General features: G+C 43.3%; 4 protein-coding genes across 7 annotated transcripts in view; 1 reads left to right on the top strand and 3 right to left on the bottom strand.

The window, feature by feature from the left end:
• The window catches only part of LOC311018327 (D(4) dopamine receptor-like), a 25,390-nt gene extending 22,305 nt beyond the window's left edge, over positions 1 to 3,085 (bottom strand). The window contains exon 1 of one of the 2 annotated variants that reach the window (XM_084017242.1): positions 2,285 to 3,085. In XM_084017242.1, coding sequence (XP_083873368.1) covers positions 2,285 to 2,548 — 264 coding nt within the window. In that variant the 5' untranslated portion in view covers positions 2,549 to 3,085. The remainder of the gene's footprint in view (positions 1 to 2,284) is intronic. The other variant, XM_084017241.1, reaches the window with a different exon arrangement.
• A 31,229-nt stretch (positions 3,086 to 34,314) lies between these two features.
• Positions 34,315 to 43,726, bottom strand: LOC311018355 (cytosolic 5'-nucleotidase 1B). Of its 2 annotated transcripts, XM_084017280.1 has the most exons (6): positions 43,526 to 43,726; positions 41,602 to 41,718; positions 39,991 to 40,126; positions 38,310 to 38,432; positions 35,450 to 35,574; positions 34,315 to 35,364 (listed from the first exon to the last, which is right to left on the bottom strand). In XM_084017280.1, exons 1-6 carry the CDS (start codon positions 43,559 to 43,561, stop codon positions 35,119 to 35,121), a joined length of 783 nt encoding a protein of 260 aa, XP_083873406.1. In that variant the 5' UTR covers positions 43,562 to 43,726; the 3' UTR covers positions 34,315 to 35,118. The 2 variants fall into 2 exon arrangements, with proteins under 2 accessions (XP_083873406.1, XP_083873407.1); XM_084017281.1 differs by lacking the exon at positions 41,602 to 41,718.
• A 79-nt stretch (positions 43,727 to 43,805) lies between these two features.
• Positions 43,806 to 78,303, top strand: LOC311018353 (GRAM domain-containing protein 4-like). Of its 2 annotated transcripts, none has more exons than XM_084017278.1 (19): positions 43,806 to 44,032; positions 47,306 to 47,549; positions 48,665 to 48,770; positions 50,379 to 50,499; positions 50,598 to 50,662; positions 52,138 to 52,270; positions 52,366 to 52,391; positions 53,065 to 53,156; positions 53,587 to 53,678; positions 57,818 to 57,866; positions 58,570 to 58,641; positions 58,743 to 58,786; positions 58,966 to 59,075; positions 59,479 to 59,633; positions 60,469 to 60,616; positions 60,961 to 61,054; positions 71,878 to 71,968; positions 72,270 to 72,338; positions 73,002 to 78,303. In XM_084017278.1, the coding sequence occupies exons 2-19, from the start codon at positions 47,364 to 47,366 to the stop codon at positions 73,107 to 73,109; spliced, it is 1,761 nt and encodes a 586-aa protein (XP_083873404.1). In that variant the 5' UTR covers positions 43,806 to 44,032; positions 47,306 to 47,363; the 3' UTR covers positions 73,110 to 78,303. The 2 variants fall into 2 exon arrangements, with proteins under 2 accessions (XP_083873404.1, XP_083873403.1); XM_084017277.1 differs by having other exon boundaries at positions 52,114 to 52,270.
• A 1,143-nt stretch (positions 78,304 to 79,446) lies between these two features.
• On the bottom strand, positions 79,447 to 135,427 carry LOC311018806 (protein dachsous-like; the record flags this gene model as incomplete). The annotated part of the gene is made up of 37 exons (XM_084017877.1): positions 79,447 to 81,013; positions 81,729 to 81,898; positions 83,310 to 83,669; positions 84,923 to 84,989; positions 85,066 to 85,176; positions 86,156 to 86,359; positions 87,346 to 87,443; positions 87,528 to 87,618; positions 88,735 to 88,920; positions 89,637 to 89,738; positions 89,948 to 90,034; positions 91,015 to 91,104; positions 93,602 to 93,658; positions 93,764 to 93,939; positions 110,190 to 110,256; positions 110,333 to 110,443; positions 112,051 to 112,254; positions 113,261 to 113,358; positions 113,443 to 113,533; positions 114,650 to 114,835; positions 115,880 to 115,981; positions 116,191 to 116,277; positions 117,307 to 117,396; positions 120,958 to 121,014; positions 121,120 to 121,295; positions 122,953 to 123,019; positions 123,096 to 123,206; positions 123,622 to 123,825; positions 124,761 to 124,858; positions 124,943 to 125,033; positions 126,149 to 126,334; positions 127,085 to 127,186; positions 127,395 to 127,481; positions 128,464 to 128,553; positions 132,824 to 132,880; positions 132,986 to 133,168; positions 135,272 to 135,427. The coding sequence occupies 37 exons, from the start codon at positions 135,425 to 135,427 to the stop codon at positions 80,477 to 80,479; spliced, it is 5,037 nt and encodes a 1,678-aa protein (XP_083874003.1). The 3' UTR covers positions 79,447 to 80,476.
• Between the last annotated feature and the right edge of the window lie 8,752 nt (positions 135,428 to 144,179).

Below are 144,179 nucleotides of genomic sequence, written 5' to 3'. Positions count from 1 at the left end.
GCTTTTATTATGTTTAGATAAAATAACACCACAGTGATTTTCACAAGGTTGGATTACCTAAACCCAGAGATACTTCGGGTCGCTGAGCTCTGCTAAAGAAAACACTGCAGACACTGATGTACACGATGTGTTGAAGACAGGAAGCATCTCTGCTAAGTCACAGTTACACTGGTATGGACCTTTAAGTTATTTTACAGATTCAGATGAATAATATGGAATATGATCAATGAATAAATAATCACAATAATGATCAGTTAAGATTAAACTGCCCAGCTGTATATAAAATCATTCAAATGAGCTCCACCTTTACCAGCTGCAAACCCAGTTATATAATACAAATTAATGTAGAATGAGACATTCTGCAAAACTGTACTTTTGGTACTTGAAGTTCATCTTTTACTTGAGTTAACTTATGAATTCAGAGTATTTGTATGCTGTGGCATTGCTACAACTTCCCCCAATAAAGATCTGGTCACGAGGTCAAAGGGTGAAAATGTCTTTGCAGCAGATAAATCTTAATATGAAACGGAAGCTCTTATTTTTTAACCTTAAAATACCATTAATTTACCCACAAAACCATAACGATGCAATCAATGTATTTTAATGGGCTAATTAATCAATAAATGAATGGATTTTTTATAACTATTTAAAAAATGACCATGAGTCTTGACCATGAACCATTAATTAAAGGTAATGGTTTACCTGCAAAGAATTTTACAACCACTTGCTAATAGAGATGGAAGATTCCCTCACCCACTTGTATCAGCCGGATCCTTTAACTGATCCGGGTGAGTCGAGTCTGCTGTCTCCATTCACCCAGCTTACTTGCTGCTGTTAACATGACCCAGTCCATCAGTTTACCCAAGCAAGTGGCTGCTAGAAGTTAACACGGACAAGAGAAGGTGATTCAATGACTTCCACGGAGTTAAACTTCAGTAGTTCGAAGCAGCCGAGGTTTTGTTACTGTGTATCACTCCGCCGACCAGACCAGAAGAGAGGAGGACTCGCTGCATGGATCACTCACTGATTCACCAACCAGACCAGAAAAGAGGAGGACTCGCTGCATGGATCACTCACTGATTCACCAACCAGACCAGAAAAGAGGAGGACTCGCTGCATGGATCACTCGGTGAAAGTTCCTCCATAACAACAGACCAAACTGACAGATTGAGTGAGTCTGCTTCCTCGAAACTTAAACCATTGATATTTAAGGAGTGGATTAGACTTCATCAGCATAAATCATCCTTTTACAATAATATAATAAAATATATTTTCATTTAAATGAAAATATATTTTTTTTACTTTACTTCACATGTTGGTCCTGTGATAGACTGGCAACCTGTCCAGGGTGTACCCTGCCTTCGCCCAATGACAGCTGGGATCGGCTCCAGCCCCCCCGCGACCCTGAATACAGGATAAGCGGTAGACAATGGATGGATGGATGGATGGATGGATGGATGGATATATATATATATATATATATATATATATATATATATATATATATATATATATATATATATATATATATATATATATATATCACGTTTTACGGATAGGATTTCTATACTCTGGGTGACACTGACTCAAGTGACTCAAGTGACCCGGATCAGTTTGGTGATTGACCCAGAGATCCATGAGTCAGCACTCTGACTCGGATTTCCCCTCTACTTAACCCCTGACCAAATGACATCCTTTACTTGAAACCTTAAAATATCTTCTTTCTCCTTTTGTGGTGACTTTTGTGCTTTTTGGTTCATTTTGAGTTGTTTCCCCTTTCGAAAACCAGGCAGATACACCATTAAAATACTATTAATATATGGTTTAATTGATCCATTAATGACTTGGCTGAGACACAGATAAGAGATAACATCGGGCTAATGTTCTTGTCAGCAGCAGCTCATTTATGTTAATTATGGGGGAAATCATGCACGTTCAATGCACTTCATGTCATACTTAAGGGCCTTAAAGGGATTGGGTTCTTGCCTCTATACAAGCCCTTACATCCTTTAATAACACCTTTATGTAAATGATAGTAGCCGAATGAGTTTATCACATATTTCAAATTCTTGATGGTGCAAAGTGAAGTATCCCTTTTATACTATATGTTTTAAGGGGCTTGGTTGCTTTTCTAAAATAATTGTACTAATTAATTCACAAATGAAGGGAGATCTGGTTCCCACCTTAATTTAAATGGAGTTTTTGAAAGTTAAAAGTATACCTCACGACAGATGAGGTATGTACAACCACCGTGTTTCCGCAGACAGTGCCGCGGTGAACTCACCTCCGAGTAGACGAAGAGCGGCAGCACGAGCACCGCGAGCATCAGATCCGCCACCGCGAGGCTGACGATGAAGTAGTTGGTGGTGGTCTTCAGCGCCTTCTCGGTGAACACGCTCAGACACACCAGCAGGTTCCCGCAGATGATCACCACGATCAGCAGCACCCCGAACAACAGAGCCGGCACGTTGTGGCCCCCCGCGGCCGCCTCCGGGACCGCCGCCGCCGCTGGAGCCGCCGCCGCCGCAGCGCTCAGGTTGGCCGCCATCTCCGCTGCGGCTCCTCCGCTCCGTCCCGGTTCGAGCCACAGCAGCGCGGCCAGCGGGCTCTCATGAAGGCCGGGTCGGACTCTGGTCCCCGGACTGTGGTCTCATCATGGTGTCACGGAGACTCTACACGGCGGAGCTCCAGAGCGCTCCGGTGCGCACTTTACGCAAAAGAAAACAACTCCGCATAAAAGACGGTGGGCACAGGTGGAGTTCGGTTTTGTCTACGAAGTAAAACACATTTAAGGCATGAACAAGTGTTCATAAAGTTCTGCTTGTTCTCGTGAGAAAGAACATTTTGTGTCGCGAAGATGGAAACAAACCCGAGTTGACCAACAGCGCGTTCAAATCCACAAATCACCAGAAAGTTGGGAAGGGAATCCCCGTGTCCTCTTGTTGAAGCTTATGTTGAAGAGTGTCGACCCGCCGGAGCGTCTCTGCGGTCAAACCGCGGTGAATGTGTCGGACTGCGTGTGTTTTCAGCTCCGGTGTGTTTACCGGCAAGCTCCTAAAGGCCACCGGGGCCAAATTAGCCGATTAAAGCCGCTTATTAGCTGCGCTTCACGGTGCCCTTCAGTCCTTGAGCTGCAGCAGGAGATAGTCTGTGTCCATCTGTCTATCTGCCTGCCTGCCTGTGTGTGTGTGTGTGTGTGTGTGTGTGTGTGTGTGTGTGTGTGTGTGTGTGTGTGTGAGCAGCGGCGTCTGCAAAAAAAATCTGCATCTTTTTTTAACATTGAGTGAAAAAGAGGACAGTGAATGTGTCACAGAGTGGCTGGAATAGTACATAGATAGTACACAATATAATATAACACAGTACAATGTGAACAATATGTTACAACCACTATGACCCACCATCCAGCTGTTGTTCCCCTAAAATGATATTATTTCACGTTTAAAGGGATTTTATTTTAAATTAATGGATATTTAAGGATTATGACAGGATTATTATAAAGGAAAAATCATTATCATATTCAGGTATAATCATAATACTTGGTAAATGTAAACATTTATTTTTTATTTTAAAGTTTTATTTTATTAGTTTTAAAAATATGTTTAATAAAAGAAGATGCAAAATTCTATGCTTATTAGTTTTGATGCTCAGAAAGCGTTTGACACAGTGAATTGGCAGTTTTTATATAAAACTCTGGCTGTTATGGGGTTCCATCCCACATTTGTAGACTGGATAAGAATATACAAACCCGAAATCACGTGTTAGAGTGAATGGATGCTGCTCAGATTTCTTTTACCTAGAGAGAGGGGTTCGACAGGGTGACTGCCTCAGTCCTTTGCTTTTTGCTATAAATATAGAACCTCTAGCTGCATTAATCAGACAGAATGATAGCATTAAAGGCATAAAAGATCAAGGTCAAATAGAACACAACATTTCTGTTTATGCTGATGACATACTGACATATATTAGTGATCCAGCTACCTCTGTTTCAGCATTAATGAGAAATTTGAAAGAATATGGAGAGCTTTCAGGCTATAAAATAAATTAATCAAAGTCAGAGGCAATGATGCTGGTGGGGCAATGGCCTGCACAGCTAACAGGCAGTGTTGAATTCCACTGGTCTAATCAAGGGTTTAGATACTTAGGTATCATCATAACACCTGAAGCATCACAGCTGTACACAGCCAATTACGGCAAACTGATGGGCGAAATAAAAAATGATCTTAGATGGGAAGTTCTCCCCTTATCCCTGATAGGACGTGTGGAAACGATACGGATGAACATATTACCAAGACTGCTCTTTTTGTTTCAATCTCTGCCCATAGCTACATTTAAAATAATCAATAAGTGGTTATCTAAATTTATTTGGCAAAACAGACGAACCAGAATCAGATTGAAAAGATTGCGATGCACGAAAGAAAACGGAGGCCTCGATCTACCTGACCTGAAAAAATATTACTGGGCAGCTCAGCTTAGACCACTGGTTGCATGGTTATCTCGAGACAATGACACTAGATGGGTTGGGATGGAACAGAACGACTGCCTAAACATGCCCCTAGACACAATTCCCTTCCTGAGTCAAAACGCTTGGAAAATAAATACAATTTTCCAAGCGTCAACATCTAGAGCGTTGAAAATTGCACAAAACATGGACTTTCTTCCATCTAAATTGGGAGATCAAGAGATGGGAAGAGAATGGCTTAGTTATTACCTTAGTTATGGCTTAGTTATTACCTTCCAGCCCATGATTTTTTTAAATATCTTCAACTGAGACACTATTTACAGAAACACAAAGAATGGGACAAACTATGCACTTTGCCCTCTAATATAGAGCATTTCTTTATTTTAATAATCAAAGGGACCATTAAAAAGAAGGTCATATCACATATATATAAGATACTACAAGATGAACTAACAGACAATAGTTTAGATATGAAAGAAAAATGGGAACTGGAAATGAACACCATCATTCCAGATAACAGCTGGGAACTGTCATGCAGAGAGGGCCACAAAATTACAAATAGCCCTATCTGGAAGGAATTTGAATGGAAAACTAAGATGAGGTTTTTCAGGACTCCCGTCGTTACATCAAGATTTGCGGATACCTCAGATCAGTGCTGGAGGGGCTGTGGCCTGGTGGGAGACCACACCCATAGATTCTGGGACTGTCCGAAACTGTTAAGATATTGGCTAAACATACAAATTGAAATAAAAAAATGTTTAGATGTAGATCTTCCCTTAAAACCATCTTGTTTTGTGTTAGGAATATTGCCAGATGATCTAGAAAACTATAATCAGAGAATATTGCTAAGAGTCCTTCTTTTAATAGCTAAGAAGATGATTACGATCTCCTGGCTGAGGCCGCAGCCCCCCACAGTAACACAATGGAGAGAGAAGGTTAAGGATGTTTACTTCATGGAAAGTATAACCGCAAGGTTGCACTTTAAAACGGACGTATTCCTGAATAGATGGTCCCCAATTACCTCATATTTTATTGAATGAAATGATTCCTGATGTGACTGTGATTACTGCTGTTTATTGTTTTCTTTCCTTGAATGTTTGTGTGCTGTATGTTCATCCTTTGACTCAGTGAATGAAATTCACTGCCTACTTTCAAGTATGGACTCTATCTAGACATTGTTAGGATGTCATAATCCATGGACTATCTCTACCCCATTTACACCTGTGCTGTACCTGTGAACATGTGAATGTATTTGACTGCACCTGATATAGAGAAATAAAATGAAGTTAAAAAAAAAAAAAAAATGTTTAATATGTTTTAATCAATCAGTGGATTGAACCAAATTCTTCAATTCTAATCTCTTTCTGCACACATTTTACAACAACCAATACAGCCAGAGTGCTAGTTTAAAGTGCTACTAACTATGTTGCTAGAGTTCTTTAAAACCCATTGAACCAGCACCAGACATTACGGTAATCTAATTTGAACCATCATCTTCAGCACCAGACATTACGGTAATCCCATTTTAACCATCAACAGCAGCACCAGACATTATGGTAATTCAATTTTAACCGTCAGCAGCAGCACCAGACATTACGGTAATCCCATTTTAACCATCAGTGGCAGCACCAGACATTATGGTAATTCCATTTTAACCATCAGAAGCAGCACCAGACATTATGGTAATTCCATATTAACCGTCAGCAGCAGCACCAGACATTACGGTGATCCCATTTTAATCATCAGCGGCAGCACCAGACATTATGGTAATTCCATTTTAAACATCAGAAGCAGCACCAGAGATTATGGTAATTCAATTTTAAACATCAGCAGCAGCACCAGACATTATAGTAATTTAATTTGAATCATCATCTCCAGCACCAGACATTACAGGTCAAATTCAGATTAACGTAATGTCTGGTGCTGAAGATGGTGGTTGAAGTATAGATTACCGTAATGTCTGGTGCTGAAGATGGTGGTTGAAGTATAGATTACCGTAATGTCTGGTGCTGAAGATGGTGGTTGAAGTATAGATTACCGTAATGTCTGGTGCTGAAGATGGTGGTTGAACTATAGATTACCATAACTGGTGCTGAAGATGATGGTTGAAGTATTGATTACCGTAATGTCTGGTGCTGAAGATGGTGGTTGAAGTATAGATTACCGTAATGTCTGATGCTGAAGATGGTGGTTGAAGTATAGATTTCTGTAATGTCTGGTGATTCAGATTGAGGTTAAAATTAAATTACCATAATGTCTGGTGCTTCTGCTGATGGTTAAAGTGAGATTACCGTAATGTCGGGTACTGCTGATAAAACGAGAGCTCTGCTGCTGTTGCTGACTGTTGGCGGTGATCAGGATGACATCAGCAGTGACTCAGTGAGTGGAGTTGCAAAGTGGGAGGAGCTGTTTTAACTGACGACCTGTTGAAGATCCAGGTAAGATTGAAATGTCAATTCATAAATTGTGGCATGGAGTCGTGTGCTGGCATTATAATCTGTCTCTATGACACTGTACTGATAACACCTTGATAATTCAGGTGCACCACTCAATTTGAGCACTTGCATGTATTTGCATGAATTGTTTCCGTTTAAATCACCAGTATGTCTCCAATACATTCACATGTATAAATAATAGAAAAAAAAGTTCTTCGATTAAATAATCAGAAAATATAGTAAAAATGTAATATTTTCAAATGTCAGAAATTGAGCTTGTCTACCTATTTCCCCCACTAAATTCTTCAAATCTAATATTTATTTTGAATCATGACATGAAAACTTCCAAAAACATATATTCAAGTTTCTCTGTATCTCTCATTCTTTATAAATTGCAAATTAATAATATTAGCAGGATCACTGAAATCGGCTTTGAAGTTCCACCCTGTTTTCTCTTTACCAGTGTTTTACCGAGCAGGATGCTTTTAGTATGTAAACCAGTCTTGCACAAAATGCCAAACAAAACAAGATTTATCACAATCTAAGTTGAAGTAATTGATCCCGGTGTTCATGGTAACTTGACTGGCCTGCACAGAGTCCTGACCTCAACCCGATAGAACACCTTTGGGCTGAATTAGAGTGGAGACTGAGAGCCAGGCCTTCCCTCCAACATCAGTGTGTGACCTCACAAATACACTTCTGGAAAAATGGTCAAAAAGTCCCATAAACACACTCCTAAACCTTGTGGAAAGCCTTCCAGAAGAGTTGAAGCTGTTATAGCTGCAAAGGGTGGACCGACGTCATATTAAACCCTATACCCTATCGTGTATATATATTTTGGGTACATCACTTATTTGTTGGGGTCACTGCGGTGTTTCAAGCATTGGCAGGGAAGAATGAACTAGCGGGATACTCCAGAAACAGGTGGAGTTGGTTGACAACAAACAGACAAAGTTTGAATCAATGTGAAGGTTTCACATATTTTGTGTTTTCAGTTAAAAAACAAGACTCTCCTCCAGGGGGCTTAAAATAGTCCTTGGAGTGATGGAGGTCACACGAGTCCTGGAAGGAAACGGCACTGATAAGGCAGACAGGCTGCTGGTCCCGCTCTGTGGTTTATGTTCATCTGATGTATCAACCGGTGCAAACAAGTCTGCCTTTCTGATTCAGGACTGATTTAAATCAGCACGGAAACATAGATCACATAAAACAGTCACATGATCTCACCTGGTTCCAGGTTAGAACCTGCTCTTTTATCACTATCTTGGTGCAGAGGTTATCATAACCTGTTCAACCAAACGGTATTACACACTGTGAAAACAGACAGAATGTATGACAACACATTCATAATGTACACAAGGATTGAGCTCAGTTATTAAAGACAATACTGGTTCATGTTTTTAATATGATCTGAATTTAAGATTTTTCAGTCCAAAAATACCATAGTTACAAATACTATCAATAGAGGGTTATTTGTTTTAACATTTAGAACAATAAATTACATGTGTTTTTTTTAATAAAAGTGATGACTAGCCATAAATGCCAGTTTTGTGTTTGCAAACAACTGAATCTGGTTCCAGTTGACTAAGTGTTGCTCAGTCAGCCAGTATTTTCAGATATGCTTTCACATGTTTTATCGCTGTCATTTCCATACTGCTGCCCTCCAGTTTGCTTCAGGATCCAACAGATGCTTTAACATCCTCTTCCTCTTCCTCCTCTTCCTCCCTCCATACTGAATCCTCCCGCCTGTGGCTGAGAGCAGAAGGAGCAGAGATAAGAAAAGAGGAGGGCGGATCGTTGCTGTTAGCTCATGATGTACTTCCTTTTTTAGCAACGTAGACGTAGGGTATTTCTTCACTTTGAGCTGGTTCTTCCCAGGACCTGAACTTAAGGAACCTTTGGGACAAGGTTTTTCTGCTATTTCCACGTCATATTACAAATCAGGACGTTTCAGAAATTCATCATTAAAAAGAAACAAGCAGGCCTTCTTTCTTTTGGTCCTGTATTGGAGGAGAGTGACGTCAAAGGTTGTGGAAAGAAGTGGACCTTATGTTGTTATTGATTCTCTATTAGGTGTACTCTGAATCCAGGTCCCTGCTGAGACCATCGGTAGTCAAATCACTTCAGAGTGGCTCAGTTTGCTCCATTGTAGCACTGTGATCCTTCATTTTTCTATAATCTTAAAACTCTTTCATTTTAAACATAACCAGACCATAACCAGACCAGTGATGTGTGTGTGTGTGTGTGGGTGTGTGTGTGTGTGTGTGTGTGGGGGGGGGGGGGTATTCATTTTTCTAAATACCCTGCAACGTGTAAACGTGGCCTTAATCTCTACAACAGGGGTGGCACAACCCAGAGAGCCATAATAACCATTTTTTGTAATAAACTGGAATTTTTCCATGAAAGCCATTGGAGTCCCTGAAGGAGACCTGGTCCCTCCTTAACAGCCATTGTCCAAATGACTGAACATATGCACAGAACCATAGCTAAGTGTTAAAATGTGAGATATCCGTAATGTAAGATGTGCTGTTACTCAGTTGATGATTTAAAGAGGAATGCATGCAAATGTGTTGGTTCACGTGTTAAATATAATCATTTGTGTTGAAAAACAGGCTAAAAAAATAATTCATGACTGTGTAAAAAGGGGATACAATATTCCAGATGCTATACAATTAAAAAGATAATTCATTTATTAAGTCACTATTGTGTTACAGTATAAACTTGACAGTTTGTATTTGATGTGCATTATGGCCATATAGTCAGGCAGATAGGTGTAACAATTGTGGGTTTATACGTACAAGCATGAAATTTTGCACAGTCATATATAATAGTCTAATGAATAATTCCAGATATGGAGCCACCGCGAAAACGTCCTATGGTAGCCATGGCGGCCATTTTACAAAATGGCCGTTTTGACCCCAAATATGTTTTACCAGACGACACAAATGCTTCATTATGTTCCAATGAAATTACTCTAGATACACATATATGCCATAATTGTATTCTCTAAATGACCACAATTTGCATTTGTGTTGCAAGCAATGTCAATTAACCCACCAAGGAGCGTAATACGTGCTGACTCAAACATTTTTTGAGCCTCTGTTCAGGACTAAAATTCAGGACTAAATGTTTCCAGTGAAATTACAGAACAAAATTAACTAGTTGACAGGTAAGTATATATTTATTTTAGGTAAACCACTATGAAATGACAACAATTGGTTCTGAACATTTAATATTAGTGATAGTGAAATGATTAAACAATAAAGCACTGTTAAGGTAAGTTACAAGTTAGTTCCAGTTTGATCTTGTTTATACGTCACAATTTTCTCCACCACACTGGCACAAAGCAGTACATTTCAAACCAGCTTGTTGGCACTTGCATCGTCCCTTGCAACCCTTTTTGCAGTTACAACAAATCAGTTGCCTTGATGAAGTGCTGGCTTCAGGAAGCGTGGACCACAGGGGTTTCCAGTTTTGGGGATCGATCCATCCCCAATCCCCAGGTGAGGGCAGATCCATAACAACCTTGAGCATGTTTCCCCAGCAGTGCCCACCCGTGTACACAGCCCTCTTGATTTGTTGGACCAGGACTCCTCTGGTAGGGGGAATAGCTTCCATGGCTCGTCCTTTCTTTGTGAAGAGTGCCTGTCGAGCTTCGTCTATGTTGAGGAGATTGCTGGTGCGATCGTAGAGAAGAATGGTGAACCGTTCAAGTACTGCCACAATGTCATCAGAGATGTCTGCTGTCCCCGTGGACAGATCAACTAAGGCTGGCGTCAATTCGTCAAATGCTTTCCAGGTATCCCAGGCTATCTTCTTTCCCCGTGTATTAAACGACGACACTGTGTCACACCCTGTGTATGCATGGAACATCGGGAGGGCCTGTGACTTATCTGGTCCAAGGAATGCTGCAATTTCATGTGCTGGTATATACCTGAAGTGCTTCCCTGTCCCAAAGGCCACCCAAAGCTCCTTGATTTTGAGTTTGGTTGTTGCTGCCATAGCCAATACCACAACATCTGTGTCCACCGTACGCAGAAGAATTTTCTGAATTCCATCACGGACTGCATCCGCGAGATGTAGCATCATTCGTGTATCAGCCTCCTCATGGTCACATGGGGCAAGATGACTGGTGTCCCGTGCGGGAATGCACGTCACATCTGAACCATTCGTGGTGACTATCTGCTTATCTGATACAAGATGTGTGATGTGTTTTGTCAAGAAGGCAAACAGTTCTGTTTTGTTTGCATCAATTCTCAGGAACTGCTGCCAATTACCTGGTAGAACAGTGGATCCGTCAACTCTCCTTCGAATGCCTTTCCCACGTTTGTCCCTGGCTTGAGATTTCAGGCTGTTATTACAGTACTGGTCCCAGACTATATCCACACGACAGGCTCTTTGCAAGTGTCCTTGTATGTATGGCAAGAATACTTTCAGTGCATAATCATCAAAGGTTTTGGCAGCAACTGGTTTCAGAAATGTACTTCACTAGCTGCTATAATAATAATAATAATAATAATAATAATAATAATAATAATAATTAATAATAATAATAATAATACCTAGAGTGGGAATCCTCGCAGCTGGTTTGGCGCTTGAACGTTTTTTCCCCCGTTGCCATGGCAAAGCGTCCCCCACGCCCATCCCACACACAGCTGCGCGAGCTTGACAGTGCGCGTATGTCAAAACACCAAGGAAAGCTGAGGAACAGACACTTCTACCTGAAGCCTTATTTGGAAAATATTTGTTGTTAAGTAACTGATCAGGGCTTACATTTCAGCGCGGGATGGCGGATATTATATATACCGGTGTGTATATATAATATTTTTTTTTCATATCCCGCAACTCAGGCCAGCATATCAATCCCGCACAAATTTCACCTTGTTGTCTGATAAATGTATAAGAACGTGACGGCGTGTATGAATTCGGGTCTATTGACTTCACTTGACAAACCATCTTCGGATTTCGGTGGTGCATCTGTCCTTTGTACAATCTTTGATCTAGTGGCAACAAACACAAAGGCGCGCCTTTGCGCGTGCGTAGGCACACAGAACCCCTTCACGCTTGTTCCTTCTCGCTCTCTCCCTCTCAAAAGTTGTACACGACCCATGTGCTGTTCTTGGCAATTATTTCCATGAGCTTTCAGTAGGCTAATGCAAAAATGTAAAAGGATTAAAAGTTAATGAATTCATTGAAAACAAAGTGTTTGACTTCTTCTGTTCTTCATTTTTCAACTGAGTAAAGATAAAGCAGAAGACCGAGTGCAGTACACGACTGTTAAAATAATAGCACATGAGGACATTTGTATAAGGAATTTAATGATGAGAATCCCTTAAATGAGTGTTGGGGGCCAAATGTAAGATTAGCAAGCTCCCAAGTAGTATCCCCCCTAAACTTTAAAAATTCCCCCTATGTGGAGCTCTTAAGGGGGGAATCCCCCCATTTTGAAAATTTAAACTTAAGCCCTGAAGTTGTGATCATTTGGTGATTGAAATGATGGCACTATATGTGTATCTAGAGTAATTTCATAAGAACATAATGAAGCATTTGTGTCGTCTGGTAAAACATATTTGCGGTCAAAACTGCCATTTTATAAAATGGCCGCCATGGCTACCATAGGACGTTTTCGCGGTGGCTCCATATCTGGAATTATTCATTAGACTATTATATATGACTGTGCCAAATTTCATGCTTGTACATATAAACCCACAATTCTTATGTATGGATGCACCTATCTGCCTGACTAATAAAGGATTGGAATTTCATGACTTTGTAATTATAATTTCAAAATAGGGTTTTGAAATTCACTGGAACTGGAAATCGACTTGGAACTTGGTTCCTTGGAACAAATGAACACGGACGATCCTATTGAGCAGACCAACTAGAACAGTAAAGAAACATTTTTATTATGGAGAAAGTGAAGGCTTAGCTCAGGTCTGACCTGAATCCTTGCGAGACTTCTCTGACGGTAAGCGCTTTGCGTCATTTCCTGTTTCTCTGTGATAGTCGCTACAGGCTGTGTTTTTCTCTCTAGCCTAACTCTGTTAATTTAACGTAGTTTCCCTGTTCAGCGGCTAACTACCGCCAAGTTTAAACTAAGCACACGCTATCCCTGCTTCAGCAGACACATCGCTCACTCTCTGAGTTGCCTCGCTAAATTTGCTGTTGTTTACGCGCTATCTCTGCTAGCTACTTTAGCGAGACAGCTAGCCTAGCGGCTACGATGACTTCTCTCTTTCCCTGTCCTCCTTCTCTAGTTCCTGCCCGGTGTGTCTAGAGCAGGGGTGACCAACCCCGGTCCTGGAGAGCCCCTGTCCTGCATGTTTTAGGTTTCTCCCTACTCTAACACACCTGATTCGAACGATTTTCAAACCTGTGACAAGCTTCAGTTGCTTGCTAACGAGCGCATCATTAGAATCAGGTGTGTAAGAGCAGGGAGAAACCTAAAACATGCAGGACGGGGGCTCTCCAGGACCGGAGTTGGTCTAGAGCTACTACTCTGCCTCCTTTACTGATAACGGTACATGTAATAAATGTAGTGCTTTGGAGGCGAGGATAAATGATTTGGAAGCGCGGCTCCGCACCAACAATCCTCCGTCGGGTGCCGCTGTAACCAGCCAGCTGATGCTAGCTGTACACGGTGCGGACCGACATAGCGTAGCAGCTAGCCGTCCCTCGGCAAACCCCGAGCAGCCGGGAGGCTGGGTGAATGTCCGAAGGAGGCATAGTTCTAAACCGAAACCCACGGTTAACCACCATGTTCACATGTCTAATCGTTTTTCCCCACTCAGCGACACACCAGCTGAGAAGCCAACTATGGTCATTGGCAGCTCCATAGTGAGACACGTGAAAATAGCGACACCAGCGACCATAGTCAAATGTGTCCCAGGGACCAGAGCGGGCGCCATCGAAGCTCAATTGAAACTGCTGGCTAAGGATAAACATAAATACAGTAAGATTGTTATTCACGTCGGCGTTTATGACACCCGATTACGCCAATCGGAGGTCACTAAAATGAATGTTGGCTCGGTGTGCGAATATGCAAAAACGATGTTGGACTCCATAGTTTTCTCTGGTCCCCTGCCAAACTTTACTAGTGATGACATGTATAGCCGCATGTCATCTTTCCACCGCTGGCTGTCGAGGTGGTGTCCAGATAACGATGTGGGCTTCGTTAATAATTGGCAGCCTTTCTGGGGAAAACCTGGTCTGATCAGGAGAGATGGCATCCACCCCACTTTGGATGGAGCTGCTCTCCTATCTAGAAACATCGCTGATCTCATTGGTAGTCCTAAAACATGACAAACCAGTGTTGAGACCAGGAATCAGAGTTGCAGTCTTACACACTTCTCTGCGCCTCCTTTAGAGCAGTCACCCACCCAAAACCAAAACCTCATAAGAACGGTGTCTGTCCCCCGACGAACCAAATTAATTTGGTCCAACAGAAGAGAGATTTCACATGAAAACCTAATAAAAATTAGCATTTCCGATGTAGTAAAACAAAATAAGAGAATTAAATGTGGACTCTTAAACATTAGGGGCCCTAGTTTCATGGCGCAGCGCAGGGCGGCGGAGGGTGGCGGAGCTGGCGTAATGCAATTTTCGACCCGCGCAGCCTTGCGCACGGTCAGTTAGGCAGTTTGGTGGATCGCCTGCGCCAAGATGGGTGTGGCGGCGCAGCAGGGGGAGGCGTCACAGATTCTGCTTGGCGTAGCGGAAGTTTCGTGGCAAAAAGCCTCGCCGAGACTTCGCCGAAAGCCCGCCAGCTCCAACATGGTCTACTTTTGGCGTAAGGCGCAAGGCGCAAATAAAGTCCAATCATTCAAGGCGAATCACAGCTGGCGGAGTGGAAGTTTGGCTGACCGGCGCGCAGTGCGCACACGTCATCGAGACCTCACAGGCAGGTTTCCACAGTTCCAGGCACATTTAAATGCAATAAAAAATCACAACAAACACTATTTAATGCAACTAATTGAATCAACACGTGAATTTATATCTCTATAGATTGTCCCGTCACATCTGACGTCAGATCAAAGGCGGATGGCACGCGTAACGGAAACTCAGCCTCTCGGACCAAAACATCTCCCTCTCTCTCTCCTGTTTTTTATAATATCGGCATTGTTATTATTATGATACGCACGCACAGCGCGTGATGCGCGTGGTGGGAGCTGCGGCGCTGCTTCTGTCATCGGGTTGTCAAGTGACGGAACTTGCACTGAACCTCCCCTAACGCATTAAAGGTGAGGAGAGGAGCTCATTGGTGAAGATCTGAATCGGCTGTATTAATCCCAGTCCACGCCTCGTCTCCTCCTCGTCTCCCACTCACGCCTTCTTCTCCTCCCTCTTTCCCACTTGCGCAGGTGGGCGAGACGGGAGGCGTGCCTGCGCTAGCCTGCGCGGTGCACGAAACTTGCAAAGTCCAGGTGGACACACCCCGTCGGCGTGGCGCAGGTGCGCTGAGTGCTGACTGCGCCTGGTCTACGAAACTAGGGCCCTAGATCTCTCTCATCTAAAGCAGTATTAGTCAATGACTTAATATCAGATAATCATATTGATTTATTCTGCCTGACTGAAACCTGGCTGTGTGATGAAGACTATGTTTGCTTAAACGAAGCTAGTCCTCCCAGCCATATTAATACTCATATATCTCGAGGCAGCAGACGTGGAGGAGAAGTTGCAGCCATTTTTGTTTCAAGCCTGTCAATCAATCTGAAACCAAAACTAAATTATAACTCATTTGAGAGTCTGATTCTCAGCCTTTCGCACCCAAACTGGAAAACAATGCAGCCAATTCTGTTTGTTATTGTGTATCGTGCTCCTGGTCCATACTCTGAATTCCTATCTGAATTCTATGAGTTGCTATCAAGTTTAGTCCTTAAATCAGATGAAGTAATTATTGTGGGGGATTTTAATGTCCATGTGGACGTTGTAAATGACAGCCTTAGTGTAGCATTTACTTCCTTAATAGATTCTATTGGCTTCAGTCAGAGTGTACAGAAACCAACTTACTGTCATAGCCACACTCTCGACCTCGTCTTATCTTATGGCGTTGAAATCGAAAACTTAATAATCTTTCCTCAAAATTCTTCATTATCTGACCATTACTTGATAACCTTTGACTTATTGCTGCTGGACTTCGCTCCTCTAGGAAAAAGCTACTACTCTCGGTGCTACTACTCACTTCCATGACTTAATGAAGTGAAATCCCAGATCGATTCTCTTATAGATGAATCTGGAAGCCTACTGCGAACGACTCTCGACTCTGTTGCTCCGCTAAAACAGAAAACTATAAAGCATAGGAAGTTAGCTCCCTGGTATAACTCCCAAACTCATAAATTAAAACAAAAATTGCGTAAACTTGAAACCATCTGGTGCTCCACCAAACTGGAAGAATCCCGCCTAGTCTGGCAGAACTGTCTTAAAACATAAAAGAAGGCTCTCCGTAATGCCAGAGCAGCCTACTACTCATCTTTAATAGAGGAAAATAAAAACAACCCTAGATTTCTTTTCAGTAGTGTAGCCAGGCTGACAAAGAGTCACAGCTCTACTGAGCCATGCATTCCTAGAGATCTTAGTAGTAACGACTTTATGAACTTTTTTAATGATAAAATTCTAGCAATCCGCAACAAAATTACTTGCATCTTGCCTTCAATTGGAACCGCATTACCCTCAAACTCAGGAGTTTTAGAACTAGCATTAAGACCTGATATATATTTAGACTGCTTTTCTCCAATCAACCTAAACCAACTAACGTCAATGATCTCTTCTTCAACCTTCAACCTGTCTCCTAGACCCGATACCAACCAGGCTACTGAAAGAAGTCTTACCCTTAGTTAGCGCGTCGCTATTAGATATGATCAATGTGTCTTTATTAACAGGCTATGTGCCACAGTCATTTAAAGTAGCTGTAATTAAACCTCTTCTTAAGAAGCCTACTCTAGATCCAGGGGTTTTATCAAACTACAGACCAATATCAAATCTTCCTTTTCTCTCTAAGATCCTTGAGAAAGTAGTCGCCAATCAGCTGTGTGACTTTCTCAACAATAACAGTCTACTTGAGGACTTCCAGTCAGGATTTAGAGTACATCATAGTACAGAGACAGCTCTGGTGAAAATTACAAATGACCTTCTTATTGCTTCTGACAAAGGACTGGTTTCTGTACTTGTTCTGCTAGATCTTAGTGCTGCATTTGACACCATTAACCATGAGATTCTAATCTGAAAAAATTAATTGGCATCAAAGGAACCGCATTAAGCTGGTTTAAGTCCTATTTATCCAATCGATCTCAGTTTGTGCATGTCAATGAAAAATCCTCCAGGCACACTGAAGTTAAATACGGTGTTCCTCAAGCGTCTGTGCTCGGACCAATTCTTTTCAACTTATATATGCTTCCTTTAGGCAACATTATTAGAGGACACTCTATAAACTTCCATTGTATGCTGATGATACTCAGTTATATCTATCGATCAAGCCTGAAGAAACCAATCAGCTAGTTAAACTCCAGGCATGTGTTGATGACATAAAATCCTGGATGACCTGCAATTTCCTGATGTTAAACTCTGATAAAACGGAAGTTATTGTACTTGGGCCTAAACTCCTCCGAAGCTCGCTGTCTAAAGATATAGCGACTATTGATGGGATTGCCATCGCCTCAAATGCTACTGTAAGAAACCTTGGAGTTATCTTTGATCAGGACCTGTCCTTTGACTCGCATATTAAACAAACTACGAGGACAGCCTACTTTCACCTGCGTAACATTACTAAAATTAGGCCAATGCTGTCTCAAAAAGATGCAGAAAAACTCGTCCATGCATTTGTTACCTCAAGGCTGGACTATTGTAATTCTTTATTATCAGGCTGCTCTAATAAATCTCTTAAATCTCTCCAGCTGGTCCAGAATGCTGCAGCTCGTGTTCTGACTAAAACCAGAAGAAGGGATCACATTTATCCTGTATTAGCTTCTCTGCACTGGCTCCCAGTAAAATCCAGAATAGAATTTAAAATCCTTCTCCTCACTTACAAGGCTCTTAATGGACAGGCACCATCATATCTTAAAGAGCTCATTAAACCCTACTGTCCTCCTAGAGCACTACGCTCTCAGAATAAAGGGTTACTTGTAGTTCCTAAAGTCTCCAAAATTAGAACAGGGGCCAGAGCTTTCAGCCATCAAGCTCCTCTTCTGTGGAACCGTCTTCCGGTTCTGGTTCGTGAGGCAGACACTGTTCCCACATTTAAGAGTAGGCTTAAAACCTCTCTTTGACACCGCTTATAGCTAGGGCTGGCTCAGGTTTGCCCTGAGCCAGCTCTTGGTTAAGCTGCTATAGGCCTAGACTGCTGGGGGATTATAGTGACACACTGAGCCTCTCTCTCTCTCTCTCTCTCTCTCTCTCTCTCTCTCTCGCTCTCTCTCTCGTGCGCTCTCTCTGTGTATGTTCCCCCGGAGTCCCTGTGCTCTCTTGCCTAGCAGGTCTCCCTGGACCGTGGTGGAACCTGATCCGGACTGCACCGATGTTGTGGTCTTGTTTGCCTCTTACCGCCAGTATTTTTAATTAAAGTAATTGACTAAAATCAGCATCTCTACTGTCACTAACTTGAAGTCTTGCTATGCTTTCTGGTCCAGCAGAGTCCACTGAGGTCCGGACTGATGCAGACTGCTAACTGGCCTGACGCTGGAAACACCACATTGTAGCTCCACCTGCCCACTGTGTGACTGCTCAACTACTCCTGCTTTTTGGTCTACGGCAACGTGGTTGGGATGGATCCATCTCGGCGTGGCTGTGCCTGCTGCCACTGCTACTACTGTTGATACTATTGCTTCTGTTAATACCACCACTACTGTTAATGCTACTACTACCATACTACCAACACCAAATGCAATTGGAACCCAAGGGCCTGGGCTGCACGAGATTTCTGCCTAAAAGCCTATTAAGGCAGTTTTTTCTCGCCACTGTCGCTGTAACGCTTGCCCCTGGGTGTTGTTGGGACTTTGAAATTGTGTTGACTCTTGAAATTTTGAGCGTATTCTTGTCCTGCTCAATGTGTTAAGTGTCCTGAAATGACTTCTGTTGTGATTTGACACTATAAATAAAATTGAATTGAATTGAATCTATTATGTAACCAGAGAGTTGTGTATTATGAGACTGTGATGCACTGTTAAAGCAGATATTTTTTATGTTTGTTATTGCAGCAATCATCAATGTAGTATTGTTATGTTCTAATAACATGGTCACACTGTGATACATGGGTTTGCTGTATGTTGCTAAATAGTGGTTACGGTTCCTTTAAGAGACTGTGTGATTATTATGGGATGCGACGTGACGTGTAATGCGCGCGCATTGTAGAAACAGTTGATCTACACATGAGACTGAAGTAAAGAAAGGCAGTGTATGTTCTGAAGCAACACGTGTGCGTGTCAGTCTTTCACACACAACATTTGGCGACAAGGATGGCTGGATTTAGCCTTCCCCCACCCGAAGTGTTTCTCGCGGTGCCCGGGGAACCCGCAGTGCCATGGACACGGTGGCTGACAGGTTTTAATGCCTATGTTGATGCGCTCGGATTCTCAGACGACGAGCTTCCCGACAAGCGAAAGACCACTATCCTCGTCCACTGCCTCGGTACCGAGGGCCAGCGTGTTCTTGGAGCGCTCGGCTCAGCAACAACTTTCGAGGATACAGTCAAGCTGCTGACGGACCATTTCTCTGGGAAACAACGTGTCCTGATACGGCGGTACAGACTCAGGAAGCGCCACCAACGACCCGGCGAGTCCATACAGACTTTTGTAGCTGACCTACGTGAGCTGGCACGAGCCTGTGAGTATGGAGCATTGCATGACCAAATGATCAGAGACCAGCTGATAGAAGGCACGTCATGTGACAAGACACGGGAAAAACTGCTTATGGAACCTGATGATTTGACACTGACTGATGCAATCAAAATAGCGTTGCAAGTGGAATGTGCTCTAGAATGCTCTACTCTGCTGACCAGCCCTGCTCACCACACAGCGTTAGCACAACAGCTGCAGCGCGCAGAAACGTTACAGTTTTCCCCGTCCACTGATTGCGATGACAGCCTGCCTGTGCAACAAATGAATAGACAGCGCCCCACTGTGGGCTCCAGACGCAATTGCGGCAACTGTGGATCCAGTTCTCATGCTACAAGAGCATCACAGTGCCCTGCCCGTGGACAGGTTTGCAGAAACTGTTCTAAATTAAACCACTTTGCTAAAGTCTGTCGTTCAGCTCCAACCAATGAAGCACAGCAGCACAGGCTTCCCCAGCCCACTTCCGGACACACAGAAATTAGTAATATCCGTTCTACACGAGTATCATTCAAAACTTGCACAGTGCAGCTGGGGGAGGTAAGCGTGCCACTCATCCTGGACACTGCGGCTGCAGCGTCGCTCCTCAATTTGGCCACATACAGGAAATTATTTTCCCGCATGCCACTGGGACCCCCATCCACAAGCTTGCGGGGATATGCAAATTCTGCCATTGAGATTGTGGGCACAATTGACCTGCCTGTCCGCTATGGTACGACGCACCTTCCCTCCTTCCCTTTTCATGTGGCACAGCGGGGAACCAACCTTCTTGGCCTCGATCTCTTCATTGCACTGGGCTTCTCTCTGATGGACAATAGTGGAAGAGCTATAATGCAGGTCTCCCCAACGATGCACCAGCAGTGGCCAGCGCTGTTCGACGGCCTGGGCCGCTTGACAGCATTCACTCATCGGCCCCTGGTTGACCCTGCCGTGACACCAGTTATGCAGCCCCTCAGGCGCCTGCCACTCACCTTCCGGGAGGGCGTCACTGCAGAGCTCACCTCCCTGCTAGAAGAGGGCATCATCGAGCCAATAAATGCAGCACCTTGGATCTCAAACCTGGTGGTCGCACAGAAAAAGTCAGGGGGCCTCCGGGTCTGTGTGGATCTGCGACAGGTCAACAAAGCTATCATTCCAGACAAATATCCTTTACCTACAGCTGAGGAGCTCACCTCTCTTTTCCATGGATCAACGGTCTTCACAAAGTTGGATTTACGCCAGGGCTACCTGCAAGTTCCCCTTCACCCGGCCAGCCGGGACCTGACAGCATTTGTGACACACGCTGGGGTGTTCAGGTACACACGCATGCCGTTCTTAGCTCTGCCCCCTGCTGCTTCCAAAAGGTCATGTCTACAATTTTCGCTGGGGTCCCGGGGACAGCAGTTTACCTGGACGACATTGTGGTGCATGGGCCAGACCAAGCCACCCACGATGCCCGCTTACACAGAGTGTTTGTGGCCCTCACCAAACATCACCTGACACTGAACGGGGAGAAATGTCTCTTCTCAGTACCGACTGTGGACTTTATTGGATTCCGCCTCTCAGCTGATGGCATTGCACCTCTCTCCTCCAACGTTGACGCAATACAACGCATCCCTGAACCAACCTCCATCACACAGGTTGCATCGTTCCTAGGAATGACGGCTTATTATTTGCGTTTCCTGCCCAACTACTCACAAACGACAGCACCCCTCTGCCAGCTCCTGAAAAAGGAGGAGCCGTGGGCTTGGTCACCACAGTGCTCTGAGTCATTTTCCATGCTGAAAAAACAATTAACCTCACCTCCTGTCCTCGCCCATTTCAGCCTCTCAAGCCCAACCTTCATCACCTGCGACGCCTCCACTGCTGCAGTTGGAGCTGTCCTGTCGCAGCTTCATGACGGCACGGAGAGGCCAATCGCCTTCGCATCTCGGGCCCTGACACCCACTGAGCAGCGGTACTCCGTGGGTGAACGTGAAGCATTGGCCTGTGTGTGGGCGTGCGAGAGGTGGCACATGTATGTCTATGGCCGTCATTTCACCATCAGGACGGACCACCAGGCCCTCACAACAGTGCTCTCCACGTCAGGTTCGGGACACAAGCCTCTCCGACTCCATCGCTGGGCGGAACGCCTCCGCCAGTACTATTATGACCTCATCTTCACGCCGGGCAGGGAAAACGTGGTGGCAGATCTCCTTTCTCGCTCCATCGCAGCCCCAAACCCTTCTGTACCATCACACGATGAAGAACCAGCTCTCATCCAAGCGCTCTATGCACCATTGCAGCCAGTAGTCACACTGGAGGAACTGAACACTGAATCAGGACGAGACCCGATACTATCCAAGCTGTGCACCTACATCAGAAACGGCTGGCCGTCCCACATCCCAGAAGAGTTGAAACCGTTTGCTCGGGTGAAAGATGAGCTCTCCTGCTGGGCAGACACGTGTGTCTCGAGGGGGCTCTGCACCGTCGTCCCAAACACTTTGCGTGCACGTGTCCTTTCAATGGCACATGAGGGTCACCTGGGAATCGTGAAACTCAAGCAGCGGTGCCGTGAGTTGGTGTGGTGGCCAGCCATCGACCGCGATATTGAACATCTGGTCCAGGACTGCTCAGCGTGCCTCCTCAGTGGGAAAACCGGACCCCCCTTCAACCCCTCCCCTGCAACCGCTCCCCTGGCCTTCACGTCCCTGGGAACATGTACAGCTGGACATCTGTGGGGAAATCCATGGCCGTGGTGTTCCCCACCACCAGCGCTTCCTGGTGGTCGTTTATGACCTCCACTCTAAGTGGCCGGAGGTTGTGCCAGTGGGGACGGTGACGTCGCACGTCATGGTTCGGATACTGGATGGCCTCTTTGCCCGCTGGGGCGTGCCTCGGGCCATAACAACAGATAATGGCCCGCAGATGACATCTGCGGAGTTCTCTGACTTTCTTGCCAGCAGGGGTGTCAAGCACATCCGAACCGCTTTTTACCACCCACAGGCCAACGGTGGAGTAGAGCGTTTTAATGCAACACTGAAGAACGGGATTCGTGCACACCTGGCCCAAGGCTGTGCATTCGAGGAGGCACTCAACCAGACCTTGCTGCACTACAGAGCGAGCCATCACTCCACCACGCTTGTGTCACCAGCGTTTCTGATGCTCGGACGAGAATTGGGACTGCCATTACACAGGCTCCGAGCACCAAATAGTGACTTTCCCATGCCCTCCCTGGCCCGAATCCGAGGGACTGTTGCTGCACGGCAGCAGAAGACGAGGGAAAGGGTGGACAAGAAGTGCAGGGCAAGGCCACCGTCCCTTCAGGTCTCAGACTGGGTCAGGGCTCGACGGCCGCAGCGACACAACTAGTTGGCCTCGTTCTGGTCCCAACCCAGACAGATCAGTTGCCTTCTTGGCCCCGCCACATTTCTGCTCGACGACGGATCACGGTGGCATGCTAGTAGGCTGAGGAAAGTCCCAGCACCCCTCTCTGAGCACTTGGCCACGGCACAAGCCCAGTCACCATTCCCCTACAACATGGCCACTGATCCGGGCCCACCCCCGGCCCCGGTCCCACCCCCCGCAGCACTACGCCAGGAGGTTGTGGTGCCGGACCCGAGGCCGGTGCGGGCCAGGGCTCGGCCTGTTGCCTTGCAGGACTATGTCACGAATTATTACCATGCTTAGTCTAGCGGTTGTCTTCACAGATTCTTGCCTAGTACATTTTGATATCTTGATTAGATGTTCAGTTTTCTTGCCGAATGTTTGGGTTGGTTGTTAGTTGGGGTGGTATGCTGTTTGCTTTTCGTGGGGGGAGGAAAATGTTATGTTCTAATAACATGGTCACACTGTGATACATGGGTTTGCTGTATGTTGCTAAATAGTGGTTACGGTTCCTTTAAGAGACTGTGATTATTATGGGATGCGACGTGACGTGTAATGCGCGCGCATTGTAGAAACAGTTGATCTACACATGAGACTGAAGTAAAGAAAGGCAGTGTATGTTCTGAAGCAACACGTGTGCGTGTCAGTCTTTCACACACAACAAGTATATCAATCAATATATTTAATTTACCAGTACACTGTGGCTCCTGTTGCTCATTGTGTCTGCAAGTTACTCCTTAAACCCCTCCTCCAGACTTACCTTTAGAAGTAGAGGAGCGAAGTGCTCGCTTCGGGGCGTGTGGTTTGACCAGTGTTTGAAGGTAGATGGGTGCCGTTCCATTGATGGCCTCGAAGGCCAGTGCCATCGTCTTGAATTGGATGCGTGCTGCAACAGGGAGCCAGCGGAGGTCACGGAGGAGGGGGGTCACATGGGAGAATTTGGGTAGATTGAAGACAAGGCGTGCTGCAGCGTTCTAGATACGCTGCAATGGTTTATCGCCGAGGCCGGGAGTCCAGCCAGGAGAGAGTTGCAGTAGTCAAGGCGGGACCAGGAGTTGCGTTGCATCCTTTGTGAGGAAAGTCTGAATCCTGCGGATATTGTAGTTGGTCATCGAGGATTACACCCAGGTTCCTCGCAGTTGACGACGGCAATACTGTGATGCCCTCAACAGTGACAGACAGGTCCATACGAGGGCAGTCTTTCCCCGGGATGAAGAGGAGTTCGGTTTTATTCAGGTTAAGCTTGAGGTGATGTGCAGTTGTCCAGACGGAGATGTCTGCCAGTCCAAGATGCGAGTTGCAATGTGAGTGTCGGAGGTTGGGGGAAAAGAGAGGAATAGCTGAATATCATCTGTGTAACAATGGTAGGAGAATCTATGTGATTACAGAGCCTAGTGATCCGGTGTATAGTGAGAACAGAAGTGGTCCTAGTACTGAGCCTTGAGGGACACCCGTGTCCAGAGAACAGGGTTTGGACATAGAGCCATTCCATGTGACCTGAAAGATGCGATTTGTCAGGTATGATGTGAACCAGGTTAGAGCTGAGTCAGTGATGCAAAGTTCAGCCAGGGTGGAGAGGAGCATTTGGTGGGTGACTTAGAGACTGGTCCTGTACTTGAGTACTGTTCCTGTACTTGAGTACTCTGTGGATCCTGAGTGGGTTACAACTAGGGCCACCTCAGGGACACACAGAACACCTACACGGACCACACTTCAAGGAGCACTGTAACCTTTTCAAGGATATAGGACCTTATCAAGGACCATTGGGACTGTCGATACAACAATATCAGCTGTATCCCTTCTGAAGGTAAAGGTAAAGGTAAAGTTTATTTATAAAGCCCATTTCATACACAAGTGCAACTCAATGTGCTTAACAAAAAATATGATAACAGTAATAAAAACATGAACCCCCCCCCAGAAATACAGTAGAGTGCAATAATAAAAACAAACAGACAGCAGCAAAACAGGCAGGTGTAAGCATAAAATAAACAGTGTAAAAATACAAATAAATACAAATAAATATATAAAGTAAGATATCAGAGGGATGTTAAAAGTGCTGATAGGCATACATTTAAAAATAGGTAAGAGGGCATAAAACAGAGAGCAAGTCGGCAGTTAGGAAAAGGCAATTAAAAACAGTTCAATCTTAAGTCTAGTTTTAAAACTGGGAACAGTTGAGGCACTTTTTATGTGTTCAGGAAGTGAATTCCATAGACGCACTGCATGAAAGCTGAAAGCCGCTTCCCCTTGTTTTGATCCGACCGCTGGTTTTATTAGCAAATTATGTTCCTGTGATCTAAGTGGTCTTGATGGTACGTATTGCTGAAGCAAGTCAGATAGATAGACAGGTCCCGGACTCCCATCCCATTTAAAGATTTGAAAACCAGCAGCAGAACTTTGAAATTGATTCTGTGATATACTGGGAGCCAGTGTAGGGACTTTAGTATTGGGGTAATATGGTGGGTTCTTTTTGTTTTTGTGAGAATTCTGGCTGCCGCATTTTGAATTTTTTTAATTGAAGTTGCTTGATGGATTTTTTAGCAAGGCCTGTAAAAAGGCCATTGCAATAGTCAAGCCTACTGGAGATAAAGGCATGAATGAGTATCTCCAGATCGCCTTTAGACATAAAATCCCTCAGTTTAGCAATATTTTTTAGGTGGTAAAATGCTGATTTAGTAATAGCTTTTATATGGCTATTAAAATGTAGATAGCTGTCAATTAAAATCCCAAGATTTCTCACAACTTATTTTGCCTCGAAACCCTTTGGATCAAGAAAGTCTGCTATTTTATGTCTTTCCTCTTTTTTACCAAATATGATCACCTCAGTTTTATCTTTGTTTAGCTGAAGGAAATTCAGAGACATCCAGTTGTATATCTCTTCAATACAATGACAGAGGGATTCAAGGGGACCATAGTCATTTGGGGATAGTGCTAAGTAAAGCTGGGTGTCGTCAGCATAACTATGGTAGGATATCAGGTTATTCCTCATGATTGTTCCAAGTGGGAGCATGTAGAGGTTGAACAACAGTGTCCCCAGGATGGAGCCTTGGGGGACACCACAAGTCATGGCTGCCTGTGTTGAGGCACAGTTGCCAATGGCCACAAAAAACTTCTATCTTGTAAAAATGAAGTTATCCAATTTATAACGGCACCTGATAAACCAACCCAGTGTTCAAGTCTGTGTATCAGTATTTTGTGATCAACAGTGTCAAATGCTGCACTAATGTCCAGCATTACAAGGACTGATGTTTTTCCTGCATCAGTATTTATACGTAGGTCATTTATAACCTTAATTAGAGCTGTTTCAGTACTGTGATTAGAGCGGAAACCTGATTGGAAAATATCAAAGTAATTATTTAGCGTCAGAAATGTGGTTAGTTGACTTAACACTATTTTTTCCATGACTTTGCCAATGAATGGTAAGTTGGATATTGGCCTGTAGTTGTTTAAGATAGCGGCATCCACATTTTTCTTAAGCAGGGGCTTGACAACAGCTGTTTTCAGTGATTTAGGGAAGGAGCCAGTCTGCAATGATGTGTTGATGATTTGAAGCAGATCAGCTTTCAAGAGGTGAAGAACAGATTTTAAAAAGTTGGTGGGCAGAGTATCTAAAGAGGTTGGTGGGCAGAGTATCTGGAAGAGTTTTTTCCAGAGTTTCAGAGTCAATTAAAATAAACTCTGACATGACATTAATTGTGCCTGTCTTTATAGGTGGTTCAGGGTTTGCCTTTTGTGTTTGAGATGAAATATTCTGCCTGATTTTATCAATTTTCCCCTTAAAAAAGGATGCAAACTCATTGCATTTGCTAATTGTAGCAAGCTCAGGGCATAGTTGTGAGGGGGGATTTGTTAGCTTTTTAACAACTGAAAATAATACCCAAGCATTGTTCATATTTTTTATTTATGGTGTTGGAGAAAAAAGACTGCCTTGCCTTGCATATTTCTGAGTTATATCTACGCAGCATATCTTTGTGTATCTGATGGTGGACATGAAGTTTGGTTTTGCGCGATCTGTTTTTCTACATTATTTTTTAAAGTTTTTAACCATTCTGTTTTTCATCCATGGGGACTCCTGTTTGTTTTTGACTGTTTTAGTCCTTACTGGAGCAATTTCATCCATAATCCTAAGCATCCTTGAGTTAAAATTGTCTATTAGATCATTGTGGCCTACAGAAACCTGTGTCAGATTAGTGGATGATAAAGCTTGCTCAAAAAGGACACCTGTGTTGTTGTCAATAGTTCTTTTGTCTTCCGTCATGGGTCTGCTGCTAGTTTGTGAATATATGGAAGCAGAGAAAAAGACACAGTAGTGATCAGACAGGGCCAAGGCATAGTTGTTATCTGGATTGTCCACATGCAAGTTGAAGTCTCCAGATATGATGAGACAATCCCACTCTAGACATACACTAGACAATAATTCAGTAAATTCATCCAAAAATATTCTAGCAGAGTGTTTAGGCGGTCTGTAGATGGTTAATAGTAGAATTCGAGGAGAGCACTTAATAATTGCACTTAAATATTCAAATGATGCAAAATCACCATATGCTGTCTGTTTGCACTGGAAAGAGGATTTTAAAATGGTGGTTATTCCTCCCCCTCTTTTATTTGTTCGAGTAGTGCTCAGAAAGCTAAAATTAGGGGGGGCAGCTTCAATTAGGGTAGCATCACTATTTGCGATTCCCAACCATGTCTCAGTTAAAAATAAGAAATCCAATTTATAAGTAGAAATAAAATCATGAATTAAAAAAGCCTTATTACAGAGAGATCTAACATTCAGTGGAGCTAACTGTATGCCCACAGTGCCAGAGGTGATAGGCGGCCTACTGCAGATTGGGGCACAGGGGACGGAGATAAGACTGGGGGCTACCTTTCTGTCGTGACACTTATTATTATTATTTGTTCTATTTCTCATTACTATTGGAATTTTGTATAATAAGGGTGGTACCTCACACAGTGGAGACCGGAGGTCGGTGGAGTCCACCGGAAGTAGTTCAGAACAGGGGTCAGTGTGGCAGAGTCAGTCTTGAGCTTGGTCTTGAGCTTGGTGTCGGCGTGCCCAGCAAACAGCATAGTCAATATTTGCGGTAAGCATGCATGAGCCTTTATAGTTTGGGTGCAGCCCGTCTCTCAGAAAGAGCGACGGTCTGCCCCAGAACACATCAAAGTTGTCAATAAAATCCAAATCGTTTTCCCTGCAAGTGCTCCGAAGCCAACTGTTAAGACTGAGCAGTGGGCTAAAACGTTCGCTTCCATGACCCAGAGTGGGAATGGGGCCAGAAATATGGACAGATTTTCCACATTGCTCCACATTTTGTCTGGAGAAAGGAAGGAAGCTGCTTTGTCTCTTGCTGGTAAGTCAGAAAAGAATTGTAGATTTGGGTTAGGCATTGTGTGAGTAAAGCTAGTTGTAACATTTAGTCTTGTGTTGATAGCTTGTTGTTTAAATTCTTGTGAAGCTGTCTATGCTAAGTGAGCAATCAGCTAGTTTCAGCCAGCTCAGCTGTAGTCAATAGACTTGATTGGAGGGAGGGGTCACAGTCAGAACTTAAAGGACTGCCAGTGAAACTCCTTCAAACCACATTTTGTCTGGAGAAAGGAAGGAAGCTGCTTTGTCTCTTGCTGGTAAGTCAGAAGCTAATTGTAGATTTGGGTTTAGGCATTGTGTGAGTAAAGCTAGTTGTAACATTTAGTCTTGTGTTGATAGCTTGTTGTTTAAATTCTTGTGAAGCTGTCTATGCTAAGTGAGCAATCAGCTAGTTTCAGCCAGCTCAGCTGTAGTCAATAGACTTGATTGGAGGGAGGGGTCACAGTCAGTGCATGAGGTAAACTGAGCACTTAAAAGGCTGTCACTACAGCGTCAGGACATCAGAACGAAGACAGCTGAACACAGACAAGGGAGTCTATCTGTGGGAGTCCAGAGAGGAAGTCCATTGAGTTAGGCATAACATCGCCCACCCGGTCCTCTCAGTGACTTTTTAGATGAGATGGATGCCCTCCTGAGCTGCTCCCCTGATGATGGCACACCACTTGTCGTCCTCGGTGACTTCAACATCCACCCGGGAAAGCTGCATTCATCTGAATTCATTGACTTCTTCTCCGCATTTGACCTTACACTCTCCCCCTCTCCACCAACTCACCGGGCCGGGAACCAACTTGACCTTGTCTTCACAAGATCCTGTGGCATCTCGGCACTCTCTGTTACCCCACTCACCGTGTCCGACCACCACTTTGTGACTTTCTCCCTCCCCATGAAGCCCACCACATCCCTCCCCTCTACGCCTCGAACTGTCACCAGCCGCCACAACCTGAAATCCCTCACTCCCTCCACTCCCTCCTCAACTGTTATTTCCTCACTACCATCCTCAGAACAGTTCTCCTTAATGCCTACTGAGGAAGCCTCCTCCATCCTGATGTCCTCACTCTCCTCTTCTTTGGACACTCTCTGTCCGCCAATCTCACGTCCTGTGCAATCATCTCCCTCCCCTCCCTGGCTGTCCGAACCTCTGCGAACCAACAGATGATTGTTGTGAGCGTCAGAGAGAAAATGGAAGAAATCGGGCCAGCACGAGGACCTTGCTCACTACCACCACCTCCTCTCTGACTTCACCTCAACTGTTTCGGCAGCTAAATCTGCCTTCGACCTGGCATAGATCAACTCTTCTGCCTCCAACCCCAGGAAACTCTTCTCCATGTTCTCCTCCCTCCTCACCCCTCCTACCCCTCCCCTCCTTCCTCCCTCACTGCCGATGACTTTGCAACTTACTTTACCAAGAAAGTAAATGACATCAGCTCCTCATTCACGCCTATACCCTCCCAGAAAACATCTCCACTAACTCTCAACTCTGATGGTCTTACCAGCTTTAGCCCCCTCACCTCTGAAGACGTTCACGCACTTGTTACATCTAACCGTGCCACCACCTGCTGCCTTGACCCGATTCCCTCCCCTCTTCTCCAGGACATCTCACACGACATCTTGCCATTCCTCACCACCCTGATCAACTCATCCCTCACCTCAGGTGTCATTCCAGCGGCTTTTAAGACAGCTACCGTGAAGCCTCTCCTTAAAAAACCCACCCTAGACGCTACTGACATCCAAAGCTACAGACCTGTATCTCTTCTTTCATTCCTCTCTAAAACCTTGGAACGTGCCGCCTACAACCAACTGTCATCCTATCTCTTGCAGAACAACCTCCTTGACCCTAATCAATCAGGATTCAGGACTGCTCACTCCACTGAGACGGCCCTCCTCCCAGTGACCGAGTCCCTGCGAGACGCCAGAGCCTCATCCCACTCCTCCGTTCTCGTTCTCCTCGACCTATCTGCTGCATTCGACACAGTCAACCACCAAATCCACCTCTTCACTCTGGCAGAACTTGGCATAACTTACTCTGCTCTAACCTGGTTCACATCATACCTGACAAATCACACTTTTCAGGTCACATGGAATGGCTCTATGTCCAAACCCTGTTCTCTGGACACGGGTGTCCCTCAAGGATCAGTATTAGGACCGCTTCTGTTCTCACTATACACCAGATCACTAGGTTCTGTTATCACATCGCATGGATTCTCCTACCATTGCTACGCAGATGACACCCAGCTGTTCCTCTCTTTTCCCCCAACCTCTGACACTCACATTGCAACTCGCATCTCGGACTGTCTGGCTGACATCTCTGTCTGGACAACTGCACATCACCTCAAGCTTAACCTGAATAAAACCGAACTCCTCTTCATCCCAGGGAAAGACTGCCCTCGCATGGACCTGTCGGTCACTGTCGAGGGCATCACAGTATTGCCGTCGTCAACTGCGAGGAACCTGGGAGTAATCCTCGATGACCAACTATCCTGCACCCCCAACATCACTGCTTTGGCCCGATCCTGCAGATTTGCCCTCTACAATATCCACAGCATTGGACCTTCCTCACAAAGGATGCAACGCAACTCCTGGTCCAAGCACTGGTCATCTCCCGCCTTGACTACTGCAACTCTCTCCTGGCCGGACTCCCGGCCTCTGCGATTAAACCATTGCAGCATATCCAGAACGCTGCAGCACGCCTTATCTTCAATCTACCCAAATTCTCCCATGTGACCCCCCTCCTCCGTGACCTCCACTGGCTCCCTGTTGCAGCACACATCCAATTCAAGACGATGGCACTGGCCTTCAGGGCCATCAATGGAACGGCACCCATCTACCTTCAAACACTGGTCAAACCTCATGCCCCGAAGCGAGCACTTCGCTCCTCTACTTTAGCTGGCCGGCTGGTACCACCATCGCTGAAATCAAACAAATGTCGCTCAGCAAAGTCCAGACTCTTCTCTGTTCTGGTCCTCAGTGGTGGAACGAACTCCCGACTAATGTCAGGACAGCAGTGTCATTTGCCATCTTCCGAAAAAGGCTCAAGACTCACCTGTTCAGACTTCACCTCGACTCTACACAGCATGACCCACTAACAGCCCCACCCCCCCCCCCCCCCCCAAAAAAAAAAAAACCTTTCCTTTAGCACTCTGATCATAGCACTGTCGCTCTTAACATACTACGTTACTCAGATGAGGTCCTAACACTTGTTCTATTTTTAGCTCTTACTTTATCGGCAATTATACGTTGTGGTTTCTTTGTTTCCTTCTTTTGACAAATGTACTTATTGTAAGTCGCTTTGGACAAAAGCGTCTGCTAAATGACCTAAATGTAAATTTAAGCAAATAAGAGCAATAAGATCAGTTTTAATGAGCTTGGAACAACCACGGTTAGAATCGTTTGAGCCGACATGGACAATTACCCTGGTGATTGACGGTGGGAGTGAAGGCAGCAGCTCCTGGAGCTTAGCGAGAACGGCCAGGGCACCAGGCATGCATCGCGTGATCGCATGGAGAGGGCGCACATGCCTGACAATAGAGTCACCAATAATCAGGGCGGACGGGCAAAACCGCAAAGGTGGTGAAGGCCGAGAGCCCACATCCAAAGTGGAAGGACCATCTGCCCCGTCCACCGCAGCAGTCGATGAAAAGGGCACAGGTGGTAAAGGTGGTGAAGGCCGAGAGCCCGCATCCAAAGTGGAGGGACCATCTGCCCCGTCCACCGCAGCAGTCGATGAAGAGGGCACAGCTAGCGGCTGGACAGTTGGCTGGTCAGTAGCTGATGCGGTGATGATCGCCTGCTCTGTTGAGGAACCCCTGCTGACCCCATCCGAGAGGGAGGACGCAGACTGCTGCTGGAAAGAGGGCTGTGTTGCCTGACGCGGCTCCTCTGTAACATTGCGAGGGGAGCCGCCTGAGCGTCTACCCACAGCCTCCTTCAGTAGCCGATGACGGGCACCACTCCTCCTAGGTTGTCTATTGAGCGGGATGGGCTTTGCCGCCGGCCTGACCCCCCCTCTGGCCAACGGAGTGTCCGCTGTGAGGAGGTGGTCACGGCAGGTGGGGCATTATCAGCAGCGTAGAGATGTCGCTGGATCATCCTCTGGACGACGAGGTGTTCACCGAGAGGAGCAAGCATCTCAGGGAGCATTGGAAACACATAAAGGAGCCACAACACTTCCTTGAGGACAATGGGACCTGCTCAAGGACCCACATAACCACCCGAGTACCACTAAAACCTGTGTTTGGACTTTGAAAACCTCCTGAAAGGAACCCTAAAACATAATCAGGTCGACAGCGCCATGCTACTGCTGGGATCCCTTCAAGGACCACTAGAGTTTCTCAAAAATCACTGGAACCATCTCAAAGACCAATGAAACCACTTAATGGAGCAACACAACTTCCTCAAGGTCTATGGGTCCTAATCAAGAACTACAAGGACCACTACAACTTCGTTAGGACTGATGAAACCCCCAGAAGAACATCTAAACCTTCATGTCCAGGGAAGAGGTGGAAACCAGCAATGAATGAATCTCTGTCATCCTACTGTAAGCTCTTGGAACACTTAACTTTGTGGAGTTGGAATAGGAGTTAGCAGTAGGAGTTAGGACCTCATTTTGTGACTTTTTGAGATCACCTGCTGCTGCCTGTGGAGAATAGGCCACACCCACATGCACCAAACATGGAACAGACAGGTGGAGAGAGACAGGAGGAAAATCCAGATAGGAGATAACACACACAAAAGGGAGAAGGAGGCTGACATGATGTGAATCATGCCAGAAACCTCATGAATGACCTTAAAAACTTTTCAAGGTAATGGAAAAGGTGAAATCCAACAATGAATTTACCCCAAACATAGATATCTAGGTCCCCAAATCTAAGTTCATTACACAGACTGAATTAGTAACTGAAGTTTTGTTTCTTCAGCAGAAACGGAGCTTCCTGGAGGTCCATTATTTTAAATGAAATATGTGTTTGTGTAGTCTAATCAGGATGTGATTATACCTCCATAAGAAACCTCACTCAAGATAATGAAAACAAAAGTGTTTTCCGCTCCGGATCATTTAGGCGATATGAGACTGTCAGAAAGCGATGGCCAACCGGGCTTTCCAGTCCACTGAGCATGTTTTAATTTGTGGCAGCAGAGAAGAGATGACGGCTCCTGAATGCAATCAGCTCAGCCTCGTCTACAGCCTCTCATGAACCAGCTGCATTCTCTCACACACTCGTTTGCTTTCATTATGTTACATGGTTTACAAAATGTTCAATGGAAATATCCTCAAACTCCTCAAAAATCTCTTGCACAGCACTAGGCCTCCTCAAGGACCCCTAGATAACACCCAAGCACACCTGCAACCTGTTCAAGGACCACTTTAAAAAAAAAAGGATTTTAGCTAGGATTTTAGCAGAACCCCACTAAGGATCCCTGTAACTTTTGAAACGTCCCCAATATTACAGGAGTCTCTTTAAGAATAAACATCTCAAGGACCTGTGCTTTCTCCTTAATCCAGGAACCTTCTCAAACACTCCCAAATATTCCCGAAGGACTGCTGTTGCCTCCTCAAGGACCTTTGTAGCATCAAGGACTACAGGGGAAAAACTCACCAAAGATTGCTGGCGTGTCTTTAAGGATGCTGGGAAACCTCTCAGGGAATTCTGCTGTCTCCTCAATAACACCTTGAATCTTTTTTTTAAAAAACTGACTGCAGAAAGATGGCAAAATTAGCAGCTTGTTGTTTTATATTAACTCCCAATTTATGTCTGAACTGCAGTTACTTGCTGACAAGTTATCTGCTGCCCCCTGCTGATCATTATTAGACATCACAGCAACAAAAACAACAATGACTGTGTTTCACTTTTTCTTTTTAATAGTACAAATGTGGATATCTTCTGTATCCATACATCAAGACCACTGGGGCAGAGCCACCATCAGAGAGTTTGAAAGTGCAAAATATTATCTTTCAGGGCAGAGGTGGGGGGGGCAAGATGATTGCCATTACTTTTAAAAAACAACTACAATTAAGTTTTTACCTGACAGCAGCCATGTTCACTCATACGTTCTATGTAGATGACTGATGGAGATATTCTGCTTTCATCTGATAGTAAACTGTTGATGTAAAATCATATCATGGTGGTCGGGCTGTTCTGTTTGTTTGTGTTATGCCGTGTTTGGATATATGCTGTTAGAGTGTGTTCATCCTGTACACACGCATTCTTATGTTTCAGTCTCCTCCGGGGACAGTGGGGGTCTCCCTGACACAGCCTGATCTGACCCAAGTGATGGAGGGGTAGAGCAGATGAAGGGACTTAAATACAGACAGTAATCCAACAGACAGACAGCTGCAAATCAATGCAAAGTAACAGAACGTTTCTAAACGCAGCCTCTGCTCAGCAGTCCAGCATTAGGCAATCACACCGCCACCTACTGGACGGTTACATACACCTTGAATCATTTCAGGTTTATTTAGATCATCCAATTAGAGAGCTAGAGAGCTATGCAACTAGTTTGCTGTTGTATGACACGGTCCAATCATGTGGTTTGAATGTGGGTGGTGGGCGGGGCTGTGCTCTACATCAGCACTGATTAGCACTGCTCAAATGAGCTCAAACGATTTGTTCATTGGAGTTCATTATGAGGATTTGGCATTTTTTTTTTTTTTTTTTTGACACACTGGAGTTTTCTGGTGACTGGAGGTTATGTGACCCATCAGTCCTCCAGGCTGCTGAAGCCATCACAGAGCAGGAAGTGAGTTTGGAGCAGGGGCAAGATGGGGCTCCGTGGGGCCCCGGCAAGGCAATACGCCTCGTCAACGCTCACGCCCTGCAACCGCAGCGTCCGCAGGGCGCTGCCACAGTGTTCCCTGCCACCGCGTGACGTCACCAGGACGATGCTGAGAGGGCTGTCCAATACACCAAACCTCCGCCGCATCTCGCCGAGCTGAGTCGAGAAACTCTGGAGAGTTTGAAGAGTAATGTTAGAACATCCGATATCTTTATGTCAGGTTCTGCATGAATGAAAAAGGAAAAGATGTGAGCACCTGAGCGGCCTGTCGGCTCGCCGGCATCGGGCCAGTGTCGGGCCGGATGATGGCGTCCGCACAGAACATGACTCTGAGCTGCTCCGACGGAGCGACCTGCAAGTCCAGCCACGCAGAGAGAACACCTGGACCAATGAACAAACAGGAGGATTATTCACCTTCCAACATCAGTCACATTTCTGGTCTAACAGCACAAACTCACCGTGGACGCATGTCAGAAAGCAGTTTTTCATATATTCAAGAGGGGTGAGTAATTGATATACAAAATGGTCATTTTGGGGGTCAAGAGCTCCTTTTAGTTGAGGATCATTCCATGTGAAAACAGCCAAAATCGGGGTATCATGTACATGACACCTTTCAGATTTTGCTGAAAAGCGGTGAGAATATGCCTTATGTTACCAAACGAGGGAATCTGAAGTTTCAGGTCAATATCTCAAATGGTTTGCCCGTGGCATCCACTTGAATTTCAAGTGCCACACCCCTTTTTGACACATTGGAATTTCACATTTCATTTGTAGGCATTTTTGGAGGCCCATAACTTCTGTTCTAATAGTGATAGAAGGCTGAAAATTGCTCTGTTAGTTCATTGTAATGTGTACTACACAATTCTACAGGCAGAATCAAGATTCCGTACTGTATGGGTGAGAGGTGGGTCACCAAAGTCCAATTTCTTTTTGATGGCCAAAATTATTTTTCACTTTTTGGGTGCTCCTAGCACCACGATTAATGATCATATTTATTCTAAACAGGATTATTTGTTATATTTGGGACCTTTGCTCTTGCCAAAATGAATTTGAAGGGTATGGTACCACTGGTGGGGGTTTTATGGGGGTCCAAAAACCCTCCCGGGCAGAGGTGACTCTTTTGGAACCCCATATTTGGACCCCCAAATGACCACGTGGGCACTTGATGATCCTAATGGGATTTATACCAGATAAAGATACATGTTTGTTCTTTCTTTTAATGAAATAAAACCTTTGACTATGAAGCTCCTTGATATTAATTTTATTCGTCAAAATGCACCATTTTGTTTTTCCCCCCCCCCAGAAGTCTGGAATGTAGATCAGGGAGAATTTAGTGATGATAAAGCATGAAAATAGTGGAAATAACTTAGTATTATGCTCAGTGATGGCAAACAATTAAATATTTAGACTGCTGGCCATTCATTTCCTGAAAATCACAAATTAACCCCTTATCCCCGATGAAAGAGACTGGTTCATTGGAAACATTGAACGTTCAGATAAACATGGTGATGTTTTTGTAAAATGAATCTATGGACGCAGTGCTCGCCAATACAAACGTGACCAAAAGGACCATGACAAAATGATGTTAGTGCTTCCACAATTTCTTGGATAATAGTTATCCATAGATGAATTTCACAAAAACGTCACCATGTTCATCTGAACGTTCAACAATGTTTCCAATGAACCAGTCATCATCATAGCTACAGGCAATGTATTTTCCTGGTTGGAAAATGTAGTTTTGTGGCTGATCTGACTGCGAGTGTTCTCCCTCTGGGTTCTGTATCCAAGTGTTCTGAATCTGATTGTTGTCCTGCATCAACATCTGTGAATATTGTATCCTGTGATATTCTTTTCATCCGTATCTTATCTTTGGAAATTGGTATAAAGCAATGATGCGATCGTGTTCCACTGATCGTTTTGGCCGAGGCGTAACGTCTCTCCAATTTGTACGTTTCCTCGTGTTTTTTAATATTTTCTGCACTAACAAAGAAGAATGTAATGTTCTTAATGTTTTCTTTTGCCCATTGAAACATCTCCATTGGTGTCAGAATGTGGTTTGCATCAATGGCCTGCAGACTTGTCACAGTCGCTTATCACAGGCGGGTCTCTTTCATCGGGGATAAGGGGTTAATTTGTGATTTTCAGGAAATTAATGGCCGGCAGTCAAAATATTTAATTGTTTGCCATCACTGAGCATAATACCAAGTTATTTCCACTATTTTCATGCTTTATCATCAATAAATTCTCACTGATCTACTTTCCAGACTTCTGGGGAAAAAAAAGTCCAAAATGGTGCATTTTGACCAATGAAATTCATATTAAGGAGCTTCATAGTCAGAGGTTTTATTTCATTAAAAGAAAGAACAAATATGTATCTTTATCTGGTATAAATCCCATTAGGATCATCAAGTGCCCACGTGGTCATTTGGGGGTCCAAATATGGGGTTCCAAAAGAGTCACCTCTGCCCGGGAGGGTTTTTGGACCCCCATAAAACCCCCACCAGTGGTACCATACCCTTCAAATTCATTTTGGCAAGAGCAAAGGTCCCAAATACAACAAATAATCCTGTTTAGAATAAATATGATCATTCATCGTGGTGCTAGGAGCACCCACAAAGTGAAAAATATTTTTTGCCGTCAAAAGAAAATTGGACTTTGGTGACCCACCTCTCACCCAAACAGTAAGGAATGTTGATTCTGCCTGTAGAATTGTGAAGTACACATTACAATGAACTAACAGAGCAATTTTCAGCCTTCTATCACTATTAGAACAGAAGTTATGGGCCTCCAAAAATGTCAACAAATGAAATGCGAAATTCCAATGTGTCAAAAAGGGGTGTGGCACTTGAAATTCAAATGGACGCCACGGGCAAACCATTTGAGATATTGACCTGAAACTTCAGATTCCTTTGTTTGGTAACATAAGGCATATTTTCAGCAAAATCTGGGAGGTGTCATGTACATGGGTGGCTGAGTTGGCACGGAATGACCCTTGAGCATTTTTGAGAAAAAGTTTTTTTTAAATATTGGTGCTCAATAAACTGCTTAGAACCTCGGTGTTCACATCCATCACACATCTGTTGTAATAAACTCCAGAAAAGAAGAATATTCCTGACCGTTCTCGGATGCCAGCCGTGTCTCATTTTTGTCTGTTGACAGGAAGAGCTGAACCTTAGTTTGCAGTAAACTTTGGATGAAATCTTCTTCGATGGAAAAACAGAACCCGCTGACTTCAAGACCTGCAACACAGCAGGGATGGCATCATGAGAGGAAGTCATGGCAACAACAACACTGCAAAAACTACACGACTGGTGATGGTTAGTTAGGCTCTGCTCCATCTGGTGTGAAGCTGTTTACAAAGTTAGCCTCCATGATTCAAGGTCAACTTTACAGCATAATAACATAATAGTGTGGTAGCGACCTGTCATCACAAGGTAGCCCCGCCCCCTAAAGCATCCCCTGTTTTATGGTAATTCACTCTAAATGGACCATAATGTACTAAATGAACATGTTGAAGAAGACTTGAAAATACAGATTGAGACCATAAACTCATGTTTACAATGTTTACTGAGATAATACATCAAGAAGTATAACCATTTTTTACTAACATAAAGTCGGACTCCTTTTTTCTTTTTGCAACCAGGAGTTGCCCCTTGATGGCCGGAAGAGAAAATGCAAATTTTAGTCATTTCAGGATTGGCTTTACTTTTCAGAACCGGAGGTTGCCCTCTGCTTCCACCCCTTTCCTGTCATTCTCCAGCTGCTCTCATAGATTCAATGTTATAAAGTCCTAATTGAACGTACGTATGTTAGAAACACTATAGAAACAAGGGACCCAAGAATATCCGTTATTTAATAACAATGAGAAGAAATTAATAGTATTAATATCGGCGGTTGAAATGTATGTTAATAAATTGGAATTCTTAGCATGCATCCTCTGAAAAAACAATGGTTGGGAAAACTGTCATATTGCACATAGAAAAAATAATATAAAAATTTTCTGTGAAAAGGGGTAACATATGAAATGGATAGCCCCAATATGTTAACTTCTGTTCACTGGTTGTAAAAATTCCAAGATGGTGACGGGCGATATCCAAGATGAAGACAGCCAAAATGCTGAACTCAAGGCTTCAAAACCGTCGTTCACAAACTACTGGATAACCTCACGATGCCCACGTCCACGTCTCATATACAGTCTATGGGGGATGAGACGCAGCAACGAGCGGCAGGTCACGATCAAACCATCATTTTCAATAAGGGCAACCTATGTTATTATATAAACACAAAGTCATGTCAGTAAATAAATAAAAGATGCCAATAGAACAAAAGTCCTTGGAAAAAGAGAGAAGTTTCAGTTGCACATCTTTAGCAAGGTTTCTGCCTCTGGAGCTGCTGCTGATGGTTAAAGAGAGATTACCGTAATGTCTGGTGCTGCTGCTGATGGTTAAAGTGAGATTACGTAATGTCTGGTGCTGCTGCTGATGGTTAAAGTGAGATTACCGTAATGGCTGGTGCTGCTGCTGATGGTTAACGTGAGATTACCGTAATGTCTGGTGCTGCTGCTGATGGTTAAAGTGAGATTACCGTAATGTCTGGTGCTGCTGCTGATGATAGTTAAAGTTAGATTACCGTAATGTCTGGAGCTGCTGCTGATGGTTAAAGTGAGATTACCGTAATGTCTGGAGCTACTGCTGCTGATGGTTTAAATTAGATTACCGTAATGTCTGGAGCTGCTGCTGATGGTTAAAGTGAGTTTGTAATGTCTGGTGCTGCTGATGACGGTTAAAGTGAGATTACCGTAATGTCTGGTGCTGCTGATGATACGGGAGCTCTGCTGCTGTTGCTGACTGTCGGTGGTGATCAGGATGACATCAAACAGCAGCGACTCAGCAGGATTCTCCTCCAGAAGACGTTTGTTCACTCTCTGCAGGGCCTGAATTATGAATCAAATTAAAAAGGTTCCTTTAAAACTTCCCTCTTGTGTTATTGTCTACTTTTCTGATTGTGATTCTCACTGAAAGTTCATCTCTCGATGCTTTTTGTTCCAAACTCATTGGTTTCTACTGAAGATGGAAAAACAAACTCACAGGCATGTGTATACTTCTCATCAAAAAGCTGCTCAGAAAATTCCAGCTGGGCAAAGTTGCATTTTTTTCCTAACATCACTCAGAGGATGAAATAGTGTATTTGTTGGGGACTATTTTCAGCAGCGGATTAATCTACATTTGGTGCTCTAGTGAATATGTTGGGCAGCAGGACACTTTATGTGGATTGAGTAGATAAAGACTACAGAGTGTTCATGGTAATGATGAAACATGTCCCCCAGTGCAACAGTGCAGCTCATAGCTGCGTATTTAAAGGAAAACACCACCGCATTTCCATACTGAACTATGTTCTGCCCTGATCTTAGACGAGGTGATACATACCTCCCTCTCCTCTGTGCGTGCACTCAATGGCTCTTGCGCGCACTCCGCGCAGCGCTAATTTGCTAGCATGTAGCTTGTCCTTAGGATCCAAAGGGGGGTGAAGTTAGAAGCGACCAAGCACTTCCACGTTGTCCCTATTTAAATACGGTTACGTGAGTAGTTACACGACCCAAGTTTGGTTACACAAAATGAAACATGCCAATTTTTCTAAGCGGATAACAAGGATAACTATATAGTATGGCGGAATAACAACTGGAAGCACTTCGACGTCGGCGCAGTAATATCATCACTCAAAACATGACGGGACTATATACCTTCTGCTTGTTTTCACAACCCTGTACGATGCACGTTATAACCATGATGTTTGATTGTTCACAAACTATCTTACTACAACCTGATGCTTCCTCAACTGTGCACAAACTACTACAGGTAGTGCAGGCGACGGCGTGCAGGTCACGTAGGTTCTATTGACGGAAGTAAGAGGGGGAGGGGAGTGATGATATTACTGCGCCGACGTGGAAGTGCTTCCAGTTGTTATTCCGCCATACTATATAGTTATCCTTGTTATCCGCTTAGAAAAATTGGCATGTTTCATTTTGTGTAACCAAACTTGGGTCGTGTAACTACTCACGTAACCGTATTTAAATAGGGACAACGTGGAAGTGCTTGGTCACTTCTAACTTCACCCCCCTTTGGATCCTAAGGAATATACTGGGACAAGCTACATGCTAGCAAATCAGCGCTGCGCGGAGTGCGCGCAAGAGCCATTGAGTGCACGCACAGAGGAGAGGGAGGTATGTATCGCCTCGTCCAAGATCAGAGCAGAACATAGTTCAGTATGGAAATGCGGTGGTGTTTTCCTTTAATAGTGTATGGACAAATATGGAGCTCTGGAAGAGAGAAAGACATGTTACCCAAGATGGGTAACAATTGATCTACAAAAAAAATCCTCAAAAGTTTTTAATTTATCTTTAATTCTGACCTGTAGCAGAGGGAAAGCCACGCCCATCCCGTACACATCATGACCACCATCATCAGCTCCAGATTCAAACACTGAGTGAGACGTTACCGCGACAACTACTGCACGACCAGCATCTTTCTGCAGAGTAGACACAGAACCTGCATCTTCATCCACAAACAATACTCACACAGAACCAACACCCAAGCAACCAGCAACTATCAAAGAAACTATGTGAAATCACAGTTAGTCCAACACCATACCAAAATGGAAGTCTGCTTACAGTAGGATTTAAAAATATCAGAATTTGAAGTGAAACGTGGTGTTTGAGTTGATACATAACTATAGTATTCATACTGCTGCATGTCAGAACACGCTGATATTGTTCAATGTATCGCTATCTTATAGAATTGCTGTACTTGTTCTGTGCAGCTAGCGTGATCCATATTCTCCCGTCCGAATCCCCATTACGAAATATTCAGATTTAGCATTGCAGCGCTAACTGGTGCAGTAGTGGCAAGCGCAAATCGTGGCAGCGGCAGCTAGCCGTGGCACTTTCCGGTGGCACCGCGAGGTGCCGCGGCAGCTGTCGCTGTTTGCTGTGGCACTTCAGGTGGCATCTTCAGGTGCCACCGACATGCCACGGCACCTGAGGCTGTTTGAGGCACTTACCACTGACCTGCCGCGGCATTTACCGACCTGCCACGGCAACTACAGCTTTTTGAAGGAGCTGCCACAGGATGAAGTGGCTGTGGGATATTTTTTAATAAAAAAATAATGATAATAAAAAGTGATTTAACCGTAAAGACTTGGCACATAAGACTGTATCATTATCAGAGCACTAAATATTCGTTGAAGAATGCCAAAATCACGGGGGGGTATAGTCTCTCTCTCTCTCTCCCTCTCTCCCCCCCTCCTGCCACTCACCTACCACAGCATTCACCGACCTGCCGCGGCAGCTACAGCTGTTTGAGGCAGTTGCCGCTCACCTGCCGCAGAAATGAAGTTACTGTCAGTCAAACTATGTCAAATCTGCCTGTATTTGTCTTCAAGACACTGACACTGCTTTCATATATGAAATATGTTTCACATGATTAATCTCCAGTGTGTGTGTGTGTGTGTGTGAGAGAGAGAGAGAGAAGATACATCACCCCCACCCCCGTGATTTTGGCATTCATAAATTCAACAAATATTTAGTGCTCTGATAATGCTACATTCTTATGTGCCAAGTCTTTATGGTTAAATCACTTTTTATTATCATTATTTATTTATTTTTAAATATCATTTAACAGCCCCACAGCCACTTCATCCTGTGGCAGCTGCTTCAAAAAGCTGTAGTTGCCGTGGCAGGTCGGTAAATGCCGCGGCAGGTCAGTGGTAAGTGCCTCAAACAGCCTCAGGTGCCGTGGCAGATCGGTGGGACCTGAAGATGCCACCGGAAGTGCCACAGCAAACAGCGACAGCTGCCGCGGCACCTCACGGTGCCACCGGAAGTGCCACGGCTAGCTGCCGCTGCCACGATTTGCGCTTGTCTTACTCAACCCGGGGAAGGCTTTTGGTGTATTTCTAATGATTATTTCGCGCTGATGATTTCGGCATACAATACATTTACTATTCGTGTTTTGTTTATATGGTTTTAACGTTAAATATACGTTGGTCCCCTTCAATGTTCTGCCCCTCGACGGACGAGTTCAAACTTTAGTGCAAAGTGGGCTGCACGGACACTGATCCCATATCAGTGTCCGTTATAAGATGTACGCAAGGTGTTGATGTTCTAATGGAAATGAGGAAGAAGAACACCTGATTATTTAAATGCAATCTGGTGGACAACACTGCGAAATGGCATAACATACAGTTTAATGTTTGTAATATTTGTCAGAGCTGAACGGGAGTTTTTCCTGAAAGTTTGTAAAAATGACCCTACGTAGACCGCATCGGTGAGTCTTACCTGCTTGACGTCGGTGTTGTGGATCACGGACCCCATGTCCGCCCTCAGCTGAAACCGAGCAGGTTATAAAGAGTCCTACCGGGTAAATCTACCGGAATGCTCAAAAGAACACTTTACAACTGACTTGGAGCAAAGTAACGTACTTCAAATGTCCTCATGAAACAGAGAACTGTCTGTTCAGGGTTCCGCCCGGCAAACACCCCCGACGTTCGCTTTAAGAGCGCAACGTGATTGCGTCACTTCCTTGTTTGTCTCCCGCTGGCCACCCCGCCCACAGCAGTGATTATTGTGTCAGGTGAAAAAAAACAGTGTACGGGTTTTAGCTGCCTTTACTCCGTAGAACCTCCACAGCTGGACTGACTGTTCGGAGCGGAGGAGGGTGGGTGCTTTGGGGCAGGTCTGAGAGGAGAGCAGCGGGTTTGACCCGCTTTGGAGCGGGTTTTCTAACCGGTCTCACCCGTTAGGAAACCGAGAAGGAGGGAAAGTTTGCTTCAGCTTCAGTTCACGGTGAGAAAACCTTCATCTGCTCACTCTTTCCTTCCGTCCTCACCTCTCCTCACTTCACCTCGGTCCTCCGGTGTGTCGTGGACACAGCGGACCGGCTTCGGCCTCCCGCTGAGCCTCTTTGAGGTCGGCAGGTGAGCAGCAGGTGAAAGGCTGCTCGCCGGTTCAGGGGGTGGACAGAAGCAGTAGGAGACCATTTCTGGTGTCGCAGCCAGGTAGTAAAACCTGTCAGTCAGTCACTAAAAGGTAGCCGAAATGCTAGTCCTTCAATCAGCTCACTGTCAATCAACAGTCTGTAAGCAGTGGTGAACTGAAACGAAGTGCTTACGTTAATTGAGCATTTCTGTTTCATGCAACTTTATACTTGTACTTCTTCCGCAATACATCCCAGAGACGAATACTTCACTTTTGACTCCACTGCATTTGTCTAACAGCCCTAGTTTCTCTACCATCTCATTCCTGTCCAGGGGAGAGGACGTACCTCCACATGTGTTGATGTTGATGTGTTTCTTTATGTGTTGAGAAAAGTACTTAAATAAACTATTTAAAAGCATCTTTGATCAGCTGGAAAATGCATCTTCACAAAACTGAAAGCCGGGATGTTTTTCTTTTCTTTTCTTTTCTTTTTTTTTTTTTTTAGAAATACCAGCGATGCCAGCGTGTGACAGCGATGCCACAAACATGATGATCCTATAGAATATGATTCATCGCTGCAGATTAAACTATGCAACAGTATAAAGGAGTTATATACATGCAACAGTTATATGAATCCAGAAACATCATGATTAGCAGTGAAGATTTTACTGCACAATGCATACTTTTGCTTTTCATACATCTTTCTGATAATACTTACATACTTTTACTTCAGTCAGGTTTTGAATTTGGGGCTTTAACGTGTAGTGGAGTTTGGAATTGGTACTTTTCTACTTATGTAAAGGATTGTCTGAATACCTCTTTCACCACTGACTCTGTCAGGCACTATAAAAATCACTCACCAATTATGTCACTAAATACTCACCTGTTAACTCGGCCAACAGTGAATGAAATAGGCAGACAGTGTGTCTGCCTAGCAGTCAGTCTCACTGTGCCGGTGTTTGGTCTGGATGAACAATGCAATGGTAATCATTAGAAGCAGTCACACCAGTCAGACAGCTCACTAGTCCTCTGAACACAGATTCCCACAGAATAAAGGTCTGCTCACACCAAGGCGAAAATAAATCTGCTTCGCATTTGGTGTGAACACACCTTAAGGTCAGCTGCCGCTTAGCTTAGCATAAAGACGGGAAACATCTAGTCTTTTCCCTCTCTTTTTACGTTAAAATATAATAGGCGTATTTAACAAAATATGGAACTCTTCAAAGAAAGAAGGAACTGTCTGTGGGTGTTTGTTTTGACTGACTGGGATCTCCACCTATCACACGGTACTGCTGTGGTTGTAGCTCACTTGTCCCACCTCACCCTCTTCGACCAAACAAGATCCGGTGTGTGACAGACTGATCAGTGACCACACATACTCCTATACTCATGTTTTATAGTCCTTGTTTTAGAGCAGAGGAAACATCTCCCCCTCCCTGAACAAAGAGTACGACAAGTCTGTTTGAAAGCTTAATCTGTTTGTGTGTGTCTTTATGGGAGCGGGCCGACATGTTAGTTTACCCTCCCTGTGTAAATGAAGCTTTATGATAATTTAAGTAGCGCCACATTCAGGTCAGTCATAAGATTCATTATAGTGGCGGGAATCGTCAGTCACCTCATGATTCGACTCTATTTTGGTTTTAAATATAATGAAAATTTTCCCTTCAAATCTTTCAAACCAATTCATACTTGTATGATACAGTTGATGTGCTACATTGTTTATATACATGTGGAAGTATTGCCCAAAAAATGAAAAGAAAGAAAGTGGATAATAGACTTCAATGCAAAATCATTAAACAAAGCATTGCGATGCATCATAGAATCGATTATTTCTCCCACCTCTAATTCATTAGCAGCAAGTTTTTGTTTTGTCTATTGTTTTTGCTTTCCATCCAACTGTATCATGTTCAGTGTAGTTTTCTGTGGTCGGTTAATGTGTTGAGTCATCAAACAAGTACACTTTATTGCTAAAAGTATTCACTCACCCATCCAGATAATATAAATCAGGTGTTCCAATCACTTCCATGGCCACCGGTGTATAAAAGCAAGCACCTTGGCATGCAGACTGTTTCTACAAACATGTGTGAAAGAATGGGTCGCTCTCAGGAGCTCAGTGAATTCCAGCGTGGTCCTGTGATAGGATGCTACCTGTGCAACAAGTCCAGTCGTGAAATGTCCTCCCTCCTAAATATTCCACAGTCAACTGTCAGTGGGATTATAACAAAGTGGAAGCGATTGGGAACGACAGCAACTCAGCCAAGAAGTGGTAGACCACGTAAAATGATGGAGCGGGGTCAGTGGATGCTGAGGCACATAGTGCACAGAGGTCACCAACTTTCTGCAGATGTTGGACAATTCCATGCTCCCACCTTGTGGAAGAGTTTGGGGACGGCCCCTTCCTGTTCCAACATGACTGTACACCAGTGCACAAAGCAAGGTCCATAAAGACATGGATGAGAGAGTTTGGTGTGGATGAACTTGACTGGCCTGCACAGAGTCCTGACCTCAACCCGATAGAACACTTTGGGATGAATTAGAGTGGAGACTGAGAGCCAGGCCTTCCCTCCAACATCAGTGTGTGACCTCACAAATACACTTCTGGAAGAATGGTCAAAAAGTCCCATAAACACACTCCTAAACCTTGTGGAAAGCCTTCCAGAAGAGTTGAAGCTGTTATAGCTGCAAAGGGTGGACCGACGTCATATTAAACCCTATGGATTAAGAATGGGATGTTACTTAAGTTCATATGTGAGTCAAGGCAGGTGAGCCAATACTTTTGGCAATATAGTGTGTGTCAAAGTGTATCATGGGATCTTGAAAGTTCTTCAGCAGGGCACTAGAGATGGGTCCATTAGTCTGTCCATTACTTTGGTCCAGACTGAAATATCTCAACCACTGTTTAATGATTTTCCTGTAGCATCATCTTAAATGTTATCAAGGACTAACTAAATACATAAGGCAAAAAAACAAATATGACAAAAACTACATCTGGTTTATAATAGCACTTCAGGTTAAGTCAGAGTATCACCAAAATCATTAGGATTATTGATCATCTGGGAACCCTGGACATCAGTATGAAATGTAATGCCAATCCATCCAATATTTCAGGTTGTTTTTAACAATTTTGTGTTCCTCTTTTAGTCTCTGCAGCGCTGCTGGCAGTCATGTTCAGGTAGAGACCGACTCCAAAGTGGCCACAATGCGGAAGCATCTGGAGAGGATACGGTTCCGGGGCCAGAGACGGGAAGACTTTCTGGATCTGGCTGATTCGCCAAACACATCCGATACAGAATGCACAGAAGAGTTTGTGATCAAACCTCGACTCTCCGCCAGAGATTCGGAGGAGCTGAGGGATGCGGAGTTAGAGCAGCAGAATGACACTCAGGTACACTTTGTATGGTTAGAAACCTCGTAGTGTGTTTGATGGTCGTCATTTCATCATTTCATCATTTCCCAGAGACGGAGATCTCCGTGTTTCTGTTCTAAAAAACAGCCTCCGATGACACAAATATCCTCATGTTGCATCATCGGAGGCTCTTTGGTTAGAGGGGGTGAGACCACAACACTAGTTCCTCATGTCTTCAACCCGCCTATAGGGGGCACCACCCCCTGAGACGACAGACCTATTACAGACCAGTGGTGGTACCCACTGAGACTACAGACCTGTTACAGACCAGTGGTGGGACCCACTGAGACTACAGACCTGTTACAGACCAGTGGTGGGACCCACTGAGACTACAGACCTATGACAGACCACTAGTGGGACCCACTGAGACCACAGACCTATTACAGACCAGTGGTGGGACCCACTGAGACTACAGACCTATTACAGACCAGTGGTGGGACCCACTAAGACTACAGACCAGTGGAGGGACCCACTGAGACTACAGACCTGTTACAGACCAGTGGTGGGACCTCACTTCATACTCGGGCTGTGAGCAGAGCAGGACCGGTCCTCTGTCCACAATCCGCTGGCTGACGCTGGCCGGTAAACAAAGCCACACGTGTCTTATTACGGCGGGACGACGTATAGAGGTGTTTGGGCCCGTTCGGTCTCGGAGCAGCGTGAGTGCAAACTGGCGGGGGACTGGGGAGGGGGGACGGATCAGTGGGAGTGGCCTTCGGAGCTTTGAATTGTGGGAGTTGTTGTAAATGAGTGATCATAGCTTAATGTGGAGTACAATGTGCAAAATTTACAAGTACACATACCTTTAAACTCACAGAACAATAATTTCACTCTGCTCATGCAATGATGTAGTTTAATTTCGTAAGACACGATGCCATCTTGAAAGTGACTTGGTGTTTCTATGTTTCAATATATTTTGACATATATCTTTGTGATGCCTTTTTTCGGACGCCCTAACCAAACTCCTAAACTGATGCACACACCCTTCATGATGGTTGGGGTTTGAGTCCTCGACACAACGTTTGCAAATGGGATACCAGCGATGTTTGTGGAATACCAGTTCTTGAACCTTTAAATATTAATTTGTCACTCAGGCTGGTCAAGGAACATTTTCTGCAGCCATCCAAGACGACTCAAGGACAGATCTCAACGAGGTCAAAGGTCACCTAGAAATCGCCTTGTTAGAGAAACACTTCTTACGTGAGTATTCTGACCTGAATTTCTTTTTGTGTGGTGGTTTCTTTGTTTCATAAATCTTCAAATAAATGGTATGAACCTCAGAATAGAAATTAAATAAAACGTATATGTGTGTCTGTCTTACAAACAAAGTAACACACGTATTCATCTCATTTGATCATGTTTTCAATCTGGACAAGCGTGTGCTGCAGACGGCAGCTGCAATGTAATCGCTCAGGGCAACTCCTCACAGTGAACCTACATCCACCTTTCTGCTTTGCCCCTCGCTTCAACGGTCTGATCTTTATTGTGTCATGTCACATGTTGCCAGAAGACACCGTGAAGACGACGGTGGGAACGTGAGGGAGAGTGGAAGAAAGGAGAGCCGTTGTTGTATTGGAGTACAGACATGAGCTGCGTTATCTCAAATATTTTCAATGTCACTACTGAATATTTATCTAATTTTGACAATGAAGTTGTGACTTCACAGTGAGACTTCACCTTGAGCAAGGCACAGAATAACAAACAAACCAGTTCAAGCAAAAGGACCTTTCTAAAATGTTGTTAGACACTCATAATAACTATAATAATATTATAATTGGAGCCTGTCAGTGGCAAAAACAAGCAATTCTAGTGGAAGCACCTTGAAAGTGAGGCGTTGCCCCCAGCAATTAAATTGCAAATAGCTTGTGCCACGTTCTTGTTTCTATTAGTCACTTAGACGCAAAGAAATAAGGTGGATGATGATGAAAAATGCAAACGTTACCCGGGTTTTTAATCAGTGAAGCGAAGTATGTGTGCAAGATTTAATTCTGTAAACAACCACTGGGATTCCCTCCATTGTTTGGCTGGCTTAAAGCCAGTAAATGGATCCTGAGTTAAGATATTTTTGTCAGACTAAAAGTAGTAAAAGTTAAGTGTCCTTTTGAATCTAAGAGGTGCGTGTTGATTGGCTGTGGGCTCGTTGTGGCTTCTCACATCAATTGCTGGGTAATACATCAATATCACACACACACGCACACAAACACACGCATACATACACACACAAACACGCGCGCATTCACACACACAGACACACGCACACACACACAAACACACGCACGCATACACAGACACAGACACACGCACACACACACAAACACACGCACGCATACACACACACAGACACACACACACAAACGCACGGACACACATGCGCGCACACACACCCACAAACACACACACAGACACACACACACGCACCCACCCACAAACACACACACACACCCACACACACACACACAGACACACACACACACGCGCGCCCACCCACAAACACACACACACACCAACACACACACACACACACTGGTGAATAACTATTTTTATATTGATTTTCCATCAATTATCAAGAATGAATAATAAACTTGTGTCTTGCTGTGTTTGGTCACAGTTAGATGTTACAATATAGGAAGTAATGAAAATGTGTCACTCACTTCTTAAGTCTACTTTTAAATCAGATCAGAACGGCTGCCGGAGGTAGTCATCACCAAGTTGAAGGCAACATATGTCATGTGTGCGGCTCTCAATGAGGGTGAGCGTGGTAAGACTGGCCACAGGTACTCAGTTAGTCTCCATCTCCGTCTGTTTCAGAGGAGGAGCTGAGGAAACTTAAAGAGGAAGCTAACATGGATTCACTCAGGCAGGAACTAGAGAGGGAGCGCAGCAGGTGCATGGAGCTGGAGCAGAAGATCAACGATGTCATTAAACCCAGGTATTTATATATAAAAAAACAAACTTTATTCAGGGAGCTGGTTTGAGGCAGCTTGTTCCTGTGGTTTGTGCCTACACTGACTTTCTGCTCCTTCACAGATGTGAAGACTCTCCTTCTCAGACACCCAAAGCCACGCCCCCTCCACCTGCAGCCAGCAGCACAGGTGAGCTTTAAACACTACTGGCCACTTTATTAGGCACACCTACACTGTCTAATGCAATCCAGTACACCAGCTCTGCCACATATTCTTCCTTTTTTTTTTTTTTTAATAAAGCTTTTGCTGTTCAGTCAAGTTTTGATGTTCTTGTCATACTACGTCATGGCAGTAACCACCAAACTTCCACATCTGTGTGCTTTTAGTGAGAATACATGAACAAGTGGCCTTAATATTTGGTGGAGAAGTCTAGAATGTATCGTAACACCACCGAGTAACTACGAGCATACAAGCTATAACTTTGTTATATGTGGTCAAGTACAGAACGTCAAATACCAAGACATAGACTCAGAGGTGTCATTCTGTTTTAAATGTTTAAATGGGCTACAAACACAACCATTGTTTGTTGTGTTTATTATCAACCACTTGTCACTTGGTCACTCGTTAAACGAAAAAGTTACTTTTCAGGTTCAGATTTGTACAAAACGTGAATAGCGTCTAACATATGATATCAATTAAACTAGTGTACCTAACCATATATGTAAGTATAACTGAAACGACTAGGTAGTACATTTACAGAAAATTTAACTTTTTTTATCATCATTTTAGTCATTTTTTATGCAAAAAACATTTGAGTTGATGTTGATGATTTTTTCTTTTAATAATGTTAATGATTGTAATGTATTAGTAATAATGTTAAGGTTTGGACTAAACAAACATTGTGAATGTGTCACTTTGGGCTCTGGGTAATTTTGTCACTATTTTTACAAACCAAACAATCAATCAGTTAATGGAGAAAATAATCAGCAGATAAATCCATAATGAAAATAATCAGTTCCACCATAACAAACTACAATGGTGAAATTCTGCTCTCATATTAATGTATGAGTCATAATAATCTAATGATCTGATATGTCATTGAATAATCTTATAAATCACATACATTTTTCTATTTGAATACTTTAAATCAAATTTTCTGATTTTACTTACATGCTTTTACTTCAGTACCATTTTCAATGCAGGACTTTACAGTAAAGATAAAGATAAAGATACACGTTATTGCCCTTGGCAGGAAATTTGTCTTGGACTCCAATGCTGTCATATTATAAGCTGTTTTACAGTAGTAACGGTACAGATACAGACAATACATACATATGAACCACAGGCCACATATAACATACACAGTATACATGAAACAGTGTGATGCACACATACACACATACACCTGCCCAAACCCTCCCTCGCCCACTGTATTATACCATGGGTCATGATCAATATGTGTGGTATTAGTAAAGGACATGACTACTTCCTCCACCTCTGATAAACCGAAATCCAATTCAATTTTTTTTTTAATTAATTAATATATTAAGCATACAGGAAGAAGTTAATAAAAAGTGCTGTATCCGTGTGTAAACGTTTTAAAAGAGTGCAACCATTTTAACAAACATGCCTTTTTCCAGATGCTTTTGTTTTTCCGTCCTCAGACAAACAGAAGGACACGTTGTCGGGCAGCTTCCTGAAGTGGCTTTATGATCGTTTTGGCGTTTACATGGAGGACTTCCGCTTCCAACCAGAGGAGCAGACGGTGGAGACGGATGAGCCGCTGAGTGCTAAGAGGTGTGGAATATAGACATGTTGACCAACACAATGACTTAAAGCATCTGAAGCTGGAATATCTTTCTGAAATCTAAAATCTGGTTTCTGATCAACAGGTTGACTGAAAACATGAGACGACTCAGTGAGTATTTGATTGATCGATTGATTTTATGTTGGATTTACCAGACAGAAACATAATCCAAAGGATAAACTGTTAAAGTGATGCCACTAACATGGTCCTTGATGTCCACAAGACACAAAGACACAGAAACACAAGATCCAAAAGGAACCAAAGTTACTAAACGTTATAAGAGTAAAGAAAAAAATCTCTCTGATTGTGCTTTCATTCAGACCCAACTGAAAAGTACAGGGGTGTCCACATATTTGTGTCAGTTTGATGTTCTGAGGGAAGCACCAGGCAGCAACCTCTGGTTCTGAAAAAGTGAAGCCAAATCTGAAGTGCCTTAAACTAGCATTCTCTGTACTGGCCACTAGGGGGGCGGTTCTTCTGCTTGCGAAAAAGAACTCAACATGAGTTTATGGTCTCAATCGCTAGTTTCAAGGCTTCTTCAATATAGCATGATGTGTATTTAGTACGTTCTGGTCCCGTAGACCATAAATCATGATAAGTTTTAGGGCGTGGCTTCCTTCTGATCAACAGGTCGCTACAATATCCTCGCCACCACAGTGCAATAGCAGTTAGCTTCTGAGACTCCTTTCACACTTAGCTGTAAAGTTTAAATGGCCTCATTTACCTTCAATTATGGAAGCTCACTTCGTGAACAGCTTGTGTTGGTGCTTTGTTCTGTTTGTAGAACGAGGATTCAAACCTGTGACCAACTTCAAGAGGAATCTTGCAGCCTTATCTAGCTGGTACTCCGTCTACACGTCCGCCATCGCCTTCATTGTGAGTTCACACAGACAATCTTCATAACAAACAGGATGAGGGAACAATAAAAGGTCAATTTCATGATTGTTATACAGAATGTTGTTTTTTTTTCTGGAGGAAACTGCAGTTTGGAGGTTTCATTAGACATATTATTTTTGTTCTTATTAGGAGAAAATACAATGAATTGACATTATAGTAATTTTATTTGGTACATCTTATAATTATTAAGAAATATGTACATCAAATTAATTTGGATAAATCCACCTTTTGCACTATTTATTTAAAATGTTCTGGACTGTATTTTTATGTTTTTAGATATTTAATTTATGCATTATTAATAAACAGCTCCAGGGTAGGTACACATTCTTTTTTTCATTTTCATTTGATGGTGTCCATTCACCTTTGTTATTATCTATACAAAGACTCATTGCCTCCAAATCCTTCACAGGTCTACATGTATGCAGCGTGGCATGGCTGGACCATCCCCATGTTCCTGTTTCTTGCCATCCTCCGCCTCTCCTTGAACTACCTCATCTCCAGGTTAGTGCAAGCCCCACCCCTCGCCGTCTCTCCCTCTCTGTCAGCCAATCACACGGCAATTACTAACCGCGATCCAGGTTCACACAAATTCTTTGCTATTATAATGAAATACACTGTGTTTTCATATATCTACAACAGTACGTCACACACATTTTAAGTTCCACGTTCTCCTTATATTCACGTCCCATTTACACTTCATGAAGGGACTGATAAAAGAATTGATCTTTTCATGGCAGATATTTTGACTTGCTATAGGAAAAGGTAAACAGGTTAAAGGAATACTTCACCCACAAAATGTCCATTTTTATATCAATGACTCACCCCATGTTACCTTGAGTTCTTCAATAAACCTTGGAGAGAGGTTTAAAAAATGGAGAGAAAAGTTGTTCTCCATAAGATTTGAGATGCGTTGCTTCTAGTGTTCAACATGGAGGCATAATAATAATAATAATAATAATAATAATAATGGATTGGATTTATATGGCGCTTTTCAAGATACTCAAAGCGCTCTGACAGGGTTCCGGGTTCCATTCATTCACACACAGTCATACCGGTGGTAGTAAACTACGATAGTAGCCACAGCTGCCCTGGGGCAGACTGACGGAAGCGTGGCTGCCATTCAGCGCCTACGGCCCCTCCGACCCCCACCTCAAACATACAGCAGTCATACACATTCACACGAGGCAAGCTGGGTGAAGTGTCTTGCCCAAGGACACAACGACCATGACACAGTGACAAGGGCGGGAATCGAACCGCCGACCCTCCGAACATTGGCCAACCCGCTCTACCAACTGAGCCACAGTTGCCCCGGCATGCCAGCAAAAAGTTTTCTTCAATAATACAAATTAACACAGACAATGACAATGACAAAATGACAATATGGACATCAAACACTCACCGTGTTTGATGTCCATATTTACATTTACATTTACATTTAGGTCATTTAGCAGACGCTTTTGTCCAAAGCGACTTACAATAAGTACATTTGTCAAAAGAAGGAAACAAAGAAACCACAACGTATCATTGCCGATAAAGTAAGAGCTAAAAATAGAACAAGTGTTAGGTCCTCATCTGAGTAAACTAGTACTTCAAGAGCAACAGTACTACGATCAGAGTGCTATAGGTAAGGTTTTTTTTGTTTTTTTGGGGGGGGGGGGGGGGGGGTGTTAGTGGGTCATGCTATGTAGAGTCGAGGTGAAGTCTGAACAGGTGAGTCTTGAGCCTTTTTCGGAAGATGGCAAATTACTCTGCTGTCCTGACATTAGTCGGGAGTTCGTTGCACCACTGAGGCGCCAATACAGAGAAGAGTCTGGACTTTGCTGAGCGACATTTGTTTGATTTCAGCGATGGTGGTACCAGCCGGCCAGCTGAAGTAGAGGAACGAAGTGCTCGCTTCGGGGCATGAGGTTTGACCAGTGTTTGAAGGTAGATGGGTGCCGTTCCATTGATGGCCCTGAAGGCCAGTGTCATCGTCTTGAATTGGATGCGTGCTGCAACAGGGAGCCGGTGGAGGTCACGGAGGAGGGGGGTCACATGGGAGAATTTGGGTAGATTGAAGATAAGGCGTGCTGCAGCGTTCTGGATACGCTGCAATGGTTTAATCGCAGAGGCCGGGAGTCCGGCCAGGAGAGAGTTGCAGTAGTCAAGGCGGGAGATGACCAGTGCTTGGACCAAGAGTTGCGTTGCATCCTTTGTGAGGAAGGTCCGAATCCTGCGGATGTTGTAGAGGGCAAATCTGCAGGATCGGGCCACAGCAGTGATGTTGGGGGTGCAGGATAGTTGGTCATCGAGGATTACACCCAGGTTCCTCGCAGTTGACGACAGCAATACTGTGATGCCCTCGACAGTTACGACAGGTCCATGCGAGGGCAGTCTTTCCCTGGGATGAAGAGGAGTTCGGTTTTATTCAGGTTAAGCTTGAGGTGATGTGCAGTTGTCCAGACAGAGATGTCAGCCAGACAGTCCGAGAAGCGAGTTGCAATGTGGGTGTCAGAGGACGGGGGAAAAGAGAGGAACAGCTGGGTGTCATCTGCATAACAATGGTAGGAAAATCCATGCGATGTGATAACAGAAACTAGTGATCTGGTGTATAGTGAGAACAGAAGCGGTCCTAATACTGAGCCTTGAGGGACACCCGTGTCCAGAGAACAGGGTTTGGACATAGAGCCATTCCATGTGACCTGAAAGGTGTGATTTGTCAGGTATGATGTAAACCAGGTGAAAGCAGAGTCAGTTATGCCAAGTTCAGCCAGAGTGGAGAGGAGGATTTGGTGATTGACTGTGTCGAACGCAGCAGATAGGTCGAGGAGAACGAGAACGGAGGAGTGGGACGAGGCTCTGGCGTCTCGCAGGGACTCGGTCACTGTGAGGAGGGCTGTCTCAGTGGAGTGAGCAGTCCTGAATCCTGATTGATTAGGGTCTAGGAGGTTGTTCTGTGAGAGATAGGATGACAGTTGGTTGTAGGCGGCACGTTCCAAGGTTTTAGAGAGGAATGAAAGAAGAGGTACAGGTCTGTAGCTTTGGATGTCAGTAGCATCTAGGGTGGGTTTTTTAAGGAGAGGCTTCACGGTAGCTGTCTTAAAATCTGCTGGAATGACACCTGAGGTGAGGGAGGAGTTGATCAGGATGGTGAGGAATGGCACGATGTCGTGTGAGATGTCTTTGAGAAGAGAGGAGGGAATCGGGTCAAGGGAGCAGGTGGTGGCACGGTTAGATGTAACAAGTGCGTGAATGTCTTCAGAGGTGAGGGGGGTAAAGCTGGTAAGACCATCCGAGTTGAGAGTCGGGGGAGATGTCTTCTGGGAGGGAATAGGCGTGAATGAGGAGCTGATGTCATTTACTTTCTTGGTAAAGTAAGTAGCAAAGTCATCGGCAGTAAGGGAGGAAGGGGGGGGAGGGGTAGGAGGGGTGAGGAGGGAGGAGAACATGGAGAAGAGTTTCCTGGGGTTGGAGGCAGAAGAGTTGATCTTTGCCAGGTAGAAGGCAGATTTAGCTGCCGAAACAGTTGAGGTGAAGTCAGAGAGGAGGTGGTGGTAGTGAGCAAGGTCCTCGTGCTGGCCCGATTTCTTCCATTTTCTCTCTGACGCTCGCAACAATGATCTATTGGTTCGTAGAGGTTCAGACAGCCAGGGAGGGGAGGGAGATGATCGCGCAGGTCGTGAGATTGGGGGACAGAGAGTGTCCAAAGAAGAGGCGAGTGAGGACATCAGGATAGAGGAGGCTTCCTCAGTAGGCATTAAGGAGAACTGTTCTGAGGATGGTAGCGAGGAGATAACAGTTGAGGAGAGAGCGGAGGGAGTGAGGGATTTCAGGTTGCGGCGGCTGGTGACAGTTCAAGGTGTAGAGGGGAGGGATGTGGTGGGCATCATGGGGAGGGAGAAAGTCACAAAGTGGTGGTCGGACACGGTGAGCGGGGTAACAGAGAGTGCCGAGATGCCACAGGATCTTGTGAAGACAAGGTCAAGTTGGTTCCCGGCCCGTCGAGTTGGTGGAGAGGGGGAGAGTGTAAGGTCAAATGCGGAAAAGAAGTCGATGAATTCAGATGAGTGCAGCTTTCCCGGGTGGATGTTGAAGTCACCGAGGACGACGAGTGGTGTGCCATCATCAGGGGAGCAGCTCAGGAGGGCATCCATCTCATCTAAAAAGTCACCGAGAGGACCGGGTGGGCGATAGATCACTATGATGTTGAGTTTGAAAGGAAGGGTGACAGAGACGACGTGGAATTCAAGTGTAGATCGGGGTAGGTGGTCCAGAGGAAGGACCTGGTAGGACCATTTGTCATTTTGTGGGTGAAGTATAACTTTAACAATGTCAGCCAGAAACAATGTTAGGGCATTCACTACATGAGTCATCGACTCTCCCCAACAGTAGTCGACAAGTAGATTAATCACAGGAGATGTATCACTATTTTATTTTCACCCAAAAACAATGATCCGTTCTCGTCAAGAAGGCATCAAATAGAACCAGTAAAGGCTGAACTGATGCAGGCGGGACCACCGAGGCTTCGTGGGCTGGTTACAAGTGAGCCCATCTGATTCATTGCCAGGGCTTTAATACTGCACCGTGCTAAATCCACAGATGAACGATTGTTGTGCATATCTCATATCTACCCATGTCTTCCCATGATGCACTGCTCTCAGAGGCTGGAGGATCCAGTGGAGCATTGTACCTGAAGTCTCAGAGCCCATGGTGAGAAATCTCTCCTTTTTTTTTTTTTTTTATTTCTCACCAAGAAAAAGATCCATGTGAAAATGCCCTGACATCCCATGTGGACAGGTGAATAGGAGCTAATCTGACAGTTAAACAGCTCCACCTCATGGACGCATGGCGTTATTACATTTACTGTAACAAGGAAGGTGATGGATGAATAATTGATTTTGATCAACATTTGGATCTCAGATTGTGCCTGTTTTTAATATGACGTGTGTACTTAATTCCAATTTGTTGGTAATTGCAGATACTTTCTTCAGCATATTTATGCAATGCAACTTTATGTTTGTACTTCTACTTCAGCACATGGCCACGAGGCGTGCATTTTACTTTGCTACATTTATTTTACACATATTAGTTGTATTGCAAATGAAAGGTTCTGCACAGCCACCCAGGTGTTGGTATAGGTTGCCCCGCCCTAAATGCTTACACCAAGATATCAGTCAGTCAACTGTTTGTAGGCCCACGCTCTCTTATGAAGATTTATGTTAATTAGGTAAGATCTGTTTGGGTTGAGGATGGATGTGCAGGAGCTTTGAAATACATTTTTGATTTATTAACTACCAAATGGAATAAAGGGGTCGTACCTGCTCCAGCTCAAACAGCAACAACACTAAACTGCTGCTTACTTTGACTTGAGGAGGTGTCGTTTGTAGGATTTTACTGTCTCCTTGTTTCACAGGAGCCTCCTAAAGAGGACCTGACGGTGTCTGAGAAGTTCCAGCTGGTCCTGGATGTCGCTCAGAAAGCTCAGGTGAGACGCGACGGAGAAGTCGGAGGCTGTGCGTTCACTGTGTGGCACCTGTCAGATTTCACAACAGCGGCTTGTTTTGTTTGTTGCTTTGGTGTTCACAGAATCTGTTTGGGAAGATGGCAAACATCCTGGAGAAAATAAAGAAGTGAGTTTGTCTACAAACACTTTGATCCAGGTTCCAGTGAAGTGATGGGTGATGGTTCATCTTTAGTGTGTGTGTGTGTGTGTGTGTGTGTGTGTGTGTGTGTGTGTGTGTGTGTGTGTGTGTGTGTGTGTGTGTGTGTGCGTGTGCGTGTGCGTGTGTGTGTGCGTGTGTGTGTGCAGTCTGTTCATGTGGGTTCAGCCAGAGTTGACTCAGAAGCTGTACGTCGGTCTGTGGTTGGCCTTCATCTCCTCCTGCCTGCTGCCATTCAAACTGCTGGGATTCATCATAGGTACAACATATGAGACGACTGCTCTATATGTTTGAATTGTCTTTCATGCTTTTGGCTGTAGAACGTCCTCTTTACATTTTATGTGTTGTATGTATTTTGTTCTGTACAATGGTTAAATCAGAAAGGGCAATGAGAAGAAAGGTTAAACGTGTTTGCCACTGATGGACAACCAAAGACAAATAACTGGCTGCCTGGCAACCATTACTGTCAAGAACTGGCATGCCAAGTGTTGAGGAATCTGAGGTCTGACAAAAATAACAAACCATCACACACATCAAAACACGCACACAACCAATCACAGGAGGTTTGAGCTCTATACATTCTATTCAATAGAGTAGTAGACTACATGTGAGGTCCAGTACTGCTGATGCTCTGTTCTGATTACTGCCCTCCTCCTCCTCAGGTGTGTACGCAGGTATCAAATTCTTCATCATCGACTTCATCTTTAAGAGCTGCTCCAAGCTGAGGCAGCGCTATGACACCCCCTACATCATCTGGACCAACTTACCCACCGACCTGCAGCTGAAGGAGCGTGGAAACACCGTGCTGAGCCGACGGGTCAGTCCAGTAGATGCAGCTCACAGACACAAAGTTGGTTGCTGGTCCCAGTAGGTGGTCTCTGGTCTGGTGGTTTCAGTTCTCTGTTGTTTTTCTCTCTCAGCTGTCTGAGTGTGAACAGGTAGGATCCTGATGTGTGTATTGTGTGTATTTACATCCCCAGTGTAGAGGTCAACCGTGTTTAATGTAGTTAGAGGTGTAGAATCCATACTGACTGCTCTCCAGAAGATGAATCTTTAGATTGGAATGGCCTTCCCTCTAGCGCCTCCTGCTGGACAAAGCTGCATAAAATCTTAGTTGAATATTCAATGTTTTACCCAAATGTTTTCAGGTTTGTGTCCAAATGTTTTTTTGTTTTTTTACCAGAACAGGGGTGAGTCTTACTCAAAATATTTGCTGTCTTTAGTTGTTTTGTGTCTGTTTTGATCTTAAATGAGTTTCTCTTGTTTTTTTAATGAATCTTTCACATTGGATATGATCCAGACACACATTGGCTTTGTCATGTAGCGTTCAGACATCAAACACACCATCGAGACAGAAGCAGTCGGTAGATCATGAGAGTGAATGTGGTAAAACGGCTGTTCTGGAGTGTTTGTCTATAAAGTCTAGCTTCTTTGTCTTGAGGGCAAAACATTTAAATGATTAAATCCCATCCAGCCACATTTTATTAGTTGGAAAGAAATTGTACTTGGGTATTCAAATATTTAACAGGGTTCACACATTGATGTATCAACGGGATTTCTTTCTCCTTTTAGATTTCACTGACTCCTTTCCTCTAGGACACACTTGGGTTATCCCTTACCAAACCTGAAACCCCCTCTGTGCACCTGACCAGGTTACCGTGACGGCCGGCCGAGGCACCCTCGCCGCTGCAGGGCCTCTGGGTGTCAGCCGGGACGATGAGGGAGGACGGTACTACAGCACCAAGAGAGGAGCTTTTCATGAAGTCTTCAACCTGCCAGAGACTGAGCATCCTCTCACAGGTGGGGGGGAAGTATTACTGTTAGAAATATGTTGTGTAATATATTTTGTTCCCAATGTTTGGATGACCGTAGCCAAGAATTTAGTGAATTGAAGTCTCCCAACGCAGTATTGATTTAGTTAAATGTTCAATTCTAGGTTTAATGTCCAAACATGAAGATCTAAATGTCTTCATAGTGTCAGGAATTGAACTCTGATGGGAAAATCCTAAATGTTTCTGTTGTTTATGGCCTGTAAAATAAATATATTGACTGTAAAAGCACTACAATCAGTCAAATAATCAGCATGTTACCAGAACAAGGTTCCTGCGGCATTTAAACCATTCCTCTCTGTGTTGTTGTCTCAGTGTGCGAGAATGGCTGGCGTTGTTGCCTCATCAACAGAGACAGGAAGACACCGACAGACTACATCCGCAACGGAGTGCTCTATGTCACCGAGAAGTAAGGCCCTCACTTCCTGTCGGCACACTTTTATTTTTCTTGCTCCACAACTGAGGGAACAGAGACCAACTTTGATGGTTAAATATTGAAATAAATGCCTTCTTTATTTAAAAACTGTGCGTTGTAGTCCGTTTGCAGATTATTGAATTGAGTAAATGTACTCTCCATGTAAAGGTGGGTTCACACAGAATGCCTTGTTATAGGATAGTGTGATGGCATACAATGTCAGTGAGCAATGTGAGCCGGCCTGGTGAGATGTGACGTGAGCCAAGACTTTTCTGCGTGAGTTTAGAATATGTTACTTTGACTTAAAAATCTGCACTTATCCTGAGGCTTCTTGAATCGACTTAATAACTGTACAGAGACGAGGGGAAAAGAGACGAGAGGAGGGAAGACAGAAATAATGGTTACATTCTCAGCTCAGTCTACGTTCTGAGAGGCTGTAGAACTAGTATTAGTTAGGATTTCTGGTACAACTTCACGACTTCCAAGGTTTGTGTAGATTCATAAAACACAGGACGTGATGTTAAACTGTCCATTGTGCCAATATACGGTAGTCACATGAGGTTGATGTTGTTGTAGTGTACCTTTAAATCATGGAGTGTTTCGGCCTTTCAACACTAGACACCCTCATCAAAGGTGGCCAGCTGCCGGGTGATCAAGCCTGAGCTTGTGTTCCATGCCCAATCATGCATATTGCCTGGATGTTTAAATGGCGTAGCCCACGGGACTATGCAAGGCAGGGATGTCCTCTCCCCCGAGTCTGCTGACCGCATACCTGTTCTGTGTGGGGAGGGGGGTTACTGGGTGGGTCCTGATCTTTGGGCCCAGCAAGGGTCCTTCCACTTGAGCCATACCCACTGGCTGCTTCTTTCGGCCGCCTCAGAGACTGATCTAATTGTCTGTCAAAGAGCCTGTCCGTGGATACCAAGGTCTTTCAGCAATCTGATGGTAGAAGAAGCCAGAAAACCTCTGCTTCTGCTTCTGCGTCTGCTACCAGTTCTGTGTAGCGCAATTTCTTGCGCTTATAGGCCTCTTCGGTCAAACTCTCCCAGGGGACTGTGAGTTCAATGATGTTGACTGATCTCAGTGAGGGGGACCAGAGTACCAAGTCTGGCCTAAGACTGGTAGCTGCAATCTCAGGTGGAAAGATTAGTTGCTGGCCGATATCAACTAGCATCCATGGCTAGCTGTCCAGTTTCTGGCTTGGTACAGGGATGGTTGGGCTTCTGTCCCTCTTGGATGAATGCTGGTGCTGTGCTGGAGTTGATTGCTCTCGGGGGCAAGGGGTTGTTGGTATTCCTCTTGCTCTCAATAGCTGCTGTAGAAAAGAATATACACTGCATGAAAAGTCGGATTTTCGTCCCTGTAAACGCCCGAAAATCTCCCTAATTTTCGGGAGTTAACGACAATTTACAGGCTGCGAACGCCGCGTTCGTCTGTGCCGAAAATTGTCGGAAACGAACCACAGCGAAGGCTCTAATTTGCATATGAATAGCGGCGAAACCGCGCCTGGCCAGAGATGGCTTGAATATCCTCACTCAGGATTGGATGAAACCACTAGTTTTAAACAAGTATAATCGCTCGTGATTGGTTGGCAGATCTGGTCATTATAAATGTAAAGCCAACCCACGTTGGTAGGTCTGTCACTATTGGTCAACCTGATGAGTCATTATAAATGTAAACCCCACCCCCGTTGGCAGATGTGTTACTATTGGTCACACTGGGTCTTTTAAACAAGAATAATCACTAGTGATTGGTTAGCAGATCTATCACTATATATATATATATATATTACATACACACACATTTATTTTTATTTATTTATATATTTATAAATATAAATATGAATGAATTTATTGAGGAAAGGAAAAATTGCCAGGAGGAAGTATTCAAAGAAAGAGCTTTATTGACAACACAACACACAACTGTACAAATTTGCCCACACAACAAACAAATGAACTGGCGACATTCTGTCCGAATTTGGTCAATTTTACAGCCGCCTGCGGTGCGTGGCCCTGTACTTGGGAGTCTTCTCTAATCGCGACTGTAGAGTCGCAAAGAGCTCGGTGAGCTCCTGGCTACGAGAGGATGGAGGTCGCACAATCCATCCAGACACCCCGCCAACGACGCCGTCCTCCTCATCAGACATCATGTCTGTGGTGGCGCTCTTCCAACGGTCCACCTCTTCGCCAGCAAGCACACTCCGTCTCGCTTCCAGCAGCTGTAAAACAATCAATAAAGACAATCAGTACATTTACATTTACATTTAGGTCATTTAGCAGACGCTTTTGTCCAAAGCGACTTACAATAAGTACATTTGTCAAAAGAAGGAAACAAGGAAACCACAACGAATCATTGCCGATAAAGTAAGAGCTAAAAGTAGAACAAGTGTTAGGTCCTCATCTGAGTGAACTAGTAGTTCAAGAGCAACAGTGCTACGATCAGAGTGCTATAGGTAAGGGGTTTTTTTTTTTTGGGGGGGCGGGCGGGGGGGAGGTCATGCTAGTCGAGGTGAAGTCTGAACAGGTGAGTCTCGAGCCTTTTTCGGAAAATGGCAAATGACTCAGCTGTCCTGACATTAGTCGGGAGTTCGTTCCACCACTGAGGCGCCAGAACAGAGAAGAGTCTGGACTTTGCTGAGCGACATTTGTTTGATTTCAGCGATGGTGGTACCAGCCGGCCAGCTGAAGTAGAGGAGCGAAGTGCTCGCTTCGGGGCATGAGGTTTGACCAGTGTTTGAAGGTAGATGGGTGCCGTTCCATTGATGGCCCTGAAGGCCAGTGTTATCGTCTTAAATTGGATGCGTGCTGCAACAGGGAGCCAGTGGAGGTCACGGAGGAGGGGGGTCACATGGGAGAATTTGGGTAGATTGAAGATAAGACGTGCTGCAGCGTTCTGGATACGCTGCAATGGTTTAATCGCAGAGGCCGGGAGTCCGGCCAGGAGAGAGTTGCAGTAGTCAAGGCGGGAGATGACCAGTGCTTGGACCAAGAGTTGCGTTGCGTCCTTTGTGAGGAGGGTCCGAATCCTGCGGATGTTGTAGAGGGCAAATCTGCAGGATCGGGCCACAGCAGTGATGTTGGGGGTGCAGGATAGTTGGTCATCGAGGATTACACCCAGGTTCCTCGCAGTTGACGACGGCAATACTGTGATGCCCTCGACAGTGACCGACAGGTCCATGCGAGGGCAGTCTTTCCCTGGGATGAAGAGGAGTTCGGTTTTATTCAGGTTAAGCTTGAGGTGATGTGCAGTTGTCCAGACAGAGATGTCAGCCAGACAGTCCGAGATGCGAGTTGCAATGTGGGTGTCAGAGGACGGGGGAAAAGAGAGGAACAGCTGGGTGTCATCTGCGTAGCAATGGTAGGAGAATCCATGCGATGTGATAACAGAACCTAGTGATCTGGTGTATAGTGAGAACAGAAGCGGTCCTAATACTGAGCCTTGAGGGACACCCGTGTCCAGAGAACAGGGTTTGGACATAGAGCCATTCCATGTGACCTGAAAGGTGCGATTTGTCAGGTATGATGTAAACCAGGCGAGAGCAGAGTCAGTTATGCCAAGTTCAGCCAGAGTGGAGAGGAGGATTTGGTGATTGACTGTGTCGAACGCAGCAGATAGGTCGAGGAGAACGAGAACGGAGGAGTGGGACGAGGCTCTGGCGTCTCGCAGGGACTCGGTCACTGTGAGGAGGGCTGTCTCAGTGGAGTGAGCAGTCCTGAATCCTGATTGATTAGGGTCTAGGAGGTTGTTCAGCGAGAGATAGGATGACAGTTGGTTGTAGGCGGCACGTTCCAAGGTTTTAGAGAGGAATGAAAGAAGAGATACAGGTCTGTAGCTTTGGATGTCAGTAGCATCTAGGGTGGGTTTTTTAAGGAGAGGTTTCACAGTAGCTGTCTTAAAATCAGCTGGAATGACACCTGAGGTGAGGGAGGAGTTGATCAGGGTGGTGAGGAATGGCAAGATGTCGTGTGAGATGTCTTGGAGAAGAGAGGAGGGGATCGGGTCGAGGGAGCAGGTGGTGGCACGGTTAGATGTAACAAGTGCGTGAACATCTTCAGAGGTGAGGGGGGTAAAGCTGGTAAGACCATCCGAGTTGAGGGTTGGGGGAGATGTCTTCTGGGAGGGAATAGGCGTAAATGAGGAGCTGATGTCATTTACTTTCTTGGTAAAGTAAGTAGCAAAGTCATCGGCAGTAAGGAAGGAAGGGGGCGGAGGGGTGAGGAGGGAGGAGAACACGGAGAAGAGTTTCCTGGGGTTGGAGGCAGAAGAGTTGATCTTTGCCAGGTAGAAGGCAGATTTAGTTGCCGAAACAGTTGAGGTGAAGTCAGAGAGGAGGAGGAGGAGAAAGTCACAAAGTGGTGGTCGGACACAGTGAGCGGGGTAACCGAGAGTGCCGAGATGCCACAGGATCTTGTGAAGACAAGGTCAAGTTGGTTCCCGGCGCGGTGAGTTGGTGGAGAGGGGGGGAGAGCGTAAGGTCAAATGCGGAAAAGAAGTCGATGAATTCAGATGAGTGCAGCTTTCCCGAGTGGATGTTGAAGTCACCGAGGACGACGAGCGGCGTGCCATCATCAGGGGAGCAGCTCAGGAGGGCATCCATCTCATCCAAAAAGTCACAGAGAGGACCGGGTGGGCGATAGATCACTATAGAGTGCCGAAGCGGAAGCAGGAAGTAACGGCGCCATGGGTCCTTTCGGAGCGAAAAAAATGAATGGTGTTCAATGGACGGAAAATAATTATTATCTGATCCCCCGGTCGTTATGCCTTGGATTACACAAATGTTGTTTATAGGCTTAAATTATAATTTTCCATGTCAAGAGTTTGACCGTTTATTGTGCAATTCTTCAGTTAAAATTCATTGAGAAAACACAATGATAAAGACTACATGTTGTGTCGCGTATGTGACGTCACGTCATCGCCCTTTTCCCTCCCCATCGGCGAAGTTGAGGCTCTCCACATGACCCGACTTATAGTGGTTCTCCCCCCTTTCGATACTTTTATTCTGCCCTTGGAAAAAAGCGGTGAAGTGGAGCAGAGAAACAGCCATCTCGGCGGACTTCGGACTCGGCGGGTGGTGACGTATATCATTCGCGACGAGAACAGCGAGGAGCTGTAGTTCACAAAGCGGCTCACACAAAACCTAACTTTATCAAAACTCTTCGCGCTTAATTGTCGTCTTCTTTGCGTGAAAAATTTTCTTTAAATATCACAAAGAACATATGTGAAATCCATGGCACAATTCAAACGGGACCAGAAAATAATTTGTATCTACCCATTGAATCGCATTGATATTTTTTTGCTTTTGAGGACCCATGTCCCGGAAATGGAGGGGCGGGACTTCACCACTCTATGATGTTGAGTTTGAAAGGAAGGGTGACAGAGACGGCGTGGAATTCAAGTGTAGATCGGGGTAGGTGGTCTAGAGGAAGGACCTGGTAGGACCATCTTGGTGAGATGAGGAGCCCAGTTCCTCCTCCTCGCCCTGTTCGTCTTGGGGAGTGTGAAAACGAGTAGGCAGTTGAAAGGGCAGCTGGAGTGGCAGTGTTTTCCGGGGTGATCCAGGTCTCTGTGAGGGCCAGGAAGTGGAGAGACTGCAGGGAGGCATAGGCTGAAATGGTGTCCGCCTTCTTGACTGCAGACTGGCAGTTCCATAGCCCCCCTAGTACTTCAAGTCCCTTACCGGTGGAGAATGGTGGGTAGCAGAGATTGGATGGGTTACAGCCTCGAGTGAAGGGTCTTCGGTGAGATCTTCTCCAGTGTGATGTCCTGACTGGGATAAGATGTTATGCCTACCTCGGTGGACGTCCTCGATGGACTCCCACAGATAGACTCCCTTGTCTTTGTTCAGCTGTCTTGACTCCCACAGATAGACTCCCTTGTCTTTGTTCAGCTGTCTTGACTCCCACAGATAGACTCCCTTGTCTTTGTTCAGCTGTCTTGACTCCCACAGATAGACTCCCTTGTCTTTGTTCAGCTGTCTTCGTTCAGATGGCCAGACGCTGCAGCTGACGCTGTAGTGACAGCCTTTTAAGTGCTCAGTTTACCGTAAGTACTGTGTGTGACCCCTCCCTCTAATCAAGTCTATTCAGTACACCTGAGATGGCTCAAACTTAGTTGATTACTCACTTAACATATGCAGTTTCACGACGATTTCAACAACAAGCTATCAGCACACGACTAATGTTGCACTAGCTTTACTCACACAATGCCTGAACCCAAATCTACAATTAGTTTCTGACTTACCAACAACAGACAAAGCAGCTTCCTTCCTTGCTCCAGACAAAATGTGGTTTGAAGGAGGCCTACTGGCAGCCCTTTAAGCACTGTGTGTGACCCTTCCCTCTAATCAAGTCTATTCAGTACACCTGAGATGGCTCAAACTTAGTTGATTACTCACTTAACATATGCAGTTTCACGACGATTTCAACAACAAGCTATCAGCACACGACTAATGTTGCACTAGCTTTACTCACACAATGCCTGAACCCAAATCTACAATTAGTTTCTGACTTACCAACAACAGACAAAGCAGCTTCCTTCCTTGCTCCAGACAAAATGTGGTTTGAAGGAGGCCTACTGGCAGCCCTTTAAGCACTGTGTGTGACCCCTCCCTCTAATCAAGTCTATTCAGTACACCTGAGATGGCTCAAACTTAGTTGATTACTCACTTAACATATGCAGTTTCACGACGATTTCAACAACAAGCTATCAGCACACGACTAATGTTGCACTAGCTTTACTCACACAATGCCTGAACCCAAATCTACAATTAGTTTCTGACTTACCAACAACAGACAAAGCAGCTTCCTTCCTTGCTCCAGACAAAATGTGGTTTGTGGTCAGTACTGCGCGATGCACTGCGCATGGACACAACAAATCTATTAATGCACCTGAAAAATAGGTTTAGGTAGGTTTGGTCACATTGACCAAAAACGGATCTAATAAATCTAATAAGTCTTACCCTCTTTCTCCTGGAACGACTCCGAGCTGACCTCTTCACAGCTTCCGCCTGCGATGCGAGATCAGGCTGTGTGTGTCTGAAGCTCCTGCGTACCGTTTCATAGAATGTCTTACAGGCAGCTGGAAAACAATTAAATGAGTGGTATGAATAAGAAAACTTAAGTCACAGAAAATTAAAACAAGGAAGAAGAAAACAGTAAAAGTTACTTACACACAATGGCGTCACTATCAGCGTCATAGAAATCCGGACTTGCGGACAAAGCTCCGAGCAAGTAAGAGGTCACAGCTTCGTTATGAGGCGATGTTCGTCTGTGAAAACAAAATGAACAGTTAAGATCGGTATCTACTGTTAACGCATCTATTTCCTTATACAGCAGAATGAAAGCATATTCTTTAAATCGTACCCTTGCTCCGGTTCGTAGCGCCTACAATTCGTCTCCGAGTTGTGAAGACGGCGTACTGCTTCCTGCAAAAGACCAACAACATACACTTAACAAAGCAACTTAACGTTACACTGGTTCCTCTCTCTTGTTCTTTTACAAGGCTACTATGCTACTTTTAGCTTGGACTATTAGCTTTTAAGCTACTTTTAGCTTGGGCTTGCTTTGCTAATTTTAGCTTAGCTAGCAGTCACCGAACATATTCTTACCGCAATCATCCTGAGAGTCTCCAGCAGTCCTGGGACATCCTGAGAGTCTCCAGCAGTCCTGGATATAAGAATTATAACATTTAAACCACATTTTCTTAAGTGAAGCCTCTCAGAGCAGCATTCCTGCTGCCGGTGAACGTGAACGTCTCCGCATCGTTCCCCCCACTGAATGAGGCGCCCGGTGTCCGCATCCGTCCCTTTAACGGACAACGGTGCACGGCGTTATTAATCACCGTTAGTAAATATATAACCACGGTTTAACATAAGCACTATATTATTAGTTAACGTCGGTAAAAACGGCACATTTTCCGCTTCGCTTGCGCTCGCTAACCCCTAAATGGTAAATTAGCGTCAGTAGGCTAGCCGGCTGGACCTTCGATTCGTAACGTTAACGTACAATGCCAACAACAATAAAGTAACGTTCATTATCAATACGATTTAAAAGTCAGCTGGAAACGTAAAAGTCATGTTACAGTATACTTACATGTGTACGCGGTTTGTGTCGGGCTCCTCGCCAGAATCACCGCAGTCGTCCGCCATTATCCAAAACTTGTGAAGTCAGACGAGCCGCAATGCATTTTGGGAAGTTGAGTAGATTTAGCAAGGTCCGCTGTACTCAGAAATTCTTGCCAATGCAGTATTTATCCGGGCATTTCTCGCGTGCACAAATTCACATACTATTGTATGTGAACGCACTACGTACTCAAATTTACGTCACAATTAAGTAAGAGTAGGACGTTAGTATGGCATTTCTAACACAGCCGAGATCTATGATCTATGAACCCATCCTTGACCCTCTAGCAGAACTACGACCAACCATTATAAAGCAGTTTATAGTTGTTAATGTTGTGTCAAAAGGTACTGCATTTAAACATGTTACTGCGCAAGTTTCCTGGCTTCATCCCCATCCGGACAGACATTTTTATGGAAAGCCAATAGAAGTTTGGAGCTTGCAGGGAACAGACACGTCATACCCAGCATCATTTCTGCCTGTTGAGCGCATTGCTGGGAGATGTGTGGTTAACACATCCACTGTGCATTTAAGCACAGAAAGGGTCACTGTAGTCATGCCACTATGCACAGTGGTTGAGCTCTAGGAGACTGTGATGTTGTTTGCATGAATGTACATTTTACCTTTGTGGCAAAGCCTGATTAAAAGTAATTGTTGAAGCAAATTGTTTTGTGTATCTTTGAATGAAGATGAAATGAAGTTATATCTTTGAATGAAGATGAAATGAAGTTAACACCTTTCAGAAAAATATCACCTGGGGGAAAACTCCCCCTGCTACCCTGATTTGCATTTGTATAGCTCACAGCATTTTCATTTACATGTTAAAGCCTCCCCTAGGATTACGGGGAGGGGGGTCATGGGGGGACAACTGCCAAGCAAGGCCCACGTCAATTCCCGGCAATTTACGTCAGTTTTCGGTGTTTCCTGCAAATTGACGTTTGCAGTCGTAAACATGAACTTCCACGTCAATTTACAGGGCCGCTAACTGACGAAAATCCCACTTTTCATGCAGTGATAGCTTGAAGGGGTCAAAACTCTTGCCACACTTTTGGGGCCAGGGACCAAGGACTTCCCTAGGACCCCTCATCATTGTACCACAGATTAAAGGGATAGTTCGGAATTTTGGACATAAGACCTATTTTCCAAGTCAGCCGGTGTGTTTGAGACGTCTGGAGACGTTTTCAAGACATTTCATTCAGTTCTTCTAATTGCCGACTTCGCTTATGCTATGGCTAGCGCAAGTCAATGGTTCTAGTTAGACAGGCAGAGTCTTGCCCACTCCACAGTACACCCGAGGCAAATCAATTAAATCACTAGACTGTCGATGTACATATCTGTGTTGATAGAATAATATTTGAAACAAAACTAACCTCGCATCGCATGAATCATCCATTTTTTGAGGGACTAGTTTCTCAGCAGCAGCGGAATTTTACTTTGCTCCGTCGGACTCAAAACTTAAGACGCGCCGCCCGAAATACTGCCCGTAAATAGGCAATCAAACCGGGCCGAATTGTCGGGCCTCATGCCCTCAGACCTGGGTGAAAAGCGCTTGGACCTCACTCAAACACCGGGCAGCCCACGGCCCAGCCAACCCACAATTACGCACCGCGAACCCGAACCTCTGCTCCGTCCGGAGAACCGCAAACCCTCGGACGCGTTGCGGGGGATTCCCTCCTGGCACCACCAGTCTCTGTTTGTTCAGTCCCGGTTCTCAGCTCCAGTGGGGGCTATCTCGGTCTCCACAGATGCTCGTTCACGTTCTGCCCTATTGAGCATCCCTCTCGCGCAATTCTTCCTCTGTGTATTCAGGCTCGTACAGGTACGGTTGGGTTTGGGTGGAAAAAAACTCCTCATCATTGTCTTCAAAAGTTTCACTATATTCTCCAAAAGACCGAACAAACGGAGACTGGTGGTGCCAGGAGGGAATCCCCCGCAACGCGTCCAACTAGAAGAACTGAATAAAATGTCTTGAAAACGTCTCCAACACACCGGCTGACTTGGAAAATAGGTCTTATGTCCAAAATTCCGAACTATCCCTTTAAGCACATTTCAACTGCCGCTGGAAGTATGAGTTCTTGTGCGATGCTTCTTACTTCGAACAATCCATTGAGCGACCAAATAGGAACCTTCTGGTCTTTCTCTGAAGTTGTGGCCAGGTTCACCATCGTGGTTTCTGTCGGTGTATTCCTAGCTCTTTCCTAAATTCTGGGTGCTTTGTAATCAGGTGTGTCTTTAGCTTGGCTGGCTTTATGGCTTCATTCGCTAGCACCTGAAGACACATGACACATTCTGGTCTCCTGTCGCTGTTTTCAATAAAACCAAACTTCATATAAGTCGTCATATTTTCTAAGTTTGGCTAGTTTGGTCTCCATGGTCACCAGCTAGCTAGCTGGCTAATAGGCCTCTGCCAAGAAAAGCAGCAACGGGACTGAAGTGTGATTGATAGATTAATGTGATGTCACAATCATATCAGGGTTTCTATTGGTACAAAGTTAACGTGGTGGGACTAATAGACACAATATGATGTTTTAGTGGCACGAATGGTCCCCATCTGTAGATATGCACTATTTAATGATACAGCACAATTTTATAATTAATAGCAAATTATTTTGAGTCTGGTATAAAGAAAAACTTTATTGTCAGATCAACGCATCTAGAAATACAGTAATACAGTTAATAATGTATCGTTTATCTCCTCAGTCATCTGTGTTTCGAGAGCTCCAGCTCCAGATCTGGATCCTCCAAGAGGAACAAAGTCATCAAACTGCTCGACATCACCGACATCCAGAAGGTACGTATAGTCTCTGTTAGTCATCTTCCCTAAATCCAGAGCACTGAACCTTCACACACTTTAATCTACGTCGCCTTTGTCATCACTGTACGTGTCACACTGGCTGAGGAGGGTTTGTCTACATTATACTGTGTATTTTGTTCACAATTATTTATTCACAATGACGTTAGAGTTTGTCCTCTTGTTTAGGATTTCATATTGTTTTCTTATGCTGTGTCAGAAACTTTCTTGAAACAGTAACAAATGCTGATTAGTTGCAATAAAGTTTGTTTAAACGTGTTGTCTTCTCTGTCACTCACAGTACAAAGTTTTGTCTGTGCTGCCTGGATCCGGGATGGGCATCTCCATAGCAACGCCATCCACCCAAAAGGTACGGGGTAAGAGGGTTTGCTAGGATCTGATATTATGTTGACATTGACATGTCAATAGAAACTCTGGGTCATGCATTTCTAGAGCGCTCAGGGCTCCATGCACGTTCACACAGCCTTCAGTATCTGGGCTTCAGTATCTCACCCACTCAGGAGCTGGGAGTCGAACCAACGCTCTTTCCATTGGAGGATGACTCGCTCTACCTCTGAGCAACAGCTACCCCCGTGTGTGTCACTGGCTAGCTAATACCTCCCACTATGCATGATGCGGCAGTTACCGCTGGTAACGGCATCCCCCACCTAAAGGGGTGGGATTGCTTTTGTCACAGAAGCGTAGCGCCCACCCACCTGTTCCCTCTAAGGTTAGCTGTTTTGCCGTTGTTACAGTTACTGCTGTTAGCACTGTTAGCTGATAGCTGCTGGCTAAGCCATCACCGTGATGAGAGCAGATAAAGCCAAATATATATGGCTCTGCTGCCATAGTGGGCAGGCACAGGTCTACATCACTCAAAAGGTTTGAACTGTGTTCTAATCTTCAGCATATTTGATGTTTGATGTTTTAGAAATGAAGTGTGATTGGTTGACAAGAGTAAAAGTAAACTACAACACGTTCATTTGAATTGTACTTGAGTTAATGTACTCGGTTACCTTCTGTTCTCTCTCAGCCCATGGTGTTCGGCGCGATGATCCACAGAGACGAGGCCTTCGACGCTATCGTCACTCAACACATGAAGATGGTTACCATGGCTACAGCCACCAACCCGGAGACATAGTAACACCCTCGCAAGATGGCTGCCTTCATGCACACACACCCACACACACACACACACACACACACACACACACACACACACACACATAGTTTCACTCTATTGACCATTGACTTCAGTTTGAGCTACTGTCATGTGATTATGGTTATTTCTTTTCTTCAGTTATCCAAAAAGCTTACGGTTACATTAAACCCCTGATTGATATCACATCAGCTGATTCCAACAAATCACTGATTCCATGTAAAAATCAGCCAAGAACCAATACTAATCACTAATCTAAACAGTTTTACAAAAACAGACACAAAGCAGACATCGTACATCCTGCCGTGATTCTCAAGTTAATGACTGGTATCTGGAATCATCGCCCACATGAACAAATGGAGACCCGGTAAAACACTGAGGAGGATGGGGTTACCTATACTATAACATCTCAAATGATAAATTCAATGTCTCATCATATTCACTTTCTCTGTTCAATACTTATAACGCTCTCATTCACTGACTATTTCTAGTTGCTTCTACTTTGCCAGGTTTTTTAAATGATATCCCAGTTTGTCTAACAAGAAGAGCACCAGGCTTTCAAGCTAATTTTACATCGTGGACAAAGGGTGCAATTATAATTTCTGGGTCTGTCACATAAAATAATTGGGCCAAAAAAGACTTTTCCCTTTAAGATTTTATATATAGGAGACCAGATATTTTACTACACAATGTGTCAGTGCTGAAATGACTACTCTGATAGTGATTTTGAAAATGTATCAATCATTTAAATCATGTATCGATAAAAACTTTAATCACTCTTTGGTTGGAGCTTCTCCAATAATTTGATGTTGTGCTTTTTCTGTTTTATAAATAATTGTAAACTGAAAAAGTTTGAGTTTTGGACATTTAATCAGACAAAGCAACATTTGAAGACAGTGGAATCTGTTAATATAAAAGTAAATGATGTAAATACAAACATCAGATGAAGGAACACTTGTATCAATCAATACTAGGACATTGTGCTTGGTATATAAAAACTTTATGACACTAGTATTAAAAACATTTGTTGTGATATGACACTATAAATACAATTGAATTGAATTGATTTAATACCTAAAATTAACTTGTGTCTACATTAAACAATTATTTTCAATTGAATAAGGCTGATATGCTGATATATTTTATGAATTAATTAGTTGGTGCAAAAATGGTCTGAAAAATAGTTAAAAACTCCCAAACATTCAGTTTAGAGTGATATCAAACCTTCCTTACTTTCCTTACTGCAGCGGTACAGCACACCGTTTTTTAGGAACATATTCCACCTATTTCTGAAGAAAAACGTTTAATAACAAGTGAAATCTGTTGTTTCACAGTATTAGCATACACATGTTTAAACATCCTTCATTTTCATTATTGTATTCAGGGATTTGTAAAAACTCCATTATGACTCTGCACTGTACTCAGCAACTCAGCCTTACTGTCAGTTATATTATTAGTGTGTGTTTTTATATGGTGGTGCAGGACTGTTTGTTTCTATATGAATGTATAGAATATTTAATGTAAACTGCTAAATGAACCAGTCTAGCTTTTTTTTTCTCTGAGCTCAAAGCTTGAAAGCTTTTTGTCGACTCATTGTTAGTTCGCTCATGCTTTAGCTTTCTGTCACTATCAACAAGCTCTGAAGTTAAAGGCGAAACCGTGCACTGAAGTCGAATATAGACATTTTGTCCAATTTGTTTCATCCACGCATGAAGCTACTCGGCGTAACAAATGCAACCACAACCTGAAATGTTTTTTAATTTAGGGTTGGCTTTCTTTCAGAGACAATAAGCTAAGAACAGGAGGGGAGAGTGGATTGAAGTTCTTGCTGGTATTTCTACCCCGACCTTCATCACTCCATGTGGTTTTCCCCCATCTTCATGCATCCCTGAACACTTTTCTTTTGGATGGTATAGAAGGAAATTAGAAACACATTCCTTTTAAATCATGTCAGTGCCCCTGAATCATTTATGATGGTTGACAAGAATTATAACAATTCTAAAAAGAAGATGAAAAATCCACAACGAGAGTTGGAAGGAAACACGCACCACGATGCCAGCAGAGTTCCACAAGTCTCAGCTTGTTTGGCCTGCGGTCCGTGGTGCTGGAAACACATCGATCCTTTTAGTGCTACCACACTGTACCAACCTATGTTCACTCATGTCTAAGAGGCAAAAACAAGGCTAAAACATTGAATTATATGCTATAATATTGGCTAGCTCCTGTTTAAAGAGGCAAAAGACAAGTTGTTTTCATTCTGAAGTAAATGTTGTACAATGTTATGAGTGGAATAATGACACCGTCGGTGTTTACATTGGTTCCTATGTGATTGGTGTCGGCCACCTGGTATGAAAGCTCCATGTATGACACAAAGGAAGTGCGTCGGCCCTTGTGCGACCATAACAGGAAGAGGATACCGCTCTTCCCTGCTGGCTAAACGTTAGGGTTATAGTAGTCGCGCTTTGCCAGACCCATCTCCACAGTAGAAGGGTCTGGTTTATCCACAGTAGAAGGGCCTGGTTCTCCACAGTAGAAGGGCCTGGTTCTCCAGGCCCTTGGCTCTATGTGGACTGTGTGACGAGACGTTTATTAAAACAAAAGAAAAACATAATTTGATGGTCGGTGACCCAGCAGTGAAGCCCATCTATACTTTATCTCTGGAGCAGCTCACTGGACTCATTAAAACACCGACGGTTTGCTAGCTGTCTGTAGCTCTAAATCGATATCAGAAAGCTGGTGTGAAGTGGAACAAATCGGTATGTCGGACAGGTCAACGTCACTGGAGCATGCCGCTGCCAGAGTTTCTAGCTCTTAGGTTGCTGCTGCTGTTTCATGATTGGAAGGGAATTTGAGAATGGAGACACAGAAAGCAGAAGGGGAGGAGTCAAGTCTGACTTCCTTCCTCCTGTTGATACCGAGCCTTCACTTCCTGTTAGCTAGACTAGGGTTGAAGCGAATAACCGCATCACCGCAACACTGCCATATTAGGAGGTGTTCTAAACGCCCAGGTCTCTGCACAGGACATACACTTAAAGGAAAACACCACCGCATTTCCATACTGAACTATGTTCTGCTCTGATGTTAGACGAGGTGATACATACCTCCCTCTCCTCTGTGCGTGCACTCAATGGCTCTTGCGCGCACTCCGCGCAGCGCTAATTTGCTAGCATGTAGCTTGTCCCAGTATATTCCTTAGGATCCAAAGGGGGGTGAAGTTAGAAGTGACCAAGCACTTCCACGTTGTCCCTATTTAAATACGGTTACGTGAGTAGTTACACGACCCAAGTTTGGTTACACAAAATGAAACATGCCAATTTTTCTAAGCGGATAACAAGGATAACTATATAGTATGGCGGAATAACAACTGGAAGCACTTCGACGTCGGCGCAGTAATATCATCACTCCGCTCCCCCTCTTACTTCCGTCAATAGAACCTACGTGACCTGCACGCCGTCGCCTGCACTACCTGTAGTAGTTTGTGCACAGTTGAGGAAGCATCAGGTTGTAGTAAGATAGTTTGTGAACAATCAAACATCATGGTTATAACGTGCATCGTACAGGGTTGTGAAAACAAGCAGAAGGTATATAGTCCCGTCATGTTTTGAGTGATGATATTACTGCGCCGACGTCGAAGTGCTTCCAGTTGTTATTCCGCCATACTATATAGTTATCCTTGTTATCCGCTTAGAAAAATTGGCATGTTTCATTTTGTGTAACCAAACTTGGGTCGTGTAACTACTCACGTAACCGTATTTAAATAGGGACAACGTGGAAGTGCTTGGTCACTTCTAACTTCACCCCCCTTTGGATCCTAAGGAATATACTGGGACAAGCTACATGCTAGCAAATTAGCGCTGCGCGGAGTGCGCGCAAGAGCCATTGAGTGCACGCACAGAGGAGAGGGAGGTATGTATCACCTCGTCTAAGATCAGAGCAGAACATAGTTCAGTATGAAAATGCGGTGGTGTTTTCCTTTAACATTTAGCAAGTGCGTCACATCATTGGAGAAACCACAAGGTGGCACTGTTCTACCGCCGCAGTGAGGAAACAGTCCTACTGTCAGCAGCTATCCAACCAGTATCAGGGTCATTTCTTCTCCGTTACTCTCCCATGCTACTGAAATTGATGGATGGTGGAAAAAGCAAAGTTACTTAACAAAAAGCAATGCGGCCTGTGTCGTGTGGTACCAACCATAATATCAATTGGAAACCTAAAGGGGGAAAAGTTGTCTATTGCCTCTTTAAGCAGCTTTTGTTCTAACCCTAGCTATCAGTTCATACAATTAGCTTTTTTGACTTTGTACGGATCCTGCAGCTGTCATACATTAAAAAACGTAATGAAAACTTGTCAGATCAAAATAATACTTAGGATATAAATATTTAATTTGAACCAAAGTACATAGACGACATCCTAACATCCATAAACGTTAGTTTTTCCCCCCCCCGTATCAGCTGTCAGGCGCTTTTAGTTCAGACTTTTTCTTTTGCACCTTGATTAAATGTTTGTTAGCTTGCTAAAGTGCAGTCATGTACATTTCCTGCCAACCTTAAGCACTCTGTAACTGTATAACTGTTAACTGTCAGTCTGAAGGCTGTTAGACCAGCATTTATTACTTTTATTTCATGTCAAATTCACTTCGTTTTAATGAAAACAAATTTGACCAAAAACTGTTACAAAACACGATGGCTCCTTTTAGCGAGGGAAGGTGAGATGACTGTTCCGTGCAGCATAGTGTAAGTGGTTTATTTCTCCTCTAGTCGCTAACACGTTAAATCAGTGTTTCTTTTTAAAACCTGTCTCACTGGTGTGGTCGGGCCTCACCAAGCTCTTCTGTTGACAAATATTTTGTCTTGTATTTCTTAATTTTGTGAAATGTAACTATGTTACTTCTTTTTGCAATATTGATGCCAGTTGTTAATGCCTTGTTGCCTCATTCACTTTTAGTTTTTCACGCTTATGGACTCTCTTTTGCTTCAACTCCTAATCTCTCGCTTTGCATTGTGGTGTCTCGGGTTTTAACGCTATGAACTATTCTCTGTCAGCCTGTTGTGTCTTTCGAATGTAATGGTTTTATAAAATGGTGTCATTGTAAAAATAGGTGTAATTTTCTTAAATTAAATGATGTGTTGTTAAAATGTCATGTACATTTTTTTAGTAAACCCAGATGTCAAACATTTGACAAATCCTGTTGTGCTGGTTTCTATGCAGTACATTTACATTTACATTTAGGTCATTTAGCAGACGCTTTTGTCCAAAGCGACTTACAATAAGTACATTTGTCAAAAGAAGGAAACAAAGAAACCACAACGTATCATTGCTGATAAAGTAAGAGCTAAAAATAGAACAAGTGTTAGGTCCTCATCTGTGTAAATTAGTACCTTAAGAGCAACAGTGCTACGATCAGAGTGCTATAGGTAAGTGTGTGTGTTTTTTTTTTTTTTTTTGGGGGGTGGTTGTTAGTGGGTCATGCTATGTAGAGTCGAGGTGAAGTCTGAACAGGTGAGTCTTGGGCCTTTTTCGGAAGATGGCAAGTGACTCTGCTGTCCTAACATTGGTCGGGAGTTCATTCCACCACTGAGGACCAGAACAGTGAAGAGTCTGGACTTTGCTGAGCGACATTTGTTTGATTTCAGTGATGGTGGTACCAGCCGGCCAGCTGAAGTAGAGGAGCGAAGTGCTCGCTTCGGGGCATGAGGTTTGACCAGTGTTTGAAGGTAGATGGGTGTCATTCCATTGATAGCCCTGAAGGCCAGTGCCATCTTGAATTGGATGCGTGCTGCAACAGGGAGCCAGTGGAGGTCACGGAGGAGGGGGGTCACATGGGAGAATTTGGGTAGATTGAAGACAAGACCTGCTGCAGCGTTCTGGATACGCTGCAATGGTTTAGTCGCAGAGGCCGGGAGTCCGGCCAGGAGAGAGTTGCAGTAGTCAAGGCGGGAGATGACCAGTGCTTGGACCAGGAGTTGCGTTGCATCCTTTGTGAGGAGGGTCCGAATCCTGCGGATATTGTAGAGGGCAAATCTGCAGGATCGGGCCACAGCAGTGATATTGGGGGTGCAGGATAGTTGGTCATCGAGGATTACACCCAGGTTCCTCGCAGTTGAGGAAGGTAATACTGGGATGCCCTCGACAGTGACCGACAGGTCCATGCGAGGGCAGTCTTTCCCCGGGATGAAGAGGAGTTCGGTTTTATTCAGGTTAAGCTTGAGGTGATGTGCAGTACCTGCTTCGGTCTGTTGCTATCAGTAGAGAAGAATTTGCCAGTTGGTTTCTTCCTGTGGTTTCAGAGGGGAGGTTTGTCTTCTCTTTTTAATGCTTACATTATGAGACTGTATGAACCACATTGGGGATAAGGGTTTATTAATGGCCAAGCATCAACACACTTATTTACATCAGTCTTCTGCTTCAGGTTCAACATGCGTGTTAATTCTTTAATTTAATCTGCTGCTATGTTTCTGATAACTGATAATTGGATTATTAACTGGAAGCTCAAAGTTTGCTTGCGTCATAATGTTTTACAACTATCATAGCAGGGAGGGATTTATTATCACACACTGTCACAGGAGTTCTTTCTCTTCATATCGCCTGCTGTTTTTCTCTGCATCGTGAGATTCAACAACACACTAGTCATCTGTGAGAACTGAACAACTGTCATAACCAGTCAATAATCAACTGGAAATGCCAGTGAATCTGTTAACTCTATAATGTCAGTGTTACAAAGCTTGAGGGTGAGGCTTAAAGACTAAAGGTACAGACAAAACATTCATTCTTTGGAAAAAGGACAAAACATTTCCAGTTTTTAACAACTACGGTGATTATGTGCTCATTATGAATATAAAATGACTATGCACCTTCATATGGTGTAATGCCTCAACACACACGAAAGTTAGTAGTTTTAAAATACAGATTTGATTTTAGTGAACAGAAATAAAAATTTAAAAAAAACATTCAAACATGTCCAGGGACAATAACTGTAATTCTAATAAGGACTACTAGGGGTCCACAGCAACATTCCTGCATTTCTGTGACACTGATCTCAGTAGCCTCAAGCACATTTAATACATGAACATAATATCTTTAATTGGGTTAGAATACATTAATTCCAACTCTTTCAAGAATTTACATAAACTCTGTAAAAGGCTGGCTTTGCTTAAAACCTCAACCTTCACATAGGCTACACAGGGCAAGGCTTATGAATTCAATTCCATTTCTTAATTACTTGATCTAAAACACAAGGTGTGTTCAGTCCTGGTGTTCTGTACTGGCCTGATAAGACAGAGGGTTACAAGGCTGCTGATAAATCAGTGGACTTTTTATTATGGGTGGTTCTCGTCTTTCCCCAGTGCCTTTCACAGATCAACGGTCAACACTTCCTCCACCTCTGAGTCGTCTGTCGGATCCTCCATCTTCACCCCGAGTCCACTGTCCAGATCTGCTTCATTAAATACGACCTTCGAGGTTTTCCCCTGAAGGTTGTCGTCTTCGTCCTCCTCTCTGCCGCTGGATGATGGCTCCTCGTCTTCTTCTTCTTCGCTGTCGTCCTGTCTGCTGGCCGGGATGATGACCACCTCCTCCTTGGCGTCGGGGTCGATGTCCTCTCTAAACCAGACGGACTTGTACCCATCGTCCATGCGTCGCTCCTTTGTCAGGATGGGTTTCACCTCCTTCTCGTTGTCGTCCTTGTCTGAGCCCACTAGGCTGGTGTCGTCACGCAGGAGGGTGTGCAGCCGCACCGAAGCCTCACTGAGCGAAAAGTCGCCTGCCACTTCCCTGGCCATCGTGCTCCCCACCATCGGCCCACCGGAGCCAGTGCTGCCTCCGTCGTCATCGTTTTGGAAGGCCTCATTGGTGTACTGGATGCCCTCCTTCGGACCACTTTGACCCAGCTGTGGAGGGGATTGACAGTTGAAAGCCTTTATTGAACCAGATGGATCAACGTCTGAAATTAAAAAGTCCTTTCTGGAGTTTCTGACACTCAAAAACAGCCATTTCAGAGCCACTCCAATATAATTAACAGACACTTTATGACATCATCTTCAATCATGACGTAAGTTTCTAAAAGTGAGGAAATGGGGATAACCAGAAGCAGGACTCGTTCTCTGTGAGCCACAATTATCCACAGCAACCTTTTAGTCTATGTTTAAATGACAGCATGTTTACGGAGCGTAATCTTCACTGTGGGACAGGAATGAGTCTGGATGGTAGAAAACATGCCTCTACTCTCCGGAGTCGCCACTCTGAACTTTTTAACAACACTGTTGTCATGTTTACGTGTAGTAGGAGGGAGAAAGGGTCGGACCCAAATGCAGGCAAAAGGACTAAAAGGTAACAAACTAACAAAACCAAGACAAAAGTAAAGGAGGCAACGAGGGCCACACATAAACCCCCAAAACACAAATTTTTGACTATTTGACTGCACCCCCAGACAGGTGAAACACATTAGGGCAGGTAGGGTAATCAACGCGAGGGTGGGGGAGTCAAGACAGCGGAAACAACAAGGACCAGGAAGTACAAGACAGGAAACCACACGGGACAAACTCCAAAATAAAACGGGAAAGGAAACTAGGAAAACCCCAGATGATGACACAAAGGTTAACTTACAGAGCTTTGGAACGTGTTGGCATCAAAGATCTTCCTCCAGTCTGCGTCCCCCCTTCGAAGGCGAAGGGCGAGCACCAGGATGACCAGCAGACAGATGAGCAGCAGGACCCCCAAGGTCACACCGAGCGCCACCATGTCCACCACACCGAAGCCGCCTGACGGCACCACCACTGCAGGGACAAACGTCTGTCAACACAGGTGCATCCCAAAACTCTAAATACATGGATACATAAATAGTGCATGTGTGAAAGGGAGACGACACACAGGTGGTGCCCTATGATTGGTCCGTTCTAAGGGATGGCTGCTGCTGGATTTGACTAATGATGACATAATCCCAACCAAACTCCAGATGTGGGGAACTTCACCACTTCATACTGTACCATGACATTTAATCTGACACTTATTTATGCTATGCTATACGATAACATTTCTAATTTATTGGTATTATATGGTAGTTCATTTTTGTATTATTTTTGGCATAGTATAATGTGACTATGTTTGACTGTATGTATGTATGACTTAACTTGCTTATGACTTATATGGCATACTGTATTGTCATAATATACTTTGACTTTTTAATGATTTTTTATGGTATAATCTACTACATTTTGATGAAATGTTTATGACTTTGTATGGCATACTGTACTGCCATTTTATTTATTTTTATTTATATTATTATTATTTTTTAATATAGCATACTATATTATGACAGTTTTATGATCTTTAGCATACTATCCTATCACATTTTTCATGATGGTTTTTATTGCATATACCATGATATCATAGTGGCATGTAGCGTAGCTGTTTTTATGACTTCTTATGGAAATACCATGTCTTTTAATGGCATACTCTAATAAAGCATTTAACAAACTTTTATGGCATATTATACTAAGTTTTTTTTTTTTTTACTTTTCAAGGCATAATAATACTATGGCATGACCTACATTCAAAGCAAAAAATTGACAGACTCATGACAAAATCTCCAAACGTGGGGTTTGTTGTAACATAGTTGCTATGTTGTAACATAGTCATACATATGGACATAACAGCTTCATGGATTTATTACGGACATGACGACTGCACTGCTCGATCGTTTCTTTATGGATACAAAATCAAAACTACGTGGAAAACGTTTCGTTTCTGCGGTGACTGGGAGGGACGACAGGCGCTCGGCTGTCTACTGCTAATGTCTACGGAGTGATTTGAGGTGAGTAACTCCATGCAAAAACACACATATTTATGTCGTTTTGCCACACTATTTGAGCTAAACGAGCGCCGTGGTGTCTCGTACGGACCCAACCTGTGTTGCATAGGTCTTGGAATTGTTTTCTGAGGCCCAGGAAAGCAGATAAAACGTGCCCCAATGGGTTAGCATTGGAGCGAGTCTGGAAGGCTGCCAGGCAGGTACAGATCTCGGGCTAGGCAACGTCAATTTTTGTCTGGTTTTTTGCTTCGAATAAGTCGGGATGACCCTGGGGACAATGAAAATGGGGTCAAAAATGACCGGATTTCTCCTTTAACGTATCACCCTCAGTGTGAAAATATTCAATGATTGAAAGTATTGAGAGAAGTGTGTGCCACCTGTGTGAGGGGGAGTTGTGCTGGTTGTGGAGATGCTTCCTTCACTGGTCATAGTGGGATTAGTGGTGGAAGCGCTGCCTTCACTGGTCATAGTGGGATTAGTGGTGGAAGCACTGCCTTCACTGGTCATAGTGGGAAAAGTGGTGGAAATGCTGCTTCCACTGGTGATGGGATTAGTGGTGGAGATGGTGCTTTCACTAGTCGTGCCAGGGATGGTTGTTGAGAGGCTGCTGAAAGTGGACGTGGCGGGGTTGGTGGTGGACACGATACCTTCCGTGGTCTTGCTATTAGTGGTGGATTCCCCTATGGATGTTGTCATACTGTCTGTAGTGCTCAGGGGCAAACTGGTGGTGGTAAGACCTGGGAGGAGAACACACTTTGAAGCTTGGTGGCTTCAACTCATGGAACTGTTTTCTCTGAAACTCAGACTGTACGCAAACTGAGGTAGAGTGAGTTATTTGCAAAACTGAGGGGTTTTTTTTCATTTAAATAAAAAAACAACCACTTTGCTACAAACAATCACTGGACGCATAACAATAGAATTTCCCTGGACGTTAGAACTGTAGCAGACATTATAAAGAGATGGCTCAATTTAAAGGGATTGGCAAAAAAAAATGATGGCAGCCCACGATACATTAATAAGTGAGACGGGTTGAGGGAAGTACACCACATCCAGTGGCCCTTTGTGTCCTGCCATGCTCCTTTTCTTCCACCTGGGTTTCTCGTCGGCATGGTCAGGAGTGTAATGACTGATAAATGACATGCTCTGTTGAAACACCAGCATGAGGCCCATCATCTTAAACTTACCAGGTGTTGCCTACACTTTTATGATTTTGCCATCCTGTCTGGCATGATGAATCATAAAGATTCAGTTAACTCATGTGTTAAACTCATGCAGATGCGTCTCCACTTACACCACTTGGAGTAAACCAGCCCTGGACCACATAGGCTTGCTACTCTTGAGCACGTCAGCACCTGGGAAATGCCCTTTTTTATCAGTCTGAAGGCACCCTACAAAGAGCTGTCACACCTGAACTGTTTGTTGGAGGGGATTCTAACTCAGGATAAGTAAACGGCCGGGAGCAAAGCAAAGTCAAGACAACGGCACCAAGACTGCATGGAAAGGTCTCTGACCACATTTGCTGTTTTTGGTGACATGGGAGCAGCCAAACCACAGGACTGTGCCAAAGTGGAAATGGGTTCAAAAACATGACTGGACCCAATTGAAATAGAAGAGCCAGCATCTGTCTCCCACGACAATGGATGAGTCCAAACGAGGCACCCCAGGTACTACAGTTACACCCTGATTCCTCTGGTCAATGTCCTGAATTCACAAAAAGGTTCCTGGAAAAGTTGAGGCCAATTGTGGACCTGAAATGTATTCCCACTAAAAAGGCTGAATCTTCTGGTCTTGAGGGGTCAGCAGCTAATTTGCACATTGCAGTTTGTGCATTGCAGACTACTAGCTCATCATTCTGGTACTCATGTGTCCTTGTATTTGATGGTCATGCAGTGGATAATGTAGCATTGAGCCATAGATGAAGCAGAGCCAGAGAGGTTTTGTTGTCTACATTTCAACGTTAAGTAGTCCTCTGTGGAGCTGTCCCTCCTACCTGAAGTCACCTCCACTGAGAGCTGAGCTGTAGCAGATTCTTCGTTTGATGTGTCCGTTGCAACCACCTGGAATCAGGAAGCTTAAGTTGAGTTCTTCGTAGGAAAACGGCCTATCAATGTGTTACGAGATGTGTCAACTCACTTGCAGAGAGTATGTTGCCTCTGGGAGATCCGTGGTCATGAATAAGTAGCCACCAACGATAGAGAAACCACTGCTCCCGTTGACGTAGTACACAATGTCGGGGTTTAAACCCTGATTGAACAGAAATCAGAAGGTTACTGCCACACATCAAGGTGACAGACAACTCTCATTCCTCAAACACTCAAAGCGGATACAATGCATATTCAGTTGTACAGAAGTTCACCCCCTTTAGTTCACAATGAAGCCAACAAACAAATGTTGAGCTCTTCATCACTTTCCATTTGGCCACTAAATTAGCGGACATTTTTTGTTCACTATTTGTTGAAGTTTTTCTCAATTGCTAAAACACTAAACCCTATTGTCTGAACCAAATGCTCCGTTGCCTGAACCCACTGATTGAATCAGTCACTCTTTTGGCAAAACCATAAGCACTTTTCACCTGTTTAGACACAACTTGCCAACACATTTTCATTGTGATGCACCTGTGTTGCATAATGGTGAGCACAGGTGGCAAAAGTCAAACACAAGTAAAGCACAGGTGTCACTGGTTGAACACAACAACTCAAAATTGATCACACTTTGGTGTTTTTTACTATGTACAAGTGCTAAATAAACAGTTTTTTTGTTTTGCAACATGCATTTAGGCTACAGTAAACAATAAACATTTATTTCTACCGCTTCATGTCCTGAGCATTGTCTTTTCTATTTTTCTATGTAGTGTTTAGTGACTGCTCTGTAGTGTTTTTAATTTTGATTGACTCCGGCAGGATTTGACAACATAGTTCAGTTTTGAGCACCGATTCAACTGTTTTGAGGTGAGGGTTCAGTTTTGGGCACAGATTAAACTGTTTTGAGTTGAAAGTTTGGTTTTGCAAGAAGAGTCTGAGGTTTTGTGAATGTAGCTTGAAAATTGGGTTTTGTGTTCACAGTTTAGAGAAAAGGAGAGCAGCTTTCGAGAAATGTGTCTTAGCAATCGAGAAAAAACATATTACTGATAAAACCATTGTAATAAAACCAGATTTTTTCCTTGAATAAAAGCTGAATATCTTAAATGTCCTTTTTTGGTGTACAGTGTGTTTCAGTGTTTCACCCCAGTGGCAGCAAAGTCATCATCCGTGGCGAGGATCTGCAGCGGTTCGTTCTTGTTGGTCGGGTCCATCGCCATGACGCCCACTGCGATGATGACGCCTTCGTACTGAGGCCTCTGAAACTGTGGAGGGTGGAGACTCTTCACCTGAACCTCCAATGTGACGGTTGTAGTCGCAAACTGGAAACTGTTGATACTCTGAGCAGCCTTGGAGAGAAACAATGGGACCATAAGCCATTTCTTTCAATGGATGACACATTTTACAATTTATTGATTGATTGTATCTGTTCAATTCGATTTTTTGTTAATTGTTTCTCCCTATAAGTTGTTATTAATGCAGTTTTAAAAACCTCCTCAAGCTGCCAGGTATGTAATTCTGATGGGAAATACAATTTATTTTACACATTTAATTGTCTCCTATTTGCAGTAAAACATCATTTCACTGTGTGTTTAATGGGTACTACATCAAACTGAAATCAATAGTAGATTAATCAATTAATAGAGAGAAAAGAAATTGGCAACTAATATAAACCTTGATCTTGATCTCTTTCATTTATTGAATAATCAGTTTCAACATTGTTAAAGTTAAAATGCCCAAAGGTCACTGATGCAAGCTTCCTTAATATGATATAGTCTTCTATAATATTAAACTGAAATAGTTTGGTTTGTTTGACAAGGCAAGTGATATCTGAAGCCATCAAATTGGGTTGTCAAATACATGTTAGGGACCAAATGACTAATAGATGAGTCAAGAAAAAAATTGTTTTTGTTGTTGTTTTTTAATCATTAAAATGAATAAAGATGTGTTTTGAGGAAATAATGAAAAAGCTCCTTTTTTTCTCAAAAGGCCGGATTTCAGAGGATTATTGACTCAAATGTTAACTGTATTAATACAGTGACGGATTATGAACTACTGTCCCTGGGCTCGGATGCATAAAGACCCCACCCCACCCTATCTGTGCAAAAGTGGGTGCAAATGGGGGAGGGGGGTCTGGGGGTCCTCCACCAGATAATACTGAATTTGGTAGATGTGATTTCCTTTGCTCTGGTGCATTTTGGTGATGGCCAGCTGGAGAATGGCGATACCTAAATTCGTTCAGATTCATGTCTCGATTAACATTTGATTCAATGCTTTCATTCCATCATTTCAACCGTTCAACCGGATAAAAACAAGTTTAAAAAAATGTCTTTACCAGAACTGTCAGCGTGATCGTCCCCAACACATCGGCCGGCTTCAGCATGGTGATGTTCCCCGTGTTCCGGTTGATCTCAAATAGACCACCATCATTTCCTGAAAAGGCAGACAGACTGAGCTCATCAACGACTCATGTCTGTGGATGAAGACGGGACTGAGGAAGAAACCGCTGCTGCTTACCGCTCACGAATGAGTACGTAATCGCCTCATTGATGGCTGAGTCTCCGTCGATGGCGTAAAGCGGTCCTGGCTTCAGAGGTAACACCCCGGTCTGCAGAGGAGAAACACTTTAATTATCACCAACGATGAAAGTGGACTTTTGACATGAACGCAGTGGAAAGCAAGAGACTGACTTCAGGCCTCAGCCTGCTTCAAACATCGGGTTTGTCAGATTGTCTTACGCCGTCTGAGACCTTTCTGACAAGGACTGGATGCATCCAACTATTTTTTCAGAAACCAACAATCATGCACACTTTATGCAAGGATTTGTCAGACGTGTGGAGGTGTGAAAGTAGGGGTCCATTTTTCACTACTACTTCTCTCTTTTCATTCCGCCATCATCACGGAAAGAAGATTCCTCAATAAGCCGCGATCGCACTGCTACTGAACTTTGGTTTGCAGCATAATGCTGTTATGGGAATTTTGGATGTTTGTAATTTATAATCAGAATCCTTGTCAGGCCAGACGTTGATCCGCATCTCCTCTTCTCAGCTGTTATGCTATGACTAAAATGAATGCCTGTGTGTAGGTGATACGAGCATGAGTGCCACAGGACATAAGATAATTTCAGAGGACATTATAACATCTGTGTTCTGTACATCTTGTCTTTGTCTGCACATCTTGTCTTTGTAAGATAGGACATGAACCGTCTTTTGTCTACGGTATGATTCCTCCTCCTTAAAAGGGAGATTGCTGTTAGACTCAGGGTCGTTTCTGCTGACTCTGAACCTTTGCATCAGAAGGCAGGGGTGAACATTATTTTCCTCTGCAGACGAAAATACTTTGTCGAATAAACCTCGGAGAAAAAGCTGATCCTGGTTGTTGATCTTTATTGGGCAGATTCATTTTTCCACAACAATGCCAAAACTCCTTTTTGCAAAAATACAAAACATGCAAAACATCACCGCTAGTGTCTGAGAGTGTGCACTGTTATCCCCTTTTGTATGATTCATGCCATCCAGTCTACAAAGACAGACAGAAAACAGCAAATTGATGGAGGGGGGATCGTGGAGGCAACACTTGACACACAACGGTCTAATTTCTTTGGTTGATGCATGTCCAGAACCTCAGTCAGGGAGCTGATTGGCTCCTGATGGATAAAATAATCCATTTCAGGCAAAATCACATCGTTCTACGTTGGTCACTGGACAGTATCAGCGTGGCTCACCTCTTGTTCATTTAAGGTGACCCTGCCGGTGTAGCCGTCACTTGGGCAGAGGACAACCCCCCCAATCTCGTGCTTGCTGCATGGCTGGAACCACGGCGGTCTGTTGTCCACGTCTACAATGGTGACCTGGATTGTGGTGGTAGCAGTGAATGAAGCCCTGCTATTGGCCAGTGCCAAAGGTGTGTCCTTTAAAACAAACAAACAAAAAGACTGTTTACTTTACGACAACTTAGCTATTGTATGATTGGCGGCATCATACAATAACCCTTTTAGATCATGTCCCCGGCCAATTTGTGCACCTATTTAACAATATATGATGACATTTACATAAGAAAATCTATTTCATTGTATGTTCTATATCAAAATCCAATATTTTTGTCATACGACATCTCAACTGTTAAGAGAGCATGTCTGACCTTCAGAGACTGAAATAAATATTTCACATCATTTAGCCTGAAGAGGGAAATCTGTGTTTTTCTCAAGTTAATTTCCTGTTTTATTTTGTAGTTTTGTCCCCTGTGTGGTTTCCTGTATCATACTTCCTGGTCCTTGTTGTTTCTGCTGTCTTGACTCCCCCACCCTCTCCTGTTGATTACCCTACCTGCCCTAATGTGTTTCACCTGTCCCTCGTCAGCTCCCTGCCTCCCTGTGTATAGAGTCTGTGTGTTTCCGCTGTCTTCTGTCATATCGTTGGTTCGTTTCCCTGCATGCTGCTCCACCCTGCGTCCAGTGGATTTATTCATGTTCCTGTCTCCAGGTTCACGTGTCCTTTTTGTGTTTTTGGTGGATCGTAAGTGTTTCTTTTTAAATGCTGTTTTTGCCCTCGTGGTCTCCCTAAGTTGTTAGTTTCATAAATATTTTACCTTTTGTCCAAACCCACAGACACAGTGAGCAGTACTCACTTGAGCGTATAGTATCAGTTGGACATTTTTGACTTTTTCATAGTCAAGCGGCATGTCAACGAGAAGATCCGGGATGGTAGGTGACCTCAGTGCAAACCCGCTCTGCAGAAATCAAACGGGACAATTAGCAGACAGCTCCCCCCCTGCTCCCAGTCTATGTGCTAAGCTAGGCTACATATTTCCTGGACCCATCTCTCTACTGGAGATTCAATTAATATCTTATCTGACTCTGGTGAAGACAAACAACAAGAGGATGTATCTTAAGTTTGGACCTGCTGAGAGATAAAAGAAAAACAAACACAAGTTCTTACAGATTGGGGCAACAGTGTGTAGAATAGCACATCGTCGTCTAAGTCCATGGCAGTGAAGCGGCCCACTGTTGTGCCGAAAGGAGACATCTGGGACAAAAAGAGTCAGTGTGATGAAATATTAACATGAAACACAGCAGCAGCCACAACACTGCTTTGCTCTGAAACGTCTCTGAAACTTGCATCATCAATAGAATTAATAGAAGTTCCTTTACTCTACAAGGCAAAAAGTATGATATTCCAAATTTCACAGGCATTGATCTACAACTACAACAGCCACAAAAGCAGTCTGGCTCATAGTCTGTGTTGTTGTTCATCCCAAAGTTGTAGCATGGGGTTTAGGTAAGGACGTTTGGAAGGCCTGTCATGTGCTTCCACACCAAACTAGGAACTTAAGTTCTTTATAGAGCTTTCTTTTTATCTAGGTTTTTTCACATTAAAACAGGGGAGGGCCTGATTGTTGGTACAAAATGAAACCAAACCATGCAAATCAGCTCCCGACCAAAAATCCATTGAAATAAATGTCCACATACTTTTGGCCACATGATATACTGTTATTCAGAGAAACTTGGATGTTAACACGGGAGGAAGATTAATCCATTAAAACATCCATCCATCCATCCATCCATTTTCTACCGCTTATCCTGTATTCAGGGTCGCGGGGGGGTGGAGCCGATCCCAGCTGTCACTGGGCGAAGGCAGGGTACACCCTGGACAGGACGCCATGTAGAGACAGACAACCATTCACGCTCACATTCACACCTACGGGCAATTTAGAGTCCCCAATTAACCTATCCCCATCCTGCATGTCTTTGGACTGTGGGAGGAAGCTGGAGAACCCAGAGAGAACCCACGCTTACACGGGGAGAACATGCAAACTCCACACAGAAGGAACCCAGGCCGACCCTCTTGCTGTGAGGCGAGAGTGCTACCCACTGCAACACTGTGCAGCCCTCCATTAAAACATTTATTATTTTTTGTTTTGGTCATTGTTAAGGCATATAAGGCAACAAACGGACAACTAATGATGAATGGATTCCTGTGTGTTTAAAGTGTATGAGGCCACGTACCTCATTGACGTTGATATGGTAGGTGTTTTCATCAAAGACTGGAGGGTTGTCATTCACATTGTCCACAATTATAACAATGACGAGGCCCAACTGGAAACAAAAACAATATTATTACAACTTTTGCATATTTACTACAACTTATTGATAAATACATTCTGACATCCATCTTTGAGCTGCATGTAGATCCTATATGAAAAGTTAACACAGGATACAATTTAGTCTGTATGATCTGCTTAAAAATGTGGAACAGCAGAATCCCCCAAGCTTCATCAAGAAACACCCTCTCAAGAACCTGGAAAATGTCTACAAGCATCCAGAGCAAGAGCTTGTATAACCATCTTAAGAGCATGTACATATTTTTCAAACACCCTTTACAACATGTTCAAGCACCTTTTAAAACCTGCTCCGGAAACTTTGTAATGCCCCTGGAGAACCTTTATAACTCTTTATAACCACTGCAAGCACCAAATATGTCCTCAATAATGCGTAAAAACCTCTTCAAACATCTGGAGAACTTCTTCAACACCCTGTAAAACTTCCTCAAACCCCAGAAACTACTCAAGCACCTATGCATTTTTTTCAAGAACCCACACAGGCTCCTTAATAATCTGTAGAACCCCTTCAAGAATCTGCACAACCTCCTATAATCCCTTGAGACTCTCCTTGATCACCTGTACATTATTTTCAAGGACTCTTACAGGCTCCTCAGGCATCTGTCCAACCTCTTCAAAACCTTTACAACCTCCTCAAACCCCCAGAGAACCTCCTCAAGCACCTGTACAATTTGTTTCAAGAACCTGTACATGCCCCTTGAGTATATGCAAACCCCCTTTAAGAACATCCACAACCTCGTCAAACCATTTGAGAATCTCCTCAATCACCTGTAAAATATCTTCAAGAACCTGCACACACTCGGCATCCTCTTCAAGAATCTGTACAACCCATTCAAACCCATAGAGAACGTCCTCAAACACTTGTTTTTTCAATAACTCATACAGGTTCTTCAGGAATCTGTAGAAGGTCTTCAAGAACTTTTCCAACCTCCTCAAACCATATTGAGAACCTTCTCAAGCACCTTTTAAAATATCAAGAGCCCGTACAGGTACCTCAGGTATCTGTAGAACCTCTCCAAGATCCTGTCACCTCCTCAAAGACCCAGAGAACCTCCTGAAACACATTTTTCAAGAACTTGAACATGGTCCTTAACAACCTGGAGAACCTCCTCAAGGACCAAAGAATCATCTTCAAACACATGTACTTCTCTCCAAGAGACTGGAGAAGCTTATTAAGCATTTCAAGAGGTTTCAGGAAAATAGGACCTCCTGTTTGCTTTCTTTCTTTTTAATTCTCTTGAGTGTTGCATTGTGGGGCAGCATTACATCTGCATGCTGTCTTAAAGTCCCAGTCGGCAACATTTGTTTGATCATATTCACTGGAGCCGACACTATGCTCCGATAGAACATCATAAATCATCCAGTTTTAGAAGGAAAAAAAAGCGCCTCTAGTGCACATAGAGCCTGTTGTTTGTTTTGCAAAAATAGACACTGCCCGGATCATCCTGTCCAATCAGCATGCAGGGCTGTGTTCGTGCACACACAGAGCCCCTCCCCCCTTGGGTCGTACCACTATCACAGGGGGGAGGCGGAGGGAAGTAGCAACAAGCTTCCAATTCCTCGTTAAAAACCGAAACGAGGAGGTCCAAAACAACCAAGGAAAAGAAAACACCGGTGAACAGAGTCAACATCGGACCTGCGTTTCAAAGGTGGCGTGATCTAAGGGATTTCAAAAGGCACGAAGTCGAGGGGAAGGAGCTCGGTGGTCGTGGGGGAGGAGGGTGAGAGTTGTAAACATTCAAAATCTGACAGAGTGCCCTCGATCCGCCAGACTTGCCGACTGGGACTTTAAAGTGGCAGTCCATAAGATTTGAGATGCGTTGCTTCTAGCGGCCTCTGTGGCGTTAGATGGAACTGCAGGTGAGCTTCTGGGACTCATCTCCCTCACCAACAGTGTCTCTCATTTGTGTGATGTCTTCAAATGCTCCACACTGAAAGGAGGTCCGTGGTTTTCCCTCGTTGGCATCACTTTGCTTCTTGATGACTTTACTTCTTCACTTCCATTAGTTTGTTGTTTCTTTTTCTTGGACTGGAAGTTGAATGGTCTTCTTTCTCTGCCTGTTGATCCTCCATTGTGAGTCAGCAGTAATGAAATGTACCTGGTCAAACACTTTAGACTAGAGGGAGCCTGACTCAGCAGACGGAAGTTACCGATTTCCCATTCCAAGTAAACGCAGCATACTTTGTGAGTAGCTCCACCTGCAGATCAACCGCTGCTGACTGACGGAAAAAGATCAAACTCATTTAGAGTTTAGTGGGAATGTGTACAAGCACAAGTACAAGCACTGTCATTAGTGGTCACATGATCAACCACCATTGTTTTAACTCACTCTGTGATAGAGAGGAACTTAAGACAATTAAATAGATTAACATTTTACAGACTTCACTTTTACAACAAAAAAAAACATTCAGTCATGTTCAGACCACAAAGTGAACTGAGAATGAAATACAGTAGAATGCATGAAGGTGTTTACCTCGAGGTTTGTGGCTGTTTCAGTGCAGGTGATGTTGACAACATGAGACCGTAAGGTCTGCAAACAAGACAAACTCTAATGACCAACAGAGCTATGTTCAAGGATTGGTATCTAAATGGAGATGTGGGATGGATCTGGTCGACACCATTAGTCGTCACCTACCTCATAGTCCAACACCCTCGCAGCTATCAGCTGGTTTCCTGAGAGCAGGAATGGGTTGTTGGGGTTTGCAGGGGGTGTGAAGGCAAGGGTCACCCCTGTTTGTACTGAGATTGTCTGCACGACATCACCCACGGCATTGTTTTCTGCAAATCTTATAGAGGGAGGAGCAGCACAGACTGTTGGGAGAGAAGAAGAAATGAATGAGTGTCATACCTGCATGTCCAGTACGAAGGATCAGAGGGTGAGTTTGAAAACGTGAAATACTTTGACGTTCTAAGAGGTTCAGATCGAGCTTGTGCTAAAATATTATCAAAAATATGTAATAAAACATGTGTAAATGTAGTTTTTGTTTGATTCGAGTGGAGGAGTTATGCATCCTGTTTACATTTGAAGATAATAAGCTCAATTTTAACCAAACTATTTTAAGAGATTCATCGAATGAAAAGTGCATTACAAATACAATTTATACTTTATTTATTTGTTTGTGTGTGTGTGTGTGTGTGTGTGTGTGTGTGTGTCTGTGTGTGCATACGCAGGACACAAAAGGAGGTGTTTACTAAATGAAAAAACTTATGAAAAGTACATTTTCACTTTACACACACACACACACACACACACACACACACACACACACACACACACACACACACACACACACACACACACAGAGACTTCCACACATTATTACTGAGGGCGTAAGGGAAACAGTTTCATGGAAAGTGAAACACAATTCAAAGGGGAAGCAAACACTGATACTGGTTGAAGTTCTCCTAACTATACAACAAAAACAGTCAATATTGGTAGTTCTGCTTCTCCTATGCATTTCTGAAAAATATTGCTTAGGTCAATGAAGTTGAAAAGTACGACGGCGTATTAGGACCACTGTAGAAAAAAATGGAGCCAGTGAGGTGGGCAATATTCGGAGGAAAAAAAGTCGCAAATTTGTGACCTTATAAAGTAGCAGATTTGTTACTTAATTATAACGGCCATCGAGGAAGTAAACACATTGATTGACTGGACGTTTGCCGTTGCTATGACAAGTGAAAGCTACTGCTAGAATTTTAGCCAAACCACCCGATCAATAAACACCCATAAGATGACAATTTGGCCTCATATTAAATTAACCAACAATAACCATAAACATCATCACCCTAAGGACCTTAACGAGGCCTTGTCATACGTTGGGATGTATTTATTTGCGACTACATGGCCCTAATACACCGTCGTAGAGAAGACATAAACAAGTCAAAATGTAAAATGTCGGCCCTTATTTATTGAACTGAAATATGTCTTAAACAGTCCTTAAATCTCAAAACGGATAGATAGATAGATCTCTCAGACAGACAGACAGACAGACAGACAGACAGACAGACAGACTATGTCCACCTGTTATATACTGTTTGTGGTTTATTACACCTAGCCTAAGTAGGTTGGTTGTTATTTTGGTTTGGTTTCCATCTACACAACACACACGTTACATGATCACACATAAGGTATTTCATGGATACATGTGCATTTGTAGCTCAGGTTGTAGCAAACAGCTGTTTGCCTGCAGGATGGGAGTGTATTTGTTCAGCCTGCGGGTCGGGAGGCATGGACTCTAGACATCTTCCCATTTGTAAAAACTTGTTTAAAAAGTTTTCTTTTCTGCTGCACACGAGATGAATTTGATTTAATGTGCCGCGTATGTTTACAATTGATTGTATCAATTGATGAATAATCGTGGTGTGAAATCATAAATTGAACGTCAGCACATATTGAAAATGTCCCCACCCTTCCCCTCTCTGCCACACACAAACATCAGACCCTGTTTCAGACAACTGAGCTCTCTTTGGTTTTTATTCCACTTGATTCTCTATCTCAACTCACTCATTGTGAGTAGTTGGAGCTGGACTCTATGTGACATGTTAGCGCATGTTACTGGCTTCTCGAAGGTGACACCAGCAGCTAAACAAAGAAGTCTCCAGTGAAGCAGCAGATAGCAGTACTCACTGTCGGCGGTGGACGCTCTGAGGAGAGTCAGAAGCAGAAAGAAGAAGGACGTCCTCACAGTGAAGTGTGGATGAATCCCGTCCATGTCTGTCCTGTCTGAACCGATCCTCGTCTGTCTGTCCTCGGCTTATCTGCTCGGCTTTATGGCTGCTGTGGACTTTTCCCTGTCATAAAAACATCACATATTTCCGTGTGTGTGTGTGTACTGGGAAGTCATAAAATCTTATTTGTGACAAATTGTCTTATTGTCTCATTCATATGGTTGACTTGAGGCACATCATAGTTAGATGTTTGTAGATATAGAGATGTTTTCATTAATGATAGCCTCTATTAAATTATCCGCCAATGTCTTCATACCAACATCTCCCCTAGGATCCTCTTCTCCAATCTCCCTTCTTCCAGAGGTCATGTGTCTCCTTTTATAGTTGGCAACAGCGACAGAACAAACATAACACATACACATAGTCATTATGCATATAATAGGTTCTACAAAACCAAAATGCACTGATCCAAGCTACTACTAATCGTACTACTATTAGTGCTGTTTTGTCCAAAACATGTACTTCTTCAATGTACCTAACATCCCCAAATACAGTGGTACCTGTACCTTTAAATGTAAAGCTCCTTCAGACTGGAACGGCTCAGTATGCATTCAAAACATCTCTTTTTATTTACTTGCAAGCAGTTGCTGTAAATGTTTTCTTCACGTTTGACCCTTTCTGTTTGTTTTGTTTTATATACCCAAATAGTTGGTAAACTTTTTGTTACTCATTTCTTTGATTGATATATTTTTCTCTTGCCTCATCATAATTGTGCATGAATGTATTATATATGGAGGTTGTCTTCAATAGGGAGTTGGTGGGGCGGGTGAGGTGGGCTGAGGGAGAGCTTGAGCTTTAGCGAGTGTGAATGTGCATGTCTTGTATTGTATTGTTGTATTGTATTGTTGTATTGTTGTAATGTTTTTGTCCTGTGTCTCGAGGACCCCCTTGAAAACGAAATGATGCATCACAAGGGGTTATCCTCCAAACAATACATTTCAAATTTCAAATACTTGTTGCATGCAATCGGTTATGTGTTTACTACTGTATATGGAATATGCTAAATATGGAAAAAATTGCCATCCTTTCCTCGTCACCCTAATGGATATGGAAATAAAAGTGATTCTAAGTGATTCTAGCAGCTTTGCTTGGGGAGAGGATTTTGATTACTTAGAAGGAAATTACCGTTTTTCCTACCGATCACAAATCTAAACAATATTCTCCAATTTACATTTTCGAACGGGAGTTTTCTGAAAAAGGACATTTCTGTGTTGAAAAAGACGTTTATATTTACTATTTAATATGTGAAATATGATTAAAATCATAAACCATAGTCACTTTCTTTTTGTGTCTGGGGGAATTACACCTATATGGAAATAGTTATATGTTCATTGCGATACTTTGTGAACTACGGGAGTTGAACCTCTATTGCCTGCACCGTAGGCACCGTTGCTAACTGTTACACCACAATTGACTGTTTCATTCAGTTATACACATTAATTCGGGCCGTAAATGTCTGCCACGCCAACTATCTCTACTTTGCTGCAGTTACGTTGCTCCGCTTTCTAAGGATGAGCTCGTTTTCTACATAAACACTCAGTAATATCTAATAACTCTCTCCCGGTTGCCATGGTGAATCATAGTATCAGATTGATGATGGCTTTGTAGAGTCGGCAGGCAAGCACGTAACTCAGAGTTTACATACTCAGAGTTGATTGAACTAATTCAGAACTGCTTCAGTTGGTTGACTCAGAGTTCAGGGTTAGGTTCAGAGTTCAGGGTTAGGTTCAGAGTTCAGGGTTGGGTTCAGAGTTGGTTGAGCCTGCTTTCTGGAATACCCCCCTGTACAGCTATATCATGAAGAGCATCTAGAAATGTGATGATGTTGTGTATTGTATGGACCTATTTTGCATGATGTACAGAAACCCTCGAAGACTCATGGTGGCACATGAGATATTTCCCCTTTGCTACCCCGGGCCGTGCACAATTGCCCTTTGGCCAATTGTATTAAGACTCCGTCGACTTGTTTTGCTCAGGTTGAATCCGGCCTCATCAATGTAAATAAAGGGTTAGGGTCATGACGCTGTGCAGCTCCATCCATGGCCAAGATTCTCTGTAACAAAAAATACATATTGTGGATGGCTATGTGGTATTGATATAATGGTATCAGCTGTTACTGGATTACACCAATACTGTATTGTAAATGTAAAGGACTGTAACACTTATACATATTGAAGTCCTTTGACCCTGACACAGTTGCTTCATGGTCATTTTGTTCTTAACCAAGATGTGTCTTATAGTGGTAATGCTTACTCGGTTTATGTTGTTGAACACTTGCCTATCTGCAAGTATTTGGTGCCGTAGCTGCTGGAGACGGATTGAATGGTTTGCTCTGAGGTCCACAATGGCAAGTTCCTGCTGTTGGATGAACAGGCGTTGGCTTCCACCCCCAAAAGGTCTTCTAGTCATTCTATAGAAAAATGCAACCACAAATTGTTTTGGTATGCTTCTTTTTTACAGTACTGTATGTACTGTAATTTACTGTGTATACCATACCACTGTACTGAAACATCTCAATATATGTAATCACGGTATGTTTCACAAAACTACCAATTTCGTTACAAAAGGAGCATTAGCTACCCTGCAATACAGTACATGTGATACGGTAATGTGATATGGTACAGTACTGTGAATACTCTAGATACCATCTGAGATGAGTAGAAAGTAGAGAGTTGAAGACGTACCTGTTTTCCAGTCGGAATGTCCTTATTATGGATGAAACTGTGAAACGGCTTAGATTAGGGTGGACTCCCTGCCCAGCTTCCCTCGTAGTCAGGCCATGGTTTATGACATCGTCCACCAAAGTTGCTCTTATGTCATCGGAAATAATGGTCCTTGCATGGCCTCTTCGACCACGTCCTCCTCTTCCTCTTCTTCTACCTCTACCTCTTGCTCTCCCCCTGCATCCATGCTTGATAAGTTCTCAAAATGACTTCCAGTTTTTTTCAATTGCTAAAACACAATTTTGCAAACTAGGCTGCTAGTACTATCAAAATACTTAACACAATTCACAAAACCACAAATCCAAACTGCAAAATACCTCATATATGCTGCAAAATGAAGCTATGCAAGCAAAACTTCATATAACATGACCAAAATCAAACTTTTGCTCCAAATTCATTGCATTCATATTACCAGATTGTTGTCTCACCAACTACACCCTGTTGGGCATAATGAAAAGCACTCTGATCTTTAGTATATTTTGCTAAAATAGTACATAAAGTAGTTCAAATTGTAGAGGATTCTTCAGGTTGTTCACATGCACAGACATATTTGCAGATAAACACACATGCTGTTGAAACATGTATTTATTTATTTTTTATTGTTCACCAAACAAGTCAGTGCAACATAGTTGATGGTTGTAGACATGAGCAACTAAGGTTGGTCTCGTTTCATTTGAAAGTTGTTGTCTTCTTTGGCTATGACCTCCTCTACCAACTCTACCTCTCACTCTTCCTCCCCCTCTCATTCTCCCCCTCCCTCTTTCTCTCTCTGCAACGTCTTCCAATGTTGTTGTTGTAAGAAAAAAAGGTTCTCACCTGCAGTCTTTTAGTGCATACTTCCTGATTGAAGTGGTAACCATTACAGTTTTTCTCGATTGTTTACACACATTTTCTGAAAGCATGCCTCATACTCTCAGAACTCTACACACAAATCAAAAAACATACACACAATGGGCAAAACCCCTCAATTCTCCTGCAAAATGAAACTTTACATTCAAAACAATGTTATTTCTTCTCAAAATGGTATTTTGTTTTCAAATGACACACACAAACCATCATATGAATAGACATTTATAAGAACCAGTTGAACACTGATGTGCTCAATGTAAAACACGATGAGCACTTCTTCTCCATTTACCATAATGACTTAGGCCTTTTTTTGTTCAGTGTTACACTCACTACAGACAGTACATAAATGTGTTGTAAAATATTTTAGAATATTGTTTTTATATATTTTATTTTTCCCACAAGAATACTGAAATGTATACAGATTTCATCCCAACCAACACAAAGTTGCATAGTGGTCTACATACAAAACCAGAAGAATTTACTGTATACAGTTACAAAAACAACAACTATCCCGCATCCTCTCTACTGTTTCGGTCTGGCCACAGCACCTCATCCACATCACAGGCAATGCAAGCGATGGCCAAGCAGCGGGGGAAACATCGCCTAGCATGGCAAATCCATGCTAGGCTTCGCCTCCTACCCTCACTCCTCTGGCTCTGCCTCTGTTGCCAATGTTGGCATCCATTGCTCCAAAACAGAAGAGCTCACCTGTTGCCCTTTTATGCTAATGCTCTGATTGCAAATTGTAAAACTGTGTTGCAGGTGTTTGCCCATGTGATGAGTCAGTGTGCATAGTAGGGAAATTAACTTTAGAATTTTGAATGGCAGTGTGTTCCTTGTGAAAACAAGAGATTTTCTTCATGAAAATTGTGCCAAATGCAGAGAATTGTGTGTCGTGATTTGAAAAAAGTGTGTTTTAGAACTGCAATTTGAGTGTAAGGCAGGAATTGTGCTTGCAGTTTAGCAGAGCTAGTTCAGGGTGTTGGTGCATGAGTTACATGTTGTGGTCATTGTGTCTCAAGTACCAGTATTTGTGTGTAAACAATTGAGAAAAACTGTAACATATTTTGGCCAGGTGGAACATATAGTGGCCAATTAGCTCATTTTGAATGGCCGTGTTTTGAAATGGCAAACGTGATTTTATGTCAGATTGTAAAGCAGAGAAACATGTTCAGTGCATTTAAAAAGTGCCATTTTGAATTGCAAAAAGCGTGTAAAGCAGAAAATGTGTTTAAAGTTTTGGAGACTTGAGAAGAGGTTTTGCTCTCAGTGTGTCAGTTTAGATATTTGTGCTATGCATGTCATTTTAGTGTGTTAGAGATTGAAAAAAAACTAACTGAGGCCTTTTTGTAGCTGGCTGATTGGTGTTCAGCATTGTAAGTTTTTTTTTCAGGTGTGTATCTTAGTGTTTTCAATGACCCGATGTGTTTTGTATTTTGAATAGATGTGTCTTCCTAATGGTAGGCTACGTGTCTTATGTATGAAATAGTGTGTAGTGTGCAGGAGCAAGTGTGTTGCAGAATTGCAACTAAAGTGCAAAGCAGCACTTTTGTTTAAGGTGTGGTTACATGTGTATTTTAACAAAAACTTCAAGTTACTTTGGTCTGAGCATGGGTCTGTAGTGTTCAAGCAATGGGCAAAAACGGTAAAAGATCATTTTTCAGTTTAGAAAGTCACACTTTGTGGTATGTTTGTCGTAGACGCAGTATTATTTGGTTCTGTGTGAAACTGCTAGTGAACTACATCTTGTGGCGCGCATGTACGTCACCAACACAGCCGTTAGCTTGGCTTGCTAGCTAGCTAGCTAACTTAGCTGCAACAACGTATTCTCATGAATTTTCGTATGGAAACGTACGAAAAGTTATGTACAATTTTTACGTGTTTTATCCTACGAATATCAAAATGACGCCAGTGCGCATGCGCGATTCCCTGCAGTGAAAAATGCCTTCCATTCCTTTCATTTATAATGGAAAATGCAGCATAATGCATCATTTTAAAGCTGTTTCGGCATTAAAGTACGTTTTGATGACATTCCTAGCAAAAAATATGCATTTTGTTCTCATATAATCCTTCAGTGAATGTATACGATCTTTCGTTTGTTGGTTAGGTTTAGGGTAAAAGTTAAAGTTAGGGTTAGAATTGGAGGAGCCTGGTATCAAACCAGCAATCTTGCGGTCGTTATCTCACCTGGTGTGTTTTATCCAGCAACTCTTTTTATCAGCCGGGAACAGGGGTGGATCTACCGGGATGGCAATGGCAAGGCGGTTCCACCCTAAGAAAGCCTTGCCACCCCAGTTGGCAGCTTTGAAATCAAAGAAAAGTTGTGGCTGATCAGACATTTATGAGAGTGAATTTCTAATATCGGACTGCAATGAATGAAGCACGAGACAACTCAAACTGAAATGGTATCCGACTCACAGAAACAACCGGTAACCAACTATCTATGAATAAATGAGAATAATCAGAAATGTGCAGGGCTAATGGTTTGAAAATATAGTTTTCCTGTAACATTATTATGCTGTTCCACAGTTAGTTAATAACCTTAGGAATATAAGAATAAAAATGTGCTTTTCTGTTTCGGGAAGCTCAGAGTGCTGTGGAAGAAAACTCTTCAGGTCCAATTCTGTAGCTGGTTCAAATGAGGTTTAATCACTGACAGTGGAGAAAAGAAATTCACAGTGTATCCATGAAGATCCAGTCTCTCGAATGGCCTGGCCGAGGTGGATTTATACAGAACATTGAGGAGAACAAAAGGGAAGGCGTCATGAGTGGATTTGCATTAAATCAACACATGTCTCTCTGCAGAGGAAGAGACATCTGTGGATGTCTACAAGGTGTGACCGTTCTCGGGAGAGCTAGACGATGTCACTACAGGGGTCACTCATCGGGCCTTGATCAATGTATGAAAGACAAATGTTACGGAGACAGTTCAGGAAGAGGGAAATATCAGATACCCCTTTTCCACCGAGGCATTTTGAGGGCCGGTTCGGAGCCGGTGCCCAATCGCGAACCAGTTCTTCCTGTTTCCACAGACAAAGAGCCGGCTCTCGGCCTGGAAAACTGGTTCCCGAGCGGCCCCAACTCTTTGCTGGGCTGGAACCGGGCCCGGCTTACGTTAGGGGCTGGGGGCGGGGTTAACGCTCGAGGCAACGGGGGAAAATATGCTGCTGCGGAGTTTTACTAACGTTACTGTTCCCGGTAAGTTTCATTTTTAAAATGTTTCACCTCGTTTCAAACCAACGACACATTTCTGTTTAGTTTACCAAGCTAGTGATTACGTTCGTAACAGCAGCAACTAGTGGCTTTGCTTCCTCGGGTAATGTAAGCTGACTGGCTAGCTAGCTAGCTAGCGTGATATTGCTAACAACAACATTAGCATGCCACCTTCTGACTGCCGTTGGCTCACTAAACGTTACCAACTACCAACGTGACTAAACATCTGTGTTCGCAGCGTCATGGACACATGGTTTGTGTTTGTAGAGCTGTCGGACATCGGTGATATTGAACGGAGGTCCAACCTGCAGATGACTAAACATCAAACATTCTGATCTATTGATCACACACTGTTCTACACTTTAAAAAATGTTGTGATTTTAGTATTTTGTGTATTTTATTGTTATTGTATTATTTGCCAAAATAAACACTTTTTCTGAAGAGACATGTCTGCTATGCTTGAAATTAGCGCTGCGGGGAAACCTCAGACGTATACAGTGACGTAATGACGTGGCTCTCTGGGCTCTCTAGCCGGTGGAAACGCAAACAGGTTCTCGGACGGTTCGCAAGTTGAACCAACTGCGAACCAGCACGAGCAACGGCCCGGCTCTTGAACTAGGTTCGCGTTGGTGGAAAAGGGGTAAAAGAGTCTTTTCATCAAGACGGCAAGGGTTAAATTCAATAGAAACAGCTCAGCAGGACATTTGATGTTTAGAGAGAAAAGAACATTATAACAAAACCAAATAAGAATTGTAAGGTAACACATTTTCTTCTACAGTGCTCACCTGAGAAATACATGTAACCAGGGACGTCACTGGGATTTAAAGACAGGTGGCTTAGCCCCCAGGGGAAGCATCTTTTTAGTACTGTATTAGAACTACAACCAGTGAAGATGTCCAGCTAGTAACAAGTTAAAAGCAACACACATGGTCTTCTTCTATTCTCTTGTGTTGAACAAGAGTTACTGTCATGTTAACATTTAGACACATTAAAGCTGCATGCTTAGAACCTGATGATGTAAATGTGTCTTAAAGTGATAGCGTATCTAATTCCTCTCTCCATCACAGAGGAGGAGGGTCACATGGGAGAATTTGGGTAGATTGAAGACGAGGCGTGCTGCAGCGTTCTGGATACGCTGCAATGGTTTAATCACAGAGGCCGGGAGTCCAGTCAGGAGAGAGTTGCAGTAGTCAAGGCAGGAGATGACCAGTGCTTGGACCAGGAGTTGCGTTGCATTCTTTGTGAGGAAGGTCCGAATCCTGTGGATGTTGTAGAGGGCAAATCTGCAGGATCGGGCACCAGCAGTGATGTTGGGGGTGCAGGATAGTAATACTGTGATGAATACTGGGATGAAGAGGAGTTCGGTTTTATTCAGGTTAAGCTTGAGGTGATGTGCAGTTGTCCACTGGTGGAGAGATGCCAAGATGTATGAAAGCTGGGATTACAAATCAGGGTTATTCCACCAAATATTGATTTATGAACTCTTCGCATTAGTATTGTGTTGTTTCAAAAATAATTATGAACTTGTTTATTTTACATTATTTTGAGGTCTGAAAACACTGGATCTTTTTTGTTATTTTGACCAGTAGTTATTTTCTGAAAAAAATGCTGTAAATGTCAATATATTTTTTAATAGAATAAATCAAATATGTTCATTTTACTTGAACACATACCTATAAATAGTAAAACTAGAGAAAGTGTGTGTGTGTGTGTGTGTGTGTGTGTGTGTGTGTGTGTGTGTGTGTGACATACAGTATATATATATATATATACTGTATGTCTGGCCTTAGTCAGCACTAAATATGACTGAGAGTCTTCACAAGCATCTGCAGATGGTGATGGTTGTCATTCAAATGTTATCAACCTTTCAGAGTCAGATATAATATCTACTGGTGAGAGTCATCAAATCAATCCTGTTACTGCTCCCCAGAGGAGGAACCCTTTAGACAACCACAATCTCTCCTGTGGTCCCACCCTCAGGACAAACGACGTCCTTTGCAGTTTTTTTTCAGTCGCTAACAAGCGTTTGTCCAACCAGTTGTCACATTTTCAAAACTCTAAACACAATTAGCACAGCATCAGTCTTTTGTGGCCATACCATTCACACATGTCATGTTGTTTTCACACAATATGCAGTCAGTGAACACATTTCCACCTCCAAAACAAAATTATGGATTGTTTTTGTATTACAGTTTTTTTCAATTGTTTACATGCAATTTTGAAAACCGGGTTCTTTTTTTTCAAAATATAATCCCAATTATCCAAACACCACATTCACTTTGCATAATTCCTAGATTGTTTGCAAAATGACACACTTCAGTCAAAACATACACACATCAGTCAAAACATATACACATATTTGTGAAAATGCTATTAGTTTTCATTTAACCAACACGGTCCTCAATGATCAGACACTATTGTAGCCAGTTTCACACTGCTGTGATAAATAAAAAAACACATTTGTAAAAAAAACTAATTTTAGGAAATAGCATGTGCTAGATTTTTGGCCAGACATTGTTATGTAAGTGATCATTTAGATGTCAAAAAAATAGTGACAAACCCACAACATTCTTCATGATTAGTTTAAGATATAGGGAGAATGTACACAAATAGGCCTACTATAAACTTACCAAGCACAACACTGATGCTGCAGACTGAATATTTCAAGTATTTATTTTATCTACCTCTTCCTCTCTCTCCTTCTTCTCCTCTTCCTCTACCTTGGCCTCCTCCTCTACCTCCTTCTCCTCTCCTCCACCGCCTTCATCTCCTCTTTGAGCTCCCCCTCTCATTCTCACTCTTCTTCTTCTTCTTCTTCTTCTAGCTCCTTCCATTTTTGTTGAATACAGGTGAACTCACCTGGGGCCCGTTTCACAAAGCAGGTTCAACAAACTCTGAACCTAACACTGAACTCTGAGTTGACCAACTCTGAGATGGGCAACTCTGAGTTTTCGGTTTCAGAACAGCGGTTTTGAATTCGTTCAGTCAACTCTGAGTATGTAAACTCTGAGTTACGCGCGTGCCTGCCGACTCGACAAAGCCATCATCAATGGAGCTCCGATACTACGATTCACCATGGCAACGGGGAGAGCGTCATTAGATATTACTGAGTGTTTATGTAGAAAACGAGCTCATCCTGAGAAAGTGGAGCAACGTAACTGCAGCAAAGTAGCGATAGTTAGCGTGGCAGACAATTACTGCCCGATCTAATGTGTATAACTGAATGAAACAGTCTATTGATCTAAAGGTAATAAGTCTTTATTTTCAGAGTTGCAGAGCGACACTGTGGTGTAATGGTTAGGACAGGGGTTCAACTCCCGTAGTTCACAAAGTAGCGCAATGAATGAATTATCATTTTCATTGGGTGTAATCCCCCCAGGCACAGAAAGAAAGTGGCGTCAGTTGAAAATTAAGCTTAAGAATATTGCGCAAATACGTTGACTAAGGCATATGATTTTAATCATATTTCACATATTAAACAGTAAATATAAGCAGATATTTCAACACAGGAATGTACTTAAACATTTCATAAATCTCCCGTTCGCAAAAATTCTACCTCCGCAAAGAATCTGGTTGCGGATTATGTCCGCGATATGAAATGTTGAAAAGGTCGGAGAATATTGTTTAGATAATATCTAATGTGATTGGAAGGAAAGGTAATCAAAATTCTCTCCCGATGCAAAGCTGCTAGAATCACTTTTATTTCCATATCAATTAGGTTGACGATGAAAGGACGGCACATTTTTTTCAGAGTTGGTTCAGATTCCGGAAAAAGGCGGAGACATGTAGGGAGAAACTCACAGTTTGTTGAAGCAAACCTGCTAGCGAGCAGGTTAGGTTCACGGAGTATGTTACCCGGGTAACTGACTCAGATTTATGCTGAACTGGCTTTGTGAAACCGAAAAACCAGAGTTTCCCTCATCTCAGGGTTAACTAACTCAAGGTTTTCACTAAACCTGCTTTGTGAAACGGACCCCAGGTGCCTTTTATAGCACACCTGAGTGCTACATTTTCAAAAAAGCACATTTGTGCTTCCACACTTGGTGGATGTGAATATCCAATTTGTTCATTAGTGTGGTCATTGGCAATCCGGGGCTTTGTAATGACAAGGAAGTAACCTCACAATCCTTATCTGTGTCTAAGGTGTGAAAATGTGTGTAGCGTTTTACAAATCCCTGTGTGTAATGTTTTGCAAATCTGTGGAGGTGTTTTGCTGCTTGGAGTAGAATTTCGCAAATTGTGTGGACATTTTTATTTTAGTGTGTAAACAATCGTAAAAAACTGTATTGACGAATGTTAACACACAACATCCCACAATAGCAAAAACAATATTCCAAACCATAGATACAGTATCAAAACCTCTGCTTCTGCAATGATATCAGTTCGTAAACAATATATCTCAGCCGATAATAAACAAACAATTGAATAATTGACACACAGCTGATTTATGTTGGGTAAATTGGGCCAACCACAGCTGATTCCAGTCTGGCTTAGACTCAGTGGCAGGGGTTATTTTTTCTATTACATTGAAACTTATAGAGTAAAAGGAGGACTTTGAGGAGTGATGTTTTCAGAAACAGAAAAATACTTTTTATCTGGGCTTTTTTTTGTTCAGAATGTTCTTGTGTGTTTCATGGATATTTTGAACAATGTAAGCAATACTGTAAAACTTTTTCTGTTCTATCATACTGTAAACAGTATCTCTACTGTACCTCCTGTAGTAAACAGTAAAGGAAAAAAACTGATTTGCTTTTTACTGGAATGCTTTTGAATGTGAACATTATATTACATTCAGTTCCCAACCACGAAATTTAGTGTAAAAACGGTGGATTGCAGGTTTTGCATGCAAATACCTGTAAAACTGAAACATAAAAGTCTATGCAGTTATTGTAATGTCAACAATAGCCAGTATTTTGAAACCTGGTATACTTTGATTGACTGCATGTACCTTGTGAAGTGAAAAAAAATGTTATTCTTTGACAGAATAATTTCATTTTGAGTCAGATTTCCAGTGTTTTGGTAAAGTTAGTGTGCAGAGAAAGATGTGTTCTATTTTAAAATGAAGAGTTAGTATATATTTAACAAAATGTGTTTTTGAGAATAAAATGATCCATTCCCCCAATTGTGTTTTGTAGGTGTGAGTCTGTGTTAAGAGTTTAGAAAAAGTATCTGAAGTATGGGTAAGTGCTTGTTAGCGATTGAAAAAAACTGTAATAGTTCAGACTTTTAGTCTCATTGTTCACATCAATGTATCGGAAAGATCAGCTTCTTTCTCTGGCATCAACAACTCTAATGTAACAATCCTTATGAATAAAGAGTAAAAGCATTACCAAACACACTAAACACGTAAAGTACTCCATAAAACTTACTTTAATAACAAAGATTTCTGTGTTTCCAAATATGATTACAGCTTTATTCAGTACATCAGTAACATGTTTGTCCTTCTACCATCAGCTTCAATGTTTTCTTCACATCTACAGGTCAATGGGCCAGTTGTTGTAGACGGATGGACACATGTATTGTTTGAGCAGCAGGTTCACCCTCTCCGAGTCTCCTCCCACCCCACTGTGGACCAAAGCACAGCGACACAGTGAATGTTAAGAGGGTATATTCATTATTGTTTTGACGTTTATTATTACAACTTATCATGTGATATTGTTATACAGTAAAAAGATGTGCTTGTTGAGATGTGGTTAGAAAAAGAAAAGATTGGAGTTATCAGTTTCTGTTTCATTTTTGAAGAAACGGACCAAAGATGATTAATAGAATGCCAGTTCTCAAATAGTGTTCATTCACCCCGCTTGTAAAGAGAACCAGGCCTTTGTTTGAAAGTTACATTCTGATACGTTTCTCCTGTTTTAAAAGTATATTTCATCATGGTGTAGAAAGGAGCCTCCACTTTTGTATCTGCTGTTGATGTGAACTCACCCCTTCATGTCCATTCCATGTTTAATTGCTGATAGAATAATGTGTTCTACAGCCAACACCTCAAGCCACTGTCTCTGTTTAACACCATTTTCATTCACTGATTATTTTAATCATTTCTACTTTGCTGGTTTTTGGCCTCTCCTAACATCACTAAGCCAAGTGGTTCAACAGTAGACTGTTGCTACAGTCTGAGTGTCGCACCTCTTCCTGACGCCCTGCATGCGGCGCAGCAAGGAGCAGATGGAGCTGTGTTTGGCTTTAGAGCGCAGGAACTCTGCGTATCTGTTGGAGAACTCGATGTCTCCCAGCTGCCTCCTGCGGTCCAGACCTGGAGACAGTAGCTGCCTGAAACACAACACGGCATCTTTTTTAAGGCACTTTCACAATTTAGATGTTAAAGTGATGGTTCGGAGTAAAATGCATCCAAGGTAATTTCCACCGTGACATCCAGCCAAATACCCCTTCGGAAGCATTTTTAGCGATGGTCAGCATTTAAAAGAACACTTGCCTGATAGCTTCTATCCTTGGCTGCTATGCTACCGCAGCGTAGACGCCACTTCCTAACTAACCCTTAAAAGAGATGGCTCAATTTAAAGGGATTGGCAAAAAAATGATTGCAGCCCACGATAAATTAATAAGTGAGACAGGTTGAGGGAAGTACACCACATCCAGTGGCCCTTTGTGTCCTGCCATGCTCCTTTTCTTCCACCAGGGTTTCTCATCGGCATGGTCAGGAGTGTAATGACTGATAAATGACATGCTCTGTTGAAACACCAGCATGAGGCCCATCATCTTAAACTTACCAGGTGTTGCCTACACTTTTATGATTTTGCCATCCTGTCTGGCATGATGAATCATAAAGATTCAGTTAACTCATGTGTTAAACTCATGCAGATGCGTCTCCACTTACACCACTTGGAGTAAACCAGCCCAGGGCCACATAGGCTTGCTACTCTTGAGCACGTCAGCACCTGGGAAATGCACTTTTTGTTCAGTCTGAAGGCACCCTACAAAGAGCTGTCACACCTGAACTGTTTGTTGGAGGGGATTCTAACTCAGGATAAGTAAACGGCCGGGAGCAAAGCAAAGTCAAGCCAACGGCACCAAGACTGCATGGAAAGGTCTCTGACCACATTTGCTGTTTTTGGTGACATGGGAGCAGCCAAACCACAGGACTGTGCCAAAGTGGAAATGGGTTCAAAAACATGACTGGACCCAATTGAAATAGAAGAGTCAGCATCTGTCTCCCACGACAATGGATGAGTCCAAACGAGGCACCCCAGGTACTACAGTTACACCCTGATTCCTCTGGTCAATGTCCTGAATTCACAAAAAGGTTCCGGGAAAAGTTGAGGCCAATTCAACAACATTTGTGGACCTGAAATGTATTCCCACTAAAAAGGCTGAATCTTCTGGTCTTGAGGGGTCAGCAGCTAATTTGCACATTGCAGTTTGTGCATTGCAGACTACTAGCTCATCATTCTGGTACTCATGTGTCCTCGTATTTGATGGTCATGCAGTGGATAATGTAGCATTGAGCCATAGATGAAGCAGAGCCAGAGAGGTTTTGTTGCCTACATTTCAACGTTAAGTAGTCCTCTGTGGAGCTGTCCCTCCTACCTGAAGTCACCTCCACTGAGAGCTGAGCTGTAGCAGATTCTTCGTTTGATGTGTCCATTGCAACCACCTGGAATCAGGAAGCTTAAGTTGAGTTCTTCGTAGGAAAACGGCCTATCAATGTGTTACGAGATTTGTCAACTCACTTGCAGAGAGTATGTGGCCTCTGGGAGATCCGTGGTCATGAATAAGTAGCCACCAACGATAGAGAAACCACTGCTCCCGTTGACGTAGTACACAATGTCGGGGTTTAAACCCTGATTGAACAGAAATCAGAAGGTTACTGCCACACATCAAGGTGACAGACAACTCTCATTCCTCAAACACTCAAAGCGGATACAATGCATATTCAGTTGTACAGAAGTTCACCACCTTTAGTTCACAATGAAGCCAACAAACAAACGTTGAGCTCTTCATCACTTTCCATTTGGCCACTAAATTGCAGACATTTTTTGTTCACTATTTGTTTGTTTACAGGCTGCCTGATCACCTGGTTGTGTTTCTAGGCAGTTTCTTAATGACTGGGTTCGCTGAACTGAGCTATTAACTTGTTGAGTACAATGTTATTATTACTGATAAAACCCATCCATCCATCCATCCATTTTCCTCCGCTTATCCGGGACCGGGTCGCGGGGGCAGCTGCCTGAGCAGGGACGCCCAGACTTCCCTCTCCCCAGACACTTCCCCCAGCTCCTCCGGGAGGACCCCAAGGCGTTCCCAGGCCAGCCGGGTGACATAGTCACTCCAGCGTGTCCTCCCGAGGGAGGCGTCCAGGGGGCATCCGATGCAGATGCCCGAGCCACCTCAACTGGCTCCTCTCGATGTGGAGGAGCAGCGGCTCTACTCCGAGCTCCCCCCGTGTGACGGAGCTCCTCACCCTATCTCTAAGGGAGCGCCCCGCCACCCTGCGGAGGAAGCTCATTTCGGCCGCTTGTATCCGGGATCTTATTCTTTCGGTCATGACCCAAAGTTCATGACCATAGGTGAGGGTAGGAACGTAGATTGACCGGTAAACCGAGAGCTTCGCCTTTCGGCTCAGCTCTCTCTTTACCACGACGGACCGATACAGCGACCGCATTACTGCAGCCGCTGCACCGATCCGCCTGTCAATCTCACGCTCCATCCTTCCCTCACTCGTGAACAAGACCCCAAGATACTTAAACTCCTCCACTTGAGGCAGGAACTCCCCCCCGACCAGCCACCTTTTTCCGGTCGAGAACCATGGCCTCAGATTTGGAGGTGCTAATCCTCATCCCGGCTGCTTCACACTCGGCTGCAAACCGCCCCAGGACATGCTGGAGGTCCTGGCTCGAAGGAGCCAACAAGACCACATCGTCCGCAAAAAGCAGGGATGAAATCCAGTGGCTCCCGAACCAGATCCCCTCCGGCCCACGGCTGCGCCTAGAAATCCTGTCCATAAAAATAATGAACAGGACCGGTGACAAAGGGCAGCCCTGCCGGAGTCCAACATGCACCTGGAACAGGTCTGACTTACTGCCGGCAATGCGAACCAAGCTCCTGCCCCGGTCATACAGGGACCGAACAGCCCTTAGCAGAGGGCCCCCGACCCCGTACTCCCGAAGTACCTCCCACAGAATGCCACGAGGGACACGGTCGAATGCCTTCTCCAAGTCCACAAAACACATGTGGACTGGTTGGGCAAACTCCCATGAACCCTCGAGCACCCTGCGGAGGGTATAGAGCTGGTCCATTGTTCCACGGCAAGGACGAAAACCGCATTGTTCCTCCTGAATCCGAGGTTCGACTGATAAAACCATCGTAATAAAACCAGATTTTTTCCTTGAATAAAAGCTGAATATCTTAAATGTCCTTTTTTTGTGTACAGTGTGTTTCAGTGTTTCACCCCAGTGGCAGCAAAGTCATCATCCGTGGCGAGGATCTGCAGCGGTTCGTTCTTGTTGGTCGGGTCCATCGCCATGATGCCCACTGCGATGATGACGCCTTCGTACTGAGGCCTCTGAAACTGTGGAGGGTGGAGACTCTTCACCTGAACCTCCAATGTGACGGTTGTAGTCGCAAACTGGAAACTGTTGATACTCTGAGCAGCCTTGGAGAGAAACAATGGGACCATTAGCCATTTCTTTCAATGGATGACACATTTTACAATTTATTGATTGATTTTATCTGTTCAATTCGATTTTTTGTTAATTGTTTCTCCCTATAAGTTGTTATTAATGCAGTTTTAAAAACCTCCTCAAGCTGCCAGGTATGTAATTCTGATGGGAAATACAATTTATTTTAACATTTAATTGTCTCCTATTTGCAGTAAAACATCATTTCACTGTGTGTTTAATGGGTACTACATCAAACTGAAATCAATAGTAGATTAATCAATTAATAGAGAGAAAAGAAATTGGCAACTAATATAAACCTTGATCTTGATCTCTTTCATTTATTGAATAATCAGTTTCAACATTGTTTAAGTTAAAATGCCCAAAGGTCACTGATGCAAGCTTCCTTAATATGATATAGTCTTCTATAATATTAAACTGAAATAGTTTGGTTTGTTTGACAAAGCAAGTGATATCTGAAGCCATCAAATTGGGTTGTCAAATACATGTTAGGGACCAAATGACTAATAGATGAGTCAAGAAAAAATTTGTTTTTGTTGTTGTTTTTTAATCATTAAAATGAATAAAGATGTGTTTTGAGGAAATAATGAAAAAGCTCCTTTTTTTCTCAAAAGGCCGGATTTCAGAGGATTATTGACTCAAATGTTACACTATAATGTTCCATTATAAACTGTATTAATACAGTGACGGATTATGAACTACTGTCCCTGGGCTGGGATGCATAAAGACCCCACCCCACCCTATTTGTGCAAAAGTGGGTGCAAATGGGGGAGGGGGGTCTGGGGGTCCTCCACCAGATAATTCTGAATTTGGTAGATGTGATTTCCTTTGCTCTGGTGCATTTTGGTGATGGCCAGCTGGAGAATGGCGATACCTAAATTCGTTCAGATTCATGTCTCGATTAACATTTGATTCAATGCTTTCATTCCATCATTTCAACCGTTCAACCGGATAAAAACAAGTTTAAAAAAATGTCTTTACCAGAACTGTCAGCGTGATCGTCCCCAACACATCGGCCGGCTTCAGCATGGTGATGTTCCCCGTGTTCTGGTTGATCTCAAATAGACCACCATCATTTCCTGAAAAGGCAGACAGACTGAGCTCATCAACGACTCATGTCTGTGGATGAAGACGGGACTGAGGAAGAAACCGCTGCTGCTTACCGCTCACGAATGAGTACGTAATCGCCTCATTGATGGCTGAGTCTCCGTCGATGGCGTAAAGCGGTCCTGGCTTCAGAGGTAACACCCCGGTCTGCAGAGGAGAAACACTTTAATTATCACCAACGATGAAAGTGGACTTTTGACATGAACGCAGTGGAAAGCAAGAGACTGACTTCAGGCCTCAGCCTACTTCAAACATCGTGTTTGTCAGATTGTCTTACACCGTCTGAGACCTTTCTGACAAGGACTGGATGCATCCAACTATTTTTTCAGAAACCAACAATCATGCACACTTTATGCAAGGATTTGTCAGACGTGTGGAGGTGTGAAAGTAGGGGTCCATTTTTCACTACTACTTCTCTCTTTTCATTCCGCCATCATCACGGAAAGAAGATTCCTCAATAAGCCGCGATTGCACTGCTACTGAACTTTGGTTTGCAGCATAATGCTGTTATGGGAATTTTGGATGTTTGTAATTTATAATCAGAATCTTTGTCAGGCCAGACGTTGATCCGCATCTCCTCTTCTCAGCTGTTATGCTATGACTAAAATGAATGCCTGTGTGTAGGTGATACGAGCATGAGTGCCACAGGACATAAGATAATTTCAGAGGACATTATAACATCTGTGTTCTGTACATCTTGTCTTTGTCTGCACATCTTGTCTTTGTAAGATAGGACATGAACCGTCTTTTGTCTACGGTATGATTCCTCCTCCTTAAAAGGGAGATTGCTGTTAGACTCAGGGTCGTTTCTGCTGACTCTGAACCTTTGCATCAGAAGGCAGGGGTGAACATTATTTTCCTCTGCAGACTTAAATACTTTGTCGAATAAACCTCGGAGAAAAAGCTGATCCTGGTTGTTGATCTTTATTGGGCAGATTCATTTTTCCACAACAATGCCAAAACTCCTTTTTGCAAAAATACAAAACATGCAAAACATCACCGCTAGTGTCTAAGAGTGTGCACTGTTATCCCCTTTTGTATGATTCATGCCATCCAGTCTACAAAGACAGACAGAAAACAGCAAATTGATGGAGGGGAGATCGTGGAGGCAACACTTGACACACAACGGTCTAATTTCGTTGGTTGAAGAATGTCCAGAACCTCAGTCAGGGAGCTGATTGGCTCCTGATGGATAAAATAATCCATTTCAGGCAAAATCACATCGTTCTACGTTGGTCACTGGACAGTATCAGCGTGGCTCACCTCTTGTTCATTTAAGGTGACCCTGCCGGTGTAGCCGTCACTTGGGCAGAGGACAACCCCCCCAATCTCGTGCTTGCTGCATGGCTGGAACCACGGCCGTCTGTTGTCCACGTCTACAATGGTGACCTGGATTGTGGTGGTAGCAGTGAATGAAGCCCTGCTATTGGCCAGTGCCAAAGGTGTGTCCTTTAAAACAAACAAACAAAAAGACTGTTTATTTTAGGACAACTTAGCTATTGTATGATTGGCGGCATCATACAATAACCCTTTTAGATCATGTCCCCGGCCAATTTGTGCACCTATTTAACAATATATGATGACATTTACATAAGAAAATCTATTTCATTGTATGTTCTATATCAAAATCCAATATTTTTGTCATATGACATCTCAACTGTTAAGAGAGCATGTCTGACCTTCAGAGACTGAAATAAATATTTCACATCATTTAGCCTGAAAAGGGAAATCTGTGTTTAGAAGCAGCAGTGTGATCTGTGTTTTTCTCGAGTTAATTTCCTGTTTTATTTTGTAGTTTTGTCCCCTGTGTGGTTTCCTGTATCATACTTCCTGGTCCTTGTTGTTTCTGCTGTCTTGACTCCCCCAAGCTCTCTTGTTGATTACCCTACCTGCCCTAATGTGTTTCACCTGTCCCTCGTCAGATTCAAGATTCAAGATTCAAGATGGTTTTATTGTCATATGCGCAACAATTACAGAGCAGTCGCTGGCAATGAAATTCTTACGTCTTGGGCTCCTCCAACAGTGCAGTAATAAAATAAAAAGAATAAAAAGAATATATATATAAATATAAATAAATAAAAAAAAGAATTATAATAATAATAAAAGTCTAAATACAAAAACCTAAATACAAAACTAAATAAATGTAAATGTGGAATGTAAAAAGTTGAATGTAGAATGTAAACAGACGTTTTTTATCCAGATGTCGACTGGTAAAGTGGCATGCCTCCCTGTGTATAGAGTCTGTGTGTTTCCGCTGTCTTCTGTCATATCGTTGTAAATGTTGGTTCGTTTCCCTGCATGCTGCTCTACCCTGCGTCCAGTGGATTTATTCATGTTCCTGTCTCCAGGTTCCCGTGTCCTTTTTGTGTTTTTGGTGGATCGTAAGTGTTTCTTTTTAAATGCTGTTTTGGCCCTCGTGGTCTCCCTAAGTTGTTAGTTTCATAAATATTTTACCTTTTGTCCAAACCCACAGACACAGTGAGCAGTACTCACTTGAGCGTATAGTATTAGTTGGACATTTTTGACTTTTTCATAGTCAAGCGGCATGTCAACGAGAAGATCCGGGATGGTAGGTGACCTCAGTGCAAACCCGCTCTGCAGAAATCAAACGGGACAATTAGCAGACAGTTCCCCCCCTGCTGCCAGTCTATGTGCTAAGCTAGGCTACATATTTCCTGGACCCATCTCTCTACTGGAGATTCAATTAATATCTTATCTGACTCTGGTGAAGACAAACAACAAGAGGATGTATCTTAAGTTTGGACCTGCTGAGAGATAAAAGAAAAACAAACACAAGTTCTTACAGATTGGGGCAACAGTGTGTAGAATAGCACATCGTCGTCTAAGTCCGTGGCAGTGAAGCGGCCCACTGTTGTGCCGAAAGGAGACATCTGGGACAAAAAGAGTCAGTGTGATGAAATATTAACATGAAACACAGCAGCAGCCACAACACTGCTTTGCTCTGAAACGTCTCTGAAACTTGCATCATCAATAGAATTAATAGAAGTTCCTTTACTCTACAAGGCAAAAAGTATGATATTCCAAATTTCACAGGCATTGATCTACAACCAAAACAGCCTCCACACTTCTGGTGGCAGGTTGCAGGCATAGCTTTCAGCCACAAAAGCAGTCTGGCTCATAGTCTGTGTTGTTGTTCATCCCAAAGTTGTAGCATGGGGTTTAGGTAAGGACGTTTGGAAGGCCTGTCATGTGCTTCCACACCAAACTAGGAACTTAAGTTCTTTATAGAGCTCTCTTTTTATCTAGGTTTTTTCACATTGAAACAGGGGAGGGCCTGATTGTTGGTACAAAATGAAACCAAACCATGCAAATCATCTCCCGACCAAAAATCCATTGAAATAAATGTCCACATACTTTTGGCCACATGATGTACTGTTATTCAGAGAAACTTGAATGTTAACACGGGAGGACGATTAATCCATTAAAACATCCATCCATCTTCTACCGCTTATCCTGTATTCAGGGTCGCGGGGGGGGGTGGAGCCAATCCCAGCTGTCATTGGGCGAAGGCAGGGTACACCCTGGACAGGACGCCATGTAGAGACAGACAACCATTCACGCTCACATTCACACCTACGGGCAATTTAGAGTCCCCAATTAACCTATCCCCATCCTGCATGTCTTTGGACTGTGGGAGGAAGCCGGAGAACCCAGAGAGAACCCACGCTTACACGGGGAGAACATGCAAACTCCACACAGAAGGAACCCGGGCCGACCCGGGAATCGAACCCAGGACCCTCTTGCTGTGAGGCGAGAGTGCTACCCACTGCAACACCGTGCAGCCCTCCATTAAAACATTTATTATTATTTTTTTGGTCATTGTTAAGGCATATAAGGCAAGAAACGGACAACTAATGATGAATGGATTCCTGTGTGTTTAAAGTGTATCAGCCACGTACCTCATTGACGTTGATATGGTAGGTGTTTTCATCAAAGACTGGAGGGTTGTCATTTATATTGTCCACAATTATAACAATGACGAGGCCCAACTGGAAACAAAAACAATATTATTACAACTTTAGCATATTTACTACAACTTATTGATGAATACATTCTGACATCCATCTTTGAGCTGCATGTAGATCCTATATGAAAAGTTAACACAGGATACAATTTAGTCTGTATGATCTGCTTAAAAACAGCAGAATCCCCCAAGCTTCATCAAGAAACACCCTCTCAAGAACCTGGAAAATGTCTACAAACATCCAGAGCAAGAGCTTGTATAACCATCTTAAGAGCATGTACATATTTTTCAAACACCCTTTACAACATGCTCAAGCACCTTTTTAAAACCTGCCCGGAAATTTTGTAATACCCCTGGAGAACCTTTATAACTCTTTATAACCACTGCAAGCACCAAATATGTCCTCAATAATGCCAATAATAAAAACCTCTTCAAACATCTGGAGAACTTCTTCAACACCCTGTAAAACTTCCTCAAACCCCAGAACCTACTCAAGCACCTATGCATTTTTTCAAGAACCCACACAGGCTCCTTAATAATCTGTAGAACCCCTTCAAGAATCTGCACAACTTCCTATAATCCCTTGAGACTCTCCTTGATCACCTGTACATTATTTTCAAGGACTCTTACAGGCTCCTCAGGCATCTGTCCAACCTCTTCAAAACCTTTACAACCTCCTCAAACCCCCAGAGAACCTCCTCAAGCACCTGTGCAATTTGTTTCAAGAACCTGTACTTGCCCCTTGAGTATATGCAAACCCCCTTTAAGAACATCCACAACCTTGTCAAACCATTTGAGAATCTCCTCAATCACCTGTAAAATATCTTCAAGAACCTGCACACACTCGGCATCCTCTTCAAGAACTTGTACAACCCATTCAAACCCATAGAGAACGTCCTCAAACACTTGTTTTTTCAATAACTCATACAGGTTCTTCAGGAATCTGTAGAACCTCTTCAAGAACTTTTCCAACCTCCTCAAACCATATTGAGAACCTTCTCAAGCACCTTTAAAATATCAAGAGCCCGTACAGGTACCTCAGGTATCTGTAGAACCTCTCCAAGATCCTGTCACCTCCTCAAAGACCCAGAGAACCTCCTGAAACACATTTTTCAAGAACTTGTACATGGTCCTTAACAACCTGGAGAACCTCCTCAAGGACCAAAGAATCATCTTCAAACACATGTACTTCTCTCCAAGAGACTGGAGAAGCTTATTAAGCATTTCAAGAAGTTTCAGGAAAATAGGACCTCCTGTTTGTTTTCTTTCTTTTTAATTCTCTTGAGTGTTGCATTGTGGGGCAGCATTACATCTGCATGCTGTCTTAGGCCGCGTTCAGGCTGCCAGCAGAAATCCGATTTTTAGCCCATCCAGATTGGAACCGGATGACTCTTTTGAAGTCTGAACAGTCCCAAGTCACATGAAATCCGATTTTTGCGAAACGGATCGAAACCACCTCCGGGAGGTAGTTTCAGATCGCATTTGGACAGATGCGTCTCAGTCTGAACAGCTCCAAACACTCAGATCGGATTTGACTGTCCGTGAGGTCACTCTACGCGACGCCAGACCTGACCCAATGCGCTAGAGTTCCCAAACGGCCTGAAAATTACAGCCCGACCCGACCCGGCCCGCGGGGTTTTAAACCCGAACCCGACGCAGCCCGACACACCAGCATGAATTGTCGGCCCGAACCCGACCCCCCGCGCGCCTGCATTGTTTTCCTCATATACACTTGTTATCACGATCAGACAGACAGCAGACGTGAATTCAAATGAAACTTACTCTGCCCCATGAAGCAGGCAGCCAGATTGACCAAACGTGAACAGCGATGATTCACAGCAAACAATATATAATTTACAACCTACAATTTTTTTTTTTTTTTTTTTTTTAATGAAATGTGTTTTATAAAAAAAGGAAGCCCGAGGCCCGACCCCCAACCCGACCCGGCTCATTTGCGTATTTTTTCGGCCCGGACCCGGCCCGAAACTTCGGGTCCCGTCGGGTTTGTCGGGCTGGGCCGACCCGTTGAGAACTGCGCCAAACCACCCGCCTGTTTCAAGTTGTGGAGCTACGTTACCGGTATGGAGCAGTCGGAAGAGGCCGAAAACATCAGTCCTTGGACAGAGGAAGAAACAAATCTTGTTTGTTGTTTTTCTCGTCGCTATTACATGACGTCACACAATACACGCCTCCGCTCCGACGTCGTTGCTACAGCAACCAGTCAGATGGGTCACTTGATGTGGCCCAGTCTGAACAGAGCCAAATGCGATTTGGACACTTGCTAAAACAGTGTGGACAGTCAGCCCTAAAAATCGGATATGAGAAGGAATCAGATTTGAATCGGATTTGCCTGCAGTCTGAACGCGGCCTAAAAGTCCCAGTCGGCAACATTTGTTTGATCATATTCACTGGAGCCGACACTACACTCCGATAGAACAACATAAATCATCCAGTTTTAGAAAAAAAAGTGCGCCTCTACGTGCACGTAGAGCCTGTTGTTTGTTTTGCAAAAATAGACAGCGCCCGGATCATCCTGTCCACTCAGCATGCAGGGCTGTGTTCATGCACACAGAGAGACCCTCCCCCCTCGGGTCGATCCACTATCACAGGGGGGAGGCGGAGGGAAGTAGCAAGCTTCCAATTCCTTGTTAAAAACCGAAACGAGGAGGTCAAAACAACCAAGGAAAAGAAACCACCGGTGGAAAAGAAGGAAAAAAGACAGATGGCGACGGTGCCCGTGATAAAACCAGAGTCAACATCGGACCCGCGTTTCAAAGGTGGCGTGATCTAAGGGATTTCAAAAGGCACGAAGTCGAGGGGAAGGAGCTCGGTGGTCGTGGGGGAGGAGCGTGAGAGTTGTCAACATTCAAAATCTGACAGAGTGCCCTCGATCCGCCAGACTTGCCGACTGGGACTTTAAAGTGGCAGTCCATAAGATTTGAGATGCGTTGCTTCTAGCGGCCTCTGTGGCGGTAGATGGAACTGCAGGTGAGCTTCTGGGACTCATCTCCCTCACCAACAGTGTCTCTCATTTGTGTGATGTCTTCAAATGCTCCACACTGAAAGGAGGTCCGTGGTTTTCCCTCGTTGGCGTCACTTTGCTTCTTGATGAATTTCCTTCTTCACTTCCATTAGTTTGTTGTTTCTTTTTCTTGGACTGGAAGTTGAATGGTCTTCTTTCTCTGCCTGTCGATCCTCCATTGTGAGTCAGCAGTAATGAAATGTACCTGGTCAAACACTTTAGACTAGAGGGAGCCTGACTCAGCAGTTACCAATTTCCCATTCCAAGTAAACGCAGCATACTTTGTGAGTAGCTCCACCTGCAGATCAAGCTGACTGACGGAAAAAGATCAAACTCATTTAGAGTTTAGTGGGAATGTGTACAAGCACAAGTACAAGCACTTTCATTAGTGGTCACATGATCAACCACCATTGTTTTAACTCACTCTGTGATAGATAGGAACTTAAGACAATTAAATAGATTAACATGTTACAGACTTCACTTTTACAACAAAAACATTCAGTCATGTTCAGACCACAAAGTGAACTGAGAATGAAATACATTAGAATGCATGAACGTGTTTACCTCGAGGTTTGTGGCTGTTTCAGTGCAGGTGATCTGGACAACATGAGACTGTAAAGTCTGCAAACAAGACAAACTCTAATGACCAACAGAGTTATGTTCAAGGATTGGTATCTAAATGGAGATGTGGGATGGATCTGGTCGACACCATTAGTCGTCACCTACCTCATAGTCCAACACCCTCGCAGCTATCAGGTGGTTTCCTGAGAGCAGGAATGGGTTGTTGGGGTTTGCAGGGGGTGTGAAGGCAAGGGTCACCCCTGTTTGTACTGAGATTGTCTGCACGACATCACCCACGGCATTGTTTTCTGCAAATCTTATAGGGGAAGTAGCAGCACAGACTGTTGTGAGAGAAGAAGAAATGAATGAGTGTCATACCTGCATGTCCAGTACGAAGGATCAGAGGGTGAGTTTGAAAACGTGAAATACTTTGACGTTCTAAGAGGTTCAGATCGAGCTTGTGCTAAAATATTATCAAAAATACGTAATAAAACATGTGTAAGTTCAAATGTAGTTTTTGTTTGATTCGAGTTACGCATCCTGTTTGCATTTGAAGATAATAAGCTCAATTTTAACCAAACTAACTATTTTAATTTAAGCACTGAGATTCATCGAATGAAAAGTGCATTACAAATACAATTTATTATTTATTTATTTGTTTGTGTGTGTGTGTGTGTGTGTGTGTGTGTGTGTGTGTGTGTGTGTGTGTGTGTGTGTGTGTGTCTGTGTGTGCATACGCAGGACATGAAAGGAGTAGTTTACTAAATGAAAAAACTTATGAAAAGTAAATTTTCACTTTACACACACACACACACACACACACACACACACAGACTTCCACACATAATTACAGAGGGCGTAAGGGAAACAGTTTCATGGAAAGTGAAACACAATTCAAGGGGGAAGCAAACACTGATACTGGTTGAAGTTCTCCTAACTATACAACAAAAACAGTCAATATTGGTAGTTCTGCTTCTCCTATGCATTTCTGAAAAATATTGCTTAGGTCAATGAAGTCGAAAAGTACGACGGCGTATTAGGACCACTGTAGAAAAAAATGGAGCCAGTGAGGTGGGCAATATTCTGAGGAAAAAAAGTCGCAAATTTGTGACCTTATAAAGTAGCAGATTTGTTACTTAATTATAGCGACCATCGAGGAAGTAAACACATTGATTGACTGGACGTTTGCCGTTGCTATGATCAATAAACACCCATAAGATGACAATTTGGCCTCATATTATGCGAGATATACCCCTTGTACCATAGCGCTAGTACTAGTGATAGCGGCTATCTTGACCAATGCTGACCATCGCTAAAAATGCTTCCGAGGGGGTATTTGGCTGGATATCATGGTGGAAATTACCTAGGGTGCATTTCACTCCGAACCATCACTTTAACATGGTTTTGGCTTTATGCATTTGGGTTAGTTTTTGAGGAGCCCAACTCAGGATAAGTAAACGGCCGGGAGCAAAGCAAAGTCAAGCCAACGGCACCAAGACTGCATGGAAAGGTCTCTGACCACATTTGCTGTTTTTGGTGACATGGGAGCAGCCAAACCACAGGACTGTGCCAAAGTGGAAATGGGTTCAAAAACATGACTGGACCCAATTGAAATGGAAGAGTCAGCATCTGTCTCCCACGACAATGGATGAGTCCAAACGAGGCACCCCAGGTACTACAGTTACACCCTGATTCATCTGGTCAATGTCCTGAATTCACAAAAAGGTTCCTGGAAAAGTTGAGGCCAATTGTGGACCTGAAATGTATTCCCACTAAAAAGGCTGAATCTTCTGGTCTTGAGGGGTCAGCAGCTAATTTGCACATTGCAGTTTGTGCATTGCAGACTACTAGCTCATCATTCTGGTACTCATATGTCCTTGTATTTGATGGTCATGCAGTGGATAATGTAGCATTGAGCCATAGATGAAGCAGAGCCAGAGAGATTTTGTTGTCTACATTTCAACGTTAAGTAGTCCTCTGTGGAGCTGTCCCTCCTACCTGAAGTCACCACCACTGAGAGCTGAGCTGTAGCAGATTCTTCGTTTGATGTGTCCATTGCAACCACCTGGAATCAGGAAGCTTAAGTTGAGTTCTTCGTAGGAAAACGGCCTATCAATGTGTTACGAGATTTGTCAACTCACTTGCAGAGAGTATGTGGCCTCTGGGAGATCCGTGGTCATGAATAAGTAGCCACCAACGATAGAGAAACCACTGCTCCCGTTGACGTAGTACACAATGTCGGGGTTTAAACCCTGATTGAACAGAAATCAGAAGGTTACTGCCACACATCAAGGTGACAGACAACTCTCATTCCTCAAACACTCAAAGCGGATACAATGCATACGGTATTCAGTTGTACAGAAGTTCACCACCTTTAGTTCACAATGAAGCAAACAAACGTTGAGCTCTTCATCACTTTCCATTTGGCCACTAAATTGCGGACATTTTTTGTTCACTATTTGTTTGTTTACAGGCTGCCTGATCACCTGGTTGTGTTTCTAGGCAGTTTCTTAATGACTGGGTTCGCTGAACTGAGCTATTAACTTGTTGAGTACAATGTTATTATTACTGATAAAACCATCGTAATAAAACCAGATTTTTTCCTTGAATAAAAGCTGAATATCTTAAATGTCCTTTTTTGGTGTACAGTGTGTTTCAGTGTTTCACCCCAGTGGCAGCAAAGTCATCATCCGTGGCGAGGATCTGCAGCGGTTCGTTCTTGTTGGTCGGGTCCATCGCCATGACGCCCACTGCGGTGATGACGCCTTCGTACTGAGGCCTCTGAAACTGTGGAGGGTGGAGACTCTTCACCTGAACCTCCAATGTGACGGTTGTAGTCGCAAACTGGAAACTGTTGATACTCTGAGCAGCCTTGGAGAGAAACAATGGGACCATTAGCCATTTCTTTCAATGGATGACACATTTTGCACATTTTAAAAACCTCCTCAAGCTGCCAGGTATGTAATTCTGATGGGAAATACAATTTATTTTACACATTTAATTGACTCCTATTTGCAGTAAAACATCATTTCACTGTGTGTTTAATGGGTACTACATCAAACTGAAATCAATTGTAGATTAATCAATTAATAGAGAGAAAAGAAATTGGCAACTAATATAAACCTTGATCTTGATCTCTTTCATTTATTGAATAATCAGTTTCAACATTGTTTAAGTTAAAATGCCCAAAGGTCACTGATGCAAGCTTCCTTAATATGATATAGTCTTCTATAATATTAAAATGAAATAGTTTGGTTTGTTTGATAAAGCAAGTGATATCTGAAGCCATCAAATTGGGTTGTCAAAGACATGTTAGGGACCAAATGACTAATAGATGAGTCAAGAAAAAAATTGTTTTTGTTGTTGTTTTTTAATCATTAAAATGAATAAAGATGTGTTTTGAGGAAATAATGAAAAAGCTCCTTTTTTTCTCAAAAGGCCAGATTTCAGAGGATTATTGACTCAAATGTTACACTATAATGTTCCATTATAAACTGTATTAATACAGTGACGGATTATGAACTACTGTCCCTGGGCTCGGATGCATAAAGACCCCACCCCACCCTATCTGTGCAAAAGCGGGTGCAAATGGTGGAGGGGGGTCTGGGGGTCCTCCACCAGATAATTCTGAATTTGGTAGATGTGATTTCCTTTGCTCTGGTGCATTTTTCGTGATGGCCAGCTGGAGAATGGCGATACCTAAATTCGTTCAGATTCATGTCTAGATTAACATTTGATTCAATGCTTTCATTCCATCATTTCAACCGTTCAACCGGATAAAAACAAGTTTAAAAAAATGTCTTTACCAGAACTGTCAGCGTGATCGTCCCCAACACATCGGCCGGCTTCAGCATGGTGATGTTCCCCGTGTTCCGGTTGATCTCAAATAGACCACCATCATTTCCTGAAAAGGCAGACAGACTGAGCTCATCAACGACTCATGTCTGTGGATGAAGACGGGACTGAGGAAGAAACCGCTGCTGCTTACCGCTCACGAATGAGTACGTAATCGCCTCATTGATGGCTGAGTCTCCATCGATGGCGTAAAGCGGTCCTGGCTTCAGAGGTAACACCCCGGTCTGCAGAGGAGAAACACTTTAATTATCACCAACGATGAAAGTGGACTTTTGACATGAACGCAGTGGAAAGCAAGAGATTGACTTCAGGCCTCAGCCTACTTCAAACATCGTGTTTGTCAGATTGTCTTACGCCGTCTGAGACCTTTCTGACAAGGACTGGATGCATCCAACTATTTTTTCAGAAACCAACAATCATGCACACTTTATGCAAGGATTTGTCAGACGTGTGGAGGTGTGAAAGTAGGGGTCCATTTTTCACTACTACTTCTCTCTTTTCATTCCGCCATCATGACGGAAAGAAGATTCCTCAATAAGCCGCGATTGCACTGCTACTGAACTTTGGTTTGCAGCATAATGCTGTTATGGGAATTTTGGATGTTTGTAATTTATAATCAGAATCTTTGTCAGGCCAGACGTTGATCCGCATCTCCTCTTCTCAGCTGTTATGCTATGACTAAAATGAATGCCTGTGTGTAGGTGATACGAGCATGAGTGCCACAGGACATAAGATAATTTCAGAGGACATTATAACATCTGTGTTCTGTACATCTTGTCTTTGTCTGCACATCTTGTCTTTGTAAGATAGGACATGAACCGTCTTTTGTCTACGGTATGATTCCTCCTCCTTAAAAGGGAGATTGCTGTTAGACTCAGGGTCGTTTCTGCTGACTCTGAACCTTTGCATCAGAAGGCAGGGGTGAACATTATTTTCCTCTGCAGACTTAAATACTTTGTCGAATAAACCTCGGAGAAAAAGCTGATCCTGGTTGTTGATCTTTATTGGGCAGATTCATTTTTCCACAACAATGCCAAAACTCCTTTTTGCAAAAATACAAAACATGCAAAACATCACCGCTAGTGTCTAAGAGTGTGCACTGTTATCCCCTTTTGTATGATTCATGCCATCCAGTCTACAAGACAGACAGAAAACAGCAAATTGATGGAGGGGGGATCGTGGAGGCAACACTTGACACACAACGGTCTAATTTCTTTGGTTGAAGAATGTCCAGAACCTCAGTCAGGGAGCTGATTGGCTCCTGATGGATAAAATAATCAATTTCAGGCAAAATCACATCGTTCTACGTTGGTCACTGGACAGTATCAGCGTGGCTCACCTCTTGTTCATTTAAGGTGACCCTGCCGGTGTAGCCGTCACTTGGGCAGAGGACAACCCCCCCAATCTCGTGCTTGCTGCATGGCTGGAACCACGGCGGTCTGTTGTCCACGTCTACAATGGTGACCTGGATTGTGGTGGTAGCAGTGAATGAAGCCCTGCTATTGGCCAGTGCCAAAGGTGTGTCCTTTAAAACAAACAAACAAAAAGACTGTTTATTTTAGGACAACTTATCTATTGTATGATTGGCGGCATCATACAATAACCCTTTTAGATCATGTCCCCGGCCAATTTGTGCACCTATTTAACAATATATGACGACATTTACATAAGAAAATCTATTTCATTGTATGTTCTATATCAAAATCCAATATTTTTGTCATATGACATCTCAACTGTTAAGAGAGCATGTCTGACCTTCAGAGACTGAAATAAATATTTCACATCATTTAGCCTGAAAAGGGAAATCTGTGTTTAGAAGCAGCAGTGTGATCTGTGTTTTTCTCGAGTTAATTTCCTGTTTTATTTTGTAGTTTTGTCCCCTGTGTGGTTTCCTGTATCATACTTCCTGGTCCTTGTTGTTTCTGCTGTCTTGACTCCCCCACCCTCTCGTGTTGATTACCCTACCTGCCCTAATGTGTTTCACCTGTTCCTCGTCAGCTCCCTGCCTCCCTGTGTATAGAGTCTGTGTGTTTCCGCTGTCTTCTGTCATATCGTTGTAAATGTTGGTTCGTTTCCCTGCATGCTGCTCTACCCTGCGTCCAGTGGATTTATTCATGTTCCTGTCTCCAGGTTCCCGTGTCCTTTTTGTGTTTTTGGTGGATCGTAAGTGTTTCTTTTTAAATGCTGTTTTTGCCCTTGTGGTCTCCCTAAGTTGTTAGTTTCATAAATATTTTACCTTTTGTCCAAACCCACAGACACAGTGAGCAGTACTCACTTGAGCGTATAGTATTAGTTGGACATTTTTGACTTTTTCATAGTCAAGCGGCATGTCAACGAGAAGATCCGGGATGGTAGGTGACCTCAGTGCAAACCCGCTCTGCAGAAATCAAACAGGACAATTAGCAGACAGTTCCCCCCTGCTCCCAGTCTATGTGCTAAGCTAGGCTACATATTTCCTGGACCCATCTCTCTACTGGAGATTCAATTAATATCTTATCTGACTCTGGTGAAGACAAACAACAAGAGGATGTATCTTAAGTTTGGACCTGCTGAGAGATAAAAGAAAAACAAACACAAGTTCTTACAGATTGGGGCATCAGTTTGTAGAAGATCAAATCATCGTCTAAGTCCGTGGCAGTGAAGCGGCCCACTGTTGTGCCGAAAGGAGACATCTGGGACAAAAAGAGTCAGTGTGATGAAATATTAACATGAAACACAGCAGCAGCCACAACACTGCTTTGCTCTGAAACGTCTCTGAAACTTGCATCATCAATAGAATTAATAGAAGTTCCTTTACTCTACAAGGCAAAAAGTATGATATTCCAAATTTCACAGGCATTGATCTACAACTACAACAGCCACAAAAGCAGTCTGGCTCATAGTCTGTGTTGTTGTTCATCCCAAAGTTGTAGCATGGGGTTTAGGTAAGGACGTTTGGAAGGCCTGTCATGTGCTTCCACACCAAACTAGGAACTTAAGTTCTTTATAGAGCTGTCTTTTTATCTAGGTTTTTTCACATTGAAACAGGGGAGGGCCTGATTGTTGGTACAAAATGAAACCAAACCATGCAAATCAGCTCCCGACCAAAAATCCATTGAAATAAATGTCCACATACTTTTGGCCACATGATGTACTGTTATTCAGAGAAACTTGGATGTTAACACGGGAGGAAGATTAATCCATTAAAACATCCATCCATCCATCCATCCATCCATTTTCTACCGCTTATCCTGTATTCAGGGTCGCGGGGGGGTGGAGCCGATCCCAGCTGTCATTGGGCGAAGGCAGGGTACACCCTGGACAGGACGCCATGTAGAGACAGACAACCATTCAAGCTCACATTCACACCTACGGGCAATTTAGAGTCACCAATTAACCTATCCCCATCCTGCATGTCTTTGGACTGTGGGAGGAAGCCAGAGAACCCGGAGAGAACCCACGCTTACACAGGAGAACATGCAAACTCCACACAGAAGGAACCCAGGCCGACCCTCTTGCTGTGAGGCGAGAGTGCTACCCACTACAACACCGTGCAGCCCTCCATTAAAACATTTATTATTTTTTGTTTTGGTCATTGTTAAGGCATATAAGGCAACAAACGGACAACTAATGATGAATGGATTCCTGTGTGTTTAAAGTGTATCAGCCACGTACCTCATTGACGTTGATATTGTAGGTGTTTTCATCAAAGACTGGAGGGTTGTCATTCACATTGTCCACAATTATAACAATGACGAGGCCCAACTGGAAACAAAAACAATATTATTACAACTTTTGCATATTTACTACAACTTATTGATGAATACATTCTGACATCCATCTTTGAGCTGCATGTAGATCCTACATGAAAAGTTAACACAGGATACAATTTAGTCTGTATGATCTGCTTAAAAATGTGGAACAGCAGAATCCCCCAAGCTTCATCAAGAAACACCCTCTCAAGAACCTGGAAAATGTCTACAAGCATCCAGAGCAAGAGCTTGTATAACCATCTTAAGAGCATGTACATATTTTTCAAACACCCTTTAGAACATGCTCAAGCACCTTTTAAAACCTGCTCCGGAAACTTTGTAATGCCCCTGGAGAACCTTTATAACTCTTTATAACCACTGCAAGCACCAAATATGTCCTCAATAATGCGTAAAAACCTCTTCAAACATCTGGGCCCTCATTTATAAAACTGTGCGTAGGATCCTTACTAAAAGTGTACGTACGGCAAAAAGCCAAACGTTTGCGTGCGCCAAAAAAAAAATCTGATTTATAAAACTGTGCGCACGCAAGCTGTACGCAATGTTTCCTTTATAAATCACAGGATCACTTACAAGTGTGCGTACCTGAGTCCCGCCCTGTACACGCCCACATTTTACTATGTTAATGAGCCGGCATGCAATCGTTTCCGTGTGGTGAATCACGGCGACAGGTCAGAAAAATAGCGAAGAAACTTAACTTTTCAGAAACGGAGAAAGAGACACTTGTTGGGGAGCTGGAGGCACGGACAATAATTTAATTTAGTGGCCACAGCAGCGGCATCACGAATAAAAAGAAGCAGTGCGAAGGCAACACACTGCTGCAGTCAACGGCGTCAGCTGGACGGAGCGGACGGTGATCTGAAGGTAAATGACATCTTTCCGCTCCTAACATGTATTTGATATATTGCTTGAGTATTTGAGGAAGTTTGATTTTGATGTGACTTTGACGGGGATTGTGTCTGAAAAGGAGGGAGACACAGACGCGACTGAGACCAGCTGGATAAGGGTGAATAGATTTTAAACTTTTATTGTATATAAAACAAAACGTTAAATCGTTTCTGTCCTCCCAGAGTCTGCAGCGTTGGGCTCAGAGGAGGGTGACGGTGAGGAGGGTGATGTGAGGAGGGTGAAGGTGACGGGCCCTCGGCACAGCGTCCGGGTCCGGCGCAAAGCAGCAGTGCACCCCGGACGAATGGCACATCAAGCGGTCGGGTGCTCACTGATGCCGTCCTGCAACTTCAGCGAGACACAATCACCGCCATCAACAACGTTGCAGATGAGCTACGGCAAACGCGCACTGTGATTAATAAAATAATACGTTTACAATGAACATTGATTGTTGTCTTCCTTATCTTACAAACGCAGCATGACATCCTCACGGATTCTTGCGCCCTGTTGATACCCCTCCAGTCGGGCACGGGGCCGTGGCTCGGGCTCATCATGCTGGGGTCTCTACCACCTTTGCCGGGTGGTAGATTCTGCCTCCTGAAGTTCGGTAAAGTTGCGCTCTCCACGCTCCACGACTGAGCGCGCACGAGCTTGCCACTCATTATAGCGCATTTCCTCTGCGCTCTGGTGGTTTAAAAACGAGGATAAAGTGTAACAATTATACGATGGCTTAATGGCTGTATGTATGTGTGTTGATGATATATGCACATAAATAAGGATAATATTTAGTTATTCCCGCTGTGTTCTACAGTGATCTAATGGAAGGTATTGTATTACATGCATTTGGGCCGTCTCCTCCTCCTGCGGTGACAGCGCTGATTAAATATTTCAAAATGATTTTGATTTAAGATACAAGTCAGATTTTAAAAGAAGGTGTTAATATGAAAAAAACTATCACTCATTAAAAGCGTCAAAAACATTGCTGGAGTTCATCATGATAACGCAGATCTAACGTATGATATGGAGTGTAATTAAATGTGTGCGAGTCATCAAAAATATATAGTTCTTCTCACGTTTACTGCTGATTCCCTTCCAGTCTCCAGAATGTGCGTACCGTACGCATGCCTCAGAGTTTGCTTACGGGTACGCACACTTTCCCGTCAAGTTTGGTTTTTATAGATCACAACATTTGCGTGGAAAGTGGCGTACGCACGTTTCCAGCCCCGTTTTGTGCGTACGCAAGCTTTATAAATGAGGGCCCAGGAGAACTTCTTCAACACCCTGTAAAACTCCCTCAAACCCCAGAACCTACTCAAGCACCTATGCATTTTTTCAAGAACCCACACAGGCTCCTTAATAATCTGTAGAACCCCTTCAAGAATCTGCACAACCTCCTATAATCCCTTGAGACTCTCCTTGATCACCTGTACATTATTTTCAAGGACTCTTACAGGCTGCTCAGGCATCTGTCCAACCTCTTCAAAACCTTTACAACCTCCTCAAACCCCCAGAGAACCTCCTCAAGCACCTGTACAATTTGTTTCAAGAACCTGTACATGCCCCTTGAGTATATGCAAACCCCCTTTAAGAACATCCACAACCTCGTCAAACCATTTCAGAATCTCCTCAATCACCTGTAAAATATCTTCAAGAACCTGCACACACTCGGCATCCTCTTCAAGAACCTGAACAACCCATTCAAACCCATAGAGAACGTCCTCAAACACTTGTTTTTTCAATAACTCATACAGGTTCTTCAGGAATCTGTAGAACCTCTTCAAGAACTTTTCCAACCTCCTCAAACCATATTGAGAACCTTCTCAAGCACCTTTTAAAATATCAGGAGCCCGTACAGGTACCTCAGGTATCTGTAGAACCTCTCCAAGATCCTGTCACCTCCTCAAAGACCCAGAGAACCTCCTGAAACACATTTTTCAAGAACTTGTACATGGTCCTTAACAACCTGGAGAACCTCCTCAAGGACCAAAGAATCATCTTCAAACACATGTACTTCTCTCCAAGAGACTGGAGAAGCTTATTAAGCATTTCAAGAAGTTTCAGGAAAATAGGACCTCCTGTTTGTTTTCTTTCTTTTTAATTCTCTTGAGTGTTGCATTGTGGGTCAGCATTACATCTGCATGCTGTCTTAAAGTCCCAGTCGGCAACATTTGTTTGATCATATTCACTGGAGCCGACACTATGCTCAGATAGAACAACATAAATCATCCAGAAAAAAAAGCGCGCCTCTACGTGCACGTAGAGCCTGTTGTTTGTTTTGCAAAAATAGACAGCGCCCGGATCATCCTGTCCAATAAGCATGCAGGGCTGTGTTCGTGTACACACAGAGCCCCTCCCCCCTCGGGTCGTTCCACTATCACAGGGGGGAGGCGGAGGGAAGTAGCAACAAGCTTCCAATTCCTCGGTTAAAAACCGAAACGAGGAGGTCAAAACAACCAAGGAAAAGAAAACACCGGTGGAAAAGAAGGAAAAAAGAAAGATGGCGACGGTGCCCGTGATAAAACCAGAGTCAACATCGGACCCGCGTTTCAAAGGTGGCGTGATCTAAGGGATTTCAAAAGGCACGAAGTCGAGGGGAAGGAGCTCGGTGGTCGTGGGGGAGGAGCGTGAGAGTTGTCAACATTCACAATCTGACAGAGTGCCCTCGATCCGCCAGACTTGCCGACTTGGACTTTAAAGTGGCAGTCCATAAGATTTGAGATGCGTTGCTTCTAGCGGCCTCTGTGGCAGTAGATGGAACTGCAGGTGAGCTTCTGGGACTCATCTCCCTCACCAACAGTGTCTCTCATTTGTGTGATGTCTTCAAATGCTCCACACTGAAAGGAGGTCTGTGGTTTTCCCTCGTTGGCGTCACTTTGCTTCTTGATGACTTTACTTCTTCACTTCCATTAGTTTGTTGTTTCTTTTTCTTGGACTGGAAGTTGAATGGTCTTCTTTCTCTGCCTGTTGATCCTCCATTGTGAGTCAGCAGTAATGAAATGTACCTGGTCAAACACTTTAGACTAGAGGGAGCCTGACTCAGCAGACGGAAGTTACCGATTTCCCATTCCAAGTAAACGCAGCATACTTTGTGAGTAGCTCCACCTGCAGACCAACCGCTGCTGACTGACGGAAAAAGATCAAACTCATTTAGAGTTTAGTGGGAATGTGTACAAGCACAAGTACAAGCACTGTCATTAGTGGTCACATGATCAACCACCATTGTTTTAACTCACTCTGTGATAGAGAGGAACTTAAGACAATTAAATAGATTAACATTTTACAGACTTCACTTTTACAACAAAAAAAAACATTCAGTCATGTTCAGACCACAAAGTGAACTGAGAATGAAATACAGTAGAATGCATGAAGGTGTTTACCTCGAGGTTTGTGGCTGTTTCAGTGCAGGTGATGTGGACAACATGAGACCGTAAGGTCTGCAAACAAGACAAACTCTAATGACCAACAGAGCTATGTTCAAGGATTGGTATCTAAATGGAGATGTGGGATGGATCTGGTCGACACCATTAGTCGTCACCTACCTCATAGTCCAACACCCTCGCAGCTATCAGGTGGTTTCCTGAGAGCAGGAATGGGTTGTTGGGGTTTGCAGGGGGTGTGAAGGCAAGGGTCACCCCTGTTTGTACTGAGATTGTCTGCACGACATCACCCACGGCATTGTTTTCTGCAAATCTTATAGGGGAAATAGCAGCACAGACTGTTGGGAGAGAAGAAGAAATGAATGAGTGTCATACCTGCATGTCCAGTACGAAGGATCAGAGGGTGAGTTTGAAAACGTGAAATACTTTGACGTTCTAAGAGGTTCAGATCGAGCTTGTGCTAAAATATTATCAAAAATATGTTATAAAACACGTGTAAGTTCAAATGTAGTTTTTGTTTGATTCGAGTTACGCATCCTGTTTACATTAAGATAAGATAAGATAATAAGCTCAATTTTAACCAAACTATTTTAAGAGATTCATCGAATGAAAAGTGCATTACTGTTACGGCCCCACGCAGGGTTATTTTTCTCTTACAGGTCTGGCGTTGGGAGAGACCAGCTGATTCGGGATTGACGGCAGCTGCCATCAATCCACTCCTTCATAAGCTGTGCCAGTCTGTGTCCCTGGTTGGCCCGGATAACATGTTGCCCTCCTAGGTCACCCAGGTTAAGCGGTCCTGTGTGACATTAGTTTTGTTATGTAGAGTTTTTGTTAAAAGCACATTTTTTGGTATAGTTTAACCTTGTTTTGTTAAATAAATATACTTTTACTGCTCCAAACTGCGTGAGGCTTCTATATTTGTTGTGGTCCAAGAGCCGACCATAACAATTACAAATACAATTTATTATTTATTTATTTGTTTGTGTGTGTGTGTGTGTGTGTGTGTGTGTGTGTGTGTGTGTGTGTGTGTGTGTGTGTGTGTGTGTGTGTGTGCATACGCAGGACACAAAAGGAGGTGTTTACTAAATGAAAAAACGTATGAAAAGTACATTTTCACTTTACACACACACACACACACACACACACACACACACACACACACACACACACACACACACACACACACACACACAGACTTCCACACATAATTACAGAGGGCGTAAGGGAAACAGTTTCATGGAAAGTGAAACACAATTCAAGGGTGAAGCAAACATTGATACTGGTTGAAGTTCTCCTAACTATACAACAAAAACAGTCAATATTGGTAGTTCTGCTTCTCCTATGCATTTCTGAAAAATATTGCTTAGGTCAATGAAGTCGAAAAGTACGACGGCGTATTAGGACCACTGTAGAAAAAAATGGAGCCAGTGAGGTGGGCAATATTCTGAGGAAAAAAAGTTGCAAATTTGTGACCTTATAAAGTAGCAGATTTGTTACTTAATTATAACGGCCATCGAGGAAGTAAACACATTGATTGACTGGACGTTTGCCGTTGCTATGACAAGTGAAAGCTACTGCTAGAATTTTAACCAAACCACCCGATCAATAAACACCCATAAGATGACAATTTGGCCTCATATTAAATTAACCAACAATAACCATAAACATCATCACCCTAAGGACCTTAACGAGGCCTTGTCATACGTTGGGATGTATTTATTTGCGACTACATGGCCCTAATACACCGTCGTAGAGAAGACATAAACAAGTCAAAATGTAAAATGTCGGCCCTTATTTATTGAACTGAAATATGTCTTAAACAGTCCTTAAATCTCAAAACGGATAGATAGATAGATCTCTCAGACAGACAGACAGACAGACAGACAGACAGACAGACAGACTATGTCCACCTGTTATATACTGTTTGTGGTTTATTACACCTAGCCTAAGTAGGTTGGTTGTTATTTTGGTTTGGTTTCCATCTACACAACACACACGTTACATGATCACACATAAGGTATTTCATGGATACATGTGCATTTGTAGCTCAGGTTGTAGCAAACAGCTGTTTGCCTGCAGGATGGGAGTGTATTTGTTCAGCCTGCGGGTCGGGAGGCATGGACTCTAGACATCTTCCCATTTGTAAAAACTTGTTTAAAAAGTTTTCTTTTCTGCTGCAGACGAGATGAATTTGATTTAATGTGCCGCGTATGTTTACAATTGATTGTATCAATTGATGAATAATCGTGGTGTGAAATCATAAATTGAACGTCAGCACATATTGAAAATGTCCCCACCCTTCCCCTCTCTGCCACACACAAACATCAGACCCTGTTTCAGACAACTGAGCTCTCTTTGGTTTTTATTCCACTTGATTCTCTATCTCAACTCACTCATTGTGAGTAGTTGGAGCTGGACTCTATGTGACATGTTAGCGCATGTTACTGGCTTCTCGAAGGTGACACCAGCAGCTAAACAAAGAAGTCTCCAGTGAAGCAGCAGATAGCAGTACTCACTGTCGGCGGTGGACGCTCTGAGGAGAGTCAGAAGCAGAAAGCAGAAGGACGTCCTCACAGTGAAGTGTGGATGAATCCCGTCCATGTCTGTCCTGTCTGAACCGATCCTCGTCTGTCTGTCCTCGGCTTATCTGCTCGGCTTTATGGCTGCTGTGGACTTTTCCCTGTCATAAAAACATCACATATTTCCGTGTGTGTGTGTGTACTGGGAAGTCATAAAATCTTATTTGTGACAAATTGTCTTATTGTCTCATTCATATGGTTGACTTGAGGCACATCATAGTTAGATGTTTGTAGATATAGAGAAGTTTTCATTAATGATAGCCTCTATTAAATTATCCGCCAATGTCTTCATACCAACATCTCCCCTAGGATCCTCTTCTCCAATCTCCCTTCTTCCAGAGGTCATGTGTCTCCTTTTATAGTTGGCAACAGCGACAGAACAAACATAACACATACACATAGTCATTATGCATATAATAGGTTCTACACAACCAAAATGCACTGATCCAAGCTACTACTAATCGTACTACTATTAGTGCTGTTTTGTCCAAAACATGTACTTCTTCAATGTACCTAACATCCCCAAATACAGTGGTACCTGTACCTTTAAATGTAAAGCTCCTTCAGACTGGAACAGCTCAGTATGCATTCAAAACATCTCTTTTTATTTACTTGCAAGCAGTTGCTGTAAATGTTTTCTTCATGTTTGACCCTTTCTGTTTGTTTTGTTTTATATACCCAAATAGTTGGTAAACTTTTTGTTACTCATTTCTTTGATTGATATATTTTTCTCTTGCCTCATCATAATTGTGCATGAATGTATTATATATGGAGGTTGTCTTCAATAGGGAGTTGGTGGGGCGGGTGAGGTGGGCTGAGGGAGAGCTTGAGCTTTAGTGAGTGTGAATGTGCATGTCTTGTATTGTATTGTTGTATTGTATTGTTGTATTGTTGTAATGTTTTTGTCCTGTGTCTCGAGGACCCCCTTGAAAACGAAATGATGCATCACAAGGGGTTATCCTCCAAACAATACATTTCAAATTTCAAATACTTGTTGCATGCAATCGGTTATGTGTTTACTACTGTATATGGAATATGCTAACTATGGAAAAAATTGCCATCCTTTCCTCGTCACCCTAATGGATATGGAAATAAAAGTGATTCTAAGTGATGCTAGCAGCTTTGCTTGGGGAGAGGATTTTGATTACTTAGAATGAAATTACCGTTTTTCCTACCGATCACAAATCTAAACAATATTCTCCAATTTACATTTTCGAACGTTTTCTGAAAAAGGACATTTCTGTGTTGAAAAATACGTTTATATTTACTATTTAATATGTGAAATATGATTAAAATCATAAACCATAGTCACTTTCTTTTTGTGTCTGGGGGAATTACACCTATATGGAAATAGTTATTTGTTCATTGCGATACATTGTGAACTACGGGAGTTGAACCTCTATTGCCTGCACCGTAGACACCGTTGCTAACTGTTACACCACAATCGACTGTTTCATTCAGTTATACACATTAATTCGGGCCGTAAATGTCTGCCACGCCATCCTTTGCTGCAGTTACGTTGCTCTGCTTTCTAAGGATGAGCTCGTTTTCTACATAAACACTCAGTAATATCTAATAACTCTCTCCCGGTTGCCATGGTGAATCATAGTATCGGAGCTCCATTGATGATGGCTTTGTAGAGTCGGCAGGCACGCACGTAACTCAGAGTTTACATACTCAGAGTTGATTGAACTAATTCAGAACTGCTTCAGTTGGTTGACTCAGAGTTCAGGGTTAGGTTCAGAGTTCAGGGTTAGGTTCAGAGTTCAGGTTAGGTTCAGAGTTGGTTGAGCCTGCTTTCTGGAATACCCCCCTGTACAGCTATATCATGAAGAGCATCTAGAAATGTGATGATGTTGTGTATTGTATGGACCTATTTTGCATGATGTACAGAAGCCCTCGAAGACTCATGGTGGCACACAACGAGATATTTCCCCTTTGCTACCCCGGGCCGTGGACAATTGCCCTTTGGCCAATTGTATTAAGACTCCGTCGACTTGTTTTGCTCAGGTTGAATCCGGCCTCATCAATGTAAATAAAGGGTTAGGGTCATGACGCTGTGCAGCTCCATCCATGGCCAAGATTCTCTGTAACAAAAAATACATATTGTGGATGGCTATGTGGTATTGATATAATGGTATCAGCTGTTACTGGATTACACCAATACTGTATTGTAAATGTAAAGGACTGTAACACTTATATATATTGAAGTCCTTTGACCCTGACACAGTTGCTTCATGGTCATTTTGTTCTTAACCAAGATGTGTCTTATAGTGGTAATGCTTACTCGGTTTATGTTGTTGAACACTTGCCTATCTGCAAGTATTTGGTGCCGTAGCTGCTGGAGACGGATTGAATGGTTTGCTCTGAGGTCCACAATGGCAAGTTCCTGCTGTTGGATGAACAGGCGTTGGCTTCCACCCCCAAAAGGTCTTCTAGTCATTCTATAGAAAAATGCAACCACAAATTGTTTTGGTATGCTTCTTTTTTACAGTACTGTATGTACTGTACTTTACTGTGTATACCATACCACTGTACTGAAACATCTCAATATATGTAATCACGGTATGTTTCACAAAACTACCAATTTCGTTACAAAAGGAGCATTAGCCATCCTGCAATACAGTACATGTGATACGGTAATGTGATATGGTACAGTACTGTGAATACTCTAGATACCATCTGAGATGAGTAGAAAGTAGAGAGTTGAAGACGTACCTGTTTTCCAGTCAGAATGTCCTTATTATGGATGAAACTGTGAAACGGCTTAGATTAGGGTGGGCTCCCTGCCCAGCTTCCCTCGTAGTCAGGCCATGGTTTATGACATCGTCCACCAAAGTTGCTCTTATGTCATCGGAAATAATGGTCCGTGCATGGCCTCTTCGACCACGTCCTCCTCTTCCTCTTCTTCTACCTCTACCTCTTGCTCTCCCCCTGCATCCATGCTTGATAAGTTCTCAAAATGACTTCCAGTTTTTTTCAATTGCTAAAACACAATTTTGCAAACTAGGCTGCTAGTACTATCAAAATACTTAACACAATTCACAAAACCACACATCCAAACTGCAAAATACCTCATATATGCTGCAAAATGAAGCTATGCAAGCAAAACTTCATATAACATGACCAAAATCAAACTTTTGCTCCAAATTCATTGCATTCATATTACCAGATTGTTGTCTCACCAACTACACACTGTTGGGCATAATGAAAAGCACTCTGATCTTTAGTATATTTTGCTAAAATAGTAAATAAAGTAGTTCAAATTGTAGAGGATTCTTCAGGTTGTTCACATGCACAGACATATTTGCAGATAAACACACATGCTGTTGAAACATGTATTTTTTTTATTTTTTATTGTTCACCAAACAAGTCAGTGCAACATAGTTGATGGTTGATGACATGAGCAACTAAGGTTGGTCTGGTTTCATTTGAAAGTTGTTGTCTTCTTTGGCTATGACCTCCTCTACCAACTCTACCTCTCACTCTTCCTCCCCCTCTCATTCTCCCCCTCCCTCTTCCTCTCTCTGCAACGTCTTCCAATGTTGTTGTTGTAAGAAAAAAAGGTGCTCACCTGCAGTCTTTTAGTGCATACTTCCTGATTGAAGTGGTAACCATTACAGTTTTTCTCGATTGTTTACACACATTTTCTAAAAGCATGGCTCATACTCTCAGAACTCTACACACAAATCAAAAAACACACACACTATGGGCAAAACCCCTCAATTCTCCTGCAAAATGAAACTTTACATTCAAAACAATGTTATTTCTTCTCAAAATGGTATTTTGTTTTCAAATGACACACACAAACCATCATATGAATAGACATTTATAAGAACCAGTTGAACACTGATGTGCTCAATGTAAAACACGATGAACACTTCTTCTCCATTTACCATAATGACTTAGGCTTTTTTTTGTTCAGTGTTACACTCACTACAGACCAGGCCCGGTTCTACGGGGGTGCATAAGCATGCATTGCACCCCCAAAAAAATAGTTTGCACCCTCAATTAAAAAAAAAAAAAAAGATTTTCATTTTTAGAAATATGATAAAAATAATAAAATACTTGCTCACAAAACAAATTGTAGTTAAACTTGTGACAATTTCCATTAAATACCATTGAGATATGAGCTTCCAACATCACTCTGACTGTTCACCAAACTGTCAAAATCACTCCGCATTTATGTATGGTGTTTTGTTTATATGTTGCTTGGCAACAGTCCGCTCAGTGGGGATCTATTTTTGTTGGCGGAAGCAATTTAATCCGTTTATATGATTAAATAAACAAACAAATCACAATCTATTGTCAATTATTATTATTATTAACAGTACATTTTACGAAATATAACTGTTGTATAAAGTAATATCACGCTCGAGGTCGCAATGTTGTCGCTCTATATCAGCGCTGCTGTGATAGCCTTCGGCGGCCGGTGGCCGGCCGCGTCGTGTGTCGTGTGCAAAATGCGCGCACCCTTAGTATATCTATCACAAGATATGATACCATCTTTTAAGCACAGTAAATGTTTGTTGTCCCAACATGTCAGTAGAACTACGCAGAAGTGCTTGTCTATGGTAGAGAGGCCTGTGTGTATAAAAGCGAAGTCTGAACTGAAGCTGGGTAGCTGGTTTTAGTATAGTACTGGTGCACCCTCTGTAATCTCAGATGCACCCCAAGGCATTCTGTTCTGGAACCGGGCCTGCTACAGACAGTAAATGTGTTGTAAAATATTTTAGAATATTGTTTTTATATATTTTATTTTTCCCACAAGAATACTGAAATGTATACAGTTTTCATCCCAACCAACACAAAGTTGCATAGTGGTCTACATACAAAACCAGAAGAATTTACTGTATACAGTTACAAAAAAACAACAACTATCCCGCATCCTCTCTTCTGTTTCGGTCTGGCCACAGCACCTCATCCACATCACAGGCAATGCAAGCGATGGCCAAGCAGCGGGGGAAATATCGCCTAGCATGGCAAATCCATGCTAGGCTCCTCCTCCTACTCTCACTCCTCTGGCTCTGCCTCTGTTGCCAATGTTGGCATCCATTGCTCCAAAACAGAAGAGCTCACCTGTTACCCTTTTATGCTAATGCTCTGATTGCAAATTGTAAAACTGTGTTGCAGGTGTTTTCCCATGTGATGAGTCAGTGTTGTTGGGGATGTAGCAGGAGCAGATTTGGTTATCAACAGTTAATTATTAATTTCAATATGATTATTGATATTAATAATTATATTTAATATATTATCATGATATAATCATGAATAAACGGGGCACCACCCTGGGATCAGGGAAAAGATCACCTAAAACTGTATTCAGTCTCAATATAAAGGTTTTATACTCATATGCCAAGGATCGTGATCCTTGGCATAGAAGCATAAAAACAATCTAATAATTGATTTTTAAATTTTATGCTAATGCTCTGATTGCAAATTGTAAAACTGTGTTGCAGGTGTTTTCCCATGTGATGAGTCAGTGTGCATAGTAGGGAAATTAACTTTAGAATTTTGAATGGCAGTGTGTTCCTTGTGAAAACAAGAGATTTTCTTCATGAAATTATTAGAAATGATTAGAACTGCAATTTGAGTGTAAAGCAGGAATTGTGCTTGCAGTTTAGCAGAGCTAGTTCAGGGTGTTGGTGCATGAGTTACATGTTGTGGTCATTGTGTCTCAAGTACCAGTATTTGTGTGTAAACAATTGAGAAAAACTGTAACATTGTTTGGCCAGGTGGCACATATAGTGGCCAATTAGCTCATTTTGAATGGCAGTGTTTTGAAATGGCAAACGTGATTTTATGTCAGATTGTTACGCAGAGAAACGTGTTCAGTGCATTTAAAAAGTGCCATTTTGAATTGCAAAAAGCGTGTAAAGCAGAAAATGTGTTTAAAGTTTTGGAGACTTAAGAAGAGGTTTTGCTCTCAGTGTGTCAGTTTAGATATTTGTACTATGCATGTCATTTTAGTGTGTTAGAGATTGAAAAAAACTGTAACTGAGGCCTTTTTGTAGCTGGCTGATTGGTGTTCAGCGTTCTAAGTTTTTTTTTTCAGGTGTGTATCTTAGTGTTTTCAATGACCCGATGTGTTTTGTATTTTGAATAGATGTGTCTTAATGGTAGGCTACGTGTCTTATGTATGAAATAGTGTGTAGTGTGCAGGAGCAAGTGTGTTGCAGAATTGCAACTAAAGTGCAAAGCAGCACTTTTGTTTAAGGTGTGGTTACATGTGTATTTTAACAAAAACTTCAAGTTACTTTGGTCTGAGCATGGGTCTGTAGTGTTCAAGCAATGGGCAAAAATGGTAAAAGATCATTTTTCAGTTTAGAAAGTCACACTTTGTGGTATGTTTGTCGTAGACGCAGTATTATTTGGTTCTGTGTGAAACTGCTAGTGAACTATATCTTGTGGCGCGCATGTACGTCACCAACACAGCCGTTAGCTTGGCTTGCTAGCTACCTAGCTAACTTAGCTGCAACAACGTATTCTCATGAATTTTCGTATGGAAACGTACGAAAAGTTATGTACAATTTTTTCATGTATTATCCTACGAATTTTGAAATGACACCAGTGCGCATGCGCAATTTTTACGTGTTTTATCCTACGAATATCAAAATGACGCCAGTGCGCATGCGCGATTCCCTGCAGTGAAAAATGCCTTCCATTCCTTTCATTTATAATGGAAAATGCAGCATAATGCATCATTTTAAAGCTGTTTCGGCATTAAAGTACGTTTTGATGACATTCCTAGCAAAAAATATGCATTTTGTTCTCATATAATCCTTCAGTGAATGTATACGATCTTTCGTTTGTTGGTTAGGGTTAGGGTAAAAGTTAAAGTTAGGGTTAGAATTGGAGGAGCCTGGTATCAAACCAGCAATCTTGCGGTCGTTATCTCACCTGGTGTGTTTTATCCAGCAACTCTTTTTATCAGCCGGGAACAGGGGTGGATCTACCGGGATGGCAATGGCAAGGGGGTTCCACCCTAAGAAAGCCTTGCCACCCCAGTTGGCAGCTTTGAAATCAAAGAAAAGTTGTGGCTGATCAGACATTTATGAGAGTGAATTTCTAATATCGGACTGCAATGAATGAAGCACGAGACAACTCTAACTGAAATGGTATCCGACTCACAGAAACAACCGGTAACCAACTATCTATGAATAAATGAGAATAATCAGAAATGTGCAGGGCTAATGGTTTGAAAATATAGTTTTCCTGTAACATTATTATGCTGTTCCACAGTTAGTTAATAACCTTAGGAATATAAGAATAAAAATGTGCTTTTCTGTTTCGGGAAGCTCAGAGTGCTGTGGAAGAAAACTCTTCAGGTCCAATTCTGTAGCTGGTTCAAATGAGGTTTAATCACTGACAGTGGAGAAAAGAAATTCACAGTGTATCCATGAAGATCCAGTCTCTCGAATGGCCTGGCCGAGGTGGATTTATACAGAACATTCAGGAGAACAAAAGGGAAGGCGTCATGAGTGGATTTGCATTAAATCAACACATGTCTCTCTGCAGAGGAAGAGACATCTGTGGATGTCTACAAGGTGTGACCGTTCTCGGGAGAGCTAGACGATGTCACTACAGGGGTCACTCATCGGGCCTTGATCAATGTATGAAAGACAAATGTTACGGAGACAGTACAGGAAGAGGGAAAGATCAGATACCCCTTTTCCACCGAGGCATTTTGAGGGCCGGTTCGGAGCCGGTGCCCAATCGCGAACCAGTTCTTCCTGTTTCCACAGACAAAGAGCCGGCTCTCGGCCTGGAAAACTGGTTCCCGAGCGGCCCCAACTCTTTGCTGGGCTGGAACCGGGCCCGGCTTACGTTAGGGGCTGGGGGCGGGGTTAACGCTCGAGGCAACGGGGGAAAATACGCTGCTGCTGAGTTTTACTAACGTTACTGTTCCCGGTAAGTTTCATTTTTAAAATGTTTCACCTCGTTTCAAACCAACGACACATTTCTGTTTAGTTTACCAAGCTAGTGATTACGTTCGTAACAGCAGCAACTAGTGGCTTTGCTTCCTCGGGTAATGTAAGCTGACTGGCTAGCTAGCTAGCTAGCGTGATATTGCTAACAACAACATTAGCATGCCACCTTCTGACTGCTGTTGGCTCACTAAACGTTACCAACTACCAACGTGACTAAACATCTGTGTTCGCAGCGTCATGGACACATGGTTTGTGTTTGTAGAGCTGTCGGACATCGGCGATATTGAACGGAGGTCCGTACTGCAGATGACTAAACATCAAACATTCTGATCTATTGATCACACACTGTTCTACACTTTAAAAAATGTTGTGATTTTAGTATTTTGTGTATTTTATTGTTATTGTATTATTTGCCAAAATAAACACTTTTTCTGAAGAGACATGTCTGCTATGCTTGAAATTAGCGCTGCGGGGAAACCTCAGACGTATACAGTGACGTAATGACGTGGCTCTCTGGGCTCTCTAGCCGGTGGAAACGCAACCAGGTTCTCAGACGGTTCGCAAGTTGAACCAACTGCGAACCAGCACGGGCACCGGCCCGGCTCTTGAACTATGGTTCGCGTTGGTGGAAAAGGGGTAAAAGAGTCTTTTCATCAAGACGGCAAGGGTTAAATTCAATAGAAACAGCTCAGCAGGACATTTGATGTTTAGAGAGAAAGGAACATTATAACAAAACCAAATAAGAATTGTAAGGTAACACATTTTCTTCTACAGTGCTCACCTGAGAAATACATGTAACCAGGGACGTCACTGGGATTTAAAGACAGGTGGCTTAGCCCCCAG

This window comes from Eutrigla gurnardus (assembly GCF_963514095.1).
Source record: "Eutrigla gurnardus genome assembly, chromosome: 9".
NCBI classification, from domain to species: Eukaryota; Metazoa; Chordata; class Actinopteri; order Perciformes; family Triglidae; genus Eutrigla; species Eutrigla gurnardus.
Note: the sequence above shows the minus strand (reverse complement) of the source record. Positions and strands in the feature narration are given on the sequence as shown.

Excerpts from the sequence above, each read along its gene's own strand:
- LOC311018355 (XM_084017280.1), bottom strand. The coding sequence starts at position 43,561 with ATGGGGTCCGTGATCCACAACACCGACGTCAAGCAG. Across the intron at positions 35,575-38,309 it reads ACGGCTGGCATCCGAGAACG|GTGTTCTCTCTGCGTGGCTG; the intron begins GTCAGGAATATT and ends TCATTGGTCCAG. Across the intron at positions 35,365-35,449 it reads CGAGCCGACAGGCCGCTCAG|AGTTTCTCGACTCAGCTCGG; the intron begins GTGCTCACATCT and ends CAAACTCTCCAG.
- LOC311018353 (XM_084017277.1), top strand. The coding sequence starts at position 47,364 with ATGCGGAAGCATCTGGAGAGGATACGGTTCCGGGGCCAGAGACGGGAA. Across the intron at positions 50,500-50,597 it reads AACGATGTCATTAAACCCAG|ATGTGAAGACTCTCCTTCTC; the intron begins GTATTTATATAT and ends GCTCCTTCACAG. Across the intron at positions 71,969-72,269 it reads ACATCACCGACATCCAGAAG|TACAAAGTTTTGTCTGTGCT; the intron begins GTACGTATAGTC and ends TGTCACTCACAG.